Raw genomic sequence first — 141108 nt, forward strand, 5'->3', positions numbered from 1 at the left:
ATATATATATATATATATATATATATTAGTATTCGTTTTACCTGTGAAAAGTGATGGGTCCCGGGGACTCGCATGCTCAAAAATCTATGGGTCCCAACAGAGATCTATGGGTCACCAAAATTTAGTGTTAACGGGGTTGAAATTATAAATCGGCGACAAATATATACCATAATTTCCGCACTATAGGGCGCACCGGGGTATAGGGCTCACCCCCAAAAAATAGTTTTTGGTCCTATATTTGACATAGATAAGGCGCACCGGATTATAAGGCGCTACAATGGGAACGTCGACAAAACAGTCCGATAGTTCAGTCCAATTGATTACCCCCTTAACATTCCCAAAGCTTGCAAGGAAGCAAATACGTGTCGAGAACACGTGCGGATGCGGGGTCCGTATGGTGTCACTCAAATGCATCGTTCCAAATATCATTCGGAAGGTTAAAGTCTTGGGATTCAAGAAATGCCAACCATTCCTTAGTTTCTATTTTCTTTTTCGCTCGCAACTTTACTGTGCATATGACAATAAACACTTGGAATTGAGTTGAATTCACTCAACTCATCACAGCAACATCAAGATCGTTCTAAAACAAGATACCGGGAAAATATAAAGCCGCATAGCTCACCTAAGTTCTCACGTTCAATAATGATGCGCAATCATGGTCTTCTTACAACCGTGAGTGAAGTAAATCCAGGAGAGTAAAATGTTTACAAATACAGACTAATGAAACATGTTTCTTTATGGCGTAGTTTAGCAAGCTTGCTATTCAGTCATCTTTTTCAGCCAATTGCAGGGTTTGTTTTGGCCCTCTAGCCTATCCGAGGCTCCGAATAACTTCAGCCAATAGCGATCGATTTAACGGATAATTGACACATCTTTTTCGGCCAATTGAAAAGTTTGTTTTGGTCCTCTACCCAATCCAAGGCTCCGAATAACTTCAGCCAATAGCGATCGGTTTAACAGATGATTGACACATCTTTTTCGGCCAATTGCAGGGTTTGTTTCGGCCCTCTAGCCTATCCGAGGCTCCGAATAACTTTAGCCAATAGCGATCGATTCAAATGATGATTGACACATTGGTTAGCCAATGAAACGCCGGTATATAAATCCCAGCATACACCGCGGACTACTCCACGTTCGGGGGGAAATCGAGTCGGCGGCTGTTGCGTAAATTGCGAGACCTTGCGATTTAATATTGAGCCATATATAAGGCGCACTATATTATAAGGCGCATGGTCAACTTTTGAAAAAAATTAAGACTTTTAGGTGCGCCTTATAGTGCGGAAAGTACGGTAATATAAATCTATATATTCATCCAGTTTTAATCATCACAGTTAATTGGTAATACAAAGCAGTTATCACTTCAAGATTTTTTTAGTTCACAACAATATTGTGCATTATACAAAATAATGTTGCTGAAATATTAATCCATATATTCATACAGTTTTAATCATCGCCAGTTAATTGGTAATAGAAAGCAGTTATCACTTCAGATTTTTCAGTTCATATATTCTTCATGGTTTGTTGTCCCGCCACAGTTGCAATGCCTTCTTCAAGGTCCAATCCATTATCATCCTCCTCATAGCGTCACCAGGAATATAATTGAGTCCATTTTGGCAGAAAAGTCCTTTTCTTGCTCGGAGTGATCTTTTGTTTATTTTCTTTTGTCGAATCGTTCGCTTGTTGGTTTAAGATCAGGTAATTGTGTCATTGTAATCCTGTGCAGTCCTTTGAGACATTTTTATGATTAAGGGCTATATAAATAAATTTGACTTGACTTGACTGACTTCAACACACGTGTTTTCCTGCCTCCGCGATACCCTAAAGAATTTCTCCGCAGTTTTTTCGTGCCGGAATTATTGCCGATGTTATCAAATCACCAATTTTGTGTTGATTTTCACCTAATACTGTTTTTTCGGAGGCATACTTAACCTTCAAATTCCCCTCGACAACAACCACCACAACAATGACGGCATCTCGAAGCAACGAGATCTCGTTTGCCGAGATCGGCGTGCAGACAAAAACTCGAACCGCGAGACCCAAACAACAATGGCGGATCTGCCTGACGAAAAGTTTGGAGTGCGGTAAATCTTTGTTAAAAAAAAAAGTAATCGGGTAATGATGACAATTTTGTGTCAAAAAAGTCTCTGCCCGGGTGGCCGAAAACTTTTTCAAGAAAAAAACAAACAAAAAAAACATTCAAATGAAACGTTTGCTTTATTCCGATTTCTAAATCTTCGTTCGGTTTGGAAATTTCTGAATTTCCTTTCGTTCGGCAATTTGCATACTCTGCAGCCAATCAGAAGGCTGCATCGAATAACTTCGTGCTTCCGGACTTTCCCGAGCTTTATAAGGTCGTGCATTTCCACATCATTTTCCAAAGTAGACGCAACAGAGAACACAAGAAAAATGGATAAGTGGTTAGGAATCAATCCAAAACCTCAGCCCCAGAAGAAAGATTCAAAAGAAGCTAACAAAATTGATGACGCTACAAAACGTAAAGCAACGTGGAAAGAGGAGTTCACGTGGCTTTTAGCAGACGACGCAACGCAAACATTGCATGAATGAAGATGAGTAAAGTACAGGTACATACTGATGCCAGGTGGAAAACAGCAATGTCATATACATGCAATGAATGTGATAAGTAGATTTATAATAACTCAATCCTTTGCAACAAAGGCTTTTTTTTTTGTTATTGGTCGTCTTATTGTGTTTCAAGTTGTGAAAAATGGGGCAGGCAACTTTTCAGAGTTTGAAGTATTCCCATAATGGTATTTTGTAGTACTTCTGTAGTATTTCTATAATAGTAACGTTGAAGTATTTCTGTAGTATTTTATTTGATAACATTACTGTAGTTGTGTTATATTTTGACCATTTTCGTAAGTTGGGCCGGATAAAAAAGCCTGAAGGGCTGCGTGTGGCCCGCGAGCTGTAGTTTGACACTCTTAAAGTAGAGGAATTGAACCTGCGCAACCGGGCAACCACACGCACTCTCATTCTCGCCTTGACACAATTGTGCGCGCATGCGCACACGCAGGCCACCATTAATCGCTCCAGTCTGTGTGCAAATTCGTAACATAGGATACGCCCACCTTAGAGGCCGTGTTGGATCTGGCGCGCGCACTCGCGGTCATCTTGGGTTGCTTGGTGCTGAACGACCCAAAAGCAACAAAAAAGTTGCTCACTTTACATCAATGAATTCTGTCTCGCCATCTTTTATTTCTATTCGTATCAGTAATTGAAAAAAATCGTTTGAAATGCGTCCTCTGCCAAAACTAGTGATGGGTCGTTCGTGAGCAGAAAGGTTCTATAAGCCGGCTCTATCAACAATATAGAGCTGGCTTCCTTCGAAACTCTCTCTCTCTCTCTCTCTCTCTCTCTCTCTCTCTCTCTCTCTCTCTCTCTCTCTCTCTCTCTCTCTCTCTCTGTTTGTCTCACTCTCTCTATTACTCTCTCTCTCTCTCTCTCTGTATTCCTCTCTCTCTGTTTGTCTCACTCTCTCTATTACTCTCACTCTCTCTCTCTGTATTCCTCTCTTTTTTTCTATCACTTTCTCATCTCTGTCTCCCACCTTACTTTACTCTATTTCTCTGTTTCTCTTTCTCTTAATTTCGCTTTCTCTCTCTCCCTTTTTCGCTTTCTCTCTCCCCTCCCTTGTTTTGTTCTGTCTCTCCTTTTTTCTTTTACTCTCTATTTTTCTCTTTCATTATTTTTCTTTTGCTCTCTTTTTTGCAGGCCTTTGAGACTCCTTGTGATGAAGGGCTATACAAATAAACATGACTTGACTCTTTCTTTCTCTATCACTCTTTCTCTCTTTCTTTCTCCCTCTCTCTATTTTTTCTCTCTCTATTGTTCTTGTTCTCTCTTGCTCTCTTTTTCGCTCACTATTTTCCTCGCTCTTGTTCTCTCCCTCCTTCCATCTCTCTCTCTCTCTTTTGCTCTCTTTCTAGCTCGCTATTTCTCTATCTCTATGACTCTTCTGTCTATTTTTCTATTTTTTTCTCTCTATCTATCTATCTCTCTCTCTCTATGACTGGTCAATATGAGTGACGTTAAAGTTAAATTTAAAATTGGGTAAAAGTTAGGCAGCTCAGTGGTTAGCATTTAGCCCCACAGTGCAGAGGTTCAGTGTTTAAGTCCAGCTACAGCTGCCTTCCTGTGTGGAGTTTGCATGTTCTCCCTGTGCTTGCATGGGTTTCCTCCGTGGTGTGAGTGAGTTGTATGTCTATGTGTGCCCTGCGACCGGCTGGCAACCAGTACAGGGTGTCCCCTGCCCATTGCCCGAAGATAGCTGGGATGGGCTCCAGCACCCCCGTGACCCTACTGAGGATAAGCGGTGCAGATAATGGATGGATGGATGGGTAAAAGTTCACTGTGTATTGAAACAAAGATCTTAGGAGGCATAGTAGCACGATCAAATTATTTAATTGGGTATATAATGTTTCATTTGTATTGGTAGTATACCTTTAAAAACAAAAACAACTTAAGAGCCGTTTGGAAGCCGAAAGAGCCGGCTTTTTTTCGGTAGCCAAGCCAAAAGAGACGCTTCTTTAAAAAGAGCCGTAAACCCCATCACTCGCCCAAAATCGAAATTGCACCTTTAGAATTTGTAGGCGGGGCTTAACGCCAAGTTGGCGGGCTCCGCCCCCTTTGCCGCGTCTGCGAGATCCATCCGGGCAGGAATGTCTGAGGGGGCGTGGCCACACCGTTGATAATGGCCAAAGCAGACGGCGGCAAAAAGTGGGCGGGGCAACCTGAAGGTGATGACGAGGACAAGGAAAGGCCAAAAAGGGGGAGGAGGGGGGTTACGAATTTACAAGACCAGAAGGCTCTTCGGGAGCCGCAGGTTTTCTACCGACTTTCTTTTCGCTCTCGGGTTGTTTTTGGCCCACTCGGCGAGCCCCCGTTGTCAAAACGTGCACGCGACCGTGCACGCGCGGGGCCAAGTTAGGTGGTCCGCTCTTGAAGGTAGCCCCAATATGTCCTCCTGAGAGCGGAGGCCGTCCTGGATCCTCCATGCACATCTGGCATTTCCTTTTTCCACTCCTGCCCCCGTTTGACACACGCACGCGCCTGCACTCAAGTAACTCGGAAGTGTGCGCGCACGAAACCTATGAATGTTATGCACGCATCGTAACTTACGATGCTATAAAGCGCAGACTCAATAAGTTCACAGGCATGCTAAAGTGAAAGCACGTATTCAAGCCGCAGACAGTTCGCACGTACAGACACCCATTTAAGACGTCGTGCACACGCTCGGACACGAGCACACGCGCACAGCAACACGCAAACAAATGCACTTACAACTATAATGGTTGTCCACCCGTAGAGCATCACTTGCATGAAGATATGAAACCATTTTTGGGTGACATTTTCCTTTTTTTGGCAGGGTCAAAAAAACCACAGACAATGAAAAACCACAGAAGAAGACTAAGTCCAAATGGAAACTAAAATCCTGAAAAAATGTCGTCTGGCCTGGGAAAGTGGAATGTCTTGCTGGGAAAAAATGCTGGGATAACAAAACCAAAAGTGCTGAGTCAGCTTTTTGGGGGACTTTTTCACATCTAGGGTAACCTACCAAACTGCTTGTGAAAGATGGTGATTATATCGAGACTCGTTCTCCCTTTTCTTATACAGTGTCTACAATTACAGGCCTCCCTAACTTTCTTGCCATTCATTTGAATTTTCATTGAATTTTAAGTGTATCATATTGTGACTTTCAATTCTGACATGAAAACAGATTTCAGTTGATTTTAAAACCCTATCGGTGCGCAAAAATGTGTATTTTGAGATTAATAGTAGATTAGCAACCGGAAACAGTAGATGACGGTCATCAAACTGAAATAGAATTAGAAAATGGGTTTAGTAAACCAAGATTAACCAAAACTATGATTTTTCATCCAAATGAGAGTGTTCTTTTATTATACTTTATGGTAAAAGTCATCTTTTTCATTTTTTTATTTAATTTTATTTACTTCGATTATTTTATATTTAATTTTATTGTTTGTTAATGCATCATCCATTCCAGCGTGGTCATTCTGGAAGGGGGGATTACCTCATGTGCGGTTCCTTCTCAAGGTTTCTTCGTTTTCCTCATGTTGAGGTTTTTGAGTTTTTCTTTGCCCTCATGTAGGTTGTAGATCAGGGGATGGTTTAAGAGTCGTCAGTGCAGCCCTTTGAGACTCCTTGTGATTAAGGACGTCACAAATAAACAAGACTTGACTTAACTCAAAGGTAGAAGGAGCATTAAAGCTAAATGGCGGCGCCCTCTGTTGGCTGCGGCTGCATCGGCTCGCTACAACGGGTCAGGTGTATCGACATTTCATTCTGTGTACATTGTTACAAGAATGACAATACAAAGGAAATTATTATTATTATTATTATTATTATTAACTCAACCATTGAGCACTTTCAAAGATTTAACTTAGTGGATAGAGCAGCTTGAATTCTATGGTCAAATTAGCTTTAACTCAATAGTCGAAGCAGCTTTAAAGCTTTAACTCAGCAGTAATGGGTCTGTAAAGCCTGTATTGAAGTTTTAAAGCTTTGATTTAACAAATGTAACTAAACACACACACGCACAATGAGAATACACAAACATACATGAAAAAAACAATCACAATAAGCGTACGAGCTCAAACAGACATAAAACATTACAACATGCACGCGTTCATAAATTTCAAAAAAGAAAAGCAAGCAAAAAATCACATCACACAAAGAACTGCATGCACGCATAAAAGCATATGCAGAAACACTCGTAAATCCAAACAAACTCTCACAATGCGCACATGCCTAATTGCATGCATGCATGCAAAAAAAGGCACTTGCGTGTCTCTTATTCACACAAATGATGGCAACTCTTTTCCACTATGTGTGTGTGAAAGTGATGGAAAGACGATCATATGGTTTTCATAACACACACGCTCACACACACTCACACGCATTGAGTGAAGCCCCTCCAGGCTTTACTGCACTGCCCCCACTCCCCAAACGTTCTCCCCCCAAAAGGAAGATCATTTTTTCCCTTCAACGCTGCAAAAGAAAATACACACACTCACTTTTCTCCTCCTTCTCCCCACCAATCCTATCCCCTTCCCCCACGAGCCCCCCTCCCAGCCCTCCATCCTTTCCTTCAGTCGCGGGCGCACTGGGCAGAGGCAACTGAAACATCCCTTGATTCGGGAAAAAAACAGGTCAAGGTCCCGTTGTCAGGTTGCACTTCCGGTCCGGGTACCAGGTGGCTAGGGAACCGGACTTGGCAACGGCGGAAGAATATATTTTTTTATTTGAATATATCACAGCAGATTTGGGGATGCAGTTGTTCGGGAGGGGCAGGAAAGTGCGTGGCCCCTGGCCGACGTGGGCGCACGCCGCCTGGGTTCTGGTTGTGATGTGGCTGGCGCGGGCTCAAGAGCCGTCGGGTGAGCTGCACGAGAAGGAGGCGGTGTGCCATGCGCGCGGATGCTTGGCCGTCTTTACGCAGCGCAGAACCTTCCGAGAAGCGGGCCGCGGTTGCAGGGAGCACGGAGGCACACTGGCCACGCTGCACGACCGCGACACGGCCGATGCGGTCCACCGGCTGCTTGAGAACGCCGAACCTCGCGGCGCACGCCTGCGCCTGCGCCTTTGGATCGGTCTCCACCGGGCGCCCCGACAGTGCTCGTCCACGCGCCCGCTGCGGGGGTTCGTCTGGGTCACGGGTGAGTTGGGTCAGGTCGGGTGGGTCCAGTGCATAGACGCTTGGTTGCCTCCAAAATGATACTGGTTTGGTCGATTTAACCCAACTTTTTCGATTGCTCAAATCTATGACAACGCCTTTAAAAGTAACAACAAAACTTGACAGTGTTCATAAAGATATACTAAATATTAGATTAATTATGCAAATTTCTCCAAAAATGATAACAATTAGGATGCATTTGAAAGTATATTCTGGAAGAAAATAAATGTATTTTTTCCTTTCTCATCACCTACGTGTTTTTATATAAATAATATTCCACTAAATTATGTTTAACTAATATAAATACAATTTATTAAACAAAGTAAAAACTAAATGAATCAATTCAAAATATGTTATTAAAATAATTATCATTTGTTGTATGTATTCGATAACGTAAGTGAAATTGTGTATTTAATCGATAAAATTCCATCACTTTATCATTTATAATTAACGTAAAAATAGCAGGGAAAAGACTGGTAAACGCCATTGAGGACACACGCCCCCAACCCCACCCAAACTCCCAAATGTGCCGCTCTTTACCGAACTCTAGTGGCTGCATTGACAAAGTGCGACCAATTCAGATCGAAGGCTAGATTGAAATGAGCTGAAACAGTTAGTTGTGGGTTAAATGCTACAAAAAGCTGCAAATTAGTTTTGAGTCGTTTATTATACTTTCATAGATTAATTTGGTTAAAATTGATTAAGATTGAGTAAAAAAATGGGTATTTGGGTTGGTGTACAGTGAGGTTTGTTACTGAAAAGCAGTATTACAGATATATGAACCTACATATTCTTCATCATTTGATTGGCAGAGCAGGAAAGCAATATATAAACTGGAGCATAGTTAAAAAAAAGTTGTATTGTCTTAACTTACTTATAGATGAAGTATATGTGCCGCATTTTTAAAATAAAAGTATCAACAAATATGTAAACCTCCATTCTAAAAACTCTTGTTAATTTATCTATTCATCTACCCTGGTCATATCCAAACAAGTGAAGAACCTGGGCCCCCAAGTAAGGCATGCTTTCATCCCTCCAGATGAAACGGGACACTCAAAAGCGGCCATGTCATTCGGGTCAGGGTGACGCAACACACTCTTCTGTTCAAAAGCAGGGACCGACAACTCACTGGTTTACCCCTGCCGCATCATACGGGTGACCTGCCCATCCCGTAGAACGCGTCTAAACATCCTACTATCCTTTTACAACACCTCTCCACTCAAGCTTGCTAATACTATCATTAATTTTATTGTTAGGGGTTGGGTTGGGTTGTGTGCAGAATCCGAATCATTTATTTCACTATTGACCTCTGCTATGAGGCAAGAGAATTGCATGCCTCTTTCTGCATCTGCATACACTCAGCACAGTAATACGTTACATGGATAATATTCGTAATACTATGTGAAAATTCAGCACCACCCAAGGTAAATAAGAAATTATTTCAACAAAGGACAAATATAACCATTTATTATATTATTAGTTTTATATTTCCTTGATGATAAGTGAGGCACAGCCTCCCGTGACTGCACATTACTGCTACCCCCACTACTGATGAACCCTAGTTAGGTTTGACAATATTTATGTGTTGGTGGTGATGTTGTTTTTGTTTTTGCGCCCCCCACAGGTGACCAGGAGGGTCAGTACACCAACTGGATGCGCGAGGAAGCGGCAGGCGCTTGTGCAGCACCACGTTGCGTGGCCATGACGGTGAACACGGCGGACGGCGCCCACCACAACGCCGATAACGCAGACAATTTCAAATGGTTGGACGGCTCGTGCGGACTGGCCCTGGACGGCTACGTGTGCCAGTACCCCTCAAGGGGCATGTGCCCACCATTAGAGGACGAGGGCCAAGGCCCGGTGTCGTACGTCACGTCGTTCCAGCTGACCAGCCGGTATCTGAGCCACGTGCCGTTGGGCTCGGTGGCCTCGCTGAGTTGTCCTGCCGGGTCTTCGGAAAGCGAGCAGAAGGCGCTGTGCATGGAGAGAGATGACGGCTCGGTGGGATGGTCCAAGGACCCGCCGCTCTGCGGGGCTCCGGCCACCCAGGACTGGTGCCAAGGCGACCACGGGTGCCAGCAGCATTGCCAAAACACCGACTCAAACTATTACTGCTACTGCTCAGAAGGATACATACTTGCTGAGGACGGCTACAACTGTGACCTGGACCTCTTAGATCCCACAAATCTTCCGGAACTTTACTCTTCTTCGGCAGTTGCGCCGAGCGAGCTGCCACACGCCAAAGCGGCGTGCGTGGCCATGGGCTGCGAGTACGACTGCGCCGAGACACCACGAGGGGTCCGCTGCACGTGTCCGCCGGGGTACCAAATGGGCCCGGACGGACGGCGATGCTCGGATGTGGACGAATGTCGGCAGCAGCCGTGCCCGCAGGCCTGCGTCAACGTGCCCGGAACCTTCCACTGCGCGTGCCACGAAGGCTACCGGCAAGACGACGATGGCGAGTGCGTGGATATGGACGAATGCGAGGACGAGGGCAGCTGTGAGGGCGAGTGCCAGAACACCGAGGGCTCGTTTTCCTGCGGCTGCCGCTACGGTTACAGCAAATCCGCCGACGGCTCGTGCCAAGACGTGGACGAGTGCGTGGGGGCTTCGCCGTGTCAACAGCAGTGTCTCAACTACTTAGGCAGCTACCAGTGTTACTGCGACGACGGCTACGAGCTTCTAGCCGACGGACTCAATTGCCAACCCGTGCCTGCCGACGAAGAGTACTCTACTCTGACTCCTGACCCGACTGATCTGGACCACCAACGCACCGCTCGCCCCCGTTTCGACGTCCGCTGGTGGACGGATGCCCCCAAAGTCCGAGACCCCGACGACCACCAGAACCGACGGGACGTTCCCAAGCGCTACCGAACGGAGCGGCCGCCCGAGGCAGGTCGCGCCGACCGCGAAAGACACCCCACCGCCGCAGGAGGTCAAGAAAGTCCACACCACAAAGGCAAACAAGATAAGAGTTGGCTGCTGGTGGCGCTGTTGGTGCCGCTGTGCGTGTTCCTGGTGGTGATGCTGGCACTGGGCATCGTCTACTGCACCAGTTGCGCCGTGGATAAGAACATGCGCCTGTCGGAATGCTGCCGGTGGGTCCTTCCCGCGCCCGAACCAAACAGCGCCCAGCCCAAAGGGCAAGCGTGACACTGCGACCATGCCGCATTGGTCACGTGACATTGTTGTTATGAAGCAAGCACTAAACCTTATTTTTTGTATCCGGAATAACTGTTGTAAATAAATTGATTCCATCCTACTTAGAAAAAGAATTAAAGTGATTTTTGACAAACGTGTTTGGTTCTAAATGGTGGAAGGTAGTACAGCAGGGGCGGGCAAACTACAGCCCAGGGGCCACAGACCACTCATTTTAATCCATCCAAACGAAGATGTTAAAAATATAAAGATCTCCTCGCACTAATGGCGTAAGTACATAACTCACTTTGGGGGGGTCGAATTGAGATCTTTGCGCAAATCAGCTTCCCATTGAAACATGCATTATCTGCGTAAGTCTCCAAATCGATCAACCTATCATATTACAGATAACGTAACAAACAGCATTTCTGGCCAACTCATGAAATTGATTTAGACACATTCTTTCCTTAAATAACTGTTGTAAAGAAATCGATTCCACCCTACTCTTAAAAAAAATTAAAGTGCTTTTTGACAAATGTGTTTGGTTCTAAATGGTGGAAGGTGGTACAGCAGGGGCGGGCAAACTACGGCCTAGGGGTCACATACCACTCTTTTTAATCCAGGCAAACAAAGATGTTAAAAATAGAGATGAATAGAGATTAGGACGAATAGAGAATAGGACGAATAGAGATGTTTGCGCAAATCAGCTTCCCATTGAAGCATGCATTTTCTGCGTAAGCGTCGATCAACCAATCATATTACAGATGCATTTCTAGCTAAATTGATTTAGACACATTCTTTCTTGAAAAAGTCCTAAAACTGAATTTTCCTTTGTATCTGGAATAACTGTTGTAAAGAAATCGATTCCACCCTACCTTTAAAAAGAATAAAAGTGATTTTTGACAAATGTGTCTGGGTATAAACAGTGGAGGGGGTACAGCTTCATTTGATGCTACATGGTATTCTTGAGAGTGTTTTGTATTTGTTTAAAAAATGATCAAGAAGACGTTAATTGTAACGTTCAAATTGTACAGAATTAGGGTTAGCTTATAGTGACAAAAAGTATTCATTTCAAATCAATTTGTTTCAATTGAAGTCAGTGCTTTGATAATATTTAAAGAAGAAAATTTAAGACCCTTTGAAAAAGCTTACATTTCATTAATGATCCCTTTAAAACGCAATAACCGTTTTTTACAAACATGTTCATATCTACAGTGACATATATTCATGCTACAACACAATCGATACAAACGGTATTTGACAGGTTTATTTATGTATTTAATCTTGTATTTTTGTTCGTTTAAATTCGACACCTGTCCACTTAGGTTTCCCCCTTTTTATAAACATTTATTGAACATTTCAAATGATGTATGCCATACAGGATTTTTTTTCTAAATATTCTGCTATGTATAATATGCAACAATTAATTTACTGCAAGTGGGGATTTGAGAAAGAAATAAGCTAAAAGAAATGTTTGAGTTGTTGATTTAGTGAATAAAAAATGTTTTACACTAACTTTCTTTGTTTTTATTCTACAGTCTATGGAGTTGTGAGTAGATAGGTGCCGCGTTGTTTTTGTAATGTTTATTATCGCTAAAAGGGAATCGCAATCACGTATAAATACTGTTGTCATGCCAACCCTGCGTCACCCTCGTGTCTCTCCCTTTATACGTCATCAATATGCGACCAACCTTAACTGCGGGCTTGCGAGACATTTCTAGCTTGGGACGATTTGTGGTATACTAATTTATATATTTAGTTGTATTATTGTGTATTATTCATAAATAATGGTAATTTAGTATGGTAGCACTAGATTAAATAGAGTAATACATTTTTCATCTTTCGAATTTGCTATTTTTTGCCGCGCCAAGGCTTCTTACCGAAACTGTTTCTGTTGTTATGGTAAACAAAACCCAGACAAAACAATACCTAAACAATGTTAACTAGAATATGACAAGGAGACCGCTAAGAAGTTTGTGTACTTATTTATAGTTGCCAAAAATCCAGAGCAACGCTTAACAGGGGGATGTAGCTCAGTGGTAGAGCGCATGCTTCGCATGTATGAGGTCCCGGGTTCAATCCCCGGCATCTCCACTCCTTTTGGACCCAAGTGTAGCATGTCGTTTTGTGTGGGTAATATGTCTCCCCTTAATGAAGAAATTCTCAAAAAGACTTACGGTTTCGTTGGAGAGCGAAGATCTTAAAACACTCATAAAACATCACACAAACTCTCACGACATTCGTCGCCCTACTGACGTCACATTCTACGCCTTCACGAAACTCCAAATGATGACTTTTGCTTCACAGCATGCAATGAAAACGTATCTATTTCAATGCTCATGATTTTTTGCTACATATTTAAATGCTTTACAAATAATTGTCGCATAAGCATAGACTAAAATTAACGAGATTGATCCTTACGTCTGAATTGTGTCTAAACATGAAAAATGAACTGGCTAGTATAAAGTGAAGGAAGATCTGAAACATCGTATAAAAAGGTTATGGTTCCACTGGGGCTCGAACCCAGGACCTTCTGCGTGTAAAGCAGACGTGATAACCGCTACACTATGGAACCACATGACAATGTCTGCGCCGTACAGAGATATCAAGAGGCACAATATGATAGGTTGAATCTGGTTTAAAGGGATAGTTCGTCATATTTAGTGCCATGGAGCCCACGGTCGAGAGATTCCAGGGCTTTATCAGCAAAAAGTCTGCTCCTTTGCTTGCTTTGGACCGGGGGGGTCAAACTCATTTTAACTCGGGGGCTACACGATAGAACAAACAATCTGTCGGGGGCTGGACTAGTAGATTAAAGAGAAAGAAAAAGGGAGATAAAGAAATAAGAGAAAGAGGGAGGGAGAAGAAGAGAAGGCGGGACAAAGAAAGAGAGAGAGAGAGAGAGAGAGAGAGAGAGAGAGAGCGTGAGAAACAAAAGAGATAAAAAGAGAAGTCGTAAGAGAGGGGAAAAGGGAGAGGAAGAAAGAAATCTAAAGAGAAATAGAAAGGCAGAAGGAGAGAAAAGAGAAAAGAAAGCGTGAAGGGTAGGAAGAGAGAAAGAGAAAAGAGGGAAAAGGAAAAAAGGAAGTTAGAGCAAAATAAGTTAAAAAGACACACAGAGAGAAAGAGACCAAGAGGAACAAAGGAAGAGAAGAAGAGAGACACAGAGAGTAAAAGAGACAGAGAGTGGGAGAAAAGGGGTAGAAAAGAGAGAGAGAGAGAAATAATTACAAGTACAGTGTCTTTGTTCGAGGCACCTGGCTTTGGCAACATCAAGTTGACATATTTCAACCTGCAGCTTGTTTTTCTCTTGCGCTTCTCCGAGTGTTGTCTCGCGGGCCGGATACAATCCCTTAGCGGGCCTGAACTGCAAGTTTATTGAATAGAAAGAGGAAGGGCAGCACCCGCGATCTGGTGCTCGCTGGACGCGGGAGGCAAGTCGCTCTCGCAATCGGATCGTGATCCGAATACGGAAGAGGATCTTCCGTAGCGAGAGATGGCGGTGTCAGGGAAGGAAAAACAGGTCGTTAGCCGGGACAGGAGAGCAAAAACGTGGTCAAGATCAAAAACGGGTCGTAAGCTGGGACGGGAGAGCAGACGTTGTCGGGATCAAAATTGGGTCGACAAACGGGGAGAGCAAGAACGGACAGGTGGAAAAACAGGTGCAAAACCGGGACAGCCGGGAATCAAGGTAAAAAAAGGCTTGCCTTGTAACAACAGAGGTTCGCAGACGGAATGACAAAAGGAAAGTGACAGGACTGGGCTTAAAATGGGACAAAAAGCCAATGAAAAAGCCCGCAGTTGCTAGCGCCAAATGAGCAGGCACAGGTGATCCAAATCGGTAATCATAATAATAATAATAATTTCCTTGTATTGTCATTCTGTGTAACAATGTACACAGAACGAAATGTCGATTGCACCTGACCCGTTGTAGCGAGCCGATGCAGCCGCAGCCAACAGAGGGCGCCGCCGACCACTTTTTAAGTCTTAGGAATGACTCGGCCGGGGCGCGAACCACCGACCTCCCAGTCTCAAAGCGGGCGCCTTACCATCTAGGCTACTGAGCTGGTATACATCATGACAGTATGTCTACACAATTGCCCTGTTATGTTTGGTTTAAGAAATCAATTGATCTTGTCACTTAGAGAAAATGTTTTCCCTGATTGTCCACTGGACTTTAAAAAAAAAGAATCACTCAGCACAAATTTCAAACTTTATTGTCAGGTGAGTTACAGAAATACTGATGTAGGCTGATAACACTGGAAAAAAATGTCTCCTTGAACTTACAATCTGTTGTTTTCAAGTTTGGGCATATAAACAAACACATATCAACAAATATCAACAATTTCAATGTCATAAACACGGCCAAATAAGGCATAAAATTGCCAAGCACAACCTGAAACTCAACTCATTACTACAGGGGTCAGGAACCTTTTTGACCCAAAGAGCCATATAAGCAAAAAATGTTTTGAAAAGAAATAGAGACGTCATATATTTTCAAACAAAATTGAAAAAACTACCAAACACGCTCTCTAAGACAAAAGCTAATTCAGCACATTTTATATCACTGTGTGTCATTTGATGATTTAATCAAATGTATGAAATGAAAATAATGCCAAATCCTGTGTCCCAAGTCAATGTAAATATGCCATTTACAATTTGTCTTCCACCTTCAGTTAAGAGTGTTGAGGCAATTTTTTTCCAGGAAATTTGTCCTTAATAACGGTTTCAAAACAATGTGCATGCAAAGTTCTTCTGTAAAAATGTCACAAATAACTGCAAACGATAAGCATATCATGGGCAGCACGGCGCAGTGGTTAGCGCATGTGCGGCACAGTTCATGTCTTGGGAACCTCCTGTGTGGGTTCAAATCCAGCTCCAGACTTCCTGTGCGGAGTTTGTATGTTCTCCTCGTGCTTGCGTGGGTTTCCTCCAGGCACTCCGGTTTCCTCCCACATTCCAAAAACATGCATTACAGGTGAATTGGCCAGTCCAAATTGTCCCTCGGTGTGAATGAGCGAGTGAGTTGTCTGTCCCCGTGTGCCCTGCGATTGGCTGGCAACCAGTTCAGGGTGTCCCCTGCCCACTGCCCGATGATTGCTGGGATGGGCTCCAGCACCCCCGCGACCCTACTGAGGATAAGCGGTGAAGCTAATGAGAACAGATGAGATAAGCATATCGTCATATTCACTTTGGGTGTAGACTGCACTGAGCGAGAGAGAGAGAAGGAAGTGCCTTGCGCTGTGTGCAGGGATCCGCCCACCTGTACTGCTCACCCAATCAGAGTCGTTCCCCAGCGTTTTTATTTCTCAGTTTAAATGGTTTCTTATCGAACTTCTGCATTAAGTTGCTTCGGCTTTATATGGACCAAAATCGGGATGAAATCACTTGACTTTGGAACGCCACAGAGAGATGTGCAATAGTTATATTTATTTCGGAGCCATATGTTCTCATGAAAAGAGCCATATATGGTTCCCGAGCCATAGGTTCCCCACCCCTGCATTGCTAGATTGTTTCTCGGCACAGAGATGCCTACAAGAACAATGTTTTTCCTCATTGATCATTTGATGGCCTGAGCGAACCCAAAAATGCAGATAACAACTTACTCGAAGTGCTTCAGTTTTTGTTTTTATAGCACCTTTAAAGGAAATGCTGTGGCTTTTTCTGGTGTTTCGGCCACTTTAGGGCAGTATAATAAGACCAATGCTTCTCAGGACCAGTCATTCTTTGCAAAGGATAAAGAATATATGCCTGGACGTAATGATTATTACCTGCTGTGAATAAGGTGTGCCCCGTGTGAAAGCGCATCTGCTATTAAACAAGGCTTCATAGCTTATAGCGACATCCTTCTCCCAGTTGTTCTTTGAAATGATCAGGCCTGTTGAAGTTCTCCTAGATGTCCTCTCCACACACCGAATCCACAACTAGAACTTTACACTCTCGCTTGGCGATCTTGTCCAGCGACAAAAGGCTTTTGTCCTGTGGTGGCAAGTAGAGCGGCCGACCAACGGGAGATCCCACCGGGGGGGTGATGGCGCGACGTTCCATGGCGCTCCCCGTCCTGTGACACATGCGCAGGTCAGCCACATGAATGGAGTTTCTATGCCAGGGGTCACCAAACTTTTGAAGCTGAGAGCTTCTTTTTTGTGTTACTGTTTAGAGTGAAGGGCTACAAGTTTGATATGCAGTTGTAGAATAGAAAGTCATTGTGTTATTACTATGTTATTACTATGTTGTTATTAAGTAAGTCATTGTTTGTTACAATGAAAGATGATTGTTTATTTATTCATCTGTGCTGTGATATGCAAACTACGGAATGATAATTTCACTATTTATTCTGTTTTTGCTGTCAGACCCCTGCAAAGAAGTGGGCTGAGGTTGCATGGGCTGTCAGTTATTTTGTCCATTATTGTTGCGCACAGTTTATCATTACTTTGGCTCACTGTTTATGTTTTTTTTTTACTATTATCACGCACTATGATTGATTGTTTTGACTATAATGCACTATTTACTTCATTGTTAATATTGTTGTTTTTTAGTTTCCACGTCCCTTAGGGATAATCTGCTTTTGTAACCTTAAAGAAGTAATAAAAAGAAGGTGGTCAGCAGGGGCCCAAGAGCAAGGTTTGATTTCTTTATCTGAAGGCTTCCATCCCTGTCCTCCTTGCAAGTTCAAAATCCATTGATGTCATCTCTCCTTATATTGAGTGTCAACTCAAGTTTTGAGTTGACATTTTTGGTCCTTGGAGCATCAGTCAACTGCTCCCAATCACAGTGAAGAGGTCAAGCCCCAGAAAAGGAAACATTCACTGCCTTGGCCAAGGATTTATCCCGACGTCAAGCACCCTGAATGGAAACTTCAAGCCTATTGCAGACCAAAAATGTCAAGTTTATACTCGACTAGACACTCAAAATAAGGAGAGAAGACATCAATCGATTTTGAACTTGCCAGGAGGACAAGGATGAAAGCCTTAAGATAAGGTATTCAAACTTTGCTCTGAGCCCCACTGACCTTGTTATTACATCTTCAAGGTTAAAAAAAGCTGATGTGGAAATTAAAGAACGACAATATGATTGGTCAATAGAAACAATGATGTAAATAGCGCATAGGGGGGACATTACATGCAGGGGGGCAATCATTTTTTGGCACAACACAGACAAGCATACAAGTGTGCCTATTTTAAAATACAGTGTTAAGGAAACTGAGTTTGGTTGTGGTTTATTTAAGTATTGACCAATGCACGGAGTTAGAAGAGTGCCTTATCCGTGTGTTTTATGTTGTAAAACACACGGATAAAACTTGTCGGAGTTCGTTTTTCAGCTTCCTCCACCTGTGACCCTTCGATTTATTAATCTTCAATATTCTCGCGGCCGCTCGGTTTCCATTTTCTTTGGTATTGCGAGGAAATCACCACACCGTTGCAGACAAAAACAGCATGTAATGGAGGGAAATTGAAAGGTTTTTTTTTTCTTCTCTTTTTTTTAAATGTTCAGTGTAAATATTCTCCAAGGCACGATCGGACATTTTCCCTTGTTTAGTTATTTTCATTAATGAAAATGTTAAAGGGGATGAGGTGCTTGATCGATTGATCCTAAGAAATTCAAAGTGTCCATTAAAGATAAAACGAAAAAATATATATTGTGGGATTGGATCTGGAGACACATATCGTTGCATTTAGTAGGGTTAGGGTTAGGGAATCCCTGCTTAACGTTAACCCCAATGTGAACAATCTCACCCAAGAGGCATACCATTTTACTTTTCCTCCATTTAGTCAACACGCAAAAAACCGTCTGATACTGTTATGGTAAATTAAACGTTAGTGCAATCGCAAAATAGTGACATTCATAATGTGCAAAAACAATAACAAGTGCAAAACAATAACAATAAAGCAATAACATAATAACTGTAAAATGTAAAACATAAACAGCTCATCCTCATGCTTCTTCCACTTCCGCAACATCGATTCATTCATGTTAAACTTTCTTGCTGCTGCTCTATTTCCGTGTTCTACTGCGTGACTGATCGCCTTGAGTTTAAACTCTGCGTTGTAAGCGTGTCTTTTAATAGGAGCCATTTCAGGGTCTTTATACAAACTCACAAATAAAAGAAAATCTTTGTTTAATATTTCCCAGTATGCACAGCGCAATTCTTCTTCTACGCGAAAAATGGAGTCGGTGGCTGCTTCTCTCAGCTGCAATTCAATATTGATCCATACATAAGGCGCACCGGATTATAAGGTGCATAGTCAGCTTTTAAAAAAAAAAATCAGATATTATGTGCGCCTTATAGTGCGGAAAATACGGTAAGTCTTGACTCAGCCAAGGTTCGAACCTGTGACCTCCCAGTCCCAGGGGAAGGCACCTAAACCTACATCCACCGCTATGCATAAGACACATGGTGCACCCCACAATTCGAAGAAAATCTGAGACTTTTATGAGCCCCTTAAGGTCGTGAAAATACGGTAACCGTTATCACCAGATTGTAATTGTTCTGTAATCCTCCTTACCTCATGATGTGCGAGCGAGACGGCTGCTGGTGTGAGAAGGACTGGGAACGACCCAGACTGGCCTGGTGGCGGTCCAGCAAGTCCCGCATGGCCGGACTAGATGGGCTGTTCTTCCGCGAGAGCGGCCTTGCATCGGGTGGCGCGTTGGACACAGAGGCTGTGAACTGCAGCTTCAGCTTCATGTGCTGACTCAGCTGAGGAGATCCAAAAGGAGAAGCGCTCAGTTTCTTGCTTACTATGAGGTATTTGCATTTTTTCATATTAAATTGACTTCACAGCCACAAATCATTTAGTACCTCATAATATATATATATATATATATATATATATATATATATATATATATATATATATATATATATATATATATATATATATATATATATATATATATATATATATATATCATCATCCGTACCGCTTATCCTCATTAGGGTCGCGGGGGGGCTGGAGCCCATCCCAGCCATCTCCGGGCAATGGGCAGGGGACACAGGGACAGACAACTCATTCGCTCATTCACACCTAGGGACAATTTGGACCGGCCAATCCACCTGAAATGCATGTTTTTGGAATGTGGGAGGAAACCGGAGTGCCCGGAGGAAACCCACGCAAGCACAGGGAGAACATACAAACTCCGCACAGGAAGTCTGGAGCTGGATTTGAACCCACGACAGGTTCCCATGACATGAACTGTGCCGCACAAGCGCTAACCACTGCGCCGCCGTGCTGCCATATATATATATATATATATATATATATATATATACATATATGTACACCATCAACTAGAACAGGGGTAGGGAACCTATGGCTCGGGAGCCATATATGGCTCTTTTCATGAGAACATTTGGCTCCAAAATAAAATGTAACTATTGCACATCTCTCCGTGGCATTCCAAAGTCAAGTGATTTCATCCCGATTTTAGTCCATATAAAGCCGAAGCAACTTAATGCAGAAGTTCCATGAGAAACCATTTAAACTGATAAATAAAAACGCTGGGGAACGACTCTGATTGGGTGAGCAGTACAGGTGGGCGGATCCCTGCACACAGCGCAAGGCACTTCCTTCTCTCTCTCTCGCTCAGTGCAGTCTACACCCAAAGTGAATATGACGATAGGCTTATCGTTTGCAGTCATTTGTGACATTTTTACAGAAGAACTTTGCATGCACTTTGTTTTGAAACCGTTATCAAGGACAAATTTCATGGAAAAAAATTGCCTCAACACTCTTAACTGAAGGTGGAAGACAAATTGTAAATGGCATATTTACATTGATTTGGGACACGAGATTTGGCATTATTATCATTTCATACATTTGATTAAATCATCAAATGACACACAGTGAAATAAAATATGCTGAATAATTAGCAGTTTTTTTCAATTTTGTCTGAAAATATATGATGTGGCTCTCTCAATTTCTTTTTGAAACATTTTTTGCTTTTATGGCTCTTTGGGTCAAAAAGGTTCCTGACCCCTGATCTAAAACCTGCTACATCGGTCAAAATTTGGGGGCAGGAAGTTACCAACTGGGTATTGTCATTACTTATATTAAGAGTTATTTTTTCCTTAACGGGCTAATCTTTTTTCGCCTTTACAGCGCCATTACTGTTATTGACAGTCAAAAGCGTTCACTGTTAATCCTCCTTTTGTCCATGGAGCGGCGCTTGTTAATTTGGTGGTGTAAAAAGGTCACAATGCTCGTATTTCCAGGCAAATATGTGACCCGGAAGAGCTAAAGGTTTTTATTAACCGCTACGCTATGCAAAAGCTGCGCTACACAAAATCTACGCTAAGCGAAAGCTAGTTTGTTGTTAACCCTTGGTTTGAGTGTCTTTCGTGTTGAGGAACAAGCTATCTAATGCAAGGTTTAAGAAGCTTCTGCTCCTCATTTACAATCACTGGTTTGAGAATGGGTAGGATAGTCTGGTTGACTGGATATTGATGGAAGAAGTACAGAATATCTCATTTATATCAGTTAGATTTACACTGCAGAGTTAAACACATTCTGTTGTTTCTTATTGTTGAACTCTTTACTTTTGTCGTTAAGTCGTGTTTATTTTGACGCCATTAATCACAAGGAGTCTCAAAGAGCTGAACATACCACAGATTATTGCAAACCACATACTATTATGACACCATCCCCTGATCTAAAACCTAATTGAGGGGAAGGAAAAACTCAAATCGCAAGATGAGGAAAAAGAAGAAACCTTGAGAAAGGACCGCACATGAGTTAATCCCCCCTCCAGGATGACCAGGCTGCAACGGATGTTGCAATAACAAATAATACACAGATATTGTCAACGTGAAATCTAGGTCATTCACAAGCTATGGAATAGAAGTGTGTTCAATCCAAGATTTAAACAGTTCCACTGAGGTTTCAGGTCTTATCTCGAATTCCACAGCACCGGGGCCCGGATGGAGAACGCTCTCGAACCTGCGGATCTCTTCTTGACTCTAGGGATCAATAGTAGACTAGCATTTTCAGATCAAAGGCCACCGGCTGGAACATTAGGGGAAATTAAATCTGAAAGATATGAGGGAGCCAGTCCATTCATGATTTTGTATACCACCAGCAGAACCTTAAGAAAAGGATTTGAAGTATCATAGCATTTGTCTACTTGACCAGTTGTCTGACTTAAGACTGTGATTTATGCTACTGAGTGAAACTCACTTTATATTGTTTTACTATCGGCTTTTGCTGTGAAGAAAATATTTCAGTTCAGTTGCCTATTTGTACTTCACCAGTTTTCTTAGATTGTGAGAGCTAGATTTAATTTATTAAACTCACTTTGTATTGTTTTCTACTGATTCTTATTTTTTATATTGTTTACTGATTATTTTCGTTGCACTTCCATTGCAGCCTGGTCATTCATGTGCGGTCCCTTCTCGAAGTTTCTTAATTTTCCTCATGCTAAAGTTTTAGAGTTTCCCCTTGCTCGTGTTGGTTTCAGATCAGGTAATTTTGAAATTTTGACTTCTAGCTTTTGGGTCAAAGTCAAGTCAGCGAAGCAGTTTCCTCCTTATGTCGTACCTCATAGAGTCCCGGTTTGAGGATCTGGAAGGCCACGCTGAAGGTAAGCGTGCTCCCTTTGCGACATTGGCCCAGGTTGCTGAGGGGGGTGTGGCACACCACCGCAGACAAGGGGGAATTATCGCTCTGACCACGCCCTGAGTTAGGATCAATTTCTTGACTCAGAACAAATTCGAGGCCGTAAATAAGAAAACGATGGTATGTAATGTTGTAAGGCCAAACCCACGATCCGGAGTCCAGACAAGCCGCACGGACAGGAAGTCCTGCAGGTGGTTGAGCAGCACGTATTTGACCTTGAAGTGCTCCTTGACCTTGACAGTGCTGGGGCAGCTAGCTGTCATCACGAAGCGGGGCCGGTCCAGGCGGACGCTAGGCAACCTGTTAGGGGCATAGTGAGTCTTTGTGATACCTTTTAAGGAATGAAATGTAAGGTAAGGCTAGCATTACAGCTAAAGCTAGTTTTACTTTTATTTTTAGAGCACGTGTCAAGCATCGCATAAAACAACGAATTGCAATTTTAAATATGTCCACTGGATGTCGCCAAAGCCTGGCGCCACTTGCAAAGTACCCAAGATAGCTGTATTTGGTGGCAAAGATTAATCAACAAAAGAACATTGAGAAGACCTATCCAAGATGTTCATCCATCCATTCCTTATCTGCACCGCTTATCCTCAGTAGGGTGGCGGGTTAGCTGGAGCACATCCCAGCCATCTACGGGCAGTGGGCATGGGACACTCTGAACTGGTTCAATTCCCGGCTCCTCTGAGTTAAGTTTTGAAGTCTCTTTGGGTGTCCTTGCATGGCTGACGCCCAGGGTTGGATAGGGTTACTTTAACTTGATTACTTTCAATGACTTTTGGGTTACTCCAATACCAAATATGCTAATAAAAGACAAAAGAAACTAAATATGAATAAAATTACTAAATTTTGTGCAGGCTTGGGGAGTAACGGAATACACGGAACGGCAAAAATGATGTTGGCAAGCTGTTTGGATTTATTTTCATTTTGTTTCCGTCGCATTTTATGTTAGTTTTGCCGGAAATCAAAGAGATCAAAGCCAGGAGAGAAAGCTTACCACGTGTTGTGAGTCATCATTTTATTCATATTTAGTTTCTTTTGTCTTTTATTAGCATATTTGGTATTGGAGTAATCCAAAAGCAATTGAAAGTAATCCAGTTAAAGTAACCCTACCCAACCCTGCTGACACCTCTATCTGTATGAGAGTGTGTGTGTGAATGGGTAAGTGTGAAGCACTTTGGGAGGTCTTTAGTGCCATAAAATGAAGACTAGACCACATTAGAAGCTAATGTAGCTTTTTTTGCTATTTGGTGACAATCAGGTTACGTCCCTCCTACCTGTAGTGGGTGTAGATGCAGTTAGTGAACGGCATCTTGGGAGTTGACCACTGCAGCACAGCAACCAGAGGAACTTCCATTCCCTGAACACAAGGTAAGCAAAAATTGATGCTAGCAATCACAAATCAGTCTGAAACGTTTGTGATTCGTTTTTAGTCCAGTCTGTGATGATTTTAATCTCTTCAAAAAAGTTTTTTCCGTTAGTGGATTTCAACATGAAATTGCATCGAATATTTTCAAAATAAAGTAGAAGAAGAGCAGCTTCAGCGATAGACTGCTGTCACAGTCTTGTTCAATGGACAGACTGAGGAGATCATTTCTTCCTCATGCCATGAGGCTCTTTAACTCCACCCGGGGGAGTAAAAGCCCACATTAAACCCCATCCCCACATTTGCATATTACCCTATCTTTATTAGTGTGTATTTTCCGTAGCACTATTTAAATACTCTATATCAACACGTTATATTAGGTATTTTTGTATTCTATATTTTTTATTTTATTATTTTTGAAGTGTGAATTTCCCTAAGGGGATGAATAAAGTATCTATCTATCTATCTATCTATCTATCTATCTATCTATCTATCTATCTATCTATCTATCTATCTATCTGTCTGTCTGTCTGTCTGTCTGTCTGTCTGTCTGTCTGTCTGTCTGTCTGTCTGTCTGTCTGTCTGTCTGTCTGTCTATCTATCCATCTATTTATCTAGATTTCCAGGTTACTGCGTCCCTAGCTTGTGCGGTTTTCATGTTACAATGTTGGTTGACGTCAAACAAATCGATGGTTTACTATTGGTTTGCGTCATGGAATCATGGCTGAACTTCCTCCCACAATGCCTTTTACTCTCTTAAGAAAACATTCAGTTCAGACTTTTCCGTGTTTCATTTTCGAGTCAGCGATTCAGTTTTTTTTGTAATGTATATATTTGCAATGGGTGCCCAAAAATTGCAGTGATGCTAAAGGGAGAAGCAAAATATGAGATGCCTGTGCAAAGTTCTTTTGTAAAGTCACAAAATACTGCAAACGAGAAGGATACGAATGTATTTAGGAGAGTGTACTATGTGTGCAGAGATCTGCTCACCTAATTAAATTACTGTGGGTGCTTGGCTGGTGCTTTTGGATGTTTCCATTTTTTTGGGGCAGAAAAGTCCTTTTCTTTTGTTTATTTTCTTTCGTCGAATCGTTCGCTTCAACACACGTGTTTTCCTTGCCTCCGCGATCTTCCGAAGAATTTCTCCGCCGTTTTTTCGTGCCGGAATTATTGCCTTTGTTACCACTTTCTGTGTTATGTTTCGACTTATTACCGACACTGAAGAAATTACCAATTTTTGGTTGATTCTCACCTAATACCAACTGTTTTTTCGGAGGCATACTTCTCTTTCACTCGTCAACCGCAACAACAATGACGTCATCTCGAAGCAACGAGATCTCGTTTGCTGAGATCGGCGCGAGACCAAAACAACAATGGCGGATCTGCCTGACGAAAAGTTTGGAGTGCGGTAAATCTTTGTTAAAAAAAAAAGTAATCGGGTAATAATGACAATTTGGTGTCAAAAACGTTGCGTCCCGGGGACGCACGTTTATTCGACCCAATGCGTCCCCAGCAAAAATGATGCGTCTAGGACGCAGGGACGCGGGCAAACGAGAACACTGTAAATGTGGGGTGCATCGTTTGATGTGTCCTTAAAACGTTGAAAGTATAATTCTTTCCCTAATCAGTATGTCTTAACATTGCCCAACTGAGTTCAAAGAGCCTTTATAAAAAAAAAAATCCTACAGCGTCTATCTGCTGTTAGCTTCCTTCAACGACACTGTTCTGGAGAGTGACTTTGTGCCCATCCTCGCAGTTTTTTGTTAGTGTAGCATGAAAACGGTGAAAGTAAAACAAGGCCTGTTTGAAAAAAGTATCCAAACGCCAACCCAAACCCCCAAAAAGATGAATAAAGAAGAGTATTTGAGCTCTTCTAAGAAATGCATCATGACTGTAAGCCAGGAGATGTTTCAAATTCTGGACAACACCTTCAAGAGTTCTAAGAGATTAGATTATACCATATGCAAGTTGAGCATATTTATGCAATCGAGGTACAAAAAACTAAAATGCTGTTGATGTACAACGCACCTCATTGGACTCATCCTGCGGCATGTCGTTGAGGTGAAGCTGGAACAGGAAGTCGTGCTCTTCCAAGGTGCCGAGCATGCTGGGAAGACGGGAGGCGGGGCTATCCACTTTGCAGAAAGAAGCCATGCCGACCTCGCCCGAGCAGTGGCTGGGTGACACAAAAACTAAGCAATGATTTCAAAATCCTTACTTGGCACTCATTTATGAAAAATATTTCAGAATTCTGACCTTAGACTGTGTGTAAGTGGAGTGTCCAATATTTTCCCGGTTAAGTATGTGTAAACAATGCCCAACTGAGTTCAAAGTGCCCTTATGCTTTATTTTCCACTGTACCTATATGATTTTATCTTTTAGCAATGCTGTTCGGGATGTTCAACACATTTGGTAGAAAGAAAGATAAAGCAGGAGGAGGGTAGAGAGTGACTTTATGCTTATAGTCGCCGTTTTTTGACAGTGTAGGATGAAAATGGTGAAAGTAAGAAGAGGCCTGCTTCAAATACTGTCCAAACGCCAGCATAAACCCACAAAAAGATGAAAACAGAAGAGTTTATTCGAAAGCGTCTAAGAAAAGCACGTAATTGCACGCGCATGATGAATTAACTAACAGAGGTTGCAATGAAGACACAAGCCAGGTGATGGCGGCTGTGGGTAAAAATAGTTCCAAATTCCGTAAGGCTCCTTTAAGATTACGAAGGAAAATTTTTCGTTAAAGCGTTTTAAATTTCGCATATATTTTAAAAGCTTTACAACACATGAAAATTGTTTTCAAAAGCAAGTGTCAGTTTTAATGCGGGCCACAAAAGCCCCCCGGGCTGTATTTTGGTTTGCATGATATGACATTGATTTAAAAAACCCTGACTCAAAAATGTTAATGTATTTCTCCCCCCAAATATGCCACCATTTATTTTAATTTAAAAAAATCATGTTTAAGAGATGGCAAATGTGTTTTATTGTTTATATTTTATCAATAATGGTTTATTTAAATCAAACTCATTTACCATAGCTTGGGGGCCACATGGTACTAAAACCATTCTCACAGGGGCTGGACTAGTAAATTTATGGCATAAAAACTGTGCCTTAGACGGAGGGCTGGGGGTCTTTTCTGAGGCTCACAATTCAGTTGTGATTCCGGGATGTACAATTTGATTACAAAACTATTATTAGAGGGTTTTTCCCTCAATATTGTTTTTCCTTCACTAAGATTTAATCTGTTTTAGTGCGTATCAATGGCCGGGAGAGGGATGGGCGCCACCAGGCTGCACTTGCGCAAGACACACCACAGGAAATGGTGCCGCCTACAACTCTAATAGTTAAGGGATCCAACCAACCAAGTGGGTATCAAATCTGCATTTCTAAAAAAAAAAAGCAAAACTAAAACTGAACTCATTTCCACTACAGTTTATTTAACTAGGGAAACTCTTGCAGACTGGAAAGTGACAGAAATAGCATGCAAACACAATTTTTTTTAAACATTGTAATCTTCAAATTGCCTTAAACAAGCGCGTCAGTGACTTTTGTGCAAGTAAAACAACATATGGATGGGTTTCCTCAATGTTTTCTGGTTGATTAATGGTAGTCATCAAACACAGCTACAGTGGGTGCTTTGCAAGTGGTGACATCCAGTGGACATATTCTAAACTGTATGATGCGGAAAAGCATATTTTTCTCTTCTGCTTCTCATGTGCCACAAAAAACAATATCACGGGCCACATTTCGCCGCAGGCCCTGAGTTTGACTGATTTGATTTAAATCAATGAGGTGTTATACACTACTACGGGGCGCTATATAATACGCACTGGTGCTTTAAGTATGCAAGGAGGATTTTTCTAACATTATATAAGAGAAGTGGTGGCACGGCGGATGTGTGGTTAGCGTTTAGCCCCACGGTGCAGAGGTTCAGGGTTTAAATCCAGCTACCGCAGCCTCCCTGTGTGGAGTTTGCATGTTCTCCCCGTGTTTCCTCCGGGCACTCCGATTTCCTCCCAAATTCTAAGAACATGCATGTCAGGTCAATTGGCTGGTCCAAATTGTCCCAAGGTGTGAATGAGCGAGTGAGTTGTCAGTCTCTGTGTGCCTTCAAGGTGTCCCCTGCCCACTGCCCAAAGTGAGCTGGGATGGCCTCCAGCACCCCCGTGGCCCTAGTGAGGATAAGCAACCAGAAAATGAAATTAAATGAAATGATCTGCATTTATATAGCGCTTTTAAAGTCAAGACTTCCCAAAGCGCTTTACAGTGTGCTTCACATTTCCCAATAGCGGCCTTGTATTGCAGCCATGTAAGACGCTAACCTGCTTATTGGGGGTATTAGGGGTTCAGTGTCTTACCCAAGGACACTTCGACATGTAACACGGACAAGCAGGGATTCGAACTGGGATCCCTTGATCCCAAGACGAGTGCTCTACCTCCTGAGCTACTGCCGCCCCACAAATAAATGGATACTTAAGAAAAAAAAGATAATGTATGTTGAAATAAGGAAAGAAATGTACTAAAATTGATCCATATTATCTGCCAATGTACTTTTATAGATATTTTTCAAGTGTTTATGCTCAAAAGAAACCCCCGAAGCAAATAACCCTTGCAAACGCACCTAACATTATCCACCAGCAGCACAGAGCCGTCGGGCATGACGGGCAGGTACGAGACGTTCAGGTCCGGCAGAATCCGAAGGTCCCTCACGCTCACTTCCTCCTGCGAGCGCTTGTTAAGCACTGAGTGCATGGAAAAAGTCACTCGGCTTTTTGGCTGAGCCTCCAAGACGGGCTTTACCTTTCAGAACAGCCAAGTGTCGGCCCGAAACGCTCATCAGCTTACAGCGGACAGAGGGAGGTGGCAGAACCGTCAAGGTGGTGCTCACTAAGATGAAAAAAATGTGGACAAGATTGAGGCTCTGCAGAATTCCATATTGCGCCAGTTCACCCCCGCTAATCACAGTGGATTTGCATTTTTAGATGGACCTACAAAGTACAACCGCATATAATAATAGTGGACCATCTTAAGGATAGAGACGAAGAATTTCTCCCCACTGATATTCTCCCTACCATGTATACTCGCATCTAAGCTGTAATTGCAACTCTAAAAGAAATAAGGGGTTTGATGATAAGCGCAAACCTTGAGCCTTAAAGGTGTTCAGGTCCTGCCTGAAGGTCATCGACGGCTCTCGTTGCTGCAGGACGCTCAGGTAGCCCAATTCCTGCACCTCAGCTTGCTCCGCCTCCTTCTTCCATACTGTGACCATGACCTAAGGGCCAAACATTTGACCAGGGTTTTACAAATGCGGGCTCTGTATGCATCTGTTGGAACGTCTGAGTAGCCAGCCGACAAAGTTCTGGAAATGGGTAACTAGTCATGGGTCATTGCAGTTTTAAAAAAAAAAAGGTTTCTGACTAGCATACACAATCAATTGTTCCATTTATATAAATCAGCTTATAATTCATAAATGCCGATCACTCAGTGCCTTTAAACACAACAGATGATTCAGTGGTTGACTGAAGCTATTTACAACCTGGTAGTAAAATAGTAATAATAATAATAATAATAATAATAATGATAATAATAATAATGATAATAATAATAATATGGTAGCAACACATCTCTAACATCACATGTTGGTATTTTAGAATTACAAATAAAACTGGAAACCCTTTTGCGCTTATTAGTAGCAAAAAGTAGCTGTCCGGATGGATGGATGGATGGATGGATGGATGGATGGATGGATGGATGGATGGATGGATGGATGGATGGATGGGTGGATGGATGGATGGATGGATGGAAGGGTGGATGGATGGATGGGTGGACAGATGGATTAGTTGGGCATAGGGTAGGATGGATTTGTTGAATGGATGGATGGATGGACGGATAGATTAGTTGGGCAAAGGGTAGGATGGATTAGTTGGATGGATGGATGGATGGATGGATGGATGGATGGATGGATGGATGGATGGATGGATGGATGGATGGATGGACGGACGGACGGACGGACGGACGGACGGACGGACGGACGGACGGACGGACGGACAGATGGATTAGTTGGGCATAGAGTAGGATGGATTAGTTGGATGGATGGAAGGATGGATGGATGGATGGATGGATGGATGGATGGATGGATGGATGGATGGATGGTGGATTGGTTGGGCATAATTTAAGATGGATGGATGGATGGATGGATAGATTAGTTGGGCATAGGGTGGGATGGATTAGTTGGATGGATGGATGGATGGATTAGTTCGGCATAGGGTAGGATGGATTAGTTGGATGACAGATGGATGGATGGATTAATTGGGCATAAGGTAGGATGGATTAGTTGGAAGGATTGCTGGATGGATGTATTGATGGATGAATGGATGGATGGATGGATGGATGGATGGATGGATGGATGGATGGATGGATGGATGGATGGATGGACGGACGGACGGACGGACGGACGGACGGACGGACAGATGGATTAGTTGGGCATAGAGTAGGATGGATTAGTTGGATGGATGGATGGATGGATGGATGGATGGATGGATGGATGGATGGATGGTGGATTGGTTGGGCATAATTTAGGATGGATGGATGGATGGATGGATTGGTTGGGAATAATGTAGGATGGATGGATGGATGGAAGGATGGAAGGATGGAAGGATGGATGGATGGATGGATGGATGGATGGATGGATGGATGGATGGATGGATTGGTTGGGCATAATGGAGGATGGATGGATTGATGGATAGATTAGTTGGGCATAGAGTAGGATGGATTAGTTGGATGATGGATGGATGGATTAATTGGGCATAAGGTAGGATGGATTAGTTAGAAGGAATGATGGATGGATGTATTGATGGATGAATGGATGGATGGAGGGAGGGAGGTAAAGAGGTAGGGAGGGATGGATGGATCGATTGATGGATCGATGGATGGGAAGATGGCTGGAAAGAAGGATGAATGGATGGTTGGATGGATTACCTTTTGGGGGGAAATTTAGACTATAAAGGATGAGTTAACACGGCATGTACTATCATTGACTCGATCTCAACCACATTGGATGGACTTCATCTGAAACATCTGTTTTTCGACTAACCACATGAGATTAAGCCCCAAATCAAATGTCCAGAAGACGTCTGGAGAACATCCCTCAACTATCTGTATTCTGTTACCAAACCCACCACAACTGTGTTTGGGGAAATTTTTGACAATGTGGCGAGAGTGTGAAGGACCACCTTGACTTTGAGGGTGTTGACGGGAAGCTTGTCCAAAGAAACGGTAAGCGGGAAAATGACTTCATCTGCCAGAACCATCGGCTCGTCCAAAGGAGACTGCTCGACATGGAGAAGAAACACAGAAAATACCCTTACAATGCGCTTGGACATTGTAGTACAATTTTCTTGATCAGGAGCATTTTTATGCGTTACTAATGGAAATGTGTAACTCAAAGGTCTTTACAACATAGTGTGTTACTCTTATAATTATTAAAAACATCTAATCGGTTCGTGTTCCCCCCTAAACCTAAGTCGGCCAGCATCACACCCCTAATCACATTAGAATAGAATAGAATAGAATAGAATATACCTTTATTATCATTGTTACAAAATGGGTTGAACATATTGTGACAACGAAATTGGACGTGGCACTCCAGTTTCACATTGTTGAAGTGGAGTTGGCATGTTTCTAAAACCCTAAAAAGTTGAACCAAATACAGTTATGTTAGCACAGTCTCAAGCCAGAGTTTGAGAATTTCTAAGAATTTCCCCCCACTGATATTCTCTCTACCATATTGTGAGGGAGATTGTAGTTTAATTATCGTTTAAATGTGCTTTTGTGTGATGTTATCCTCAAAAGTACCTTAACTGTCATGTCCTGCACGGTTGTCATGGCGCCCAGCTGGCCCCGCCCCTTGACACCGGCTGAGACGCATTGGACTGATTGCTCTTGGAGTACTTAAGCGCGCTCCTTTGTACTGTGCGTTGCTGGAACGTTTGTTAAACCTGGTTAAACTCCGTGAAATGAAATGAAATGATCTGCATTTATATAGCGCTTTTCAAGTCAAAGACTTCCCAAAGCGCTTTACATTGTGCTTCACATTTCCCAATAGCGGCCGTGATGTGTGCAGCCATGTAAGGCGCTAACCTGCTTATTGGGGGTAATTGGGGGTTCAATGTCTTACCCAAGGACACTTCGACATGTAACACGGACAAGCCGGGATTCGAACTGGGATCCCTTAATCCTAAAACGATCGCTCTACCTCCTGAGCTACTGCCGCCCCAGTTAAAACCTGTTAAATGCCTAGTTCTGTGAATCTGCCCGTATTTGATCCTGTTTGGTTTTTGTTCTGATCCGTTTGTTTGTTTTGGACAACTTGTCTTTTGTTTGGATTTCTAATCCACTCCGCGACCATCGATCCCGGATCGAGTGTGCGCACCCTCCTCATCCTACCCCAATAAATTGTGAGTACGTCTACACGAATGGGTCCTTTTTTCCTGTTTCCCGCTCCGTTTCGTGACATTAACGAAGCAAAATATTATATCCAGGTGCTGTTTCTAGCAACAATTGTATCCTCTTGGGGCCTGCTTACTATTAGTAAAGATTGCCTTCGTTTTGGTGCTGGGAAGAGCTTACAATTGTATCCTCTTGGGGCCTGCTAACTATCAATAAAGATGGCATTTGTTTTGGTGCCGGGAAGCCCGCTCAAGAGCTTGCCTCCCTTCCTACATTCCTTTCTTCTTACAGAGACGCATTGTATCCTTTATGTTACAAAGTTTCACTATCCTTGTTACTCATTTATTATGCTCACACGCCATCTAGAGACCAGCATTATTCACTCCAATCAAACATGTGTTTTCCGTCTAAACCAATCAGATTATTTTCTTGTATTTATAAGACCTCGCTTAAGCCAATCAGATGTGTTGTTCTATGCCTTCCAACAAATGAGCTTCTAGCCATAGGCAAAGCGTGTTTTCCTTCCTGAGCCGATTCTAGAAGCACGCGCCTCTGATGGAAGGGCTATCAAAAACCTAAATCTCTGACCCAGACTGTGTTCTTTTTTTCATCCTAATACAATCTCAAGTTTTAACCTTGACACACATATACTCCCTTCAAGGTACACATGTAAAAAAGTTTAATACACCGAAATTTTCGATTGCGATTAAAAGATCAATCTCATACTTGGCTGAAAACCAGCAATTGGGAACCAAATTTTGAGTTTCTTTAAACCTCACAAAAATCTGCGTTGCCTACACTCAACCTGCCGAGCAGGAACGCGCAAAAGGGGAAGGCCTGTCTCTATTGAAGTCCCTGTTTTTGAGCGTTTTATTTGATACTTAGTTTTGTAGTTATTGTGTTGTGTTTACGAACGAGTGAACCAACCAACGAACGAATTAATTCATTGGACATTAGTAGTTAGTATATAGAAGGTAAAGTTCGAAGCTTCAACTAACACCCACCTTTTATTACTGACAAGAGAATGAAAGAAAGAAAGAAAGAAAGAAAGAAAGAAAGAAAGAAAGAGAGAAAGAAAGAAAGAAAGAAAGAAAGAAAGAAAGAAAGAAAGAAAGAAAGAAAGAAAGAAAGAAAGAAAGAAAGAAAAAGAAAGAAAGAGGGAAGAGAAGGGAAGGAAGAAAGGAAAGGGGGAGGGAGGGAGGGAGGGAGGGAGAGAAAAGAAAGGAAGGAAGGAAAGAAGGAAGGAAAGGGGGAGGGAGGGAGGGTGAGAAAAGAACGGAAGGAAGGAAAGAAGGAAGGAAAGGGGGAGGATGGAAGGAAGAAAGGAAGGAAGGAAAGGGGGAGAGAGAGAAAAAGGAAGCAAGGAAGAGCAGAAGAAGGGAAGGAAGGAAGGGAGGGATGAAGGAAAGAAGGAAAGAAGGAAGGAAAGAAGGAAGGAAGGAAGGAAGGAAGGAAGGAAGGAAGGAAGGAAGGAAGGAAGGAAGGAAGGAAGGGGGGAGAGAGAGAAAAAGGAAGCAAGGAAGAGCGGAAGAAGGGAAGGAAGGAAGGGAGGGATGAAGGAAAGAAGGAAGGAAGGAAGGAAGGAAGGAAGGAAAGGGGGAGAGAGAGAAAAAGGAAGGAAGGAAGAGCGGAAGAAGGAATGAAGGAAGGAAAGGGGGAGAGAGAGAAAAAGGAAGGAAGGAAGAGCGGAAAAAGGAAGGAAGGAAAGGGGGAGAGAGAAAAAAAGGAAGGAAGGAAGAGCAGAAGAAGGGAAGGAAGGAAGGAAGGAAAGAAGGAAGGAAGGAAGGAAGGAAGGGGGAGGGACGGAGTGAGAGAGGAAAAAAGTAGGGAAGAAGGGAAGGAAGGAAGGAAGGAAGGAAGGAAGGAAGGAAGGAAGAAAGGAAGAACGGAAGAAAGGAAGAAAGAAAGAAACTATAGCATATCTTAGCAAGTGTAGTGTAGTGTATTGTAGTGTAATTTTTGAGTTTTTCCTTGCCCTCATGTAGGTTTTAGATCAGGGGATAGTGTCATAATAGTTTACAATAGTCTGTGGCCTGTGCAGCGCTTTAAGACTCCTTCTGATTAAGGGTGTCACAAATAAACATGACTTGACTTGACTATTTTTGTTAAATTTCTGTCGGAGTATTTTTGTGTGGGAACACAAAGTGACAATTGGGACCAAAACGTTAACCACTCTTGGGGGCCCCCTGGTGGTTGTGGGGCCCTACACGGACGCTTAGTTCACGACCCTGGTTGTTAAGGGATACACCCACCCAGTAACAATCATTAATTATTATCATTTTTTTCGTAACGCACCCAAAACCGCTCGCAGCCAACATCTCCAACCCACCTGGACAGGAGCCTTGCGGAACTCCCTGCCACCCGAAGCGCACCGGTTGTGGATGAGCAGAGGTTTACAGTCCCTGAAGGTCCGACACCTGGAGTCCACCCTGCTGCCTAGCGCTGCGATAGCCGCCTCGGCCGCTGCCATGTAGTCGTCGGTGTTGTCATCGCCGCCTTCGTCGCTGCTGCCGTAGTCGTGCTGCTGCAGTCCTCCGCGATGGCGCCCGCTGTCGCCAGGGCTGACGCTGGCGACGGCGCACAAGGATCCGGCAAGCTCGCGCCAGGCGCGACTGCTGCACGATTCGCTTCCCAAACACGGAGCGTCCCCTGTTGGGACATTCGATATCCTTTCATCATTTTAGTATTCAAGTATCGGGTCCAGGGGTGATCTGTCACGGTTGCCATGGCGCCCAATTGGCCCCGCCAGCTGCGGCTCATTGACAGATTGGCTTTACGTCCGTTTAAGCTCAGCGCTCTCATTCTTTCTTTGTCAGTCCGTCGACGAACCTCTGCCCCGCAAGACGTGGGTTTTGCCTCAGTCCTGTTGTTGTTATTTGCTGTCCGGTATTCTCATCTCATCTCATCTCATTAGCCGTACCGCTTATCCTCATTAGGGTCGCGGGGGGGCTGGAGCCCATCCCAGCCATCTTCGGGCAGTGGGCAGGGGACACCCTGAACTGGTTGCCAGCCAATCGCAGGGCACACAGGGACAGACAACTCATTCGCTCATTCACACCTAGGGACAATTAGGACCGGCCAATTAACCTCACATGCATGTTTTTAGAATTTGGGAGGAAATCGGAGTGCCCGGAGGAAACCCACGCAAGCACGGGGAGAACATACAAACTCCGCACAGAAAGTCTGGAGCTGGATTTGAACCCACAACAGGTTCCCATGACATGAACTGTGCCGCACAAGCGCTAACCACTGCGCCGCCGTGCTGCCCCCTGTCCGGTATTGTTCCCGTTTATTTTGTCCTGTTTAATATCGGTTTCCAGTTTCGTTCCCGTTTATTTTTGTCCTGTTTATTATTCTCTCCAGTTTTCGTTCCCACCTAGTTTGTCCTGTAAATTTTGACATCCTGTTTCATTTTCATTCCTGTCTATTCCGTCCTGTCCGATATCTGCTCGGGCAATTGGTATCGATCTCGTCTGTCTCTGGCTTCCTGTCTTTCCACGCCAGACCGCTGCCTACGTGCATGACTCCCCATTTCCCGTCAAATAAAAGCTTGTGTGAGAAACGTCACACATTTGGGTCCTGATCCTGTTACGGTTCATAACAGTGATCCATATATTACAATTTCTTATGCACAAAAACCTGACTGATCTAGCGAAGATCCGCGTGGAGGAGTGGGCCAAGATCCCTCCTGCAGTATGTGCAAACCTGGTGAAAGACTACAGGAAACGTTTGACCTATGTATTAGCAAACAAAGGCTTCCATATTTATTTTCTTAGGTGTTCAAATACTTATTTGCAGCTCATCTCATCAGCTGCACCGCTTATCCTCAGTGGGGTCGCGGGGGTGCTGGAGCCCATCCCAGCAATTATCGGGCAGTGGGCAGGGGACACCCTGAACTGGTTGCCAGCCAATCGCAGGGCACACAGGGACAGACAACTCGCTCGCTTATTCACACCTAGGGACAATTTGGACTGGCCAATCCACCTGAAATGCATGTCTTTGGAATGTGGGAGGAAACAGGAGTGCCCAGAGGAAACCCACGCAAGCACGGGAAGAACATACAAACTCCGCACAGTAAGTCCGGTAGCTGGATTTGAACCCACACAGGAGGTTCCGAAGACCTTAGAACTGTGCCACACACGCGCTAACCACTGCACCGCCGTGCTGCCCCTTATTTGCAGCTGTATGACACAAATAAATCGTTAAAAAATCATGAATCGTGATTTCTGGATTTTTCTTTTTAGTTTATCTCTTTCACAGTGGACATGCACCTATGATTAAAATGTCAGCCATCTTTTCATGATTTCTAAGTGGGAGAAATAACAAAATAGCAGGGTGTTTGAATACTTATTTTATTCACTGTAGATAGATATATAGAAAGATTATTTTTCAAAACTTTGTGCTGTAGTATTTCTTTTAGTTTCATTCAACAACAACAAAAACAGAGGAAAAAATATACGATATGGTTTTACAGTGTTGTGCAGAGGAATGATGATCAATGAATTTGATCATTATTTGAATGATTTGATGAAATTACATCGTACACTATTTTGATGTGCCTTATCATAAGACAACATGTGTATCATTAATTCTCAATGAAAGGGAAAATCCTCAACCTTCTTTCTCCGGAGTAAACACTCCAAAATGGTTCGTTTAAGTCAGACCACTGACTAGTTGCTTCACTGTTAGTTTTTGCTTTTGCAAAGATTTGAAATGTAAAGTAGATTTCACGCATTGCTCCAGTTCCGTCAGTCTGTCCACACAGAGCAGCCTCATGTCAACCCCCCAAGCACTATCTTTCTTCCTCCCCCTCTTACCCGGGCCTGGTTCAGTCGGCGTCGCCCTGCCGGCGTCCCTGCAGCGTAGCACCAGCAAAAAGCGGACCGTCTCCCCCAGATAGAGGTGGCTCCTTCGCGGTAGGCTTCGGTACCGAGACGGCTCGGATAAGTCGGTGATGGGCACCGCCGGGAAATACATGAAGTACTCGCATTGAGACTCCATCATCTGCACCATGGCGACGGGCGGAGTGAGGAGGACGAAGAGGAGGCAGGACAATAGCGGGACCAGTGCTGCCCGTGCGTGCGCAAGGGCGCTATCTGCTGGATTTTTGGTGTTACTGCAAGAGTTCGATGCGACAGAAGTTGACTTGTCATGCCTGGACTCGGATGCGTAACAAAGAGAGAAATTGACTAATTTCAGGGTTGGGCAGGGTTACTTTAACTGGATTACTTTCAATTACTTTTGGATTACTCCAATACCAAATATGCTAATAAAAGACAAAAGAAACTAAATATGAATAAAATGACTACATTTTGTGCAGGCTTGGGGAGTAACGGAATACATGGAACGGCAAAATGATGTTGGCAAGCTGTTTGGAATTATTTTCATTTTGTTTCTGTCGCATTTTATGTTCGTTTTGCCGGAGATCAAAGAGATCAAAGCCAGGAGAGAAAGCTTACCACGTGTTGTGAGTCATCATTTTATTCATATGTAGTTTCTTTTGTCTTTTATTAGCATATTTGGTATTGGAGTAATCCAAAAGTAATTGAAAGTAATCAAGTTAAAGTAACCCTACCCAACCCTGACTATTTTGTATTTGTTTATGTTGCTCCTTTGGAATAACTCACAAGAATTATTTCTGGCTTCGTTTTGGGCAACTTTTTATGAAACACCAGTTGCATCTGCAGTTTTTTTTCCTTCTTCTAAAATTTAAAATATACACAGTAGAATCAATGAAAGTATAATGAATTAATTTCTGATTACAATAAGTTTTGAGTTTTAGTTATTGTAAACCTTTATTTCTAAATAGATAAAAATGATACAATATAAATTTCAGGGTTGGGTAGGGTTACTTTAACTGGATTAATTTCAATTACTTTTGAATTACTCCAATACCAAATATGCTATTAAAAGACAAAAGAAACTAAATATGAATAAAATGACTCAATTTTGTGCAGGCTTGGGGAGTAACGGAATACATGGAAGGGCAAAAATGATGTTGGCAAGCTGTTTGGATTCATTTTCATTTTGTTTCTGTCGCATTTTATGTTCGTTTTGCCGGAGATCAAAGAGATCAAAGCCAGGAGAGAAAGCTTACCACGTGTTGCGAGTCATCATTTTATTCATATTTAGTTTCTTTTGTCTTTTATTAGCATATTTGGTATTGGAGTAATCCAAAAGTAATTGAAAGTAATCAAGTTAAAGTAACTCTAACCTACCCTGAATGTAATACAGAAGAGAGGTGGTCAAGAATTTCTCTAAATAGCGGCCTTTGTGCTTTCCGACAAGGTGAGCGATGAGGTGCACAATAATAGTTTTACTAGTCTTTGCCAATGGTGTTGAATGGGGTTTGAAAAAAAATATTGACACTTTTAACAGCAATTAAACACATTCACAACTTCATTACATCACATTCTAACAACATGAGGTTTGAATATTTTTTATCGACACTTTTAACAGCAATCAAACATATTCACAATTTTATGATATCATTTTCTAACAATATAAGGTTTGAACAATTTTTATCGACACTTTTAACAGCAATTAAATACATTCAGAATTTCATTATATCATAATCTAACAATATGAGGTTTGAACAATTTTATTGTTTTATTGTTGTCTACTGTTTACTGACCTCTCCCACTGTTTACTACGGGCTACTGCCGTCCGTCATGGTGTCGTCACGTGGTTAGGTCACATCCAATCAAAGGGTCAATGAACTCACAGCAAGACAGAATGTAGAATAAAAAGAGGGATGATTCGTGTAAACAATGTAATTTTATTCAAATTAACAATCCAATTTAATTCCTGTACAAATATTTTGCATACAACGGCACAATTTGAAATGAACCCAAAACAATTAAAATACGAAAAACGAACCAGTTGACAGGTAACACACAGGTATGCAAATGTTACGCGGCGGAACCCAAATAAACTTCGTCTTTTTCTCATCAAACTTTTTTTCCTTTCTGTTTTTTGTTTTCAATTGTTTGTATCCATGCTTTTGGATGAACATTGAGAAAAAAATATATAAAATGTCAACAACAAAAATCCACCACCTCATAATGACGTCATCATATAAAAGTACTACAGTGCATGTCAAGTCATGTTTATTTGTATAGCACTTTATCACAAGGAGTCTCATGTCAACAAATTATTCATATCTAATATATATATATATATATATATATATATATACATATATATATATATGCAGTGATAAGGATGTCATTTATATATATATATATATATATATATATATATATATATATATATATATATTACAATGTTTCTGGTCGCGCATGCGCGCAACAAATCGCGCGGCCGGAAACCGGAACGTACCGACACTCCGCGCTGACAAAGCTAGCCGGCCAGCTTGCTTCATGTCAAACGCGCAACATATTTTTAATTCTTGTTCATTTTTCCTCTTCTATTTTCCATCAACAGAGAAACTGGAGGTGGAAACACTGCGTAACTCGTCCCTGAAGGCAAGTCGCGTAAGAACAAGGCCTCATGTTTACCGAAACCTCTTGTTTTTCGACGCTAGCTAGAGCTAGCTTAACAGCTAACCTAGTTTGGAAAGGTGGGAAGTTAGCACGAGTGTGTTGACACAACCTGGACTAACGATCAACGGGATTCCGAAAAGCGACGTCGTTGGACTGCCTCTTATTTACGTAGTTTAAACTAAAGTCACTCTGCTGTCTTGTGATGCGTTGACTTCAGTTAGCTTAATGTCGTGCCTGCGAAAAGTCAGCTAAAACGTGCTGCGAGCCACTGGCTGTGACGTCACCGTTTTAAATCAGCTTTATTACATAAATAATATCAGGAGTGTTATGTTAGCTATTAACTTAACTCTAGACAAAATCAAATGGAATGTAAAAAAGGAAAGACAGAGCCGAGTTGACCGCAAAGCGGTCACGGCTCCATGATGCTTTTGTAAGTGTTGATAATTCATGTTCTGTGTATAATTTCTGCAGCTGTTTATATGGAACTTGACTACGATTGCAGTGATAAGGATGTCATTTTATACAGAAGAACGGAAGTCTGTGGTTATTTTGGTGATATCGTTTGCCAGTCATCTCATTTTGAGGTCGTTATTAAAGGCTAGGTTTGCCGGAAACGGGTTACCTCGATTTGCCCCTCTTTTTTCAACGCTTTAATTGATTGTGCCACTAGAAATTGTTATCATAGTGACCACTCTAACGATAACCCGCAGAAAAGGTAGTGGATTCCTCCAGAAACAGTCATTGTTTCAAATCTGCTGTATGTCAAGGATTATAGTAAGGCTTTATGTTGAAATTACAGTAAACCACATTTTTATGGCAAAAAATTAAATCATGCATTCATTGATCAACAGGGGCAAAACACCACTCAAAGGCCTAATAAGATATTTGTTTTCTGTGAATTTATTTTATTAGCAGCTTGTTGGGACACCCCTTTTTAGGTTTTTATATGAGGGTGGTGTTTGCTTTAGTATAGCAACATAGTGGTATTGTACAACATTGCTTGAGATGCTTAGTTAGGATTGCACACCTCAATGTAAACAAACTGGCAAACAAAACGGGTCACACTGGGGCATTTGATTTCTAATAGTTATACATTTAAAGTCAAAACGATCTCCCCCAGTCTTTGTTTGTGTGTCTAACGAAAACTAAACGCATGACATGAACGCAAATGGCTAAAACATTGGACTTGCTGATTAAAGTTGTTGTTGTTTGCAGTGAACGCTGGCTGGCCTGCTAGCGGGGAAAGATGTTCAACAAGTCTTTCGGGACCCCCTTTGGTGGAGGCTCAGGGGGATTCGGCACCCCGTCCACCTTTGGGCAGCAAAGTAAGTGTCAATCTTTCATCTAGGTAGAGAACTGATGCTTTGAGACTTAAAAGTATTCAAGCTCACCATGAAAACAGTTGTCTGGTTGTTAGATTTTATTTAGCTAATGGTTTTTCTAAATGGGGGACACTCATCTTTGAGCACAAGGGCACAACTCAATTTTGGTGTGAGGCATGTTGGGAAACATTAGTGTGTGGTGTGTGTGCATACAGACACAGGCTTTGGCACCACAGGGGGGTTCGGTACATCTGCGTTCGGGGCAACCACCAACACTGGAGGGCTCTTTGGCACTGCACAGAATAAACCCGGTTGGTAGACTCCATTGTGACGTAGTGTAGATTTCCACACACCGTGTGACTTCTGATTCTTCTCCTTCTATCCAGGCGGCCTCTTTGGCTCCAGCACTTTCAACCAGCCGGCAACATCGTCCACCAGCACCAGTTTCGGCTTTGGTGCCCCTAGCGCCACCTCCGCCAGCCTGTTTGGCAACACGGCAGCTGGAAACACAGCAGCCAGCGGGCTCTTCGCTCAGCAAAACAATGCTTTTGGCGCCAACAAGCCCACATCCTTCGGAGGTGAGCTGGCCTGGCCCGGCCCATTTTCATTTGACTAAGTGATTTTCACCGACTCATGGCATCTCTGTGCCTAAATGCAGGCTTTGGGACCAGCACCAGCAGTGGTGGTCTCTTTGGCTCCACCAACACAACCTCAAACCCATTTGGTGGTGGCACGTCTCTGTTTGGAGGCTCTGGCTTCTCAGCCACGCAGCAGCCCGGAACCACAATCAAATTTAATGTAGGGCGTTTCAGTCTTAATGCAGACTCATTATACCTGAACTAGGGTCTCCCAGACCCAAGTTTTATTGTGGGTCTTTTTTGTATTTAGGCTCCAACTGGAAGTGACACTATGGTGAAAGCTGGAGTGACCACCAACATCAGTACCAAGCATCAGTGCATCACAGCTATGAAGGAGTACGAGAACAAATCTCTGGAGGTGACTTTGCAAAGAGCTTGACAAGTCATTTTTGGCGTCCGTCGCCTTTTCTTACTTTTTTTCTTTCTATGTCGTGCTCCAGGAGTTGAGGCTCGAAGACTACACAGCGGGACGGAAGGGCACCACAAACCAAATGCCCGCTGCAACCGGGAGCCTGTTCGGGGCCGCCGCCCCTCCGGCCAGTGCCCCCACTGGCCTCTTTGGCTCAGCAGCGTCCAACAACAACTTCACTTTCGGACAGAACAAGAGTACCTTTGGTCAAGGTGATTTCTGATCCCCACCAACACTTTCTTCTCTCCCAATGTCAACACGTGTTTGGGACCATCACGATTGCTCAATTTTCTTTAAGCCTTTGCCAAGCACTTACATAAACTGCTTTTGGTTCTGTCAGCGTCAACAGGCGGTTTCAGCGGCACAACGGGAAGCCTCTTCAGCCAACCCAATCAGCAGCAGGCTGGCAGCCTCTTCAAGCCCTTCGGTCAAACCACTACCACACAGAGCAGCGGCTTTTCCTTCGGCAACACCAATACCATGGGCCAAGCCAGTACCAGCACAATGGTGAGACATCCAAGCATATTTGAAACATTGCATACACCATTATCCATTGTCCCCTTTTAGGACTCCTGGCAAAATGTTTGTCTGAATGATTACATAATGCTTGGGTCCAATGTTTTATGCTAATGACACATTTTTCCATACGCTCATTTTGTATGTCTTTTTGCAATGCCCTAGGGTCTTTTTGGAAACACGGCTGCTTCACAGTCAGGAGGCTTGTTCGGCACTACTCAGACAAGCACCGCAACCGGGTTTGGTGCCAGTGGCGGACTTTTTGGCCAAGCCAACACCGGCTTTGGTAGTGTTGGCACTCAAGTAAGTGGGGAGCTCAAAAGTTATATAAAGAGAATGGCAGCTACTGACATGGGTGTCTTTGCCTCTTACAGCCGAGTATATTTGGGAATAAAGCTGGCGGCTTTGGCACCACCACCACGAGTGCCCCCTCCTTTGGCACTGCCACTGGAATCTTTGGCAATAAGCCTGCCCTTACGCTCGGAGGTGCAACCAATCCTTCAACATTTGGTAAGCATCACTGTTCATTTTTATTATTTCAGTACCTCTATTGATGTGCATGTTATATTGAAAAGTGTTACATGGTTACCGCGGATCCTTCGTCTTAAAAGGCATTGCATTCATCATTCTAAAATCAAGCCTTAATTGGCGTTGAAATGTCTTGAATCCAGTTTTCGAAAGCCTTAAAACATGAACACAAAGATTTAGTAATATTATTCAGGGAGTACAAAGTTATTTTTTTCCAAGCATGTGTTTATATGATGCTACACTCAACATTGGTGATGATTATAGCAGTGTTATGTTTTTCAAAAAGGTTTTACACTGGACCAAAAAGACATTTTTCATGCATCCAAATAAAAATGCATTATTAATGTAGAGCAAGAGTTCTTTGGAATTAGTAGTTATCTAACTGGCTGAGGATCCATGAATTACTGTAAACACTCTTTTAATGTCTTGATTTTGTTTTGTTTGTTTAATTTGTGGGGGGTGGTTGTCGACTTGGTCTTAAATTTGATATCAAAAGGCATTAAAAAGTCTTGAATTGAACTTGCCTTAAGCTGTAGGAACCCCGTGTTAGCGTCAGTGAGAATACAATTAGCTCAGACTGTTCAAGCCCTCGTGTTTCTTTTTCTCTTTTTGAAGGCTTCGGGGCTAACCCTGCAGGAGGAACACTATTTGGCAATAAGTCAACCACAGGAGGGCTCGGAACTGGACTGGGTAGTACCTTTGGAGCAGGTATAGTCTGATCTAAAAAAAGAAAAAAAAGTTGCATTACAAAAATGTGATGTTCTTCGGGGACTATCTGGGATTTGTATGAGGTAACCAATCAAAGATAACAATTGCTTCAGATTTATTTGTAAAAGCTTGTCACGTCTTCAGTCTTCATTAGGTATTTTTCATTAGCATTGGGGTAATTTTCTCTGAGGGAACTGGAAAAGGGATCACAATCCATGTTTGGGTAAACTGACAATGGGTCTGTTCGTGTGTGCGGATCAGTGGGCGCTGGAACCACGTCCCTCTTTGGAAATAACCAAAACAAATTGGGCTCCACACTGGGAACGCTAGGAACGTTTGGGACGAGCGGCTTCAACAGTGGCACTGGCACACTCGGCTTTGGAGGAACCCAGCAGCCCGTCGGTTGGCACTGTTTCATCCATTTGATTATCACCTAGACATGGGCGATCTCGTTTTATGTAATTTTGCGTTTACTTGTGACCCCCAGCGCTGACGGATCCAAACGCAGCAGCAGCACAACAGGCCATCCTGCAACAGCAGTTCAGCGTGCTCGCCTACTCACCCTACGGAGATTCACCACTGTTTCGAAACCCTCTGTCTGACCCCAAGAAGAAGGAGGAGGTTGGATTATGGATTATCTCTATGTTTAAGACTTTATAAATTCCAAGTTGTCATTTTGCCACCGATGAAAACACTGATATGGTCCATCTTGTGATTTTTGTACCGACGCAGCGTCTAAAACCAACCAACCCCTCGGCCCAGAAAGCTCTGACCACACCCACGCACTACAAGCTGACGCCCCGCCCAGCCACCAGAGTGCGGCCAAAGGCTTTGACTTCATCAAGTGGCTCCAAGTCGCAGCTTTTTGACGGCCTGGATGATGATGACCCTTCCCTCACCAATGTGGCCTTTGTTCCTAGGTGACTGTTGCTTTGGCAAAAGTGCGCTACTGCAAAGCATTCACACTAGGCTCAAACTGTCTTTTTTTGTTTTGTAGAAGGAGCATCAAGAAACTTGTGCTGAAAAACTTAAATAGCAGTCAGTACAGCAGTCCTGCAAACAAAGACTCTGAAGACCTTTCCTCACTGTTGGGATACCCTCAGAACGGACACAGGTATTCCCAGACTTGACACATCCCTGCTGTCATTCAGTGAAGTTGTTGTTTGATTTTGGTGGGCCATTGAACTTTTTTTACACATGCATATTTTCTGCATGTACATAAAGATATATTTTTGTTATGAAAAAAATTTTCCGACAAGTGTTGGAAACAAATAGGACAATAGGGCTGCACGATTTTGGGGAAAAAAAACTTGACTGCGGTTTTTCAGACCTAAATTGCGATTTTCGATTTTGAAAGAAAAGTGCATTTTGTGTGCTAGTTTTTTTTTTCCTGGGGAGAACATAAACGGAGTGACGTGAAAACCTAACTTGAGATGACGTACTTAGAGACTGAGACTATACAACTGGAACAAAATATCAACTATTGATGTACAAATACAGACGCTGCCCTACTTACGGACGATCGTTCGTAAGTTGAATTTGTTGGCAAGTTGCTTCAGTGCTATATTTTGTATGGGATGTATGTTTAAGGTTTATACAAGTATGTTTAAGGCTTGTATGAGTAACCTGTATTGTTATGTACTAAAAACATTTCATATGCTCTATAAAGTTAAGTTTAACTTACTTTTGGAAGAGGAGACTCAAGAGTTAGGCGACTTTCTCCGTGGTCGAAAGTAGATGAAAAAAAGCGATCCAACCAGTTTCTCAACCGCATAAAGCTTTCTTCTTCCATTTCCATTTCAAAAGAAACAGCTCGCCTTGTCTTTACACCAACCATATTGAATGGATGCACAAGATATTAAACAATAAAAATATCAAAGTAGCGCGCTGGAGATACAGTGTAGTATGTTTACACACAAACTGGGAAGAGGAAGCGGATTTCTTCGGGGTGGATGCTGTGTGAGCTCTCACATCGCCACACGCTGGTAATGTCGCAAAGAAGCACTACAGTAATGTCCTGTTCTCTGAAAAAGGTGCACAATACAAAATCTAACTTGCAGCAATGTCCGGATATTTTTCAAAATCCCCCCCAAAAATCATCTTATCAGTTTTCCGTAACTCAAATGTTCGGTAGTAGGGGAGCGTCTGTAAAAAGAAAATTGCAGTTGAATTAATGGTCTTTGTCATTACACTAAACGACACCAAAATTGAATGGTATTCTTTTAAGTGTAAAAAGGGGCAAAATGAGAGAAGCTAGCTAGCTACAGGCTACGGTTGGCTCCCTGCGACTTCTGCAATGTCTATGTGATGATTAAATTGCAAGAGTCACAAATGTCATAGTTCCAAGTCGTCCGCTTAATTGGTAATAGGACTGGTGTTGGTGACTAGCCACGTTCGGCAATGGTGGCTTAAGAGTTGTAAGCTTTCCCTTCCGACGCCGCCTCAGTCGATTCCCGGACGCGATAATAATAATTCAGGGAGCACCCGCTACTGATCAGCTTTACTTTGAGCTCTTGTGACTTTCCTCTGTGTCCAATTTGATTAATTTATTTATTTTCAATGTAACAAGCCACTAAAGGTACGAGCTGTGGCGTTTGTTTCGGTGGCCTTTGTGCCAGGGCTGTTAGGCTGGTGTTGATCTGCCAGTCAGTCAATCAAAGTTGTGCGCACATGTCTTAAAAACTTTACCCATTATTGGCTGGTGCCATTAAAACCTGTTTCTGGTTGGCAGGCGCTGCTGAACCACGAAACGTGACAATTCTAGGTGGCCAAACACTCCATCATTCAAATGACAAACTGGAACTATAAATCCTTGAAAAAAAACAGTAGTTTGCAGTTGCACTATCTCAATGAATTGCATCACGATATCTGTTCGAGTTTGGTTAATTGTGCAGCCCTTGCAGGCTATATACTTTTGATTGCTTTTGGTATGAGCGTTCCATTAGTTTTTTGACTATGATAAAGGACACGTCAGTCTTTAGTAGCAGAATTTATCATAAATGTCATGGTGTTTGGCTTGTCTGCAGCCAATCTGGAGACGTTGAGCCAAGGCCGGTTCCAGCTGACGATGACCCAGAGGTTACACAGTTTTACGTCAACCCCATCGCAAAGCCTGTGCCCCAAGGCCGAACACCCTGCATCCTGCAGGACACCATATCTGAGCTCAACATGCACAAGGGTGCCAGGATAGGCTTGGAGGTGAGCCTCAACCGCCCATTACCATCTTTGCATTGTTTTATTTTTATATTGTTGGTGGACACGAGTTACAGAAAGCGCTTCATAAATTTAAAGTTTTGGGGGCGTTTCCTATCCTTAAACCACCAGTTGAGCAGTGAGGATGCACTGGCATCTCCAGGTGATACCTCTCTTCAGGAGGACCAAGCTGATATCCAGCGTGAGTTCAATCAGGCGCCACACCCTGCAGGTATGATGCCCTTTTGTCCTTCCAGTCGACACTACTTTGACACTTTGGTTTTCGGTTTTCAGGCATTGTGCTGAGGCGCCTTGGCTATTACACCATCCCCTCCCTGGACGAGCTGGCCGCTATGGTGAACGATTGTGGCGAGTGCTTGGTGGATAATTTTACTGTTGGCAGGAAAGGTGACTTTGTAGGAGCGCTTCACTGCAGTGCTTGAAATGGACCGTCGACTCAAAGATTTTATGCAATTGGCCCTGGCAGGTTACGGCTCTATCTTCTTTCCTGGCACGGTGAACGTGACGGGACTCGACCTCGACCAGATTGTTCACTTTCGACGCAAGGAGGTCATTGTGTACCCTGACGATATAAACAAGCCACCTGAGGGCGAAGGCCTCAACAGGTGAGTCTCATGCCTGTGTGCGGCTGCATCTTACAGTACTCGCTTAATGTGTGTGAATATCACAGGCGGGCCGAGGTGACCCTGGACAGCGTTTGGCCGAACGACAAGACCACCTGTACGCAGATCAAAAGCCCTGAACGCCTCGCCGAAATGAACTACGAAGGTCGTCTAGAAAAGGCGGCGCGCAAACAGGGAGCGCGCTTTCTCGAATATAGACCCGAAACAGGGTCTTGGGTCTTTGAGGTATGTGTGTGTCGCTGGTTTTAGACCATGGGTGTCGGCGTTTCATGGATTTGTATTGAAGTTTGACGTCAAACCGTACTATTCGATTCTTTCCCTTTCCTCTCCCAGGTTGACCATTTCTCTAAGTATGGCCTGCAGGAATCAGACGAAGATGATGACGTTCCACTCAAGACTGACTCAAAAAAATTGAAAACAATATCCGTCCCCCCCTCCAAACTGCAGCCGCTGCTCCCCCCCGCTCAGCAACAGATGCCGCCACCAAACCAGGTGATGTCCCGACTGCTCCACGTTCTGACCCTGCTTTAAAGGGTCCGCTCACTGTGTTCCTCTGGTCTCTTCAGACTACGGCGGTTGCTGACCTGCCGAGCAGCGTCATCGAATTGGACAGTGACATGGCTGACGTCACTCAAAGTTTCCAAGCGGAAAGCATGCCAGGAGAAGATGAAGAATGCGAGTTGCTGGATGACATGGAAGATGTCGAGGGTGCTCAGCAAGATGGTGTCCCTCCGTCTGGTCACATCGCATCTTCTCTGGGCATCAACCCCCACACCCTGCAGGTATACCTTGACTTATCCCGTTTCACTAATAAGCAAAGCCCCATTCTAAGGTTTGCTAATTGATCTTGGAGGGATATCTTTAGATGATCGATGTTTTAAACCACTTCAGGTGTGCATGACGATCAGTAGAGTTGAGGCAAGATTGGGCCTAAAAAAATCCAGCCCGAAGCCAACCTTTGAACTTGATCTGAGGGACTTGACCAGAAGTAAACCCAAAGCGGCACTTGGGCGCCGTGCGTACTTCAGCCAAAGTGCAGCTTCGGGTTTACTTTGGGCTTGGTCTTTCACATTAAGAGTGCACTTCAGTAAGAGCCAAAGTACATGTGACACCAAAGCGAAGCGCCATAGCACGCACTTTGGCGCTGATGTACACGTGGCCTGAAGTCCACGCTTCGGGGCTGCACTTCGGCACTAAAGTCTGTCCCGCGCTGAGGTGCAGCGCCAAAGTGTGCTTCACAAGTAAAACTACAGTTACTTCAGAATAATATCACTGAAGTATAAGTAAAAAGTAGTCATACAAATAATTACTTGAGTAAACGTAAGTGCATGCTGTGCAAATGCTCCACGAAAAAAAAAATACGGCGATCGAGAAGCCCGTCCTGATGTAATGATTGACATTATGTGCCCCAGTTGGCTATTACAATATTGCATTACAAAAACCTGCTGTTTGTTTTGGTCTTAGATCATGAAGGCATCTCTGTTTGCTGAAGATGACGAGCAGAGCGACTTTTTCCAGGATCACATTAAAAAGAAATCCCCAGACTTTTCTTCACATCTCAGCTTCCCTAGACAACCCTTGGGTATGCATTCCCAACTTGAATGTATAGCATTTCTGCTCCTTTGCCAGAAATTGAGTTTCTTAGAGAACAGGCCCACCATTTGAACCTGAAGTGTTTTTCCCCCTATTTGGCTAGTTGGCGGACTCTTGCAAGCTCGCTTTTCTTCTGGCCTGGTCACCCAGCTGCATGATTCTCCCCGTGGCCCAGCTACTCCTCCGTTGCGGCCGGAAGCCTCACCTTGGGCGACACCCGCCGTGTCCTCGTTCTTGCTACCACCTAAGCCAGCGGAACCCCCTATTAGAACCGTTGGGATTCGGCGCTTAGGAGGCCCTGTCCCTCTGGAAGAATCTATCATGCACGGAAAGGCAAGTGCTCAGAATGCAACAGAAATGTGGAAGGTCATGCATCACCCTATGTACTCCATTATATATATTTTTGAAAGTTTTAGAAAATGAGTTGCCAATTTTTAAAATTACTATGGAGGAATGCACCAGGAAAAGAGTAATGTATTGTTCCACTTTTGTTTTCCATAATGTTTTTTTATTCTCCTACAGAGCTCTTTTCTTATGATTCACAATTACTTCGTGGCCTCCCGCGCTAACTGCTATATAGTATATGATTAGTTTATTTTTTTCGTAGTGAAGCAATTAAAAATATAACCTACTAAATATCTGGATGGTAATTGTAGTCTTGAATGTGTGTGAGTGTGTGTGAATGGGTAAGTGTGAAGCACATTGTAAAGCGCTTTGGTAAGTCTTCATTGACCTGAAAAGCGCTATATTAAATGCAGACCATTTACCATTTGAATGTCTGTTAAAATATGTTTAATTAGTTGTTTTTTGCTGCCAATATCTGTGCAGGGAAACTTGCTGATGGACGCCGGACTGTATGCGGGACATTCCTTCCGTGTGGGTTGGGGTCCCGGGTGGACGCTAGCACACTGTGGCAGCCAACTCGGTTCTCCCCTTGGCAAGAAACAAGCAAGAAGAAATAAAGAGATAACAAATGGAGATTTGAGTTTCCTGCCACAACCTGCCAGGAGCAAACCGTAAGACATTTTGTCTGGTGCGGTGGGAGTGAATGAGCACAAAATTTCTGAAATAACCCTATTCCAAAAATATTGCTGTTTGAATAAATATAAAACCAAAACCGCTCCTATACAGGAACTGATTATCATTCTATCTTTGGCCAGGCTGATGGAAAGCCCCTACAAGGTGGTTGTTGAGCAAGTGGTGGCTCCCGGGTCGCCAGAGGATGAGATGAGTGAGGAGCTAAATCAAGAAGTTCTGCAGCATCCTCTAGAGATCTGTCTTAAGCACAGTACCATCAGCACCGAGGATTCTGCTTGCCCGTTGATCAGCCCGCAACCCGGTGTGGCAGCGCTGCACGACTACGCCGATTGGATCTCTGAGATGAGCGATGAAGAAGCAGACACTGACTGTGAGCCTACTATCAGAATTACCCTTGTAAAAGATGTTTTAAGTTTTGAATTTTTTGAATTTTTAATTTTTTTTTACTTTCTTAATAAATGGAAAAAAATCTTGAAGTGTGGGGGTGCATCTAGGGTTTAGGAACACTGGGTGAACGGGAAAGAGTGAGATAGCAACCAATAAGTTCAGACACCCTCATGTCTTCCATTTAGCTGTGGCTTGTTTAACTTTGTTCTTTGCATTTCCTCAGCTGTGCTCACCCACTGGTGCGAGGTGTGGACTCTATGCCGTGCACTCTGGGGCGAGATGCCAAACGCCGAGGCCATGGGCGAATACGAGCAGCAGCTGGAGCGCAGGCACACCTTCTCCGCCTGGCTGTCACGTCACACCGCCCACCAGGTGGAGGAGGAAGTGGCCCTGGCAAGAAAGGGACGTTGCACGGAGGCAATCTTCAGTTACCTGACTGGAAACCGTATCAGTGAAGCGTGTCATTTAGCACAAAAGCAAGGTGATTTTTAAGTTGTGGAAGGCAGCCATAATTGGAAACTAAGTAACATTGCGGTTTTGTGTCACAGGACAACACCGCCTGGCACTACTCCTTTCCCAGGCTGTTGGATCGCAGCACAGTCGGCAACTTCTTGCTCTTCAGTTGGCCGATTGGAACCGCATGAAAAACGATGCCCACTTGACGGAGGAAAGCTTACGAATCTTCACGCTGCTTGCTGAAAAGCCTGTAGGTTACTTTTTGCTGTATCTCTCTCTACCTTGCACTCTTTAGCATGAGCTGACGAGCTAGGGCATTGAGATTATTTCAACTCAAATGGTAGGAAACAGACATATCCACAATACTAATCAATATTCTTGATCCCAAAGAGTCATGAAAGCAAAAGATTGATTTTTGTTTTAATTATTTTTTGAGAGAGCCACAACACTTTATTACAAAATTCAGTAAAACCGCCAAATTCGCTCTGCAGACAAAAGCTAATTCTTCAGCACATTTTATTTTACTGTGTGACGTTTAACGAATTAATCAAATTTAAGAAATAATAATGATGCCAGAGCCCGTGTCTCATATAAACATACCATCTAAAATCTGTGTCCCTCCCGTTATCCCTTAACTTCAGTTCCAGATGCTTCTCTCAAAAGGGAAGTGGCGTTGCTAGACATCTTTTGCCATTGACTCATTTTTGAAGGCCTACAGAAATTTTTGTTCTTTCGCTAAATAAGCATAGGACACAGCAAAAGAAAGCTTGAACCCTGATCTTTCATTAGGAAATTTATGTATCTACCTTCTACCATTGTTTAGTAAACTTAAGATGTTTTTTTTTTCTTTTCTTTTTTTTCTCTGAAAGGATGTTTTTTAAGCCGAACCTTCACTTGGGTGCTTTTTTTGGCACTTGTGATACCCTCCAATTTATAAGGAATGTTTTCCATAAACACAAGGTTTTGTTTATTTTTGAGAGGGGTTCGGGGGGTTGATCAAAGCTCTGCTGACTGAGAGAAAGAGAGCGATGCATCGCTTCTGTGGTACGACAAAGGTGCAGGACATACATCCTTTTCAGCGCGATGCAGAAATGCAGAGCAGGTTTCCGGTCACAATACAGTATGAAAGACTCGATGATGTGAATTGTCATCTGAAATTTCAAGTTTAGGGGGCTAGCCGATCAGCGTGTATCTTGACTGCAAATGAAATGAAATGATCTGCATTTATAGAGCGCTTTTCAAGTCAATGACTTCCCAAAGCGCTTTACATTGTGCTTCACATTTCCCAATAGCGGCCGTGATCTGTGCAGCCATGTAAGGCGCTAACCTGCTTATTGGGGGTATTGGGGATTCAGTGTCTTACCCAAGGACACTTCGGCATGTAACACGGACAAGCTGGGATTCGAACTGGGATCCCTTAATCCTAAAACGATCGCTCTAACTCCTGAGCTACTGCCGCCCCACTGCACCTCACTAACCCTTCTTGCGCATTCGAGCTAACAAGCAGACAAAGCGTGATTTCCCGAGACCGGTGCTGTGTAGGTGTGGGAAGCATTCATTGTTTATTTTTTCAAAAAAAATTTTTTTCTCTTTTAATTGAATGGCCAATCGGCAGGAATCTAGGCTGCCCAAATCGTTCCTCATTAGTGCGGAAAGCGTGTTTTTTTTCCCATTTATTTTTTTTAATTATTAAATCTTTTTTCCCAATCTTTTTATTTTATATTATTTTTTTCCCCGCAAAGGAGTGAACCAGTGTGAAGTATATACTCGACCGAACCATATACGATCACAGCATTGTTTGCCCTCCGTGTACTACGATACTTCTTTTGGTGCTAATAAATTAGATGACATAGAGAAAACTTGTATTTATTCAATTTTGTCTCTGAGCCAGATGTACTCCTGAAAAAAGCCATGTCTCGCTCGCAAGCCATCGGTTCCCAACCCCTGCTCTAAATGATCACTCAAAATGACCAAAGTGTCAAAGCATTCATAGCAGAAGGGGGAGGCTCCTTGTCCATTGAATTGAAGCAGAATTTCTTTCCGTTCATTTCACCAATGCTCAGTAACTTGATTTGTTTTGTCAATGCCCAAGCAGCGTTTTGTTGGTGTAAATTCGTACATTCCTGTGCAGGTCTGGCAGATATCCGACTCTGTGGTCAACACTTGCACGCAGCTGGACTGGAAGCGTTGCCTTGCTGTTCACCTCTGGTTCATGCTGCCTCCCACTGCCTCTGTGGCTGATGCCCTTGCTAAGTACCAGGATGCTTTTCAGGTGAGTAAAAGTTAACCGAAAGTAGTTAAGGAAGCCAATGTCAAAAATATTTGCGGTTAAAAAACAGATACATTTGGTAAAAAGTTACCATCTCAAGTAAATACTTTATTGTGTCTTTTCAGTCTGTTTTTAATTGCATAAAAATAAAATCCCCCCCAAAAATAAAAAAGGCTTATTGCAATTTCTGGCTTTATTTTATTGGCTTATAACCAAGTGTGTCCTGTAGGGCTCATGTGAGGGTGGCAAGTATGCCTGCGCTCCACTGCCCCCATACCTAGAGGACAAGCAGTTAGATATGGACCACTGTGACAAAGACGAGGAAGAGAACGAGGGGGCGTCAAAGCAGCCTTTGTATGACATTTGCTTCCACCTGCTCAAACTCTACAGCGACAGGTAAGTGACCACAATGTTAAACTCCTCACAAATGGTAAATTCTTTAAAGTCCTATCACATAAACGATGAAACTACAAGAACATAAAAAAACAAGTTATAAAACTACAACCATTTGTTTTGCATTCTGGTGTGGTGTCACAGACATTACAGCCTGCAGCAGTTGCTGGAGCCTCTGAGTGCCACGTGGGAGCGTTTGGATTTTCGTCTAAGCTGGCACCTTTGGGGTGTCCTGCAGGCACTTAACTACAGCCACCTTAGCACTGCACGCCAAGGCCTGCTGCATGCCAGCTACGCCGCGCAGCTGGAGAGTGCCGGCCTGTGGCATCTGGCCATTTTCATCCTGCTCCACATCCCTCAACACGCGTAAGTACGCGTGCAGGATCATAGGAAATATCCTCTTTTTGGATACTCAGCCCAAAGTCTAGCTAAAAAAATAACGGGAAATGTTTAAGGCTCATTGTTTCAATTGAAATGTGATCCTTTTTAATGTTGTCACAGACATGGCATAGTGCTCATAAGTTCATAGTATAGTAGACACACAACTTGCAAGGAGAACCGGTGAAGACCGTACAAAAGACATTCACAATAACAAATTCCAAATCTGTTCTTAAAGCCCTCTGAGCCCTTTTTTTTTTTTTTTTTTTTTTTTTTTAAATTCTTTTTTTTTTTTTAGTCATAATGGTATTAGAGGGACAATATTTAACTTTTTTTTTCGCATGATCAAGCAATATGAAATAATTTTTCTCACTTTGTGTATTTCCTTCAGGGGGGGATATGTGGTTTAACAAAAAATCAGCAAAACGATACATGAAAATTAGTTAACTCAATTTTTGTGTAGGAAAGAAATGACCCCAAACAAGTATTTTAAATGCTCCTGACTTTTCCCAATAAATATCTTTCTAGTCACTATCCAAGATAAACAAAAGTCTGGCACCAAATTGGCAGGCTGAAAAAATCTGGAAAAGGGTTTTCAAACATCTTTACGGGATTTTAAAATTTCTGAGAATTAAATTTAAATCATGTGACTCCTCTGAATGACTATTCTGCCATTATTATTATTATTATTTGATTTATTGAACATTAGCATACAAACATCTTACCACAGTTGCGTAAACAGTACATTCAAACTGTACAAGTAACCAAAACACCAATAAAGAAACGGAAAGGGGGGTAACGGAAAGTTACATAAAAAAAATGCCAAAATGTTTGCAAATATTTGTTTTAATAGCCTTCTGTACTCTGCCTTCGTTATTCATTTTAGCCACCGTGAGCGTGCGGTGAAGACTATGCTGAGCCTGCACTGCCCCCTGCAGGAGACGGAAGAGTCTGCGAGCAGGGAACTCTTCCTGACCCAGCAACTTCTTGTCCCAAAACGCTGGATCCACGAGGCCAAGAGTGTTCGCGCCCACTACAATGGCAACAAACACCTGGAGGCTTTGCACCTTTACCGTGCCGGCCATTGGAGTCTATGTCACCGGCTTCTCGTCACTCACCTTGCCCCAGGTATTGTATTTTACAGTCTATGGCGCACTGAAAAACCCTTGTTTGGCCAGAACTTTTAAAGTGCGCCTTATAGCCCGGTGCAACTACGGTATTCTACTATTTTGTGTCCAAAGTCCTTTTTTCTCTGAAGGTCTTATGAGTGCTTTCATGAATTTCATTTCCAAGATTGCATCATCAATGATAACCACGACTACCTGTTGAAGTTTTTGGAGGAACTGGCAGTGCCAGAGCACAGCGTCACCATTCAGGACTGGTACAGCGCTGGCAAGGTTTATCTGGACTACATTCAGGTCACCAACACCTTGCGGGACGTCCAGCAGGTGGGTCACATCGCCTTGTCCATGATGGGGTTGAAACGTTTAGTCGATCTTGTCGACAAAAATCGATATTAGAAAAAGTTTACAACTAGATTAATTGTCGCCAGAGAGCGGGATCTCTACATGAATATAAGATTGATGAGAGTCTCAAAAGCCAATGGTGTCTCGGTCACAAATGGTATCATAAACGTACTGTAATGGCGACGTCAACATCAAGTATGTGTACCAAAAACTTCTCCAGTTTTGAAACATTTTAGCCTGCATACGGGCATATCATTGAAGCACGAACATTAGAAGAGAACAGTCGGAAAGTTGACCAAAATTGAGTCTGACTCGCCTGGGTAAGATTCAAGTAGTGTTCAAGTCGATACCGTTTTGATGACATACATTGTACATTTATACGTGCATATTTTACTATAGGGGAGCTTGAGCCTTCTGTTAGACTCTGACTTACAAGTGTGTTTGAAGTTAAATGCATGCAGTCTAAAAACAAACGTCAGTAGTTGAAACCGTTTAATTCCAAACTGTCGAGAATCGTTAAGTACTTTTGTTACAAAATTTGTATTCAAACACTGAATGTATTCCACAAAATGGACGTTTTTTGTTTTTTTTCTGCTTCTTGGTTTAGAGATAAAAAAAACAAAAAACTTTGTTTGATCATTCAGAGGTTTATTTTAGAGGTCGGCTGATTATTGGGCAGGCCGATTATCGGCTCTGATATTTGGGGACTTGACTTATCTAGGTATTGGCATTTTAATTCATTCGACGGGCCGATTATTAAGCCTCAAATACAGCCTATCTCTCTCGATTGCTCCTACTCCTCCCCTCCTCTTTTTTCCTTACCACCCAACCCGCATCTTCTGATTGGATAAGCAACCGGGGTAGAGCCACTGAAGCAAAAGTGTAGTTGTTTATGGGAAGCACGCTCAGGTGGGGACAGATATATTATCATAACATGAGTTCGCCAATCAAGCGGGTGTGTGATTGAGAGAGAGAGCATAAAAATCTCACTTATGTGGAAGGCTGAGTAAAGATCTGTTATCAGAACATTGGTCCATCTGCCTCAGAGGAGTGCCCACACTTTTCAATATGCTAGCTCCATTGAAATGTCCTTTGTTTTTTTGCACTTTTTTTTTTTACATTAATTTAAGTCATGTTGGTTGTATCAACACTTTTATTTATTGTTGAATAATCACTAAACTATTTGTTTTTATGTACCTTTTAGGAGTTGTTGCGAAGCCTGATTTTATTTCCTGCACTGTTGGGTTTTTTAAGTCAAAGAAAGTTGTGTTGGTTGTGTTGAGATTCCATTTTTTATTACTGTCAAAGGTTTCAGAGAGCCATTACAGTTATATTTGACTTTATAAAAAATATATTTTTGTTGGCCTCCCCTAATACTCGTAATCTGTATCGGCTCCCTACTTTACTTATGGTTTTATGTCTCTGACCTAGTACTGTGCCTATTTGGTTTTAGATTTTTCTTTCATTTTTGTATGAATCGTGAGTATGTTCGATAAAAAGGGTATTTTTCATTGTACCAAATTTTCTTTATCATTTACCACATACAGTAAATAAATCAACTAAATGCTAAATTTAATTTTAAAAATTTAAAAATATCTGATTATTGGACTAATTATTTCAATAGTCTGTGACCAGTCGCCTTTTAAAATAGTTGTTAGTTGCAGTGCTATTCCAGGATGTGAGTCAGTACAACAACTAAGATTTTTTTCCATTGCAGATGGAAAGTGGCGGCGACGGCTACCAGCTAGAGCGTCTTTACACCCAAGTGACGTCTTTATGCGGCAGAATACACCTCCTGCCCTGCGGAGGTGCCAGAGATCGCTTGGCGCAATCAGGTATACCTATTGCAGGGATTTCAAACTCAGGCCAATCTCAGCGTTTATGACGATAGTTTGAGGACCCTGCCTTATTATAATAGTTTAAAGGGACGGTGTGTATTAATAAGTGTCTTTCAGTTGTAGGAAAAAAACCCTACCATATTTTCCACACTATAAGGCGCACTCCCAAATAATAGTGTTTTGTGATAACTTTTTGTCATATAAAAGGCGCGCATGGAATTACTAGTAAAGTAAGTTTCAGGGCTGCACTAAAAAATTGATTCCAAACCGGATTACTGCACTGATTGATCAGTCGGAACATATCACTGATCAAAATTGCGTACCAGTGAATGTAACTGGATTCAAACCCAGATCGCGGTAGGGAGCACACGGGATTCTAACCGCTACACCACTAGGCACACAGACGACACATGAAAGGGCATTAGGGTTGATGTGATCATCACACTTTTTTTACTCACAGTACCAAAATGTTGATGTTTATATTGGGCCAAGGCTGCAAGAATATTGTCAGACAATAAACCGGTTCATGGTAGAGCCAACTCGCAGAAATTTCACGAGGCGCATTAGATCCTCGACTGGGATGATGGGGGCATTTTGGGAAGTAATTCAATTGTTCTGAACTGAATGAAGAGAACGCCATTGTGGGAAGTAATCTGGATGTCCTGAAATACATAAACGCATGGCCACACATATTCAAACCAGTTGTCACTTAAAATGCTTGGTTTGAGCTGAGAGAAAATTCAAACCTTCTCTCTTGACATATCTGGTGCTAAGACTAAAAATAGTGTGATAATGAGAAGACCTGGTGCCATTTCACGTGTTGTCTGCAACGCTAATGATTCTGTGGATAGGATGCAGTGCTCTCACTGTGATCGGGGCTTGAGTACCGTTGCACTCAATGTTATGCAATTGTGAACAGCCGGCCACATCCCTAGTGTGCTTTTAACATGGCTACCTGGGTTCCATCCCTGTTGCCGCCATTATGCAATTGTGGCAGTGTTCTCATTTGCCCGCGTCTCTGCGTCCTAGACGCATCATTTTTGCTGGGGACGCATTGGGTCAACTCAACGTGCGTCCCCGGGACACAACGTTTTTGACACCAGATTTAAAAAAAAAAAAGTAATCTGGTAATAATGACAAAGATTTACCGCACTCCAAACTTTTCTTCAGGCAGATCCGCCATTGTTGTTTTGGTCTCGCGCCGATCTCGGCAAACGAGATGTCGTTGCTTCGAGACGACGTCATTGTTGTGGCGGTTGTCGAGTGAAAGAGAAGTATGCCTCCGAAAAAACAGTTGGTATTAGGTGCAAATCAACCAAGAATTGGTAATTTCTTCAGTGTTGGTAATAAGTCGAAACATAACACAGAAAGTGGTAACAATGGCAATAATTCCGGCACGAAAAAACGGCGGAGAAATTCTTCAGAAGACCGCGAAGGCAAGGAAAACGCATGTTTTGAAGCGAACGATTCGACGAAAGAAAATAAACAGAAGAATACTCCGAGCAAGAAAAGGACTTTTCTGCCAAAATGGACTAAATTGTATTCCTGGATTGGACCTTGAGAAGGCATTACAACTATGACGGGACAGCAAACCACAAAGAATATATGAACTGAAAAATTTGAAGTGATAACTGCTTTGTATTACCAATTAACTGTGGTGATTAAAACAGCCAGAATATATAAATATTTCAGCAATATTATTTTGTATAGTGTACAATATTGTGAACTGAAAAATCTGAAGTGATAACTGCTTTGTATTACCAATTAACTGTGATGATTAAAACTGAATGAAAAGATAGATTAATATAATTAATTCAGCAATAATATTTTGTATGATGTACAATATTGTTGTGAACTAAAAAATCTTGAAATGATAACTGTTTTGTATTACCAATAAACTGTGATTAAAACTGAATGAATATATGAATTTAAATTATATATTTGTCGCCGATTTACAATTTCAACCACGATAACACTAAATTTTGGGGAGCCATAGATCTCTGTTGGGACCCATAGAATTTTTGAGCATGCTACTCCCTGGAACCCATCACTTTTCAGAGGTAAAATGAACACTGTTGTGGTAAGCCATATTTTTAGCCACTGATCAATAATTGCATAATTATGGTAATGCATTTACATTTTTTCTGCCTATTAGGAACACTGCGATATAAGCCAAAATTGGGTGCGCCGTATAGTCTGGAAAATAAATTCATTTATTTTGTGAAACCTGTAAGCTTGTTTTCTCCCAAATTCAAACAACATCTGACAAGCATGTTCCCCTTTTCAGAAATGGCCAAACGCGTGGCCAACATCCTGCGCGTCGTGCTTAGTCTGCAGCGCGGACCGGGGGCGCCCCCAGTGTCGGCCCAGCAGCTGGCGCCGCACGTGGCCCGGCTGCCCATGCCCGAAGATTACGCACTAGAAGAGCTGCGAGGCCTCACCAACTCCTACCTGCGGCAGTTCCTCGTCTGACACAAAACGTAACCTGCAAACACTGATGCAATTCGCCAACGCACTGCTTTTAGCCGAGCAGGACGCCCCGGAGGAAATATCTATCTGCAAGGTTTTATAGAGCAAAAAGTCCAAGTAGACAAAGGCTCTACATGGTCTATTTTTGTAGATTTTTTTTCTGGGGGGGGTGTGTCTTTATATTGTAAGTGCACGTATTATAAAAGATAATGTTTTGAAAACGTAGTCACTGTTTTGAAAGCTATTTCACCCGTATTCAAAAGACTTATTTTTTGTGTGTGCTTTAAATCACTTTTGTACAAAAATGGGCTACAAAGGTGTTATTTTTGTTATCCTATGACCATACGGTGTCATTCGTGTGTTGAAATTTTTTAATAAAGTCTCTCATGAAAGGAATTGGGGTTTTGCTGATTTCAAATACTGAATTTTTTGGACTACTCCTACAACTACTGCTGCTAGAGGACCAAAGCACAGTTTGTCAAGGTGAGTAGCTGAGTTTTGGTCTCATTGAAGCTTCAAAGTAAATGGGTTAATTAAATGACCATAACAACCCTAGAGTGTATACCGTAAATTCCGGACTATAGAGCGCACCTGATTATAAGCCGCACCCACCACATTTTAAGAGGATAACCGCTTTTGTACTTACATAAGCCGCACCTGTATATAAGCCGCATGCGCCCACATTAAAACATGTAACACAATGACAAAAGTAACCGAAAGTCCCGCAATTATAACTGAATATAAAGTACACCGTCCAAAAACCACATCCAGCAAAATGAACGGAAAATGATACCGGTTCTTAAGGTTTGATGCAGACCTGCAGAGTCCGGGTCCCGTTGAAAGTAATCTAAGGAAAAAAAGTCTATTTCCAAAGGTAAGGGTGGGAAAAATATATATCCACTATTGTCCGCTGCGTCCAAAAACACGTCTCACCTTTACTTCACTTCCCGTCAGCCCCCGTTGTTTTCGCCCCTTCTTTTTGATTCGTCCGTGGAAAACATCAGAATAAGTCTCTAAAATAAATGCATTACAAAAAATATACAGTTGCAAATACATATTATACATGGTTACACATATTTACAAAGAAAGACGGTAGACAGAGAGAGTTTTCAAAGCTTTAATAATACCGGTGTAGGAATTAATGTTAGGAATTAAAATATTGTACCGTTTACCAAATTGTTCGAATTAGTTATCTGACTCCATTAACCAAACACAACCTGTATTCTCCTAACAATGCACGCTCATTTCTTGATGTGAAAGGATGGACAAGGATAGCTGACATTTTCACACGTGGTCAGATTTAATTTCTTAAATAATTTAGCTAAGCGAATTCCATCGAATATATGACCGAATTAGCGTCACTCGAGTCTCCGTCAAGCCTCCTCTCTCGATCTGCCTTTCTACTCCCGGTGCACCATTTTTTGCGCAAGCTGGTGTGCCGGCTCCTCCCATGGGCGTGCCAGGGAACCCCCCCACGTGGGCTCCATCATCTCGGCGAAGAGCGCCGTGATGTCTGGAATCAACCACAACAACTTCTCCAAACAATGCCTGCCGTCCTGCGCCAAGAGTCCTATTATCTACCGAACTAGACAAAACATTCCGCATTCGGATCAGCGTGACCTGTCATTGAACTTAAGCCTACTCTGTGAAAATCTTCATTGCACTCAATAAATGTAACTTGCATTCAATCGTATAAAATCTTTTATAGTCAAATGTATAAAATCCTTCACTGTATGAATCATTTCTAATTCACACACTAATGTTCTTTTTCTAGTTGTTTCTTCTAAATGTTAAAGGCTTGCTTCTATATAGGTGGGTGATAAAAAGGTGGCTTTAAAATAATTCCTGCAGCATTCAGTGTGGATAAGCCTCCCTCACGTCCTTTTCCTCACATAGTTAGTCTGTGCCTTGCCATAATTTTATCATTTAGATATTATTAAACGGTCAAGTGAACCCCTGTGTTTTTTTTTGTTTTTTGTTTTTTTGGCGTTCTGGGCTCGGGAAACAGGAGAGTTGCTTTATTTTCTTATTGTGTATGAACTGTTTTAATGCAGCGCTTTAAATGTAAAATTTGTATAAAAGGTGTTTAATACATACAATTGATTTGATGAAGCCACACTTCCCACCACTAGGTGACGGTAGTGTGCAAGCAACAACTCGTTTCTGCCGGAAGTGCCTCACGAAGATCAGCTGACAAGAAGGCATCGTCGGCCCGGCTGGCGTCCTTCCGTTCTTCCGTCCTTGGTGGCAAATTTGGCCTTCATTTTTCGTTGAGGGAACAAGAAAACACTCAGGTTTCATTTTCTCGGGATTGTTAACATCGAAAGATGCCGTCGTTGCTCTTCTGCGGGCCCAAAATGGCCGCGTGCGGGATCGTCATCAGCATCTGGGGTGTCATCATGCTGGTAACACAAGCTATTTTTATTGTTCTTAATTGTTGCGTTCGGAACCCGAACACGATAAATTAGAAGGAATTATCACTAATTCGATGATTTTTGTGAGTGTAAATATTGCTGGGTGGCAGAATGGAGTGTAATCACGTGATGCGGGTTTTTTTTTAGTCGTCATGTGACCTCAAAACTGGAAGTGCCGTATACAGTATGTACTGTAGTGTGTTATCTAGCGCCTTCTAGTGGTAAGAAATACTATTTATTCAAAAAAGAATATTGATTCAAATACAAAATACAATTTTCAAAGCTCATAAGAATTTGAACAAATAAGATTTTTTTATTTGTTCGAACGCAAAACATTTAGTAAAAAAAAATAATTTTTCAAGCATCATGATAAAAATGCTTCATTGGTGTAGCAGAAAAGTTCTTTGCATTTAGTAGTTATCGACTGAGGATCCTTTAAGTACTTTAAACATCCTTTTTATTTATTGTTGTCCATGTCCAACACTTTGGAGATGTTTTTCAGAAGAAAAAAATTCAACTGGACCAAAATGTGATTTAGAAATTGTGTGTTTTTTTTCCCGTTGTTTTTAACTACCGTAAATTCCGGACTATAAGCCGCTACTTTTTCCCCAAACTTTCAACCCTGCGGCTTATTCCGTGATTCGGCCAATTTATGTAATTCTTCTAACGGCCGCTAGTGGCGCTCGAGTGTTGCTACCATTAACTGCCCTGTCAAAGCTATATTATTATTATTATTATTATTATTATTATTAAAGCTTTGAAAACTCTCGATGTACCGTCTTTCTTTGTAAATATGTGTAACCCATGTATAATATGTATTTGCAACTGTATATTTTTGTAATGTATTTATTTTAGACACTTATTCTGATATGTTTTCCACGGATGAACAAAAAATAAGGGGCGGAACAAACGCGGGGTGCCGAGTTTAAGTGGGGACCGCTAAAGGTGAGGGACAGACAAGGAAAGAAGAGGGGGTAAAAAGATGGTTAAAGAAAAAGGAGTTGCGTGAGTAAATGTGTTTATCTGATATATTTTTCCCACCCTTACCTTTGGACATATACACTTTTTTCCTTGGATTACATTCAACGGGACCCGGACTCTGCAGGTCTGCATCAAACTTTAAGTACCGGTATCATTTTCCGTTCATTTTGCCGGCTGTGATTTTTGGACTGTGGACTTTAATGAAGGACATTTAGTTTCAATCGCGGGACTTGGAAGTCGGGTTTGGGTTAATTTTGTGTTTGTTTACATGTTTAAATGTGGGCGCATGCGGCTTAGATACAGGTGCGGCTTGTGTATGTACAAAATCAGTTTTCCTCTTAAAATGTGGTGGGTGCGGCTTATAATCAGGTGCGCTCTATAGTCCGGAATTTACGGTATATTGTGTTTCAAATGCGGGGTTTTAGCGACTTAGTCTTACATTTGAATTCAAAAGTATGATTCCATAATTGGAAAACACATCAGACACATACAAACTAAGGTATCTAAAAGCATTTCCATAATTAATAAAGCCAAATTCCTTTTAAACTATAATGCATTGTATTTATTGATCACTCGTTCTGCCATACTTAAAATATTGTGCAGAAGTCTGGGGCAATAATTACAAAAGTTCACTACAGCCCCTTTTTATCCTCCAAAAACGTGCAATTAGAACCATACACAGGGTAGGATATCGGAATCATACTAATATTTTATTCCTGCAGTCCAAATTATTGAAATTGGATGATTTAGTAAAAAAATTCTCTTCACAACTGCTATTTAAGGCCACCAAAAACACAGTGCCAGAAAACATCCAAAAAATATTCATTTGGAATGGGAAATTATAACTTAAGGGGCTGTAGTAAATTCAAAATCCCAAAGGTGAGAACCACCAGGAAAGGTACGTGTGTGTCTGTGTGTGGAGTCAAACTTTGACAAGACAAGATCAAACAATGTCTAACTATTCACGTGTTCACATATAAATACTAAAAAAACATTACTGCCAGAATACAGAGATGAAGAAAATGGAGTATGAGTGATACTAGAGATTGGAAATACTGCGTTTACAACTATAGTTAACCTTGTTGTTATTGTTACTAGGATTATATCATAACTGTTATTATTGCTATTGTTGTTATTATCATTGGTGTCATAATGATATTTAGTGACTAGTAGCATTATAGCGTTAATAGATTGGTATTCGATGATTAGTGTACAAAGTATGTGACTATTGTTATTATAATTATTGATATCTGACCAATGTAATATGTATATCCGTGAGACTTTGTTATATTAGACACAAGAGGAGCTATCTGTAAAATGTATTTAATAGGGAAGATGAAGGGGTAGGGAAAATAAGCGTCTGCTTCTTACTACCCCTTTTCGAACATGTTATGTTAACATTATTTTGTTGTTAGGACATTGTTTTTGTCCTGTTTTTATTTTATAATGTTGGAAATAAAGTTTTCATTCATTCATTCACGTTTTGTGGCTGTGTTTTTTTGTGTCAGGCGATGCTGGGAATCTTCTTCAGCGCCAAGTCGGCCGTGCTGATCGAGGATGTCCCGTTTACTGAGGAGGACATCCGCAACGAGTCAGTACTGCTTTTCTTTTTCTATTGGCTTGCTTCTCTTTCACCACTTCTTTCTTTAATAATTACAGTAGACCCCAGGGATACGACATTAACAAAAGGCAGAACTCGTCATATGCACAGTGTTTGAATTTTGTGTTTTTGGCGTGCTAACTAAGTGGCTGTTGATGTCATAAACAGGGTTCCTGTGGATCCTTGAAAAGTCTTAAAAAGCATTAAATTCATTTTTCTAAAAAAAAAACTAAAATAAATAAATAAAAAGAGGCCTTAATTGGCATTAAAATGTCTTAAATGTAAAGTCTTAAAAAGTGTGAACACATAAGATTTATATGTGTTTGAACTAAAAAGATTTAGTAAAAAAGTCATATTTAGTGATTCGTGATAAATCAATGTATGGTATCTATCAGTAGTTATCTGCCAGTTTTGACTGAGGACCCATGAAGTACTGTAAACATCCTTTAATTTAATGTTTTTTTGCATCTAAAACGATGGAGAAAGCTGTTTTTCAGATGGAAAGTTTTCAAATGGACCAAACTGTGATTCAAAAAAACAAATTAAAATAAATATTTGTCTAATATTGCCTGTAATCTATGTGGTGATTTTTGGTTTGTTTGTTTCAATTGTTCAGTTGTTGGTGATAGGAATGAGTGGAGAGGTGTTGTAAAAGGATAGTGGGATGGGCAGGGCACTTGTATGATGCGGCACTGGTAAACCAGTGAAAGCTGTCGGGCCCTGCTGGAGAACAGAAGAGTGTGTTGTGTCACCCTGACCCGAGTGCATACCTGTCAAGCTCCAGGGCTCCATGCCCTTACAAAATGTTGTATTTTCCCTTAAAAAATAATCTTACACCATATTTTTTTTCAAACGTGTTTATTTATGTAGTTTAACATGTTGTATTGTACATGTGTTTCGTTATATCATATATATATTGTTAATTAACATTTTGTTGTGAGATACTGAGTTGCTCAAAGAAAATGAGGTTTATTATAAAAAAAAAGTTCAAAAATGAAGTAGCTTGGACGTTCACTGTAGAAGGAAAACATACATGCAAATATAATTAAGTAGAAAAATACATTTTCTTATTCAAATTATTAATTCATTTTCTGCATTAAATAATGATTGGTAATATACTGATTAATGGGATAACCATAAACCTGTCTTTTTTTCAGTTTCTCCTTTTATACTTCCTTTTTTTTTTAACTTCTTTATACAACATAATAATTCCTAATATAATGCATCAAAGCGAGTGAGCCGTTTGAGAACCGGCTCTCTTTAATGAGTGGAGCCGAAAAAGCCGGTTCTCTAAAAAGAGACCGACTTCGTTTCACTACACAACTACCACATGAAATTCGATGTTGAATGATGCATGATGGGAAATTCCCAGGCGGCATGCGCACAGTAGCATCAAACCGCTCGCTTCGTTTGCAACGAAAAAAACGATACCGAGATAGAGGCTACCGCGGCAAACTCGTATGACTTGATTGATTTGTCATTTCGTGATAGTCGGTGTATACCGGATGGTACCCATCATTGACAAATTTGCGTTTTTCCGTACAGATTTTCCCCGTACGTCGGACACGCCTTAAATCGCATCATAAACGTACTTTGTGCCGCAAAAACGTACAAGTTGACAGGTATGCGAGCGACATGGCCGCTTTCTCGTGTCCCGTTTCATTTGGAGGGACGAAAGCATGACCAACTTAGGTGCCGAGGTTCCGAACTTGTTTGGGCATTTGGGTTGGCCACGGTCCACAAAATTTTGTGTGTGTTTTTTGCTGTTTTTTTTCCCCTTTATTATTTTCTTTGTTATTGTATGTTTTTGTCTTGCTGTCGGTCATCCCTCTTGAGGTGAATAAACAAGGTAGAAAGTTTCAATTGTGGGGTGTTTATGTCGACTTTCTCTTAAATTTGATTTCAAAGGGCACCAAAGAAGTCTTTAAAAAACCTTGAATTTAACTTGCTCTCAGCTGTAGGAACCCTAATAAAGTGGGGGAACTGGTGTAAAGATGCGCCCCGGGGGGTCTACAGAAAATATATTAGCAACGGGATGAAACTGACCAGCTCGGTGGCCTTGGGGGAATGGCGCCCGCCCCGAGACTGGGAGGTTGAGGTTCAAGCCTCGGCCGAGTCATACCTAAGACTTAAAACATTGGTACCCGTTGCCTCCCTGCTTGGCGTTCAGCATTGGGGTTGGAATTGGGGGGTCACTTATTGTCACCTAACACCTCAGTTGGGTTGAGCGAGGTGGCTGGGAATCCCCTCCTCTGAATCAATCTCCCAAAAAAAGTCAGAAAGGACTCTAGCCACCCCCCACTAGGGGGATAAGGCTGTGGTGTGTATATATATATATATATATATATATATATATGAAACTTAATGTGTTCTAGTCAATTCCTCCTTAAAATGTGGTCTTTTTGTGTATGTCCCCACAGTCAACACCCTCCTCAGAACATCTACGGCCTGTACAGCCAAGTGGGCATCAACTGTTTCATCGCGGCCGGTGTTTACGTGGTGGTAGGCGCCGTGTCGCTCTGCCAAGTCCGACTCAACAAGCGACAGGAATACATGGTGACATAAGTTTGCCCCCGAAACGGCCATTGGCTAGAGGAAGCAAGATATTCTATTTATTTTATGTTGACTGTTTCTGTTCATTCTACCATTCCGGTGTTGTGATATTGTCTCTAACTAGGGCCGCACGATTTTGGAAATTAATTGAGATTTTTCGGACCAGTATTGCAATCCCGTTGTGATTTTTGTGCTAGTTTTGGTTGTGAGTACCGAACCCTCCTGTTGTTGGGTCAAAATGACCTGCCTTTGTGTTGTTAAAAACCCAGAAAATCCCCTAAAATGATATTTTATTTAACTTTAATTGTTATTTTCTTAGATTGGTCCCAACAGTAGAAAAAAATGAAATTTTGTTTTCATTCAAATGACAAAAAAATGTCATTTAAATGAAGTCAACACGAAGGTTAATCATATTGACACGCGTTATTAAGAAAACAACGCCCTCTTCTTTTGTGCTTTGTTAAGGTTTCCGTCTGCTCAAACAAGCCTCGCTGTGGTAACACAATCGCAATATCGATTAGATTTCGGTTCATCGTGCAGCCCTATCTCTTACCCTATGCCGCATGTCGAATCATGTGATGTGAAGTGTGGTTGTTAAAATACAATCCAGGATGTAAATGTGTGTGTTTTTGCGTGGATACATGTTTTAGCAGCAAATTCTGTAAATTATGGACGATTCTTCTGACTCCATCAATGTCACACAGTGGGAACAAAAATAAATCTTGTGATTGAGTCAATTGTCTGTGTGGATTTGACTTTTTGTCTGTGAACGTCTGCAGGGTTGGAAAGGTGACTTTAAAAATGTTTTCCGATACTGTTACTAGTTACCTGTTGTTGGGAATTAAATATTAAAATGTACCGTTTACCAAATTTTTTTGAATTAGTTATCTGACTCCATTAACCGAACACAACCTACATTCACCCAACGATTTATGCTATTTTGTGATAGTCGGTGTATACCGGATGGTACCCATAATTGACAATTTGGCGTTTTTCCGTACATATTTTCTTGTACTTCGTACACGTCTTAAAATAAATAATAAACGTACTTTGTACGGCAAAGACGTTCAGGTTGACAGGTATGTGATCCTTATTTATCAAAAATATGCCTGAAATTTGATTACGCCTTTTTTTATAACTGTAACGGAATACGATTGGGTTGTTTTTTTCAAGCTAATTACGAAATCCCGTTACATGTATTCTCCTCAAACCTGACCGTCTGTTTTTTTTGTTTGTTTGTTTTTTAGAAAACAAATAGTTTGCTGTGTCCTTCTCAACGACCAATCAAAAACGCTCTATAAAAAAGACCCACCTTTTCCGGGTTAGAAAAAACAACAGCCAATAGCGTTGACTCCTTTGGAATCTACCCCAAATGCCGCCTTGTTTCGTTTTTACTTTTTACTTTCTTTGCTAGTTTGGCCAGAATTGAGCCAATAATTTAGATAGCTTTCAACCATAGTTCGTGTGTATTTTCTATTTATCTCAGGAGCGTAACCATTATGAAAACTCAAATGAGCGCCAGCTAAAAACAAGGCTAACAACAGATAGCTAGCTAGCAGGCTAACAACAGATAGCTAGCTAGCAGGCTAACAACAGATAGCTTGCTAGCTAGCTAGCGGCGACTAGCATTAGCTTATGTTTATGTTTGCATTGACGAAAAGAAAGTCGGCCACAGGAAGAAGCCGCTGAATTTTGGGAGAAATGACGTCTGCTTCTGCCAAGGTAATGGGGATCTTCTTCGGTTGGCTGTTCTTCGGAAAACTTGGCTCCATTTATTTCACGGTTGTCAACAAAAGAGCTTTTGCATCTTAGATGGGCACCAAGTGTCTGATCCCAATTGTAGTTTTGCATAAAAAGTTCAATTTAACGACTGGCGATAAACGGGAGCATTTGCATGCATCATATTTAATAAGTCAAGACACATGTATTTGCATAGCCCATAATCACAAAAAGTCTCAAGGGCTGCACAGGCCACAATTACAACATCCCCTGATCTGAAACCTTCATGTGGGCAAGGAAAACCTTAAAACCTTAGCAAAGAGGTAATCTCCCTTCAAGGATGATCAGGCGGCAATATATTTTGCATTGGGTAGCAATACACAAAAAATAGTCAACATCAGCAATAAACATTGGTAATAACTAAAACTGATCAAGAAGTACAAGACTGCGACAACCCAGCTTCCCATCTTACCCAGTTGGTCACTGATGACATGTTACAGGTCCAGGTTTTAGTGCTCATCCAGGTTTGTCCTTCTCCCTCACTCCGCCACCAGCCAGAAAGGACAGGAAAACATAAGTATAAGGTCACCATCAATCATAGGCTATTCAATTTAAGGGCATCTTAATCCTTTTTATGAGCAAGCTATAGTAACACCATTATTTAATCCCAATTTGTATCAATGAATCTAAAAACATCCGACTTTAATCCCTTTTTAACCACATTAAACACTCATAGCTTGTGTAAATTGTAGCTACACTTTGTGTTTCCTTTCCTGCTTTAATGCCACGAGTCAGTACTATCGTTTAATCAGCTTCAGGTTTGAGGTAATTCAAACATTTTAATCCATACTGTTGATTTTTCAAATTTTTACTTTATTAATCGCATGAATTTGAACAAAGTTTCTCTGTTTTTTATGACTGCTTTACAAAATAATGCATGATTCGTGCTGTGCCCTCAGGTAGGCGAGATCTTTTCAGCTGCTGGTGCCGCATTCAGCAAATTGGGCGAGCTGACTATGCAGCTGCACCCGGTGTCCGACAGCAGCCCTGCTGGGTGAGATCCTCCGCAAGTACACTAAATTAAGCGAAGGTTGCTAAGTACTTTTGTGTTTTAGAGCTAAATGGACAGAGACTGAGATCGAGATGTTGCGCTTGGCCGTACGGCGCTTCGGCGACGACCTCAACAGCATCAGCAGCGTGATTAAGGATCGCACCGTGTATGTACACATGTGTCTCTTTTACACTTGCGTTCCATTTGCAAGTTTGGACTGGTCTTAATTGTCATTGATTAAACAAAACAATGCTCATTGTTTATGAGATTAGACGTGGCACTCCAGGATTTAATTAAACACTTGTAGTCAAAATAAGAAAAGAATGAGATATTAGGATAAGGCAATATTTGACAATGTAGTGCTTGTAGACAGGCCTAAGTAGCAAGTGCATTATAAAATAGTTGATTAAAAATTGTGTCATAAGTTTTATAAATGTATGTTATTAAATGGGTATTGGTTATTTGTTGTATAGTTTCCCTAAGCAACCAATTATTTGTTTATAAAAGAATAGAATAAAGTGCCACTATTTTTGTTGCTGTTATATTTTACATTGTGATTCTTACCACAATAATTGTTATAGCCTTTCCAGCACAGTAAAGAGAATGTTGGGATAAATACGTATGGTAGCCTAGCCTAGGTTGTTAGCGCATCAGAAAACAGTGCAACGAAAACATTCCAATTAAATTAGCAACAACACTCTGTAAGAAAAAAGAATAAAGGAATATAATGGGAATGCTTCTTTTTTCAATGGCTGGATATTTTTTTACTGGTTACTTATTTTTAGTTACAAAATTCCTGCGGATCCTTGAAAAGTCCTAAAACACATTGAATTCATTATTCTCTTGGCATTAAAATGTCTTAAATCCAGTTTTCGAAAATTTTGAAACTATGAACACATTAATAATATTTCTATTTGTTTGAATTAAAAAGACTTCGTAACTTATCTTAATTGTCTTTTTTAGTAATTACCGATTGACTTTGGTGTAAACATCGCGTGACCACAATAACGAAACTATCAAATCGGTGATGTTGTTTCAGTCAGGCCGTTCGGTGTTTTTCGGGTCTTAGGTCTACCCACAATACACACAGAGACGTTTACTTTAGGCCACTGGAAAGTGTACATTTAATGATACATTTTCTGCCATGGCTAAAAGCTGTGTTAGGTAATGTGTATGAGGCCTGATGTATTGTGGTCAAGAAATATATTTGTTTTTGTTTGTTTCAACTCTTTGTTTTTTGTCTTAAATTTAATTTAAATTTGTCTTAAAGTTTGGTCTTTAATTTGATTTCAAAAAGCATTTAAAAAAACTCTTAAAAAGTCTTGAATTTAACTTGCCTTAAGCTGTAGTGACCCCGAGTTAAGAAGTTATTACCCAAGTTTTAGTATAATAAGATCATTTTTAAATAAACAAACCATTTAAAAATGATTATTTTGGAGATAGAAGGTCCTGAGGATTTGCTTTTGAGGTTGAAAATAATAATTCACATTTTGTTGTACCATGAGATACCTTTCCATTAACAGAATAATAATTATATCTACAATATGATGATTTAAAAGAATATAATAAAATAGGATTCTTTATTGTCAATTATTCCAATGTCGTTGACATTGTTTAAAACAAGATCCGACGTTGATCTCAGGTACAAACAAGTAATAAAGTACTTTAAAAGTGAAACAAATAGAAAGAAATATTAGGATTGATGCAAAATATTTCCACAGTAGTGGTTGTAGACCGGCCTAAATTGTACATCAGAAAATGGTGCAATGACAGTAGCGGCAACATTGTGAAAAAGTAGGGATTAAGAAATAAAGAAAAAAATGTTACCAGTTTTGTGCGGTTTTTCAGGGCACTGCTGGCTCTGGCCTGTTGGTCTTTGTTTGAAGTTACCTGTTGTGTTGTCTGCCAGAAGGTGAAAGGTAATGGTCGAGGTGAGAGGATTCCTGTAATGTTGTCAGCTTTGCTGCAGTAGCGTGATCCGGCAATGTCCTCCAGACTAGGCAGAGTGCAGCTGATGAATTTCTGGGCTATGTTGATGCCTCTCTTTAAGGTTCTCATGTCTTTTGCGTTCTTGTGTCCCGGCAGTGCTCAGATTAAGAGCACGGTCAAAAGGAAGCTCTACGAGGACAGCAGAGTGCCCCTGGCTGTCGACTCGCCCAAAAAGGGCACCAAGAAGGCCCCTGCACCAGCCCCTGCTGTGTCGTCCACCGCCGCCCCTACTGTCGCATCCGCCCCGCAGGCCGTGGCGGCCGCAGGAATGCAGAGCTCCGCCTCCCTGGCTCCGCCCATTAAAAAGCAGAAGACTGCAGGTGCGACCCGGTGTTTCCCATACATTTTTGTTCATCCCTGGTAGGTGGACAGTCCAGATAGGGTCCGGGGGCAGAAGAAAATGTTGTACAAATTCAATTAGAACGCATCGATCTGGTGCATTTTTAGTGCTAAATCGAAAAGGTGGATCTATGCTGTGCCCTTGTAAACTACTGAATTACAAATACACTAGTTGTAAAAATAAAAGATTTAGCAAACAAGTCACTATCACAAAGCATGGTATATGAGGCAGAAGTTGAAAAATATGCTCGTTATCATAATAAAGCTAAAAATAACTAAAATGGTCTGCAATTATATAGCGCCTTTCAAGAAAATGAAGACCTCCCAAAGCGCTTTACGATGTGCTTCACATTTCTCCCTTTTACACACTAACTTACCGCCAGTCATGCTAGGCAACTACCTGCTATCGGGGGCATTAGGGATTCAAGGACACTTCGACATTTAACACAGAGAAGCCGGGAATCGAACCTGCAACCTCTTGATCCCAAAACCAGCTCTTCACCTCCAGAGCTAATGCCGCCCTGATGCGGTCATTTTATATTTTAAGCTATCGAATCAGTGAGTAAATAGACCAAATCACCAAGATGAATTTAAAATTTATTTAAAGGTGATACTCATACTGGTGATTTGTTAACTTACAGTATTAAATATCGGTACAGTGTCTTTTGTGATTGCTGCTATGACAGAATGCTGATTCTTCTATGGTTTACAAGAGGTTATTGCAACATTTTAACTCTCTGTTGAAAACACCGGCAATGTGACGAGGCACTGAAGAGGTTTTCCGCTCTAAATCCTTTATTCTGATCGCCGACAGTTAAATTTTGGGGAAAACGTGCTGGCTCATCAATGTCACATTTTACCCAGCCGTCCAATCACAGTGCAGGCGGGACAAGTCAAAAACCATAACAGCTGTATATCATCGCGGAGCCCCCTTACCAAGATTCCTTCTGACTGACAGTTATATAGCACAAATACACACCATGGGGTTTACCATCATTTATATAATGAGACATTTTCATTTTACTTTTATTAACTTTGCATTTAAATAAATTTGAAAATGTTATATTTTTAACTGAACTAGATTATGAGACTCTGGCGGGACTAAAAACAACCCTGGCCAGAATCTTCCCATTAGGTGATTCCTACCGAAATACACTCAGCATGTCCTTTGGTTTCGTAAATGAAAAATGTAGAAGTCGCACAAGACATGTTAACGGGTCGGCAGAGGTTTCCAAAGTCTGAGTCTGTTCCTTTTTTTTTTAGACGTGACTCTGAGTGCGCTCAACGACTCGGACGTCAACAGCGACCTGGTAGACATGGACGGGCTCGGGAAGAAGCTCAACTTTGACCAAGGTTAGCTTTTGCTTTCGAGCCATTCGCCTTCATCAAAAATTAATCTAACCGTGCCTCAAGAATGTTTAAAAAAAAATGACCATGTTTGGCACTTGTCTGCAGAAAATCTCAACCTGGACTCCAGCCTCATCATCAACCCCGGAGATTTGCCTCTGCTTTCCCGCTGATCGGCAGTTTTCGCAACCCGGACTAGTAAGGAAAACACTTAACTCGCTCACAAGACGCTCTAGAGTGACAAAAGGCAAAACATGAAATCCTCCAGACCTTGTTTTATTTTCACAAGTGTGCATAAAATATTTCAGTCAACACAAGGAAAGTTTTCTTCTTTTTGCTCTGCGCTTGCGTCTTTTCAGTCATTTCTTCTCAGCAACTTGTTCACCACGTTGCCGCGGCAACATGGAGGAAAAGATGCTCTCGTCTTTGGCTCAAAACTGGCCTCTGCTAAAATGTTGTACTTCAATAATGAGGCGGCATTGGAAAAAAAAAAGATACAATATGTTGTACATAATCATGAAGACCAAAAGTTTTAAACCCTGATATGATTGTCAAAAATCTGACCCAAGGGAAGAAGAATACATCAAAATACGGCTGGCTTATTTTGGCAGGTGGGGGTGTTTCTTTGGAAAAGTAAAGTGTCTTTTTATATACATGTTCAAAAATAATTTAATAATGGCTCATTGAATTTCGACTTTGGCTAAATAACTAGAGAAAAATGCTAATGGCATGTTAATCCCCCCCAAAAATATGTTTCTTTTTTCTAAAAATCTAAATTTGATAATTATTCTTTAAGGTACTCCTTTTGAGCTATTTAAAACTAATTTTAAAAGGGACAGTGTGTATTTTTTTGTCCACTAGATGTCACTGTTTTTGTAATGCAACCTAAAACGAGTGCTAAAAATCACAAGGATACTGCTGGAAGTGTGAATTTCCCTATGAGGATGAATAAAGTATCCATCTATCTACAAGGAAAGATACAAACTATGGAGACTTGAAGTGGACAAAACGCATCAATTCACTTTTCTTTATTGTAGTCTTTTCCTAAAAAACCAAGCGCACCTAAAATGCAAAATGTACTATACCATTTAGAATGTTTTATGTATGAATATGTTCTTATTTTATGAGAAAAGACTGTTTAAATATCTTAAAACTAGAAAAATACTCTGAAAATAACCCCCTTTTCTGCCCAATTGCACGATTTTGAGCTTTTTGGGTATCTGTAGCAGCAAGATGGAGGACAATCATGTCAGCTCCCTTTACGTCAGGCTCATGTTATGTAAAATAAATGCTAATTATTCGATCTACGAGTATTTAAAAAAAAAAAAATTCATGTATTTTTGCTTGTTCTTTAAACCAATTTTACTATATTTTAATAATACACACTGTCCCTTGAACAAACACACTGGATCTCAAACAATTGCTATAGTTTGACAATTTAAAAAAAGGAAAGTGCTGGTGACGATGCAGACAATGGAGAGCGTCCCCTTGGGTGCTTGTTGCTATGACGACCAAACTCCGAAGGTCAAAGCATCTCTGTGGAGAGTTTCAGAAAGTTCCAAATAAAAACTCCACTTGAATGAAGTTTCCTACTTGAAATATGATTCCACAGTAGTTTTTAATCCCAGTCAAGATGGCGGCGAGTTCTAAGGCACTTTCAGGTTGGCTCCGCCTCCACAAACTTATCTGGTCCAGCCCCACATTATCTCCTCTAGACAGAAGGGCGGGGCGTATATCAATAAGGCGGGTGGGCGGTGAATGGTGAAAAAGTGGGCGGAGATGATGGGGGACCTCCTTGGCTGGGCGTGGAATCTGCTGCCGAGGCGCTGTGGGCAGGGACGAGAAACCGATTACGTCTTCTTTTTTTTTTTTTTTTTTTATAACCACAGTGGGGGTATCAAACATGTGACCCGCAGGCCGGATCACAGATGTGCAAGAGAAAACAAGCTGCGGTTTTAAATGTGTTCTTGGTGCTGCCAAAGCCAGGCGCCACTCGCAAAGCAACCGGAGCTAGATTTCACTTTTTCTTTGTCTATTTTTGCTTTCTCTCTTTCACTGTCTTTTTCTTGTCTTTCTCTCCTTATCTCTTTTTTCCTTTTGCTTTTCTCTTTCTTATTTATTTTCTTTTTTTCTCTTTATCTCTTTCCTTCTCTCCACTTTCTGTCTCTCATTCCTTTTTTATCATTCTCTTCTTTTTTTTGCTCTGTCCCTCCCTCCTTTTCTATCTCTCTCACCCTCCCTGTCTCCTTTTGCTCTTTCGCTCTCCTTTTATATATCTCTCTTTGTCTTTATTTATTCTTCCCTCTATAGCTTTATCTTTCTTCCGCCCTCTCTCTTTAATTCATTAGTCCAGCTCTTGTAAGAATGTTTTTTTTTTTTTTTTTACCATGCGGCCCCGAGCTAAAATGAGTTAGACATCGCAGGTCACCAGTGTGTGTTCCTAGCTCACCTGAGATCATATCTACTGTGGTGGGTGGGGTCTAATACTCCGGTCACAAAAAGCTTCTTCGGGGGACCGTCTGAATCCGCCCCTCCTGAGAGTGAAAATATAACAACAACAAATATCACATTGGCTTGGAACTTTCACTGCTCTCGTAACTGATTTTTATACCACTGTAGTGCTTGTACAGTATTCCCTCGCTGTATCGCGGTGTGCTTTTTGTTCACTGTTGAGACACTTTATAATGAAAACCAACAGAAAAAAACCCTAGCCGAGCACCTAGAGCAATTTGATTGGCTAATTCATCCGGATTCTTCTCATGTGACATTTTTGCAACAGATCTCTGGTCGCGACTTTTTTTGAAACCATTACGCCAAAAATGACGGTCAAAATAGGTCAACGATCTTGAGTAACTTCCAGAGAGAGACAAATTTTACGTAATATTTGTTGATATGGGACAAAACATTTGGTTTGATGGCTTTGAGTCAAAAAGAGTTCTGAGCCCTGCGCTAAAGAAGGTAAAACCAGTTTTCGATAAGGTCCACATGATGGTGACCAAATGGCATCTGAAGAAAAAAGATGGTATCTTGAAATCATTCTGCCCCTTTAGTGCAAGATTGTTTTTAAAATTATAATTTAATAGTACAGAAGTTATCTGTGAAAAATAAACGTTTATAAAGTAGAGTACTTGTATTTGTTAAAAGGAGGCTCGAGCCTGTAAATAGGGGTTTGTATAGAGTGAAATAAGTAAAACTAAAAGCAAAACATGAGCAGTCTCTAAGATTGAATGTACTCTTCTTCGGAGCAATCAATATCATTAAAATGAGTCCAAATTTGGCTCATTTTTCTACTTTGTATACATACATTACTTTCTTGTATTGAACAACTATTCCCTGTATGCACATTCGTCGAATACGTAAAAGGTCCCCGGTTCGGGACTGGGTGGAAACATGCTGGCCTGGAGAGGCATGGGTGTCACCAGGCTGTACTTCCCCAAGACACCCCACAGGAAATGCTGCCCCTACACCCCTATTGGTTAAAGGAACCAACCATAGAGTACCGTAAATTCCGGACTATAAGCCGCTACTTTTTTCCCTAACTTTCAACCCTGCGGCTTATTCAGTGATGCGGCCAATTTATGTAATTTTTCTAACGGCCGCCGGCGGCGCTCGAGTGTTGCTACCATTAACTGCCCAGTCACAGGCACCGTTTGGGATGAAAGTTTTATTATTATTATTATTAAAGCTTTGAAAACTGTCGGTGTGCCGTCTTTCTTTGTAAATATGTGTAACCCATGTATATTATGTATTTGCAACTGTATAATTTTTGTAATGTATTTATTTGTATTTATTTTAGACACTTATTCTGATATGTTTTGCACAGGTGAATGAAAAAGGAGGGGCGAAACAAACGTGGGGTGACGGGTTTAAGGGGGACCGCTTAAGGTGAGGAACAGACAAAAAGAGGGGGTAAAAAGTTGGTTAAAGAAAAACGCATTGCGTGAGTAAATGTGTTCGTCTGATATATTTTTTCCACCCTTACCTTTGGAAATATACACTTTTTCCTTGGATTACTTTCAACGGGACCCGGACTCTGCAGGTCTGCATCAAACCTTAAGTACCGGTATCATTTTCCGTTCATTTTGCCGGCTGTGATTTTTGGACTGTGGACTTTAATGAAGGACATTTAGTTTCAATCGCGGGACTTCAAGTCGGGTTTGGGTTAATTTTGTGCTTGTGTTACATTTTTTAATGTGGGCGCATGCGGCTTATATACAGGTGCGGCTTGTGTATGTACGAAATTGGTTTTCCTCTTAAAATGTGGTGGGTGCGGCTTATAATCAGGTGCGCTCTATAGTCCGGAGTTTACGGTATTAATAAATAAAAGTGTCTACTTTGTGGAGTTTGACAATCGCAAGTTTTTGGGGGGAACGCAACTCCTGCGGAAATCGAGGGATTACTGTCGATCAAGAATCTGAAAATGTGTTTTCCTGAGTGTTGTCATAACTTGCAGCTAACAGAAGCTAAAGCTAGCAAGTCAACAACGAAATGTGTATAATTTTTGGGTGATTGATAGAAAACAATAAGAGAACCTTTCCGCTTGAGCTGCATCAGAGCGCCGATCGTGGCTCTGCAAGGTGGAGACAAACAAGGACGTTTTGTGAATTTCGAAAAGAAAGGAAGACACCCGAGGCGACGAGCGACTCGTACCTCCTGGCCGGACTCGGCGAGGAGTTTGGCGTGGTGCCGCTTTCGGTCCAACCGAAGCACTAAGGGGGACACGGAACACAAAAATGACGCCAGTGTACAAAAACGCCGGCGGAACAGAAAAGGGAAGCACCTCGGCCGGCGGGTGCCGTTGCCGCAGGCTGCCGGGCGGAGACGGAAGCTGAGCGGAAACCCTGCGAGTCAAACGGGAAATGTGAGTGAGGGTCGGGAAAGCGGGCCGAGTCCGAGAGCAGCCTTGCCACCTGGTTCTGTGCGACGGGTTTCCTTGTAGCGAAGCCTCCATGTTGTCCCCCTGCACACACGTACATTATGACTGCAATGCAGGGACGCAAAATTCTAATCAAACCTAAAATCATCTTTGACCGAACATCATACGATCCGTTTATCGTTACGGTCAAACGGGACCAATGTTCCCTGTAATTTTCCACGGGCCTGAGCGTTCACACAAAGTCGGTGAGCAACCATAATCCCAAGTGTGGCAAGATAATTCATTATCAAACATGTCCAAAACTTGACATTTTGCTGAGTTTCCAGCAATGCAAAATTATTTTTCACTTTTGAATGAATTGACTCATGTAAGATTGCAAAAGTTGCAGGGCCTACAAACGTCATTTGTTTTTACAATTCTTTCACAAGATTTCCATTTCTTTTATTCCTGGTATCTTTTGTCGCACAATACTAACATTTTTGGGGGCTTATTTAGTCAGTTGCACGATACAAAACTGTATTTAATTACATTTTTTAGTGGAAGTACAATTTTAGCAACAAGATTAACTTGATGTAATTGGAAATTATTTGAATGCAACACAAACTTTTTCCAATTTTTCCCTGTTTTTTTCTTCCTTTTTTTAATTCCTTTTAAAAAAAGTGTTTATTTTTTCCGAGCTGTTACTTTTTTCTTGCTTTTTTGTTCTTTATTACCTTTTTTCCCTTTATTTGCTTCTTTCTTTTCTTCTGGCTTTTTTCAGAATTTTTCCTGCTTTTTTTCCTCTTTGTCTCCTTTTGTTTCTTTTTTTCTCAGCTTTTCACTACTTTTTCCTTTTGGTATTTTTTGTACTATTTCCTACCCTTCCTATAAGTCATTTTGTGCACAATTTTACATATTTGGTCGAGTATGGATTAAAGAAGCAAAAACAACCTGAAGAGCCGTTTGGGACCCAAAAGAGCTGGTTCTTTTTAGTGAGCTGAGCCGAAGAAGCCGGTTCTCGAAAAACTACTGACTTTGCTCAACTTCATTCTACTTTGACATCGACTTCCAAATACCGCATTTAGAACACAGCGTCAGGGGAACCTGTGTTTTTTTACCTTCATGCACTGTAACTTTGACTTAATTCGGTTATTAATAAGCAATTTTGAGCCCTCATTTTTGTGAGCTGGCTAGATTTTCTTGTGGGCAGAAAAGTTCTGGGTAGTGCGCAATTGCAATAGAGGGAACATTGAAGGGGACACTTCCTTTTCGTCCCGCGTCATCGTTTTATCAGTGAGACTGACCTGAGACAGGTAACTGCAGTTGACGGATAGTCGCCTTGGTTGCGGTGAGAAGACGGGACTGCACACGATTGCCCGCCTACTGATGGGCGAGAAGACCACAATTCGTCGGTTAGAAGACCTCGAACGCTGATCTGAGCTAGTTTGGACATTGACGTCGGAGGCTAGGCTAGCGTTAAACTAAAGGAAACCACAAAGTCATGTTAGACTTAAAGTCTGGAGCTAACTTGGGAGAGTGAAAACCATTTGAAGTTGTGTTTAGACTTGCAAACACATTGTTACGCATACTTTAGAACAGGGGTAGGAAACCTATGGCTCGGGAGCCGTACATGGCTCTTTACATGAGTACATTCGGCTCCGAAATAAAATGTAACATTTGCACGTCTCCCTGTGGCGTTCCAAAGTCAAGTGATTTCATCCCGATTTTGGTCCATATAAAGCCGAAGCAACTTAATGCAGAAGTTCCATAAGAAACCATTTAAACTGATGAATAAAAACGCTGGCAAATGACTTTGATTGGGTGAGCAGTAGAGGTGGGCGGATCCCTGCACACAGCGCAAGGCACTTCCTTCTCTCTCTCGCGCGCTGAGTGCAGTCTACACCCAAAGTCAATGTGACGGTATGCTTATCGTTTGCAGTAATTTGTGACATTTTTACAAAAGAACTTTGCATGCACATTGGTTTGAAACCGTTAAGGACAAATTTCATGGAAAAAAATTGCCTCAACACTCTTAACTGAAGGTGGAAGACAAATTGTAAATGGCATATTTACATTGATTTGGGACACAGGATTTGGCATTATTATCATTTCATACATTTGATTAAATCATCAAATGACACACAGTGAAATAAAATGTGCTGAAGAATTAGCTTTTGTCTAGAGAGCGTGTTTGGCAGTATTTTCAATTTTGTCTGAAAATATATGATGTGGATCTCACAATTTTTTTTTAAAACATTTTTTGCTTTTATGGCTCTTTCGGTCAAAAAGGTTCCCGACCCCTGCTTTAGAAGTTTAGACGGGCTTTTGATGACTTTATACAAAAAAACGTTGCGGGTAATTAATAAGTTGGATCCAAATTTCATGAAAAAGGACAAGTTGTTATCCAATCCTGGGGATTACCCTGCAATTTCATACCCGTCGAGTTCACGATATTTGGTTATGAAATTGCAGGTAAACGCCAGTTCTATGACAACTTGTCGATTTTCATATAAAGATTCATGTTGTTAATTACCCTCAGCTTTTCCCTGTATCTAGTCTGGGAAACCCCATCTAAACTTGTCAAATACGAGGATCTATTTATATTTAAGTCTTCAACTCTCGCTCATAACGCAATACGGCGGCCACTTAAAAAGTCACGTGACCTGGGAAGCGTGCAGCTAGTTCCCAATTTGTAGTTTTGTATGAACATTTCGGGTTTATATTATTATAACTAGTGGTAAACTGTGGTTTGCATCTTAGATAAGCGGAAAATTACGAATTGCAATCGTAGTTTGGCATACAAAGTTCAATTTGCATCACGGTGAACAGAGAGTTGAATTCATATTATTGAAACTAGAAAGATTGCATTAGCATGTATCATATTTGTTAGCAAGAGAAACTAATCTCAATTTTTGTTGTCAATCTGACCACCAATTTGAATTGTTTAAAGCAAATTTTACAATTGTTGCATGTGCAAATTGTATATCAACGAAATGTTTTCCATGCTTGCCTTAAATAAATAATACTGTTTAACTCTGTGTCAGACTTTTCTCTCCAATGGGAAGTACGCGTGCTAGCTGATATTTTCCATTTTCAACTCATTTATGAAGGCCTACGGTAAATTTAGGTTCTAAGGGTACTGTATTTAGACATAAGGCACATCAAAAGAAAGCTTCAACCCCTCATCTTTCATTCGAAGAGAAAAAGTATATGTTTAGCTTTTACCATTGTTTAGTAAACAACAGTCCAACATTGCCAAATTGAAAATACTTGTTTCCAAGTACACGAAGAAAATATTGCAAGAATACTGAACTTATGTATGAACTTTTCAGTGCCCGATGTTTCCTGTGACGTGATCACACGCATTTCCGTCACTTGGGTTGCCCACAAACTCGATAGAGGAAGCCAAGCAACACAAGGAAGTGGAGGCTCCTCAATGTGTGGAAAAAGATCTGATTCAAGCCACTTGTGCCATCTAGTGGTTAGCTATCATACTGGAATTATTCCCAAAGGCTTGATATTTACTCAACAGCAATAATTCAATAAACCCCCAAAAAGTTTATTTTATGGCCCTTTGGGACAATGCATCTGAAAATGTATACGTTATGGCACAAAAGTTATTAATCAGTAACCAGCTTTGAGAAATTCAAATTACACTTTAAAATCTATACTGTCGATTTTCCAAATGTTAACTTATCAAATTAATTGGAAATAATTGTAAAGGGATCACATTGAACGTCAAGTTTGAATAAAAATACAAGATAAAGTCCAAATATTAAGATAAAGGGATGGGCTCTACCATGCTATACTTGCTTAAGACACACCGCAGGAAATGGTGCTCTTACGACCCTAGTGGATTTAGGATCCAACCAACCACCCAATTTTTCATAAAAGACGGGAAAAAAATGTAACGCTGGTCACGATCATCGTTCCTTTGAGCTTGCAGTGCCACTGACCTGACATTGGTAATCATGGGGGCGCTGATGGACCTCCGTAAAGCTCCTGCGCCTGCGCACTGGTCCACTTCCATCCGCTCCATCGCGGGCCCGAACCCGACGCTTGGCGGCCGATGCGCGAAGCCTCCCAAGCGGCCGGGAAGCTCTACTCGAGCCCGCTAGAAGCCTGACCCGCAGGCCTCGCTGGCTTCCTCCGTTCACAACTTCAAGTCGCCGGTTGAACGCCGGTTCAAACGGCGACGCGCCCCCCTCTCCTTACCGCATGCCCTACCCCCTTTACCCCCAAGCAAACGATCCTAACAAAAACTAGACGGGTGGATTCTGGTTCCGGGCGTCCAAAAACCCAAAACGACTGACGCTTCGGAATCCAGAAGACGCCAACATAAAAATATGGCGATTCGATCAAACAACAGAGCGTTAGTCCCGTCAGGTCCAAAAGTTTCAACTTTGTCCTGCAGTCCTCACACTTTCCCCACTTTTTTTGGAGGGGAAGGAGGGCGACTGACCGCTATGTCGACTTGGGGTTCTTCAAGGCGTCGCGAACCGGACTAGGGCCGCCATTACTATATGCCCTTGCAAAATCCAGATCTTGTAGTTTAGTGAAATCGGCCCCGTTTAGCGACTTTCATGCAATACTTATGAAATAAAAGGGGGTCGGGGGTGAAAAAACAAAACAACTACTAAAGCAAGCTACTAACGCCCTCTTGCGGGTTTATGGGAGAGCTGCAGGATGAGAATGATGTTCCGTGCAAGAACAAAACGGCTTTATCGACCAGCTCTTTTAAGTGAGCGATGGGAACAGTAAGGAGCCGACTCCCTTTGAAACGCTCTCTAGTCGCCTCCCGTTCTCGCTCTTTATTGTCTCTGTGTGTGTTTCTTGTCTTGTTCGCTCTTTCTTGTTTCATACTCTCTCTCTCTCTCTCTCTCTCTCTCTCTCTCTCTCTCTCTCTCTCTCCATATCTCTCTATTTCCCCTCCTTCTCCCTCCCTATGCCTTTCTCTCATCCTCTCTTTCTCTATCCGTTTACTCCCTTTTCTTTCTACTATCCCCTCTTACTCTTTTCTTTCTTACTCCTCTTGTCTTCTCTGTTTCTGTTTCTCCCTTTCTTTCTCTCATATATTCTCTTGCCCTCCCTTCCCCTCCCTCTTTTTCTCTGTACCTCTTTCTGTTCTCTCTTTTCTTGTCGTTCTTTCACCACTACTATTTTTTACTACCCCCCATCTCTTTTTTTCTCTTTTTTCCTCTCCTGAAGGTACTTTTGACTAATCGATATGAGCGCCGCCATCTCTGTGTTGTTTGATTGGTATAAACAAACTGAAATATTAAATTAGTTAACGGTTATCTAATTTAAACTATCAGTACACGGTTAATAATGTGTACTGTATATTGAAGCAATGGTAAAATGATAGATAGATACTTTATTCATCCCTGTAAGGAAATTCACACTTCCAGCAGTCTACCCTGTTGTTTATTAACAAATTAACATGATGCCCTAGGGGTGCTTGTTGCGGAGTGGATGACGTCACACGCTAGTCCAAAAGTTCGACATCCTGCGGCAGATGGAAATCTTTTCTTGTGTCCAGGGATACACCACCTCGCGTTAGCGAGTCCGCCTCCTCTCCGATTCCCCCCGGCTTTTGTGTCTCTGTTTAGCGGCGTTGAAGCCGGATTGCTCCGGGTAGCTCCGGGTGGCTACACGTTAGCGTCCGGAATGCTAAACGTGAGCCACGTTTCCGCAAAACACAGCAACTGCACTCCCTGTGCGCTTCGATGTTTTCCACCAGCACTCATTGGTTTTATTTGGTCGTGAGTTCGCATTTACCATGATTACGAAAAGTACCGAAGACTTATAACGCCGCTAGCCGCTTAGCTTCCACCATAGGCCCCCTCATCACGCCGACACGAGAATTCGTCAGGGCAGGGAGTTGACTCCTCGAATAAACGCATTTTTGTGCGCTAAAACCCATGTCCATAGGATAGAAAGTCATCCAAAGTGTAGTTGTCAAACGGGAAGAAAAACACCGAAGATAGGAGCAGACAATAAAACAATAAATCACAAAAAGTGAGAGATAACAGGGCAGCTGCTGGAAAAGGCAGCCGCTCGCTGGTAAATGGTAAATAGTATAATGGTAAATGGTCTGAATTTCTATAGAGCTTTTCAAGTCAATGAAGACCTCCCACAGCGCTTTACAATGTGCTTCACACTTACCCATTCACACACACACTCACACACCAATAGCGGCCATGCAGCCATGCAAGGCGCCTACCTGCTTATTGGGGGCATTAGGGATTCAGTCAAGTATGTTATTATATACGAGCATAATGCATTTTCAAAATCAATTAATTGGCACATAATGGTTCGTTGATATTAGTAAGATAAGTAAGAAAATCTGCAAAACATTTTGGGAGCCGAAATAGCCGACCTACTTTACGTGAGCCGAGCCGAAAGAGCCAGTTCTCTAAAAAGAGCCGGAATTCTCATTACTATAAGACCAGCCATGGAACGTTTGACGCATTCACTCGTAAAAAAAATGGGGGGCGGGGGGTTGCGAAAAGTACATATATGTGACAAAATGTTCGGTTTAATTGTTGTGCTTAAATTATATAATGTCCTAAAGCTGTGTTTCACAAATATATTAGTGTTAATTTTAGGCCAGTAAATGACTTCGTGGCCGTTTTTATTTGATTGGATTTGCGAAGTGCCCGGCTAGCTCAGTCGGTAGAGCATGAGACTCTTAATCTCAGGGTCGTGGGTTCGAGCCCCACGTTGGGCGCAAAATTTTCCGTTTAATTACTATGCTTAAATTATATACAGTGGGACCTCGGTTATCGCGGTTTATGGGGACCAAAACCACCCGCGAAAAGTGAAAATCTGCGAAATAGCGACGCCCCTTCAAAAATGCTTAAAAAAAAAGTTATTTCATATTATTATTATTATTTTTTAGGCCCGCGAAGCTCTGAATCCGCGAACGTCGAAGCGTGAAGTAGCGAGGTCCCACTTTAATGTCCTAAAGCTCTGTTTCTCAAATGTACCCGTGATTGTGAGTGCCCGGCTAGCTCAGTCGGTAGAGCATGAGACTCTTAATCTCAGGGTCGTGGGTTCGAGCCCCACGTTGGGCGCAAAATTTTCCGTTTACTTACTATGCTTAAATTATATACAGTGGGACCTCGGTTATCGCGGTTTATGGGGACCAAAACCACCCGCGAAAAGTGAAAATCTGCGAAATAGCGACGCCCCATCAAAAATGCTTCAAAAAAAAGTTATTTCATATTATTATTATTATTTTTTTTTAGGCCCGCGAAGCTCTGAATCCGCGAACGTCGAAGCGTGAAGTATCGAGGTCCCCCTGTAATGTCTAAAGCTGTGATTCTCAAATGTACCTGTTCTCCGGAGTGCCCGGCTAGATCAGTCGGTAGAGCATGAGACTCTTAATCTCAGGGTCGTGGGTCCGAGCCCCACGTTGGGCGCAAAATTTTCCGTTTAATTACTATGCTTAAATTATATACAGTGGGACCTCGGTTATCGCGGTTTATGGGGACCAAAACCACCCGCGAAAAGTGAAAATCTGCGAAATAGCGACGCCCCTTCAAAAATGCCTAAAAAAAGTTATTTCATATTACTATTATTATTTTTTAGGCCCGCGAAGCTCTGAATCCGCGAACGTCGAAGCGTGAAGTAGCGAGGTCCCACTGTAATGTCTAAAGCTGTGATTCTCAAATGTACCTGTGTTCCGGAGTGCCCGGCTGGCTCAGTCGGTAGAGCATGAGACTCTTAATCTCAGGGTTGTGGGTTCGAGCCCCACGTTGGGCGGTCCATTTTTCCCCTCTGGTGAGGTAAGGTAAGAGGTTTCGAACGTTAGGAAGAGAAAACGTAATATCACTTGTCCCCACTCTGGACAAGCAGTCCACATAGATGGATGGGTGGAAATATTTTCAACATGCTCAAAAGTGTTACCATTTTATTACATTCCCTAAGAGTTTAGATTCAAAGTGTTTTAGAACCGTTTGCGTGAGGGAAACATTTACAAAGCTCAGTAAGCCGTACAAGCTACGAAGAAATGGTGCGCATCCAGACTTTTAGAAGCTTTTAGATTAGCACTGGTGTATGGGGACACTCCATTTGCAATGTAGTGGTACAGATGGTATTGAGTAAAGTCAAACAGATTGGAGGATTTGTTTCGTTGCGTGAGTATATCAGGAGGAAGACTCTATCGCTCGGTAGCTAGCATTGCTAATGCTATCCTTCGTTTCTCTGAATAGCGCTTTTTGTGCTTTCCGACAAGGTGAGCAACCTCATTGGACACTTGCACAATATTGGTTTGACTAATCATTGCCAATGAATGGTGTTGAATAGAATAGCTGTTTTTGCTGTTGTCTACTGTTCACTGGCCTTGTTCACGGTTAACTAAGGGTTACTACCGTCCGTCATGGTGTCGTCACGTGCTAAGGTCACGTATGTGCAGATAAGCTACATAAAAATACGCGAATGTTTACAAATATTATTAGTTTTAATGGACTTCTGGTTCTGGGAAGGCTGTATGGACAAAAATGTATGGTTTTCCTCCACATTAAATGTAGAATCGAGCCATAATGATAAAAAGATGGACAATAAAGGTTCTGTTCTGGTTTTGAGGTATATGTCTTAGAGCAGGGGTGTCCAAACGTTTCAGAAACTGGGCCAGATTTGGTAAGATAAAATTGTGCGAGGGCTTACTATTCAACCTGGAATTCTTTAAACAGTATTTAATAAATAAAGGTTGGCAGTGCTTCAGCTTCCAGTTGCTTCACCTTTTCACAGCGTTCGTTTCCAGTTAGCTTTTTGTAGTCAGCATGTTTTGTCTGGCAAAGTCACTTATTCATATTATATTCTTTGAAAACAGCTACAGTCTCTTGGCAAATTTGGCTGAAGTGAAAAAAACACTCCAATTTCCACTTGTCCGGGAAGGGCTGGCCCTCACAGTCAACTTTCCTTTTTTATTTACAGTCACCATGTTGGAAATGACATGGGCTAAAATTATCACAGAAATCCAAGGGGGAAGTGGCCAAAGGACTGCTGCCATCATCTGGTGAAATGGTGATTATTATTTTTCCTTTTTTAAACATTATTTAATAATGCAGTCAACATTACTGGCAGGCCACATATTATTGATTTAATCACAGATGTGTCAATTTTATCCCACTAGAAAGTGTTGACAAAGGGGCAGTGCCAAAATTAATGTGGTACAGTTTCAGGAACCGAACTTTTTATGAACTTGTTAGCAAATAGTACCTAGTCTACCGGAAGTGACGCAGATAGCGTTAGCAACTAGCCAGTTAGCTAATCCCTCCATGGCTCCTTTACGTGTGCTGTGCGTGCACGGCTACCGGCAGAACGGTGCCTCGTTCCGGGGGAAGACCGGAGCCCTAAGAAAACTTCTTAAAAACAAAGTCGAATTCGTGTACATGGACGCGCCACACTTGCTCATCCCGGAGGAAGGTTAGTTTTATACGTTTAAAGTTTAAAGTCTTTGAATACCGGAAGTGACGCGTATAATGGCGCCTCCCTCTTTACGCATAAACTGACACAAGGCGCAATTTGTGGAGTAGCCACTAGGTGGCGGAATAGACCACTCTTGGTAAATAACGGGTTTATTAACTTGCACGTTTTCTGATTGTTGTTCAACAAATATATAAAGACTTTCGCTATTCCACAAGACTTGAAATATAGTGAGAAGGCAATATTTTCCTGTCAATTCCTTCATCGCATTTATATCCAAACTTGATTTTACGCCAATTTCCCAAGGAAGTCAGCAAAACCTCCAAAACATTGTTTTAAGAAGTAGAGGCCGTTTTTGGCAACTGTGAGAAAACACAATATGTGGTAATGGATAAAAGACTTTCCCTTTAGTGCTGTATAAGCTTAGTAGGTGTCATGTCCAGCATGGTCGCCATGGCGACAGGCTGGCCCCGCCCCCTGGGCACCAGCTGAAGCAGATCAGCTAACTTACGTGTGTGCTACTTAAGGGTGGGTTGTGGATTTTGCGGGTGCTGGCTCATTGCATTTTCTGTCTGCATCTCCCGTTCTGTTTTGCTCTGTCCTGTTTTGTTTGAGTCGGAAGAAACCTGTGTTTGCACGTTTTTAGTTAAAGCCTGTTTGTTCTGTCTTGTCCCTGAGTTTTGGACGATTTTTATTTTGGTAAATAAAAATTTTGATCGTCAACGCAATTGAGTTCTCCCTTCCTGCCTCCTGCCTCCGTTCTGGTCCGGTCTCCCTCGTGACAGTTGGCCACCAAGCTTTTGCTCCCTTCTCTTTTTGACAATCCTACCTGCAACTGGTAACCATGGAAACCAGTACAAGCTGTTTCCTGTGTTGTGTGTGTGTCTTTGTGTGTCCTGGAGAGGGATTGGTGCCGCCACAGGCTGTCATTGCCCAAGACACACCACAGGTGGTTAAGGGAACTGTGAACCCCCTTCTTTCACCCTGACCACCACTCATCATTTACTGATGCTGGTTTTTAACACCGGTCAAATTAAATTCCTACCCGGTCCCAAGCCTGACCGCCAGGCCTGGGAAGTTTTCTGCGGGAAACCCTGGACAACGTCAGAATTGGAGATGATTTACTTTTAAAGAGTCCTATATTTGGATGTTTTAGACATTGTTTGAATTGAGAATGGTCTTCAAATAATAAACAAATTAGAATTTGTGCATTTGCAGACGACATTTTCACTTAACGGTGTGGATTAAGATGCCCCTCTTTACGGCATTTTCCACTTTATTCCACTTTATGCCTCTTCATTTAGTCCAGAATTTTGTGTGCTTTTAGTGATGCTAAAGGAAGAAGCAAAACACCATTCCCGGATCCTCCGTGTTACATGTCGAAGTGTCCTTGGGCAAGACACTGAATCCCTAACGCCCCCATTAATCTCTCTACCTTTCTTTTCCCCCCTCCCCTTTTCTCTCTTTATGTCCCTTTTCCCCTTTTCTTCTTTCTTTCTTTCCCTCTTTTTTTGTTTTGTCTCTTTCTCTGTTTCTTATTCTTTCTTTCTCTCTTTTCCACTTTCTCTTTTTCTCTCTCTTTTGCTCTCTCACTTTTTAAATCTTTCTTTCTCTCTTTGTCCATCTCTTGTTCTCTCTTTTTGTCTCTACCAGTCTCCAATTCTTTTAATTTTTTTTTCATTTCTTTCAAGTTTTCTATTTCTTGCTTTCTTTCTTTCTCGCTTTCTCTCTCTCTCTTTATCTCACTATCTGTTTCTCTTCTTTCACTCTCTCTCTATTTCTTACTTTCTATCTCTCTCTTCCTTTATCGTCCTATCAATTACTCTTCTGTCTCTCTTTCGCTTCTTTGTGTTTCTTTATTCCTCTGTGCCTCTTTATATCTTTCTATTTCTTTCTCTTTCATTCTCTCTCTAATCTAGTAGTCTGCCCTCGCAAGAGTGCTTTTTCTACCATGTGGCCCCTGAGCTCAAATGAGTTTGGCAGCCCTGCCTCAAAGAGAAAAACAAGACTTTCTGAATAAGCCTTGCATGGCTGACTCCCTATTGGCGTGTGAGTGTGTGTGTGTGAATGGGTTTGTGTGAAGAACATTGTAAAGCGCTTTGTGTCAGACAGAAGGAAAACTGAGATCACTTGCACTTGTTTCTTGGTTTTTATTGGAAGGAAGGAATGACAAGGCGTAATCGTCGTGTTGTTGGTCGGGGCTGGAGAAGAAGGGCGTCGTCGTGTTCGGAAGAGCGATCAGGAGTCAGACGGGCAGGGCAGGTCGTAGGCAAATTCGCAAACGGGTCGGCAACGGAGATCAAGTAGAAGAAAAATGGAGGCAGGCGAAGAGTCGGAGGTACGGGCTTTCTGAGCAGATGGCAACAGGTAGCATAGTACAATCAGACAGCTTGTTTCCGGAAGCTGAGGATTTAAATGGACAGGGTGCGCCAATCAGCTGTCCCGGCTGTTGGCGCCAAATCCTGAGCACAGGTGTTCCCGATCCGGGTGACTGTGACACCTTGGGAGGTCTTCTTTGACTTGAAAAGAGCTATATAAATGCAGACCATTTACCGTTTTACCATTTACCCTTCAAATTCTAAGGATACCTACGCATTTGTTCAGGCCAAGAGAGCGGGGAGAGCGACGGCCGAGGCTGGTGGTTCTCGGACCCTGCGGTCCGGACCTTCAGCGCGCAGCAGGATTGCCAGGAGAGTGCCGGCCTGGAAGAGAGCGTGACGGCAGTGCGCGACGCGGCACAGCGGCAAGGCCCCTTCGATGGCATCCTCGGCTTCAGCCAGGGCGCCGCTTTGGTCGCCATGCTGTGCTCGCTTCAGGAGTCGGGCGCCGAGCCAGCGTTGGCCTTCCGGTTCGCCATCCTCGTGGCCGGCTTCAGAAGCGCCTGCGCGCAGCACCTCAGGTCAGTCCGGCAGCAGGTTTGAAGGGTGCGTCGTAAAGAGTTCGATACGATGCAGTACGGAGACCACTTGTGAGGCCTCTCCTCTTCTCAAGGATTCTTATTTTCCTCGTGTTGAGGTTTTGTGTCATGATTACTGATGTGACTCAGCAGTGCCCGCTCATTTGGCGCCAACTGCCGCAGGTTCTGATTGGCTCCCTGTCACTATTTGAACCCTGTCTTGTCAGTCCCCTGTTGTCAGTCCGTCTGTGAACCTCAGTGTCTCCACGGCAAGCCTTTTTCGACCCTGACTAAATGGTAAATTGTCTGCATTTAAATAGACCTCCCAAAGCCCTCTACAATTTGCTTCACACTTACCCATTCACACACACTCACACACCAATAGCGGCCATGCAGCCATGCAAGGCGCCTCCCTGCTTATTGGGGGCATTAGGGATTCAGTGTCTTGCCCAAGGACACTTAGACATATAACACGCAGGAGCCGGGAATTGAACCTGCGGTCTCTTGATCCCAAGACGAGCGATCTACCTCCTGACCTAATGCCGCCCCCGACTCCCACCAGTTTTTGCTCCCGTCTGTCTCCGGCTACGACCCGTTTTAATCCTGACCACGTCTGCTCTCCCGTCCTGACTTACGACCCGTTTTTGATCCCGACCCCGTCTGCTCTCCCGTCCCGGCTTACGACCCGTTTTTGACCCCAACCACGTTTTTGGTCTCCTGTCCCGGCTATCGACCTGTTTTTCCGTCCTTGACACCGCCACCGCTCGCTACGGAAGATCCACTTCCGTGTTCGGATCACAATCCGAATACAAGAGCGACTTGCTTCCCGCGCCTAGCGAACACCGGATCGTGGGCGCAGCCCTTCCTCTTTCCTCCAATAAAACTTGTGAGAAACGTAACGCAATGGGTCCTGCTTTCGTTCTGGTCCTGACATTTTGAGTTTTTCCTTGCCCGCATGTTGGTTCAATATCAGGGGATGCAGTCCTTTTGAGACATTTTGTGATTAAGGGCTATACAATTTGACTTTACCAGACCCCTCGCTACTTCGCGCTTCAGTTATCGCTGCTTTACTGCTCGGATTGAATTTTCTTTATTGTCATTGATATCAGCTTCTCGTGCATTGTGTTCTGCAAACGCTATCATGTTATCATTTGATGGGCTGGGGCTGGATACTTGAGGGCCAATCTTACCTTCGAGTTCACACACATCCTCACACACAAATCGGGATTCATAAAGTAGTTAAGATAGATTAATATACGGTTATTTTGTTATTACCAGGTTGTCATTATTAAAATTGCTTAGGGGCGCTGCAAACTGTGGTCATCTCTTACCTCAGGTTCTACTCGAAGCCCCTGCAGATGGCGTCCATGCACATGTTCGGCATGGAGGACGGCGTCATTCCCGCCGACATGAGTCGGGGTCTCCTGAGTGTCTTCGCCAACCCGGAACTGCTTACACATCCCGGCGGCCATTTTGTGCCGGCCGCCTCGGCTCACAGAAGTCACTACCAGAACTTTCTAGAACGCTTTCAGTGATTATGAAGGTAAAAGGATACTTAATAAATATTTGGAGATATGATTTATCTGGTTTCGTCTATAACAGGGTTGTTCATCAAACGTTGAACATTTTTAAAATGATGTTTACGGTCTAGACCGGTGTTTCTCAACTGGTGGGTCGGGACCTGAAAGTGTGTCACGTTTTTTAGTTATCACCTATTGATAGGTTAATGGGCGGCACGGCGAATGAGTGGTTAGTGCGTCTGCAGCACAGTTCTGAGGTCATAGTATCAAATCCAGCTACCGGCCTCCCTGTGCAGAGATTGCATGTTCTCCCCGTGCTTGCGTGGGTTTCCTCCAGGCACTCCGGTTTCCTCCCACATTCCAAAAACATGCGTGTCAGGTTAATTGGCCGGTCCGAATTGTCCCTAGGTGTGAATGAGCGAGTTCAGGGTGTCCCCTGCCCACTGCCTGAAGATAACTGGGTTGGACTCCAGCACCTCCGTGACCCTACTGAGGATAAGAGGGGCAGATCATGGATGGATTGTATGATAAGTTAATCGGAATAAAAGTTCATTTTGTGTAGTTGAACAAGTTTTAGGTTCACTTTTTGCGTCATTTAAAGTGTTGCATACTCGTACAGTATTTTAGGTTCCCATAATGGGGTTTCTCTGCTCAAAGTACATCATTTGATTTGTTTTGACATATAGTGAAGGAAATAAGTATTTCAACACCCTGCTATTTTGCTATTTCTCCCACTTAGAAATCATGGAGGGGTCAGAAATTTTCATCGTTGGTGCATGTCCACTGTGAGGGAGATAAACTAAAAAGAAAAATCCAGAAATCAAAATGCATTTTTAATGATTTATTTGTGTGATATAGCTGCAAATAATTATTTAAACACCTGGGAAATGAATGTTAAAAAAGCATGGATTCCTGGTGTAAGATACAATAATAAATCAAGTTTATCTCAGGGGCCGAAGAAAACCTTCTCAGGGGCCAGATGTGGCCCACCGAACTTGACTTTGACATGTATGCCTGTCACGGTTGCCATGGCGCCCAATTGGCCCCGCCCGTGTGGCGCCAGCTGCGGCTCGTCAATAGATTGGCTTTCTGTCCATTTTAAGCTCAGCGCTGTCACGGTTCCTTGGTCAGCCCGTCAACAAACTTCCGCCCCGCAAGACGTGGGTTTTGACTCGGCCCTGTTCCTGTTAGTATTTCCTGTCCGGTATTGTTCCCGTTTATTTTGTCCTGTTTAATTTCGGTTTCCAGTTTTGTTTCTGTCTATTTTTGTCCCGTTATTATTTTCTCCAGTTTTCGTTCCCGTCTAGTTTCTCCTGTTTATTTTTGATATCCTGATTCATTATCTATACTGTCTATCCTGTCCTGTCCGGTATCGACCCCATCTGTCCGATATCAACTCAGGCAATTGGAATCAATCTCGTCTGTCTCTGGCTTCCTGTTTTTCCACGCCGGACCGCTGCCTAACGTGCTTGGCTCCCCATTTCCCGTAAAATAAAAGGCTTTTGTGAGAACGTCACCCGTTTGGGTCCTGATCCTGTTCTGGTTTTTGACAATGCCCTATAATTTCTAAAAATCAAAGGGGCAGTGTGAAAACTGTAGGACAAGTGAGAGAAAATCGATCTGTTCGCAGTTATCCCTTAATGCAGGGGTGTAAAACTTATTTTAACTCAAGGGCCACACGATAGAACAAACATTCTCTCGAAGGCCGGACTAGTAGATTAGAGAAAAAGAAAAAAGAGAGAAAGAAATAAGAAAAAGAGAGGGAGAGAAAAAAAGAGTGTGAGACAAGGAAAGAGAGAGAGAAAACGTGAGAAACAAAAGAGGTAAAAAGATAAATTGTGAGAGAGGGGGAAAGAAAGCAAAATAAATCCAAAGAGAAATAGAAAGAGAGAAGGTGAGCAAATAGTAGAGAAAGAGAGAAGGGTAGGAAGAGAGAAGGGGAAAGCGGAGATAAAAAAGAGAAAAGGAAATAAAGGAAGAGAGCATGAGAAGGTAAAAAGACACACAGAGAGAAAGAGACAAAGAGGAATAAAGACAGTGTGAAAGAGAGACAGAGAGAGACAGAGCGAAAGACAGACAGAGACAGACAGACAGAGACAGACACAGAGACAGGGAGCGAAAGCGCAAGAGAGAGAGAGACAAATACAACTACAGCGTCTTTGTGAGGAGGCACCTGGCTTTGGCAACATCAAGTGGACATATTTCAACCTGCAGCTTGTTTTTCTCTTGTGCTTCCCTCAGCGTTATCTCGCGGGCCGGATTCAATCCCTAAGCGGGCCTGATCTGGCCCGCTGGCTGCCTGTTTTACACCCCTGCCCTAATGTAATCAGTGTTTTTTTCCCCCCAAACTTCTCTCATTTGACTGCAAAATTATCTGGTTTTCACCATATTTTTATTGACAAAAAAAACAACCAGGATTACTTTTTGAATAAATGTTTATTTCCAGCAATAATTTGTATCATGAGAATCCATCACGCGATCGCGTACCTGTGTCGCACCCTCATTCGTCTTCTTCACGTCCGTCGCGTCTCCGTGACGACGCCTGCCCCTAGCGACCATGGCTGTAGACTGTTACCGTGGTTACAGTTGGCTAGAGTAACAATCTAAAGCCACGGTCGCCATGGAGACAGCAGCGGTGAGCAGGTCGGCTCTGGTCGGCATGGCAACTGGATCACGGTCGGACCTCATTGGCCGTTCGTTCCGGTCCGTTACTCTCGAACGCGGTCGAAAGCCACTTTTCGGTCGGCTTCTTCTTTGAATTGGGACTCACTCGGGCGGGGGGGGGGGGCTTCACACGGGTGGGTGCGTTTGCCAGGCGTCAGTAGCCATGACTGTAGACTGTTACTGTAGCGGGAGTTGTCATACAAGCAGTAAGCAGTCTAAAGCCAAGGTGCTGATGCTCCGGCCGACAGACTCCATCCAAGTCCACAAACTGGAGCGCTAAACGAGAGGGAAAAAAATCCGTTTGAATCGGTAATTCCGCCACCCGTTTTGTCATAAACTCTTCAAGAAGCAAAATTAGCGCTTTCATATCCGTCTTGTTTTCTTCTTTTTCTTCCCTTTATGACTAACTTTCTTGGGATTCATCATTATGGGCAGAAAAGGAAATAAAACTAACAAAATCACGATAAAATGAGATGTGGCCCTTCCATCTGTTGTACTTTCAAACCGCTGATCGGCACTAATTATATAAACATTGCAGTAGACAAAAGTAGTGCTTTACTGCTCATGTGTATATGTAGAAACCATTTGAAAGCCTAGGTTCAAGCTGAGTTTTGTCGCCATCTGGTGGTGTGTTCATAACATAGAACTGTTGATGAAAACCTGAGGAAATCCATTCTGTTCTTTTTAGTTCTGAAGGTTAAGTCTTGCCTTTTTGTCCTCGTTAGATTGGACAGCGGATGTCTCTAATCAAGAGTTGATCCTATCTAGATTATATTTTCATTTGGAGTCTTTTCCAAACCAAATGTGAACTTATTCACTGTCCCTTTATCTCAAATGGTCAGCTAAGGGGCTCCTGCTTGAAATAATAGAACTTGTATTTTGAAATTGTCAACTGGCTATTATAGTACTTCGGGATAACACCATCCCGAAATCATATCTGTATTTTTTGGCCACTAGATGTTGCTGTGGTGTTTCGTGCAACGGAAAGGGAGTGCTAAGAAGCATAAGGAAGAATAAAACTACAGAGACTCAAAGTGTGAAGATGACTTATCCAAACCCTGCAGAACTAATGAAACTTTATGTTTTCCTCATTTTAAGTTTTGTTTTAAACAGCGTACGTGGAAAAGTGAAGAACAAACGATTAGTTTTTTCTACTGTTTTCTAGGAAAAGTCATAACATTTAAAGCAGTGGTGTCAAACCTACAACCTGCGGGCCGGATGAGGCTGGCCGAATGATTTAATCTGGCCCTTGAGAAACTGCTGAGAGAAGTGTTTTCTTTCTTTCTTACTATTCTTTCTTTTGCTCTTTCTCTCACTAGCTCTCTACCTTTCTTTCCCCCCTTTTCTCTCTTTATGTCCCTTTTCCCCCTTTTTCTCTCTTTTTTTCTATCTTTCTTGTTTTATCTGTTTCTTTCTCTGTTTCTTATTCATTCTTTCTCTTTTCCACTTTCTCCTTTTCTCTCTCTTTTGCTCTCTTTCACTTTTTAAATCTTTCCTTTTCTTTTTGTCCATCTCTTGTTCTCTTTTTTGTCTCTACCAGTCTCCATTTCTTTTTTTTTTCTTAAGTTTTCTCTTTCTTGCTTTCTCTCAGTAGCCTAGATGGTAAGGCGCCCGCTTTGAGACTGGGAGGTCGGTGGTTCGCGCCCCGGCCGAGTCATTCCTAAGACTTAAAAAGTGGTCGGCGGCGCCCTCTGTTGGCTGCGGCTGCATCGGCTCGCTACAACGGGTCAGGTGCAATCGACATTTCGTTCTGTGTACATTGTTACACAGAATGACAATACAAGGAAATTATTATTATTATTATTATTATTATTTTCTCGCTTTCTCTCTCTCTCTTTATCTCACGATCTGTTTCTCTTATTTCACTCTCTCTATTTCTTACTTTCTATCTCTCTCTTCCTTTATCTCCCTGTTAATTACTCTTTTTCTGTCTCTCTTTCGCTTCTTTGTGTTTCTTTATTCCTCTGTCCCTCTTTATATCTTTCTATTTCTTTCTCTTGCTTTCTCTCTCTAATCTAGTAGTCTGCCCTCGCAAGAGTGCTTTTTCTACCATGTGGCCCCTGAGCTCAAATTAGTTTGGCATCCCTGCTTTAAAGAGAAAAACAAGACTGTCTGAATAAAAAAGTAAAACTATTTACATCACTTAGAGGCCGTGCATCTTATCACCCTGTTCAATCCTGGAAGGGGGATTACCACATGTGAGGTCCTTTCTCAAGGTTTCTCTTTTCTCCTCACACTGAGGTTTTTGAGTTTTTCCTTGCCCGCATGCTGGTTTGCTAGTTTAAGATCAGGTAATTGTGTAATTTTGTAACTGTAATCCTGTGCAGTCCTTTGAGACATTTTTGTGATTAAGGGCTATATAAATAAATTTGACTTGACTTGACTTGACTAACAGTGCAATGAAAAGTAGTGCAATAACATTAGCAGCATTATTGCATTTTCCGCCATGTAAAATAACATCTTGAAAAAGTATTAGTTGATATTTCCAAGGTGTATTTAAATAAAAGACGAAACAGTTTTCCCGCCACCTAAACTTCACTTGAGAACAGCGCTTCTAATCGCACGCTGTCCATGGTCCTGAACACTTGCGTGACGTCACTCGAGCTTCCGTCCAATGAGGTTTGCTTTCGCTCAGGCTCCTGGCCTATCAGAATAAGGATGGTTGCTCGGTTTCCATGGCAGCAGCAGCTAACGAGTTGTGAATGAATAATAGCCCCCCCCCCCACCACCACCCACCCCAGTCGTGTTCCCCCTTCTACCCACTGCACCATCCCGCCCACGCTCCGAGGATCACAATGCGGTGTGCGCATGCGCATGACGGCCGCGCTCTCCCTCGCACACCCCCGCCCCCCCACCTTGTTAGAGTTGCGCGTGCGCGCGTAGGCTGTCATCCGCAACGTACGCAGGAATGACGCGCGTGGCGGACTGACGTCATCCGACGCCTACGTCACAGGGAGGAAACGAGAGCTAGGAAGTCCATATAAGGAGAAAGGGGCTCCCGGCCATAAGAAAGTCATTCAAAGTGACCGGAAGTGGTCGCGCGCGCGTGCACGGACGCAAGACGCACACGCGCGTGACTCTATTAAGAGTATCTAATAGACATAAAGTTATATACACGCTATTCGAGTTTTTTTCCCCACTCACCTGCATCCGCGTGCGGGAGAGAAGCGATCATGCCCGCGCTATGCGGGTCGGCGACGGCGTCCACGCGCGTAATTCTTTCTTCTTTCCTTTTTCGCGATCTCGCGTGTTTCTCTTCTCGCTCCGTGGCCGCCGCTCGCTTCCCTCACAGAGCGGCTCTCCCATCCTCCGTGGGCTTTTTATAGAGATGCCCTAGTAAGTCGTAAAGGGAGTGGGAGGGGGGAATTGCGCCGCATTCATTCAAAGATTCACCTCCACTCGGATACGTGCGTGGACACGTCACGAAGGCGCGTGTGCTGCTATTTATAAAAGGGTAATGAGGAGGGGGGGGGGGGGGACAAGTGGGTGCTCATCATCGAAATTGCGTGGGGAAGAGTTGAATGTGATCTAATTGTTCCCTAAATCACTGGCACTCAACTGGTCTGACTTCAGGACCCACGATCCCACCCGGGACAAACCGGGACAAATCCTCTTCTGAAATGTACTGAATGAAAGGATTGTGTTAGATTTTTGCAGGTGGACCCAAGTGAAGGGGAAGGAGAAACGAGGAGGGGTTAGGGTTAGAAGGGTTAGGGGTTAGGGTTAGGGTTAGAAGAAGGAGGGGTGCTCAAAATAAGGATGTTATGACAAAACAACCCCCCCGTCCCAAAAAAAAGACATATCTAAAAACAAAATCAAACATATCCAAACCAGAAACACAGAAAACAACTGGTGTGGCAGTGGAAATGCTATGACCTGACACAGTGTGCACTGTCCAAACAGTCATTATGAAGACAGTGTTCATTTTACCTGTGAAAAGTGATGGGTCCCGGGGACTCGCATGCTCGGAAATCTATGGGTCCCAACAGAAATCTATGGGTCCCCAAAATTTAGTGTTATCAAGGTTGAAATTGTAAATCGGTGACAAATATATGATAAAAATCTATATATTCATTCCGTTTTAATCATCACAGTTTATTGATAATAAAAATCAGTTATCACTTCAAGAGTTTTCAGTTCACAATACTATTGTACATTATACAAAATAATATTGCAGAAATAATTATATTAATCTGTATTTTCATTCAGTTTTAATCATCACAGTTAATTGGTAATACAAAGCAGTTATCACTTCAGATTTTTCAGTTCACTATATTGGACATTATACAAAATACTGAAAATACTGCCATCCACTTAACTATCTTTAGCAGTGAAAGCATGGCCAAGTCTTCTTTTTGATGTCGTATCCGTTCATACTTGCCTCTCTCTTCCTGCAGCAACAGAATTTCCATAGCTAATTTGTGGTTTTCATTGTCGTTGTGCCGATCCAATGTGCTTTTTTTGAAAGTTTGTATTGCAAAATGATTTCTGCAGTCCAGTTTTTTTGTCACGCTGGGTACACACATCACAGAACATGAAGCCTCCATTATCATCCTCCTCATAGCGTCACCAGGAATATAATTTAGTCCATTTTGGCAGAAGGTCCTTTTCTTGCTAGGAGTATTCTTTTGTTTATTTTCTTTCGTCGAATCGTTCGCTTCAACACACGTGTTTTCCTTGCCTTCGCGATCTTCTGAAGAATTTCTCCACCATTTTTTCGTGCGGGAATTATTGCCGTTGTTATCACTTTCTGCATTATGTTTCGACTTATTACTGACACTGAAGGAACTACCAATTTTGTGTTGATGTTCACCTTAATTCGACGACAAGCACCACAACAATGACATAATCTCGAAGCAACGAGATCTCGTTGGCTGAGATCGGCGTGCAGACGAAAACTCGAACCGCGAGACCAAAACAACAATGCCTGACAAAAAGTTTGGAGTGCGGTAAATCTTTGTTGAAAAAAATAATCGGGTAATAGTGACACTGAAAATGATGCGTCTAGGACGCAGGGATGCGGGCAAACGCGAACACTGTGAAGACCGAGGATAACTAGGGACAGGTATGTGGAGCTTGGGCTCAGGTGTGTCTTGCGCCACACCTGGTAGGTACCTGGACCCTAACAGTCAAGTGCCAGATCCTACAACCCCTCCCCTAAAAGATGACAAGGCTGCAGAAAACAGTCCTGGCTTCTCACCACAAGACAGGAACCAGAAGGGGCCAAGGGGCTCTCTCCTCACTGCCGAGAAAGGAACCTGAACCAACCCAGGGGCTTTCTCCTCGCAGCCGAGACAGGACAAAGAAGCAGCTGAGGGGCTTCGTCCTCTCTGCCAGAACAGAACCTGGAAGTGGCTGAGGAGCTTTCTCCTTGCCAACAAGACAGGGACCGGAAGCGGCCAAGGGGATTTCTCCTCACCGCCAAGACAGGACACAGAAGCAGCTGAGGGGCTTTGTCCTCTCTGCCAGGACAGAACCCGGAAGCGGCCGAGGAGCTTTCTCCTCGCTGTTGGGAATTAAAGATAGAAATGTACCGTTTACCAAATTGTTTGGATTAGTTATCTGACCCCATTAACCAAACACAACCTACATTCACCCAACAATTTATGCGCACTTGTTTCTTGAGGGAAAAGATGAACAGGAAGCCGACATTTCCACACGGAGGCGGATTTATTTTCCCTAAAAATTTAAGTGTACTCCATCGAAAACAGCCGTGGGAACCCTTTTTCTCAAGTCCTTTAGCTTTCTCCTATTGGCCATCTTCTCCCCGCATAATGGCATGCCGACTCCTCCCATGGGCGCCCCAAAGAAGCCCCCTGGGCTTCACTATCTTGTAGAAGAGTCCCGATGTCTGGGGTACTCAAAACAACACCGAGCGTTTCTACGTCATCAGGGCCTTTCTGCGTCTGGATGTGCTGATTATCTTATCAGCCGTATGTCCTGTTCCCGCCGTTCCTGTAAACAACATTTTCCACCAGGGTGCCCTGACCTCGCACCACAGCCCAGTCAGTGAATATCTTTTGCATTAAATGTAATTTGTATTCAATCGTATAAAATCCTTTATAGTCCAATGTGTAAAATCCTTCATCGCCAACAATACAGGAACCGGAAGCGGCCTGGGGGCTTTGTCTTCAGTACACAGACAGGAACTGGAAGCAGCCGATAGGCTTCTCAACACCGAGACAGGACCTGATGCAGTGTGTTGTCCAAACTGTCAATACAAAAGTCTTCGATAGATAGAGACAGGTGTGGCGCCCTCTAGGGGATCTTAACAGATTGTGTAATTTGAATCAGATCGTATAATATATTCAATTTTTTTTAAACAAGACAAAATGACCACCAAACCAATAATGAAAAAAACGAGTTCTAAAAAGCAGAAAGAAGAATACAAACTATAGAGACTCAAAGTGAGCAAAGCACACCATTATTTCTTCCCATTTTTTGCCCAGCCTTTGTCACGGTTTCCGGTTTTCGGGGTACCCTTAGCAACAAGAGGGCGGACAATCATGCCAGCTCCCTCTATGTAAGTGTCAGGACCAGGACGGAAACAGGACCCACTCGCGTAACGGTTACCAAAAGTTTTATTGAAGGAACCAGAAAGGGCTGCGTCCACGATCCGGTGTTCGCTGGGCGCGGGAAGAAAATCGCTCTCGTACTCGGATTGTGATCTGAACACGGAAGTGGATCTTCCGTAGCGAGCGATGGCGGTGTCAGGGGCGGAAAACTGGTCGGTAGCCGGGACTGGGAGGGCAAGACGTAGTCGGGGTCGGAAACGAGTCGTAAACCGGGACGGGAGAGCAGACGTGGTCGGGATCAAAAAACGGATTGTAATTTGGGACGGAAGAGCAGACGTGGTCGAGCTCAAAACAGGTCTTAGCGGGAGACAAACAGGAGCAAAAACGGGACAGGCGAGAGTCAGGGTCAAAAATGGCTTGCCTTGTATCACGGAAATTCGCAGACAGACTGACCAAAGGGGATTGACAGGACAGGGTTTAAATAGTGGGGAAGCCAATCTGTCAACAAGCTGCAGCCGGTGCCACATGGGCGGGGCCAATTGGGCGCCATGGCAATCGTGACAGGTAAGCCTCATGTTCTGTAAAATACCTTTTAATTTTTTTTACCTATGATTCCCATCTCTCATCTCATTAGCCGTACCACTTATCCTCATTAGGGTCGCGGGGGGGCTGGAGCCCATCCCAGCCATCTCCGGGCAGTGGGCAGGGGTCACCCTGAACTGGTTGCCAGCCAATCGCAGGGCACACAGGGACAGACAACTCATTCGCTCATTCACACCTATGGACAATTTGGACTGGCCAATTCACCTGAAATGCATGTTTTTGGAACGTGGGAGGAAACCGGAGTGCCCGGAGGAAACCCACGCAAGCACGGGGAGAACATGCAAACTCAGCACAGGAAGTCTGGAGCTGGATTTGAACCCACGACAAGTTTCCATGACACGAACTGTGCCGCACAAGCGCTAACCACTGCGCCGCCATGCTGCCTTACCTATGATTATATTTCTAAAATGTGTGTTTACATGATAGTTTGTAAATTTGTGCACATGATTCAAATCTATATATTTTTTATGGTGGGGGACATCGTTTGAGGTGTCCTTAAAAAGTTAATAGAATACTTTTGCTCTCAAAGAGCCTTTATCATTGGATATTCACCGCTCTTATCTGTTTTTATCTTACTTTTGGCAACGCTGTTCAGGGCGCGCAACACATTGGGAAGCAAAATAGCGGGAAGGTGGTGTGTAGAGTGATTTCATGCCCGTGCCTGCGTTTTTTTGTTAGTGTAGCATCAAAATAAGGAAAGAAAAGGCATCCAAACCCTCAAAACGATTTTAAAAAAAGAGTTACATCAAGCAGGTCTAAGAATACACGTGCAGGCCCTTGAAATAGTATTTTTCCCCTTCCTGATATCTGTGTACTTTGCATATTTATCATTCACAAAGGTTTCAGATCATCACACTGTCAGGACCAGAACAGAATCAGGACCCAATTGCGTAATGTTTACCACAAGTTTTATTGAAAGAAAGAGGAAGGGCTGCGCCCATGATCCGGTGTTCCCTGGACGCAGGAAGCAAGTGTTCTTACACTAGGATTGTGATCCGAATACGGAAGTGATCTTCCGTAGCGAGCGATGGCGGTGTCAGGGAAGAAGAAACAGGTGGGTAGCCGGGACAGAAAGAGCAAAAATGAGGTCAGGGTCGGAAACGGGTCGTAAGCATGGACGGGAGAGCTGCCGTGATCGGGATCAAAAACGGGTCGTAAGTCGGGACGGGAGAGCAGACGTGGTCGGGATCAAAAACAGGTCGTAGCCGGAGACAAATGGGAGCAAAAACGGGACAGGTGGGAGTCAGGGTCAAAAAAGGCTTGCCTTGTATCAACACAGATTCGCAGACGGACTGACAACCGGAGAGTGTCACAACTGGATTTGAATAGGGACAGGGAGCCAATCAGAGCCCGCAGTGGTTGGCGCCGAATGAGTGGGCACAGGTGATTCACATTGGTAATCATGACACAAACACAGACAACCCCGGGAAGTACCAAATGCAGTTTTGAAATGTTGATTCCATTTTTCTAAGGCCCAAAAAAATCAAAACCTATCTGGTCCTATGTAAATAAAAAATTACCCCCTGAAGCTAATCGCGAGTTGAGCCACATTTAGCACCAATAGCAGGAATTAAACTTTTATGATAATTGATGATGAGTCTTTCATATCGCTGTGGAGGAATTTCAGCCCACTCTTCTTTGCAAAATCGTTTCAAATCTGCCATATCCTCCAGACTTGGCAGAGAGCAGCCAATGATCTTCTGGGCTGTGCTGATTACTCTCTGTATATCATAGGCTTACCCTTCGCCAGAGCCTCCAAAATGGCCTCCTGCACATGATGGTTTTGCACGTGTCATGATGTCATCAAATCCATATTGAATATCTTAAAATACATAAAAATGTCTCCTCCTTGTCTAGTAACAGCCGCCCCCTCTCCCTCGGCCGCCCCCTCTCCCTCGGCCGCCCCCCTCCCATTCCCTATTCTGACTCATACTGAAATCCCTGTGAGACACACACACTCATTGCAGTTTTGTTCTCCCTTTGAATGCCAAGTGAGGAAGATGTGAGAACTTCACCCAACCGGAAGAGAATCGTATTTTTTTGAATCTAAGAAAATGTGTTAATCGGAACACCCCACATCCCCACACCCAAAACGAAAATCGGCAATGCATAATGCCAATTATACATGTAAAATTATACATAAATGATTAGTGCTAAAAAGTAGCAGTATTCATTGTCCCTTTGAGTGTCTTCTACAAGAAAACCACAAAACTAAATATCAATATTAGTGCTTAAAAAAAGGACCTAATACATGATTTCACTTTTATTCTGAAACAAAAGAAATACTACATAACTCCTACAACGATAATACTATGAAACCAAACTACTGTTAAGGAAAGACTACTGCAAAATACTACATAATACTAATACAGAAATACTACAAAAATGCCACCGCTTGAATAGTACTACAAAAATTACTAAATAATTCTACAGAAATACATCAAAAACTACAGAAATAGTACTAGGGAAATACTACAAAAATGCCACCGCATAAATAGTACTACAAAAATTACAAAATAATTCTACAGAAATACATCAAAAACTACAGAAACAGTACTAGGGAAATACTACAAAAATCCAACAAAAATACGACAAAAACAATCCTGTGGAAATACGACAAAAGATTCTATAGAAATACCCCTCCAAAAAAACCTACAAAAGTACTATATCAAAAATAATACTACAGAAAAATTACAAAACTACTATAGTAATACTACAAAAATACTAATACATAAATGCTACAAAATACTATGACAGAAATTACAAAATAATACTACAGAAATACTACTAGGTAAACACTACAATTAATGACAAAAATACTACTCTAAAAATCCTACAAAAATCGGCAATACTACAGGAATAATACTACATGAATAATACAAAAATACAAAAGAAACATTTCAAATATATTACAGCAATACTACTGCTGAATAGTACAAAAATACTACTACAGAAATACTACAAAATTGAAAAAAAAAACACTATCATAGAAATACCCCAGAAAAATAACTATGGATATACTACAGAAATACTACAAAAATACCAATACAGAAATACAGAAAAATCTACAGAAATACTACAAAAATACTACTACATAAATATTACAGAAATGCAATCAAAATTATACAGAAATACTACTAAGAAAATACTACCAAAACATTACAGATATATTACCAAAATACTACTATTGAAATACTACAGAAATACTAAAGGAATAATACTACAGAAATAATACAAAAATAAAATATATATACAAATACATTACAGCAATACTACTGCTGAAATAGTACAAAAATACTTCTACAGAAATACTACAAAAATATAGCTACAGAAAGCTAAATAATTACTACAATATTGAAAAAACACTATTATAGAAATACCTCAGAAAAATAATTATGGATATACTACAGAAATACTACAAAAATACCAATACAGAAATACTGAAAAATCTACAGAACTACTACAAAATACTACTACATGAATATTACAGAAATGCAATCAAAATAATACAGAAATACTACTAAGGAAATACTACCCAAACATTTTAGATATACCACCAAAATACTACTATTGAAATGCTACAGAAATACTACAGGAATAATACTACATAAATTACACAAAAATACAAAAGAAACATTACAAATATATTACAGCAATACTACTGCTGAATAGTACAAAAATACTACTACAGAAATACTACAAAAAATATACCTACAGAAAGCTAAAGAAATACTACAAAATTGAAAAAACACTATTATAGAAATACCCCAGAAAAATAACTGTGGATATACTACAGAAATACTACAAAAATACCAATACAGAAATACAGAAAAATCTACAGAACTACTACAAAAATACTACTACATAAATATTACAGAAATGCAATCAAAATTATACAGAAATACTACAGGAATAATACTACAGAAATAATACAAAAATACAATATATATACATATTACAGCAATACTACTGCTGAAATAGTACAAAAATACTTCTACAGAAATACTACAAAAATATAGCAACAGAAAGATAAAGAAATACTACAAAATTAAAAAAACACTATTATAGAAATACCTCAGAAAAATGAGTATGGATATATTACAGAAATACTACAAAAATGACAATACAGAAATACAAAAAAATACTACAAAAACACTACTACATAAATATTACGGACATACAATCAAAATAATACATAAATACTACTAAGGAAATACTGCCAAAACATTACAGATATACCAGCAAAATACTACTATTGAAATGTTATAGAAATACTACAAAAATACAACTACAGAAAGCTAAAGAAATACTACAATATTGAAAAAACACTATTATAAAAAGACCTCAGAAAAATAACTATGAATATACTACAGAAATACTACAAAAATACCAATACAGAAATACAAAAAAATACTACATAAATATTACAGACATACAATCAAAATAATATAGAAATACTACTAAGGAAAAATGACCAAAACATTTTAGAGATACTACCTAAATACTACTATCAAAATGCTACAGAAATACTACAGGAATAATACTACAGAAATAATACAAAAATACAATAGATATATTACAAATATATTACAGCAATGCTACTGCTGAATTAGTACAAAATACTACTACAGAAATACTACAAAAATATGGCTACAGAAAGCTAAAGAAATTCTGCAATATTGAAAAAACACTATTATAGAAATACCTCTGAAAAATAACTATGGACATGCAACAGAAATAATACAAAAATACCAATACAGAAATACAAAAATAATACTACAGAAATACTACTACAGAAATATGATAGAAATACAATAAACATAATACAGAAAAATAATACATAAATACTATTAAGGAAATAGTACCAAATAATTACATAAATACTGGCAAAATACTACTATTGAAATACTACAGAAATACTACAAAATACTCCTATCAAGTCACTACAAAAATACTACTACATAATGATTATTTGATCATAAACACCAAAACGGGCAGTTCTCAAGCAGGAAAATGGAGGGAAATGGTGAAAATAACAAGGGATGAAGGAATGAAAAATGAAAAGAAAAAAAGAGAAAGATAGAAAAGGATTGGAAGCTCTGCTTTCGAAACTCGATCTCTGACTGCCGAGAGGAGCGTCGGTGCGTGCACGAGCGCCAGCGATCACCTCGCGTGCTCGCGCATCCAGTGTGGGAGGGATCGAACCACGTACCAAGGCACCCTGAGCCCCCCACGCACCCACCCACGCACGCCCGCTCGTCATTTAACTGTGACACATTTGTCTATTAAGAAATAACCAAGGAGAGTCTGGCGTACTGCGCCTTTAAGAGAATCGTGGTTTCACTTCATCAAGCAAAACTTATTTTGAAGATTTTGTTTAGCCAAAAAGGCGAACTTTAAAGGTACAGTGAATTGATTTATCTTGGTCACATGACATGTTTATTCAGGAAGTGCCATCCCAAAAAATGCAATTTAATGTTCTTTTGTCAACCAAAAATTACGTTGTGTGTAAATTGAAAATATTATGTTTCGTTTAAGAGCCGTACAATGTTGTTTTTTGTGATCTTCTGATTTTATTTCCCTAAAAAGGCCAACTTAAAAAATCTATGGTTGTTTTGTTGAATTTAAGTTCATTGGTTTCACTTTGTCATATGGGAAAGAAAGAGAGGAAGATAAAAAAGACGGAGAGAAAAAGAAAGAAAAGAGAAAAGACAGAGAAAGAAAGCAAGAGAAAGAAAGAAAGAATAATGAAGAGAGGGAAAAAGAGAAAGAAAAAGAGTGACAGCAAGAGAAATAAAAACAGACAGGAAAGAGAAAAAGAGAGAAGCACAGAGAGAAGGAAACAATAGAAAGGAAGAAAGAATAATGAAGAGAGGGAAAAAGAGAAAGAAAAAGAGAGAGACAGCAAGAGAAATAAAAACAGACAGGAAAGAGAAAAAGAGAGAAGGACGGAGAGAAGGAAACAATAGAAAGGAAGAAAGAATAATCAAGAGAGGAAGAGAGAGACAGAAATATAGAAAGATAGGATGAAAGAAAGTAAAAAAGACGGGAAAGAGAAAAGGAGAGAAAGACAGAGAGAAAGAAAGACAAAAAGAAAGTGATTAAGAGAGGGAGAGAATAAGAGCATGATAAAAAAAGGGAAAGAAAGAACAAAAGAAGGAGAGAGGGAAAGGAAAGTGAAGAAGGACAGAAAAACTGAGACAAAGAAAGAAAGAAAGAAAGAAAGAAAGAAAGAAAGAAAGAAAGAAAGGGGGAGAGAGAGGAGGATAAAAGAAAGAGAAAGAAAGTAAGAAAGAAAGAAAGGAAAAGGAATGGGTGATAAAAAGCAAAAGAAAGAGAGAAAGTAAGAACGAAAGAAAAAGGAAGAAAGAGAAACAGAAAAAGAGAAAAGTCTGATGTCTGGTCAATATGACTCCGTCAACCTAGAAAATCACAATGACCCGATCATCTCCATGGTTATCAAAGGTGAGGTTTAATAGCAAATGTTGCAGTGAAGAGAGACTTCCAATTATATCACCCAAACCAGTGCATCCATGGTTTCTATTTTCATTAAAATAACACTACCATTGCTGTTTTCTCAAAATATTGGTTGATAATATAGGTATAGTCAGAAAAATTTGGTGTGGCCCTTGACTTTGGCGACATCCGGTGGACATATTCACAAACTGAAAATCATCGTTTGACACGACGGCGCTCATTTGTCTCTTGTGCTTCTCTCTACTGAAGGATTTTATTCATTTCACTATGAAGGATTTTAAACGATTGACTAAAAATTACATTTAATGCAAAAGATATTCACTGACTGGGCTGTGGTGCGAGGTCAGGGCACCCTAGTGGAAAATGTTGTTCACAGGAACGGCGGGAACCGGACGTAAGGCTGATAAGATAATCAGCACATCCAGACGCAGAAAGGCCCTGATGACGTAGAAACGCTCAGTGTTGTTTTGAGTATTCCAGGCATCGCGATGCCCAGGGGGGGTTCCCTTGGCACGCCCATGGGAGGAGTCGGCACGCCATTATGCGGGGAGAAGATGGTGAATAGGAGAGAGCTAGAAGACTTCAGAAGAGGGCTTCCCAGAGACTCCAACGACACTAATTCGACACTACATTTTAATATTAATTCTGAAGGGTTTTTATACATTTGACTACAAAGGATATTAGAAAATTAACTACAAAGTAGATACGTGTACTCAGTTTTCAGTAGAGAGATTCACGGACTGTTTTTCTTCAGGGTACATTAGAAGGTTAGACTGTCTAAAATACATCAGATGTGTTTTGATAACAGAATTCCTGTGAGTGCTGACGGGAGAAGGCCAGACGCACAAGAACATTCAGGCATTGTTTTGATAAGCGCTCTGCTGATATGAGTTTTTTAGACATCGCGACGCCTTTCGGCGAGGAGGTGGTGAAGCTGGCACCTGGCGCGCCCATGGGAGGAGTCGGCACGCCCATGGGAGGAGTCAGCACGCCCATGGGAGGAGTAAGCACGCCCATGGGAGGAGCCGACACGCCGGCTTGTGAGAAGACGTGGGCAGAAAAACTTCAGAAGACCGTGGGACAATCAAGAGAGAGACTCGACGAAGAGCGACACTCATTCGGCTAATTCGATGGAATTCACTTAGTTCATTTTTATAAGAAATTAAATCTGCCCCCGTGTGGAAATGCCGGCGAATGTAAGTTGTGTTTGGTTAATGGAGTCAGATAACTAATTGGAACAATTTTGTAAACGATACATTTTGTAATACATTAATTTCCTAACAATTCCCAACTCTACATGGATTTATGTTTGTATCTCGTCATATAGAAGGGTCTGTACCCTATTCCGAGAGAAACAACCCCTATGCCAGGGGTGTCAAACTCATTTTAACTCGGGGGCCACACGATAGAACAAACATTCTGTCGGGGGCCGGACTAGTAGATTAAAGAGAAAGAAAAAGAGAGATAAAGAAATAAGAGAAAGAGGGAGGGAAAAGGAGAGAAGGCGGGACAAAGAAAGAAAAAGAAAGAGAGGGAGAGAGCGTGAGAAACAAAAGATAAAAAGTCGTGAGAGAGGGGGAAAAGAAAGGGAGGGGAGGGAAGAAATCCAAAGAGAAATAGAAAGACAGAAGGAGAGAAGAGAGAAAAGAAAGTGTGAAGGGTATGAAGAGAGAAGAAGAAAAGAGAGAAAAGGAAAAAGGGAAGTTAGAGCAAAAGAGGTTAAAAGACGGAGAGAGAAAAGACAAAGAGCAACAAAGGAAGAGAAAAAGAGAGACATAGAGAGTAAAAGAGACGGAGCGGGAGAAAAGGGGAGGAAAAGAAAGAGAGAGAGAGAGAAATAAGTACAGTGTCTTTGTTCGAGGCACCTGGCTTTGGCAACATCAAGTGGACATATTTCAACCTGCAGCTTATTTTTCTCTTGCGCTTCTCTCAGTGTTGCCGGATTCAATCCCTTAGCGGGCCTGATCTGTGTGACACCCCTGCTCTATGCTGTACTGATGAGACGAAAGAATAGAAGAAATAAGAAGAAATGAGAAGAAACGAGAAGAAATGAGAAGAAACGAGAAGAAATGAGAAGAAACGAGAAGAAATGAGAAGAAATGAGAAGAAACGAGAAGAAACGAGAAGAAATTAGAAGAAATTAGAAGAAACGAGAAGAAACGAGAAGAAACGAGAAGAAATGAGAAGAAATGAGAAGAAATAAGAAGAAACGAGAAGAAACGAGAAGAAATGAGAAGAAACGAGAAGAAACGAGAAGAAATGAGAAGAAATAAGAAGAAATGAGAAGAAACGAGAAGAAATGAGAAGAAATGAGAAGAAATGAGAAGAAATAAGAAGAAATGAGAAGAAATGAGAAGAAACGAGAAGAAACGAGAAGAAATGAGAAGAAACGAGAAGAAACGAGAAGAAACGAGAAGAAATGAGAAGAAACGAGAAGAAACGAGAAGAAACGAGAAGAAATGAGAAGAAACGAGAAGAAACGAGAAGAAACGAGAAGAAATGAGAAGAAACGAGAAGAAATGAGAAGAAATAAGAAGAAATGAGAAGAAACGAGAAGAAACGAGAAGAAACGAGAAGAAACGAGAAGAAATGAGAAGAAACGAGAAGAAATGAGAAGAAATAAGAAGAAATGAGAAGAAATAAGAAGAAACGAGAAGAAACGAGAAGAAATGAGAAGAAACGAGAAGAAACGAGAAGAAACGAGAAGAAATGAGAAGAAACGAGAAGAAATGAGAAGAAATAAGAAGAAATGAGAAGTCTCTCCTCGTCTCGAAGTGAAGCAATTCAATTCAAACTTTGTGATGAATTCGAATGAAGTCACGTGTGCACGCCCCCCCCCCCCCCCCCCCCCCCCAAGTCCCACATTAAACTCCGTCCACTCACGACTCTGTCCATTGCGTGGCGTGGAACTCATCCCCCTCCTCCTCGACGGGTTCTCCTCCGTCACGCCTGCGTGTAGGCGGCAGAGGAGAGGAGGGGATTGCCAACGAGTGAGGGGGCGCCATCGGGTGCCCCCGTGAAACCCCTCTTCGGAGGGATGATGAGAAAAAAAAAAAAGGGGAGGGGGAGCCAACCCCCGCTTTTCTCTCATTTGTATTCAAACCGGCTCTCGGTCGTCCTCCGGGTTTCTGAGTGCACGCGCGCGCGCCAGGCTTCCTCCTCCTGCATTGCTTCACCTGCGTTTTGCTGCAGCACGCACGCGGAAAGACACACACCCACCGTATCCGGAGACCCCCCCCCCCCCTTCACATTCCCTTGATCGCAAACATCAACACGCATACACACGCAGCACTTCCGGTGTGAGACCCCCCCCACCCCCCCTTTTTTTTTACATGCACTGCAGATGCGCACATCCAAAATGGTGGCGCAGTCACGGAATGAGAAGCTGAGAACATTTCCGTGACCCAAATGGAAATGGCAGACATCATTGTCGTATTAAACATTCATCCATCCATGATCTGCACCGCTTATCCTCAGTAGGGTCACGGGGCTGCTGGAGCCCATCTTCAGGCAGTGGGCAGGGGACACCCTGAACTGGTTGCCAGCCAATCGCAGGGACACACAGGGACAGACAACTCGCTCGCTCATTCACACCTAGGGACAATTTGGACCGGCCAATTCACCTGTATGTTTTTGGAATGTGGGAGGAAACCCACGCAAGCACGGGGAGAACATACAAACTCCGCACAGGAAGTCCGGTAGCCGGATTTGAACCCATGACCTCAGAACTGTGCCGCACACGCGCTAAACACAGCGCCGCCGTGCTGCCCTGTATTAAACATGCTCGCCATATAATAACGGTTCACGTATCCCTGAACCGTGATTGGTCGTCAGGGCACGAATGAGGACGCAACTCTGGACAGCCTTCTCCACTGTTGACGGTTCCTGGCCTGGCAAAGTTGGCAACAGTCCATTACTTAATGTTGTCCTTCTACCTCCTTGGACTTGGTCCTGGAGAATCATCTTGGTCCAGGACCAATGCTCCCTCTAATTTTCCACGGTTCTGAGCGTTCACACAAAGTCGGTGAGCAACGCTTGAAACAACAGTGAGCAACAGCAATCCCAAGTGTGGCAACTAAGTCATTATCAAACATGTCCAAAACTTGACATCACGTTACATTTTGCTGAGTTTCTAAACTTTTCCTTCTTGTTTTTCTCTTCCTTTTGTTTCTTTTTTTCTCAGCTTTTCACTACTTTTTCATTTGAGTATTTTTTTCTTTTTTGTTCTATTCCCCCCTTCCTTTAAGTCATTTTGTGCATAATTTTACATCATATTTGGTCATGTTGGGATTAAAGAAGCAAAAACAACCTGAAGAGCCGCTTAGAACCCGAAAGAAACGGTTCCTTTTAGTGAGCCGAGCCGAAGAAGCCGGTTCTCGATGAACTCTACTAACTTTACTCAACTTCGTTCTCCTTCGACTCGACTTCAAACTACCGCATTTAGGACACAACGTCAGGGGAACCCGTGTATTTTTACCCTTATGCACTGTAACTTTGACTTAAGTCGCTTCTTAATTATTAATATTGAGCCCTCATTTTTGTGCGCTGGCTAGAATTTCTTGTGCGCTGAGAATGTGCTTAGAGGGAACACTTCCCAGGACCCAATAGCGCTCGTTTTCTCCGTTTTTATCATTAAAGAAGGAGAGCAGGGCTTGCTTTCACGATCCGATGGCTGACGGACAAAAGGAGCGAGCGGTGCGGAAGTGGCACTTCCGTGTCTAGCGAGGAGGATCGGAGACAGGCGGGAATGACAAGTCGTTGGCCGGGACTGGAGAGCAAAGGCGTGTCGAGTTCGGAAACGAGGTCAGTAACAAAAGGCAGGCAGGTAACGGGGCAAAACAGATCAGGCAACAGGCAGGCTGAACGGGGCGAAGTCAGGTCCGGAAACAGGTTGGCAACGAAGATCAGGTAGAGCAAAGCAGGGCAGGAACAGAGTCGGACGAAAAGGCTTACTGAGCTGGTGGCAACAGTTCGCATAACGATCTGACGGCTTCCTCTTGGAAGCCGGGGGTTTAAAAAGAGTGCATCAACCAATCAGCTGTCCGGGCTGTTGGCGCCAATTAAGCAGTCGCAGGTGCTCTCAATTGGTAATCATGACAGTTGACAACAGTTCTTCGTAGGTTCCAATGTGCCCTCTGATGGTGTTGCACACTGTTTCATTTGTCCAATGGGCTTGTAGCCTATGCCTAGAAATTTTCGTCAAGTCACGTTTATTTGTGACGCCCTTAATCACAAGGAGTCTCAAAGGGCAGTACAGACTACATAATACTATTACGACATCCCCTAATCTAAAACCTACATGAGGGCAAGGAAAAACTCAAAAACCTCAACATGAGGAAAATGAAAATGAAGAAACCTGTCATGGTCGCCGTGGCGACCGGTCTGCCCCGCCCCCTGGTCACCAGCTGAAGCAGATCAGCTAATTGCGTCGCTGCTATTTAAGGTTGGGTGGTGGGTATTGCGGGTGTTGGCTCATTATACCTTTTCTGTTCTGTTATGCCTTGTCCTGTTTAGTTTAAGTCGGAGGAAACCTGTACCTGACCATTCTGAGTGTAAGAATGTTTTTGTTCTGTTTTGTCCCGGAGTTTTTGGACAACTTTTATTTTGGTAAATAAAAGCTTTGATCGTACGCAATTGAGTTCTCCCTTCCTGCCTCCGTTCTGGTCCGGTCAGAAGTGTGTTTTAAACCTAGATTTAAACAGTTCCCTTGAGGTTGCAGATCGAATCTCAGGGGGAAGAGCGTTCCACAGCACCGGGGCCCGAATGGAGAACGCTCTGGAACCTGCGGATCTCTTCTTGGCTCTTGGAAGCGAGCCTTTTAACTAAGACGAGAAAGTTTAATTACATTACCCCGATTTTAGCTAACCTGCATGTCCACCAAAATAAACACGTCAGCTTGTAACTTTAGCGGCTTGTTACATTTTAAAGAAATTCCTCAATTGAATCGGATTCTGAGGGAAGTCAGGGGGCGTGAAAAAATATGAACTCTTATCGCCTAAACCAACAACTTTATCCCCACTTATTTTATGCCTCCTGGTCTACAGAACTGATTTTGAAGGCCTAGATTTCTGAGCCTGGCAACAAGTAATGGCTGAAATGTGATTGCTAAAATGATTGGCTAGCAAAGAACACATCTGAAAGCATCACAGCCAGGGAAAAAGCAATCAAAGGAAACTGAGGGACTATTAGAAATGATTTTATAAGAATTCATGGACAAAATGTTCATAACATCTCATGATTCAGACATTTGGGGGTCAGCCGAGAAGGGCTTGCAGGCCTCGACGGCCCACCACTGGTAACTACAATCTGTATCGGATCATATTTTTAAAGTAACCCTTCCAGCCCTGAATATAAGTCACAAACGTTTTATGTCGAAATACACTAAAATATCGTTTTATTTTCAATTGGATTTCACGTGGAAGAGAGAGTAGTTGCGACATCTAGTGGATATAACGCAGATATGCACCCCAATTGGAGCTGACAATGGACTGTTCGAAACGCGTTGTTTGCAAAATAAGTAAAAACGCGAAATAAAGAAGTGAAAAACAAATGAAGGGTCAATATTCACACAAAAAACAGATAAGATGGACGCTGTGATGACTTTAATTTAAAAAAAATATGACAAAATAGAGTAACGAATCGCACTACGAAATGACGTTTTCACTGAATATGTCTGTCCCTTCTCGGCCTCCGTATCCCTCTGGCGTATAGTGTTGTTGGTGTTGAGGCCAATCAAGATGGCGGAGCAGCTAGACCGAGTGCTTATCTCTGCCGCCGAACTTCGAACACAAGGCGTTAACGCGTCCAATTGTTCATTCGAGCGAGGTATGAACGAAAGGATATCAAAACAGTGACCGAATGACAGCCTTCAGTGATATTTTGAACCTGTCAAACCCGCGTGCGCTTGGCCAGTGTTTACGCGACTGAAGCTAATGCTAACCGTGCTAAATCTAAATCTACCCTAAGAATGGGGTTGCTTTGTTTTTGATTGCGTTCGATATCTTGTTTTAACTGCTTCATGCACGCTTATAATTTAACACAAAACCATGTGCGTAAAATGGCTTACAGTCTACTTAACTAAGAAGTGTACTGACGTCACCAGGGCAACCAAAGAGAGAGTTAGGGAAAGTTGGGAAGTGGTATCTGAATTGATGGCGAACTAAATGCAAACACTTGATTATTTTGGTTTCTCTCAATAGTGGGAATTGTTAACTATCTGTTAAAAGTCCAAAAGCATATACACTACACGAAGTAGAACATGTGATCGCCCATAGAGTGATGGTTTGGGCAGTCGTTGCAAAGGTAGTGATGCATTTATGTTTTACACATAACGTCTAGGATCTTTTGTACTTCCTGGGAGAAAATGTGTGACCTGTTGCCTTCTGGCAAGTGCTACAGATCCCTTAAAGGACTAACATGCTCAGAGACAGTTTATTCCCCTGGCATTCACCACTTTGATCAAGCGCACACGATTATGTAGGGATCAATGAATATTTAGATTTTATTTCTTTACTTTTATAATAATAATAATAATAATTTCCTTGTATTGTCATTCTGTGTAACAATGTACACAGAACGAAATGTCGATTGCATCTGACCCGATGCAGCCGCAGCCAAGAGAGGGCGCCGCCGACCACTATATTTTGCAAAGTGTCGCTGCTAATTGTCATTGCACTATTTTATGATGCACTTGCAGCTTAGGCCAGTCCACAAGCAAAACCTTGTAAATATATGCGATTATTATTTATTTATTTTATAGTTTTTCTTTTAGGTATCTTATGATAGGTTGATCCTGGAGTGTCACTACTAATCTTGTTCTTGATAGGGTTCACTATTTTGTTATCAATGACAATGAAGACAATTCCAATTCACTTGTTGCTTTTCACACAGCCGAATTGGTCACATTCTTTAAGATCAAACTAAATTCCAAGGCATTTGATTTTTTCCAGAATGCAGCATTTAGGTTGACTTCCATTATCTGCACCGCTTATCCTCATTAGGATTGCTGGAGCCCATCCCAGCTTTCTTCGGGCAGCGGACAGCCTGAACTAGTTGCCAGCCAGTCGCAAGGCACCTAGGGACAAACAACTCACTCGCTCATTCATACCTAGGGACAATTCAGACCGGCCAATTAACCTGACACACAGGATTTTGCCTAGAGGAAACCCACACAAGCACTGGGAGAACATGTAAACTCCACACTGGAAGGTTTGATTCCATGACCTCAGAACTGTGCCGCAGACGCGCTAACCACTCATCAACCTTGCCGCCTTTTAAGTCGACTTGTCATCACAATTTGTTTTTCCTTGGAATGACATTTGTATCAATGCACTTTATCTATCTTTGTCGATTGGAATGAATACAGACACATTAGGGCGCAGATGTAAATTTGGGAATTCAGATTGCTAAATGCTTGTTTGTTTTTGGAGTGCAGATGAAGGTTACATGACGAAAAAGCAATGGCGACGACCAGACTTAGCGCGTTACCAGCGAGGACCCGGACAGAGAGGCCAGCGCCGAGCTAGCGACGATGCCGAAAACTCTCAGAGTGACTACAGCGAAACCCTGAGGGCGGACCCTTGCGATCCCAAGCCGAACAACAGTAAAAAGAAAATCCCTGCACACACTGATGAAAAGATGCAAGGTGACGGCGTTAAAACTCCCCAAACCCATAGCGAGGCAGCTCTGGAGAAAGTTGTGGCTGAAAATTGCAGAGGAGGTCTTGACACTCCCGGGTCTGCCAGGACCAAGAAAGCCCGCAAACCTGATCGTGAATTTTACCAACCTGGAAGCCGCCGCAATGTTCCGGTGAAAAATAGCGCAGAGACGCAAAACCTGGATAAGACTGCTTCTGAGAATTGCAATTACAAAGAAAAAGAGGTAAATGTCAACGATAACCACAGGAAACGCTCTCAGGGAAATGCCAAATCTGAGGAACTGAACAAGATTGATTTAAAACAGGTAACGGGAAAAGACACAGTACAAAAACTTGTGGGAAATGTGGAAAAACTTAGCATCAAGGGGAACTCGTCCCGGGAAAATGGCGAGTATACAGCTGGAGAGAGGGCAAAAACAACCAACCAGGGAAAACAGGGGGCTGTGGCGGACTCAGGGAAAAGGGGAAAACGCCAGAAAAGAGGCGGTGTAAAGGAGAAGAGCAATCGCCCTGGGCCAATTGAGAAGGAAAAAGAGAGATCTGAGGGCAGTAAGGACCCCATAGCAAGAGAGACTCGTCCAAATGAGGAAAGGGGAAGAAACAACGCTGATGGAACCAGGGAAGGCCACAGAGGTTCCTTGATGCAGAGGAACGGCGAACAAAAAGGCCAACGCTCCGACCGGGTGAACTTGGACCACCCTGCACCTGCCTCAAAGCGCTATTCCAAATCCGACATCCGACGCTCGCGCCGGCGCACATATAGCAGCAGCTCGGCCGGCAGCGCCACAGGCCTGGACCCGACCAGCAGGCCCGCCCGACCGCCAAGAGGAGCCCGCGGATCTCGCCGTGTCGATCGCATCACTGATGAGGAGTCCTCAGCCGACTCCGGGGAAGGAGGCCGGTTTGGCCGCATCATGGACGGAGCCGGAGATTTTCCTGACAGGTCCAAAGGGGCCATAGTCCCCGGGCGAGGAGTTCTCAAGATCGCCCCCGGGGAAGGCGGCAAACACAGGCCGGCCACTGGAAGCCGTGGCGGAGGTACGTCAATGTCTGGATTGGATACATAAAAGTATATATCTATTTTTTTTATTACAATTCATGAACATTTTACTTGATTCGGACAAGTAAAGGAGAAGTTTTTAATGCAGGGGTCCCTAAACATTTTCCTGTGAGGGCCATTTAACTTTTTCCCTCACGGATAAGGGGTTGGGGTGAGTTTTTAACAGAAAAAGTGCGACGATTGCAAAATAACCTGAATGTAAAAAAACATGATGTTTTTCCAGGAAGACACAATCAAATAACTCTTCTTGATTCTCCGCAAAACAAAAGTCTGAAAAAAATAACATCACTGCGATTAACACTTTTTGTTGAGCCCTGCACAGTTTTAACACGTCCAAGTTCAGCTATGTTGTCAGGGCACTGGACCATTGGTGATATAGATGACTTGCGAAAAGGCAGTACCTTTTTATCTTATTGTCGCACTATTTTTTGTCATTGTACCAGAGCTGATGTTATCTTCATTGAGTGTTTCACATTACAATATAATAACAATAAATTTTATTATTTTCTTCTATTCCATTCTAAGCATTGTAAGTGACAAATGTATTCATTGTCATTGTAACATGTGAAATGCACGATAAAATTAGCCTTTGTCTCTGGTACCGTGACAAAAAAAAATGGTGTGACAATGAGATAAAACCCAACATCTTTTCATATTTCTATATATCTATATTACTGATAGTCCAGTGGTATGAGTTTGGCGCTCTCACTGACACGGCCCAATCCTGTTACAACCAAAAATGCACACTCTTTTTGGGGTTTTTAAAATAAGGGGGACCTCAAAATGCTCTCTGGTATTGTTTAGGGGGCCAGACCAAATGTGATAGATAGATAGATAGATAGATAGATACTTTATTCATCCCCGAAGGGAAATTCACTTTTCCAGCAGCATCCCTAAGCTGAGAACAATCGAAAATAACTGATGGCGGGCTATGTCCGGCCCGCTGGCCATAGTTTGCGGCCCACAGTTTTTGTGCAACACTCATTCTTTGTTTAGTTCTCAGGGTGTTTTTTTTGTCCTCCGCTTCCCATTTAAGACATTGAAATAGAAATGAAAATAGGTTATGTTCAAATAGAAAAAGTTGCTTCTGGGAGTGATTCCTAACCATGATATTAGCCGGACACCCCATAATAACAGTACACCATCCAAATTAAATAAGAACATTGCAGTGATAAATGGATGTAGATATATGTTTGACAAAAAAATCTTCACATGAATAGTTCATCAATTCTTTGCATAGAGTAACTTTATAGACACGCTTATTCGAATGTAGAAAAAAAGCTGTTAGGCTTGTGCATAATTCTTGATGCAAAGAACATGCAATTTTTTTTCTTAAAATCAAATGTGTTCAAACTTGAATTTATAGCTTAATTAAAAAATCTTGATAAACTTGGCTATCTAAACTAACTTAGATATTGTAACTTAAAAAGTATTCGTATCTAAATCAAGTAAGCAACTCCCAGCAACAGATGCTCATCATTTAAGGAGAATCCATAATTTCAAGTTCCAATATTCTGGTACAACATTGTAAAGCCTTTAGGTCACCTAAGAGGAATTCATTTATGAAATTATTTACATGATGACCTTAAAATCTCCCCAATGTATATAACTTAAAAATAATTATAAGCGATGTGTCAATAAATTATTTTAAGATTAATATTTCAGGATTTTCTTTGGGTATTATATGTTATGGCAGTTGCTTGTGGTATGTTTGCAGGCCTGAAATGTTATTTATTTAAAATTCCCCTTTTGTAGGGTAGTATATTCGGTTTTCTTGTTTTGATTTAGATTTTTTTCTATCGTGGAAGAAAAAAATGGAATAGGAGTAGGTAGTTAAAGGCCTCTGCTTTGGCACTTAGGGCACGTGTTTATGTGGTACATTGTATTGTACACCTGATATTGTGCAATATTATGTTTTTTCCTTTTGTTAATTAATATTTGATGTGCATTTTTGTTCTGAGCCCAAATAAAAAGCCACAAACCCAAAAACCTTTGAACTGACAAGAGAGCTGTAACTAAAGTGCGTACACACCCCGGCAGGTATCCTGGTGCTGCCATCTCGCAAAGACCCTGCCAACTCTCCAGAATGGGGGCGACGGAAGCTCTTTGGCGAGGCTCGAGGGGGAGCAGCCGTCAGGGCTAGAGGAGGTCGCGGCGGAAGTACGAGACGGCTATGGGATCCCAACAATCCCGACCAGAAACCGGCACTGGGCCCGACCAGCCGGCACTCCCTCCCGCAGACCGTCTACTCTCAAGGAGGCTTCGGACAGCTTCACTTTCTGGACACGGACGACGAAGTGGCCGGGAGCCCTCCGGTGTTGCGGCAGCAGGCGGCCGCTCTGGCCTACTACAAATTCCAAAAAGCGGACGATCCCTACTCCTGTCCTTCGCCTGTTGCCCAGCGCTACCCCTTCCCTTTGGCGGTGCCCCACCAGGGGGCCAATGGACCGTACGCTCCGGCCCACGCGTACAGAGGTTACCCCCGTTCGGCTGAGGAGGTTGAGCAGCTGGCCAGAGGCGAACTTGGCCGCATGCTGAGAGCGGCTGACGCCCAAGAAGTCCAGCTCAGCAACCTGCTGTCCAGAGACAGAATCAGCGCAGACGGACTGGAACGCATGGCCCAGCTCAGGTTGTCGCAGTGCAAATATTTGTTTTGCTTTTTAACATAAAGCGCAGTCACCCTTCGTTTTTTTTGGGGTGGCGTTCCAAAAAGGTCCCGCGAAAACTGAGTAGTAGGAACATTATTATTTATTTTTTAAAGACTGTACGATTGATGTTAAAACAACTATTATGCTAGTAAATGATGATAGTATTTGAATTTTTCACTATTCAGTAGACTTACCGGAACATTGTGTAATATTTGAGCACTTGCTGTCACTGTATTGTCTACTGTGCCTAATGAGCACAGTGTAGCAGCAATATACTGGACAAACATGGCAACGACTTCTATGGAGGGTTTCCACTGTAAATGATAATTAACATTTATATGATAGTCTATGTATTTTTCTCCTAGTACTCAAATCAACTGAATAAGGTTTTTTGTACCACTACCTCATGTGCGTTCCCTTCTCAAGGTTTCTTCATTTTCTTCATGTTGAGGTTTTTGAGTTTTTCCTTGCCCTCGTGTAGGTTTTAGATCAGGGGATGCTGTCACAATAGTCTGGTTTGCAATAATCTGTTTTCTGTGTAGCCCTTTGAGACTCCTTGTGATTAAGGGCCAAACAAATAGACATGACATGACTTTTATACATTGAAACCGAAGAACAAAATAATAATAGTTCCGCTTTATTGCGCAACCGTAATAAGGACACGATCCACTTTGGTGCCCCCACATGGACGTTTTCTTTTCTGGTCAGCAACCCAAAATGTTGAAAGAGCCATGTTGGACCGATAAAAAAAATCGGAGAAAAAAACTAAGTCTTATATAAGCCTTACAAGTAAGGAACCCCATACTGTATCTTTCTATAATTATTGGAAAGTAAGTAGCGCCAAGGAGCTGCATGCTGATCCAGAGCCGCTTTTTACTGACACCTGGTTTAGCCAATCAGAATGCAGAACACATACACGATGAAAACACGTGAAGTAGCAAAACTCTAATAAGTAAACTGCGATACAGGAAGGGATTACTGTATACATAAATTGTTGGATGACATTTCCGAAAGATCAGGTGATGATGACTAACTCCTATGTTTTATGTCAGGGCGGAGCTTCTGAGTGTGTACGAGCACGTGGTCTTAAGTGACGTGGAGCTGGCCGACTCCCAAAGCGTCGACCAGGCCCTGTGGAAAAACGTCTTCTACCAGGTCATCGAGCGCTTCCGCCAACTGCTCAAGGACCCCGCCGCCGAAAATCCGCAGCGCATACGGAATCTCTTACTCGCGCTGCTTGACGAGGTCGACCGCAATCTAGGAAGGGCACCAAAACTGGCGAGCCGCTCTCGCTGACCTGCACGCGTGTCTTTTCTTTGCAGGGGGCGCGCTTCTTTGACGCTCTGCTCCAGAAGCTGCAGACGGTCTACCAGTTCCAACTGGAAGACTACATGGACGGCATGGCCATCAGGGCGCGGCCATTGCGCAAAACGGTATGCCAAAATTGACCTGGAAAATAGATGTGGAATGAATGTTTTCATGTTTTTACTTCACGGTTCAGGGCATCATGTTCCCAAAAATATTAAACAAAAATTCACAATATCGGACCGCCTTCTCTTTTTTTTCATGGTTCCTTCCGCTGAAGTGATCAATTATTCCCAATTCCTTATTGCTGCGAGCGGGGACCAGCAGAGTGCACTTTTCTCAGGACAGGCGGATCATTTTTTTTAGTTATTTCCTCCTCAAATCAATTGCACTTGTGCAGCTGCGTTTTACTATCCCCAAATCCCATATTGCTTCATGTGGGCACCGGCAGTGCGTATTTTTGTCACTTTTCTTGGAGTGTGTTGAGGAATCGGGGGGCGTTTGTATGGCTGAAACGTACCATTGTGGCCCATCTGAAATAAAAACTGTTGTTGCCGTGACCCATTATCCCCAGTCAAATATTGCTGAGAGCAGAGGCCCAGAGAGAAAATTTGTGTCGTGAGTGGCGGCTCATTGTTTTTCCTGCTCTTTCCTCCTAAATTGAAAAACACCTGTGTGCCCTCTTTCCATTATCCCCGATTATGGCTGCAAGCGGCAAAGAAATATGTTAAAAATGGGGGAGCTAATGTGGCAGATTTCTGCATATCCCTGAAAGATTCTTGTCTCCATTATCCTCCGTAAACAGGGGATTACAGCACCGGGGTTGGGAGTAAAACATTTTTCCAAACATTTTGAGATTGTGCAATCTCAAATAATGAGTGTAACTTCCCTTAGGTGAAGTATGCCCTGATAAGTGCACAGCGCTGCCTGATCTGTCAAGGGGACATCGCTCGCTATCGAGAACAAGCCAGTGAGTCGGCCAACTATGGAAAAGCCCGCAGGTGCGCAACAGGAGTGACTTTGCATATCGATTTAAATTGTGAGGCTTTGCTTTCACTATATATTAATTTCAATATCTGGGAACTATTTTTTTTCTTAGCTGGTACTTGAAAGCCCAGCAAATCGCCCCCAAAAATGGCCGCCCTTACAACCAACTGGCACTTCTGGCGGTCTACACGGTGAGTGACTCAACAGCCGAGCCCCGTTGGCATCCCATATTGATCCACCACCATTGACCCCGACTCACAGAAGCGCAAGATGGACGCTGTCTATTACTACATGCGTAGCCTGGCAGCCTCCAACCCCATCTTGACTGCTAGGGAGAGCCTGACGAGTCTGTTCGAGGAGGCCAAGCGCAAGACTGAGCAGCTGGAGCGCAGCCGGAGGCAAGAAGAACCGGACGGCAGTTCCAGGGGGCCCGCCATCAGGGGGCGAGTCGGGCCCGAGGACGGGGCGCGATCTGAGGTCTGGCTGCACCCTGGTCGACATGCCGGCGATGCTGAGCAAGATGGAGAGCTCAGCAGGCTTGGCGCAAGTGAGGTAAGACGCACAAGCTACCGTATTTTTCAGAGTTTAACGGGCACTCATGTATAACGTTTTCGATTAATATGTGTTATAGAATGTTGTTTTAATTTTTTCTCGACTATAAGCATTGTAGGTGACAAATGTTGAGGCGATGGGGTCACGTGTTCAAAGGAGTGTGGGTGGGGAGATGTGATTACATTTAATGTTTTGAGATTGTGGTCAGCAATATCTTTGTCTAATAAATCATAGCGCAAGAACCGTAATATAATACCGTAATATACTATCTACAGCCTAGCGCAAACCCGTTGCCGAAAACGTGGGTATTTGGGTAAGGAACGGCAACAGCGCTGTGTCCCCGCACACCAGACACAATGTTCAGTGGTGCGGTTTTCTGCTCTCCCCCACATTGTTTACGTCACATTTTTTGGGGAGTTTGTCACCTTTCAATATAGCGGCTACACACAGTCAGATAGCAAATACGAATATGAGCACATATTAACTAATGCCGCGATAGAAAATGCGAATGAGGGCTGCGTTGCATAAAATGTGAACCCAATTTTTTACAGCACTGTTGGCATCGCTTGTTGCCCGGAAGCGGAACAAATTGCATTCACTGTCATCGTTCCTTGAACATTAAAGGAAACTCCGATCATAGACGTACCGCAGTGTTTTGTACTTTGAGCGCGTGCCTTGTGCTCTGTCCCCTGTTTACTCAAAGAATATGGCAGGCGAATGTTAAAGCAATCAAATGTGTTTGATACTCGACGCCAAAGCCCTAACTCTCATGTATAACGCACATCCACAGTTTTATTTTAGGTTAAAAAAGAATACAGTATGCGTGTTAAAAACAAATAAAAAATAGGATTGTCATAAGCGTCGAGCAAAATGGGACAAGAGAACAATCATAATGGACAATATGTCTGCAAGGTTTGGGGGAATTTGAAACATTCCTTGATTACCTTTTGTCTCACGTTTTCTTTTCAGCTCAACAAAAGATTCATCCTTAGTTTCCTGCATGCACACGGAAAGCTCTTCACTAAAGTGGGGTGAGTCAAGTCCGTGTGCTCTAATAACAGGACCTCAAAAAATAGAATAATAGAAAACCCTTTTCTTCTGTGTGATGGCAGGATGGAGTCATTTCCCAGGGTGTCCAGGCGGGTTCTGCAGGAGTTCCGTGCGCTGCTCCAACGCGGCCTGTCACTGCTCGGCAGCACGGAACTTCTGCAGATCATGACAATCAACATGTTCACTGTGCACAACGCCCTCACACGGGGTAAAGCTTGGACACATACACGTATAACGTGAACTGGTTTGACCTACTCGTGCTTCATTGTTTGCATCTCAGGAGGGGGAGATGAAGACGGAGGAGGAGAGCGTCGAACAATGCTGCAGGAACAGAGCATGGAGCTCGGCCTTGCTATGTTTGCACTGATGGTGCAATGCTGCACAAACCTGCTCACTGACAGCCCCAAAGGTACTTTGATGCTATTACAGCTATCGCACAAGTTACAAGTCATGTTTATTTGTATAGCCCCTAATTACAAAGAGTCTCAAAGGGCTGGATAGATCAAAGACTATTGTAAACTACAGACTATTATGACACAAACCCCTAATATTGTCAACATAAAATATAGATTATTCATATGCTATAGAATAGAAGTGTGTTTTAAGATTAGATTTAAACATTTCCACTGAGGTTGCAGATCAAATCTCGAGGGGAAGAGTATTTCACAACTCTGGGGCCCCAATAAAGAATGCTCTCGAACCTGCGGATCTCTTCTTGGCTCTTGGGATGACTAGTACACCAGCATTTTCAGAGCGTAGGCTACGGACCGGAACATTAAATTAAATCTGAAAGATATGAGAGAGCAAGTCCATGCATGATTTTGTAAACTACCAACAGAACCTTAAAATCACATCTTAAGCTATCAGGGAGCCAATGCAGGTTACAATACAGTAAATTTATACGACGTTAATCCGTTCTGAGGTACGTTTGCAAAGAGAAATCGCTATATGGCAATGTATAAGAACCAATGTGTTTTAGCTAATGCGAGCCAAACTGGCGGTACCCCTGATAAAAACATAAAAATAACAAAATGGTATATCTACTATATAACAATTATGTGTAATACATGTCCATATAATTACATAACATAAATAAATTGGAATGTTTAGGAAAAATTAAATTTTATTATACTAGAAGTAGTCGAGTGGAGTTGCAGGTGGATGCAGAGGGGGGGGAGTACAAAGGCAACGTGCCTCAGAAGAGTTACTTGCTTTAATTGCTTCCTTTTTTCTAATAATAGAACAATTAGTTATAGCCATGCAAATTGGCAAGGGTAAGGGCCTTCTTTATATTTCTTGATAATCGCAAGCTTTGTTCAATGGTTATCATGTTTTTGCTTCTCAGTTTAGCATTATTGAAAGCCTTGGATCAATAGCCATCACCCAAAAAAATACAGTTTTGTATTGCGGACACACAAAGTCTTTACAAAGCACACTAGATTATGAATTAAATGAAGAGAAAGGCATTTTGGGAGGCAGTTCAGCCTTTAGCATACCTGCTTATTCATGAAGCCGTGATGCAAACAAATAGCAGACCAGCATCTGAAAAGATGTCGACAAATTGCATCTTGGAGACGTAATTTGAAATGCACACGAACACTGCAAAGATCTTGAGAACGCAAGATAATTTATTATTGATGTTGAAAAATGGAAAATGCCATTTTTATTTCACACTGTAAAGTGAAAACATCGTCTACTGTTTTTTGATCTCAGCCTCCGTGTCCACGTCGGACAAAGACGAACCAGAGGCCTTGCTCAAAGTGTCGGATTTCCCCCCATACTTGCGGGAACTCCTTCCCAGCATCAAAGTTTGGTCAGATTGGATGCTGGGCCACCCAGAGCAGTGGAACCCGCCGCCACCATGCAGCATAGAGTGAGTGCTGCTCGCATAATATTTGTTTATTCCTTGAAAATCTTCACCTCATCTCTCAGAGACAGCCCAGACTTGTGGCAGTGCCTGGCCCACCTGTGTAACGCATTGGCCCGCGTGGACCACGGCGAAGTGCCGCTTTATAAAGCGGACACGGACGAAGCGGAGGGCGACGAGGAGCTCACGTTGCTGCAGCTGAAGGAGGACGGGCTGCTGGCTGGATTTGTTCCCCTATTGGCCGCACCACAGGAGCCCTCTTATGTCGACCGGCTCGCTGACATGGTAACGCCTAACTTCACCGCTATCGGTATTTGTATCCTAACACAACAGCGAAAGCGACATGCCTACAACGAGGCTGGATGCGGAAATAGAGGGCTTATTTTCACACGTCGGTGTGGTGTTTGCGTCCAGGCCATAGCAGCTGACTGCAAACGGGTGACGGTGTTAAAGTACTTCCTGGAGGCTCTCTGCGGACAGGAAGAACCTCTGCTGGCTTTCAAGGGAGGAAAATATGTTTCTGTAGCGCCACCTTCGCCCTCTCTGGAAAGCAGGACCAGACAGGAATCTCTGTCGGACAAGGAGGTGATGTAACGCTTTGAAAATAATAAAATGATGATAACCGCAAATTACGGATTATACAGCGCTTGTGATTATAAAATTCTGCTTTGGTTGGCCGTTTCTTTTTGTGTACAAATAAACACTCGTTAAATTAATCCTAATATGGTTAGCCCTCTCCTTTCGATTGACTTATTTTCCATTTTGAGGGTATGTTAAAGCTAGTTTTATTCATGCACAAAGCGGGAACTTACATTAAATTTGCGTTTTCCTCGAAACATATATTCCACGTGTTTCACTCGTACCTTTACTACTGGGGCGGCCTCGGGCTGCCGTTAGAAAAAATGCATAAATTAGCTGCATCATTGCATAGGCTGCTGGGTTGAAAGCTTGTGACAAAAGTTGTGGCTTGTAGTCCGGAATATTATTAATAATATTATTTTTGTTACTTGCTTTTTTTCTTTTTTTTTCTTTTTGAACAATAATTAAACAAAAGGCAATGGTGACAACATTGTAGTGTTAGGGGATATCAACTATGCCCAAATCATATTCAGAGTCATGTTTATTTGTGACGTTCTTAATCACAAGGAGTCTCAAAGGGCTGCACAGACCACACGTCCAACCTTCATTGTTCGGAAGTAGGGTTCTTTGTTTTTCTATAGTCCATCCATTTTTCCCATTTGTCTTTGAATTGGGTGTCCTTTATTTGAAATGTCATCCTCTCCATTACTAATAATTTTTTACAGTGCACACACACTGCCCCTACTGTGGGGAGCCCTTGTTTATACCATATTTTTGTAATTACTTGTTTCCTCACTGTTAATAAGCTTTTACCTAGTAGCCGACTCATCCTTTTTTGCAATATAGCTCCCGTTAGAATCCTCAAATAGAGCACTTTAACTGTTTTGGGGATCTCATATCCAATTTCTTTTAGAGCTTCCCATAATTTCTTCCGGTGGTCTTGTGTTATTTGACAGGGCCAAAATAAATAAATGTGTCCAATATCTACTGCTACACCTGCTCCCCAGCAAGGTTGCCGAACCCTCCCCCCAAATTTTCCTGATTTTGGGTTTTATAAATGGTAAATGGTTTGCATTTATATAGTGCTTTTCAAGTCAATGAAGACCTCCCAAAGCGCTTTACAATGTGCTTCACACTTACCCATTCACACACACACTCACACACCAATAGGGAGTCAGCCATACACGGCGCCTACCTGCTGATTGGGGGCATTAGGGATTCAGTGTGTTATGAAGAATCCAACCACATTCTCCCAATTGAATCCTCTCCAAATCCTGGAGCTACGGGCTGTGCACTGCGTTTTACAAATATTACACATCTCGTTTTCTGTTATCTGTAATTCTAACTCATGAAAATGATGCAATGTCAAAAGAAAAGTTATCTGTAGTAGTGTCCATTAGGTCAAATTTTCGGTCGTGTTGCAGGCCGACGATGTCATCGTGGAGTCGTCCCTTTCGCCGTCCGAAGACGAGGAATACTACGGAGAAGAGGAGGAGGAGGCAGCAGCAGCGGGAGACAGCGAGAGCGACATCCGGCAGCTGAAAGCTCGGCGTCACGCCCTCGCCAACAAGCTGGTGCAGCAGCAGAAACGCCGCCAGAAAATACAAGTAAGCTCAAGTAGATAGTGAGAAAAATTTTCAATTTAGGGGGGGTTTCTCTCTTTTCTTTCTTAAGGTAATCCCAAATTCTTAAACATGCAAAACGTGAGGAAATACTACATGGATTTTGCCTAAAATGTCTCAATTAAATCGATGTATTTTAGTTATATTTTCTGAGATAATGCGATTTGAAGACTGCATGTCTTGCCTTTGTTATCCTGAGCGTGATGTCAGCGGAGGAACACGAGCACCCTAGCAAGCCAGTCGCCATTATGTTTTATGTAACTAGTCAAAGAGGTTACGAGTGTTCTGGTTTGTTTTTGTGGAGAATGCCTCGGCGTTTTGTAACCCAGGTAATGGTACAACAGGGCGAGGAGCCAAAAAGGGGCTAACTTATAAAATAAACACACACAGAGCCACCAACTGGAGGGGCAAACCGGGACTTATTAACGCGTAGCTGGCCGAGCAAAAAACACTCAGTGAGCGGCCAGGCTAACCGGGAAGCGACAACAAATACCAGCAACGGCTATTGCGATAGATGGACGAACCTGTTGCTAACGCCAGGCTAGCCAGCCAAACAACACACAGTGGGCAGCCAACGAGTACCACCGAGGACAAAAAATAACAGGAAAGCCCTGACGCTATTGGGGAGCACAGAAAAGCCACAACGGCCTACCTCAAAGCAGAAAAGAGTAGTGTGCAATCGCTGTTCACTACAATGGCTGTCTGTTTTGGAGCTAGCCTCACATGTTGTGTTAATGAGATCTGCCATTTTGAAAGTGTTGTGCTTCTTCATTGTTGTCACAGCTTTATAGTTACCAAGCCAGATGGGTCAACTTGACTAAATTCCTGGAGTACCCGGTCACGTGGAATTTTTTGTAACATATTTGCATAATTATGGGGATAACGCTACACGTTCTGTGGCTGATTGGAAAAAAAAAATCTGTATGGGAATACATTTAATAAAGAGTGAAGCATTTTTCCCCACAACGGAGGATTTTTTAAATTGTTTTTATTTTTACTCACCAGGCGGTGCTGCAGACGAGTGGGCAGCTGCAGCTTGAGGTGTGCCCGCTCTACCTGGTACCAGACACAAACGGCTTCATCGACCACTTGGCGGCACTCAAGAAGCTCCTCCAGTGCGGAAGCTACATCGTAATGGTGCCTCTCATCGGTAAAATGCCCCCTAAGGATTTTCTCAACCCAACGTCCTTATTCTAAGTCTCGATATCATTTTGATCAGGATTTAATGACCATTTTTAAAAGTCAGCCACTCTATTTTTTTCCCATTGATTATATAAAAGTGATATAAGTCAACTCAAACTGGTTGATCAGATATGATATTTCTGCCATTTTATTTCGGTCTCGTAAAAGCTATGTATGAAAAGACATCAAAATCCATGAGTGGCGAATTAGATTTCAGTTTTTTTTCTTGGCAGTGATTACAGAGCTAGACGGCCTAGCCAAAGGCCAGGACACTTCGAGTGTGGAAGGAGGAGGAAACGCGGTACACGTGCGCTCGGTGCAGGAGAAGGCACGCCAGGCCGTGCTCTTCTTGGAGCGGACTTTCGACGCACGCGAGCCGCGATTGCGGGCGCTCACCAGTAGGGGGACCCAACTGGATTCCATCGCCTTCCGTAGCGAGGACACCTCAGGACAGCAGGTCAGAGTTCGCTCGTAATTTTCCGGGAATACTCTTCCTTTGAACGATTGTCTTGATCGAGTCAGGGTCCGGTAGGGTTCTCGTTCCAGTCAATCACGAGTCTTTGTTGTCATCAGGGAAACAATGATGATGTCATCCTGTCTTGCTGCCTCCAATACTGCCAGGATAAGCCCCAGGACTTCACACCTGACCAGAAAAGTATGCAACTTATTTAGCGGTGTTCACCATTGTTTCTGATTTGCCTGCATGCTTTTGTACTTTTTTCTATACTTTCAATATAGGGATTAGACGTGGCACTCAAGGATTGACATTTAACGTATATACCGTATTTTCCGCACTATAAGGCGCACCGGATTATAAGGCGCTAAAATGGGAACGTCGACAAAACAGTCAGATAGTTCAGTCCAACTTATTACCCCCTTAACATTCCCAAAGCTTGCAAAGACGCAAATACGTGTCGAGAACACGTGCGAATGCGGTGTCCGTACGATGTCACTCAAATGCATCGTTCCATCATTCGGAAGGTTAAAGTCGTGGGATTCAAGAAATGCCACACATTCCTTAGTTTCTATTTTCTTTTTCGCTCGCAACTTTACCGTGCATATGACAATAAACACTTGGAATTGAGTTGAATTTAAAAATAGACACTCCATTCCATCCATTATCTGCACCGCTTATCACAGAAACATCGAGTTCAGTCTGAAACAAGATACAGGGACAATATAAAACCCGGAGTAGCTCATCGAAGTCGTTGTGTTCATAATAATGTGCAGCCAATGTCCTCTTATATCCATGAGTGCAGTAAATCCAGGAGAATAAAATATTTACGAATACAGAATAGAAAAAAATGCTTTCTGTGTGCCGTCAGCCACGTGCTATACGCATTCATCTTTTTCGGCCAATTGCAGGCTTTGTTTTGCTGTTTAAGCAATGCCAGCCTGTAAATGATAAAAAGGATCCGCCCCATGACCTCCGAATAACTTTAGCCAATAGTGATCGATTCAAATAATGATTGACACATTGGTTAGCCAATGAAACGCCGGTAAATAAATCCCAGCATACACCGCGTACTACTTGGCGTTCGGGGGAAAATCTAGTCGGCGGCTGCAAGTTAGTTGGAAAACTTAATGTTGATCCATAAATAAGGCGCACTGTATTATAAGGCGCATGGTCAGCTTTTGAAAAAAAATAAGGCTTTTAGGTGCGCCTTATAGTGCGGAAAATACGGTACTCTCATAGAAGCGACCCCTAAAACTGCTTCATAATAGCCACATACTGAAAAATACACATCCAAAATGAACAGTCTCTCCTTTTCTTCACCTGTGCATCAATAACCCTGCGAACGACAGAGAAGGAAAACAGAAAGTCTTTCAACGAAATAATATGCCAGCTTTTTAAGCAATTATGGATATAAAATCAGGTGAAAATATGAAGAAACATAGAACGAAATGCACTATGCAAATCAGTGTTTCTGGCACTGTGAGTAAAAATAGTGGGATGATAAGACGAGGCTTTTTCCATCTGTATTACTGGTGGTCTTGTGTAAAGTGTTTGCTCCCTCACCGCCAAGAACCGTGTTCGATTCTGGAAGGAAACAATGTTTTGCGATTTTAATGAGCGACATTTATTGACTATGCAACTGTAAAATTATTCGCCGTCAATGTATTAAGTGCCTAATGGTTATACACGAGAGCTCTTACTGCTGTCTCAATTTCATGGGCCTTGTAGTCCGTTGCACCTTATGTATGAAAAATATATGACAAAAGAACATTTTTTAGGATTGTACCTTAGAATCTGTTGTGCCTTACAGCAGTGTCTGAAACTCATGAGAAAAAGTTAGCAGGGCAGACAACTCTGAAAAGTTGCCTGCCCAGCCATAAAGTTCCCTGCCCCATTTTTCTCAACTTGAAACACAATAAGACGACTAATCGCAAAGAAAAATATTGTTGCAAAGTATCAAGGATTGATAATCAGAATATATCACAGAACAACACTTTAAAATTAAGTTTATTATAAATCTACTTATAACATTCATTGCATGTATATGATATTACATCTCTGTTTTCCATCTGCCATCAGTTTGTACCTGTATTAACTCGTCTTCATTCATGAAATGTTTGCGTTGCGTCGTCTGCTACAAGCCACGTGAACTCCTCTTTCCACGATGCTTTTAATGTACTTTTACGTTTTGTAGCGTCATGAATTTTTTTAGCTTCTTTTGAATCTTCTGGGGCTGAGGTTTTGGCTCGCTTCTTAACCGCTTCTCTATTTTCCTTGTGTTCTCTTCGCGTCTACTTTGGAAAATGGTGCAAATGCACGACCTTATACTGTCGGGAAAGTCCAGAAGCACTAAGTTATTCGATGCAGGCTTCCGATTGGCTGCAGAGTATGCAAATTGCCAAACGAACCAAAATCGTAATAAAGCAAACGTTTTATTTGAAAACAATTAGAAAATAAAAGATAAAAACGAAAGTTTTTTTTTTTTTTTCTTTCTTGAAAAAGTTGTCGGCCACCCGGGCAGAGAAGTTGTGTAAGTTTTACGCCCGATGTAAAAGATGTACGCCCCGGGCGTCCGGGCAGACCTTATTCAGTGTTCATTTTACCTGTGAAAAGTGATGGGTCCCGGGGACTCGCATGCTCAAAAATCTATGGGTCCCAACAGAGATCTATGGCTCCCCAAAATGTAGTGTTATCGAGGTTGAAATCGTAAATCAGCGACAAATAAATAATATAAATCTTTATATTCATTCAGTTTTATTCATCAAATTATGAATTCATTTTCTGCATCAAATTATTGTTGGTAATATACCGATTAAAGGGATAACCACAAACCTGTCTTTTTTTTTTTTTTTCTCCTTTTATACTTCCTTTTTTTCTTAACTTCTTTATACAACATAATCAGTAATATTAATCATCAAAGCAAGTGAGCCGTTTGAGAGCCGGCTCTTTTTAATGAGTTGAGCCAAAAAAGCCGGTTCTCTAAAAAAAGACGGACTTCCTTTCACTATACAACGAGATCTCGTTGGCCGAGATCGGCGTGCAGACGAAAACTCGAACCGCGGGACCAAAACAACAATGGCGGATCTGCCTGACGAAAAGTTTGGAGTGCAGTAAATCTTTGTTTAAAAAAAGTAATTGGTAAATAATGACAATTTTGTGTCAAGAAAGTTGCGTCCCGGGGACGCACGTTGATTTGAGACGATGCGTCCCCAGCAAAAATGATGCGTCTGGGATGCGGGCAAACGAGAACACTGCTTATTTCAAACACTGCTTACAGTGCGGCAAACGGGGTAACTCCATTTGAAACTCGGTCTCGTAACACGTGCGCCTTGTTGTCCTTTCAGACGGGACGGTGCGTCTCCACCGCAAGTTGGTCCTCCTGACGGACGACCGCAACCTTCGCGTGAAAGCTTTGACGCGCAACGTCCCTGTCCGAGACATCCCCGCCTTCCTCAGCTGGGCCAAAGTGGGTTGAAGGTGCAACGCTGACCACTTAGCCTACGACAGGACGCACAGGATGGACCTTCTTGCTCCCAACCCCATCCTCCTCTGTCTCTGGATTATGTGCGTGTCCTCCGGGGATGCCAGGATGTAAGCGCGGCCGTTTGACGGGCAATGGCACGGCGCCACGGAGAAACCCGGGCACCGCATCACGGCGGCTGTGCCGCAGCGGCCTCAAGGAGGCGCCACACTAAGTTGCGGCTTGCTAGTTAGCTAGCTGGCGCACGTATGTGGGTGTTTCCTGACGAGGGAAGTGCTGATTTCACGTAGATGCGTTAAGAAAACGTTTTGTCGCTTTCTGTTAGAGTGAAAACATTTTTCTGTCTTATTTATTTTATGAGCATTTACCATATTTTCCGTATTATAAGGTGTACCCCCCAACAAATGTCTATGCTTTTTTTTTTACATAAGCTGCACCGGACTGACTATAAACTGCATGGAATTGAGATTACAGTAAAGGCTTTCCTGTGTAAGCGTACATATTATTGCAATGCAATTTTATGTGCCACTGGCCTTAATCGCTAAACATTGAATGCAATTGGAATCGAACCCGAATTTTGAGAGTGAAAACTAGAAGTAACCTCTTGGGCCCGGGCTTAAAACGTCAACCATTAAGTCGGGCCGGTTAGGCTTCTCTCTTTTTTTTTAGTGGAAGATCTACACAGCATTCACTTACTTTTACGCAAGTAATTATTTTTCTGAAGTAATAGTATTTTTCCTTGAGTAACACACTTCGGCCCAGAAATGCACACTTCAGCGCCCAAGTTATATTCAGATCCATTTATCATAAAAAACATGCTTACTAGTTGCAAATAGCGAAATTCAAAGAAATTTTCATCCTCTGTGTCACAGTAGAAAATGCGCCGCTTCCTCTTTCCACCTCTTCGTGGCTTACGTCAGACAACATTTGCGCTTCTTGCTAATAGCTTACAAGTTTTACAAATTTTTCTTCTACTTTTCGGCTAAAAAATTCACAATATGCATCTTGTAATCGTCAGAATATGATTTTCTTTTCCGTGCTATTTCCTTCAGTGTCATTTCGCTGCACTTTGCCAAAATGCACGGTTCGGCGCTGCAATTCGAACCGCGCACTTGATTTGAGGGACTCGGCCCTAAGTAAACCCCAAGCTGCGTACTTTAGCCGAAACGCACAAGGCCGAAAAAATCTTAGGGTTAACCTGGGCGCCTAAGTAAGTTATTTTGGTTTGTTGTACAGTGTGAGCATACTGTTTACGCAACGAACGATTTTTGTATGGTAATGTATATGCATATGTTAAATAAAGCTTTAAAAAACATCTAAAAAAAAAGGTTCAGGTTTACTTTGGGCTTGTTCCCTCAAACCAAGATGATCAGTCGGGTTTGGCCGGGCTTGGGCTGATATACCCGCAGGCTGGAATGGGTTGGGTTGGGTTAGGTTGGGCTGGATTTTTTCAGGCCTGATCTTACGGCTAGTGAGAACACTTTCCCACCAAACCACCCATGGTTCAGGTGACGTACCTAATGGCATTCGAGCTCATCCCATTATCACACCATTTTTACTCACAATTTGCATAGTGTATTCTAATAGGTTAAACAGTCTCTCCAATTCTTCGCTTATACACCAATAAACTCTTGATTTAACATGCATAAGTATTTTGTTGAAAGACTTTTTCTTTTTTTCTCTGTTCTCATTCATTGGTGAAGAAATGGAGAGACTCCTTAACATATCAGAATGCACTATGCAAATCAGTGTTCCTTGCCTGTAAGTAAAAATGGTGTGATAATGAAATGAAGTCTAACTCCTTGTCATATGTCATTTGAACCGTTGGCTGTCTAGTTGTAGAGTGCCACCGCCACTACTTGGGTTCGATTCGAGTTGCATGTAGTGTTTTGCAAAATAAGGACAGCTACGTTTATTGATTCGATCAGTCATTGCCCAGTAATTGCTCAAATTTAGTATTAACATAAATCCTGGTATGGACACTACTGTATGCATTTCCAGTATGGTAACATATACCCATAATTACTGAATGCATTTCTAAGCTTTTCCTTCATATTGTCCGGTATATAAGGTTTATACTTATATTGCAGTTTTCTGGCCAAATTAGGATTCTTGGGTGCGCCTTATAGTCTGAAAACTACGGTACTTCGGATGGATGCAAATGCAACATCCCGCTAACCATCTGCTTCATAGTTTAAAGTAGAAAAAAATCCAAAGAGCATATGGTCTGTCATTTTTTGTTACATTTTCTGGCCTGATAGACTTTTTTGAAAATGTTATATAAACATAGGTATTCGTTTTTGATTGCCCCACAGTTAGAGAACGTTATTCATTTTCGCCTTTACCTTCTTCAGTTGCGGTGTTTCTTTGACTCTTCTTTCTTTTTTTAATTTTTTTTCTGGCTGCAAACGTTTATGAAATAGTGTTCCAATATATTATTAAAGTCTTTGTGTTGCAACGATTTTCCATCAGCTTTATTGAAATGTTGCATGTGAGACATGCGGACAGATTAAATATACAGTTATTAGTAAATCCACAATAAATCTTTTCAAATTACCATTGATGTGACATAGTACTTACACGGATCACTTGATAGATTGTCTATGCTCGCAAAGTGTACACTCAGATTATCAGTGTTGGGAGGAACGCATCATAGAGAATAGAACCCAATTACTTTTTCCGATAACGAGTAATTAAATCGTTGTTGATTGAAAAATTGTTTTTAACTCAACCCCTGTTGCAACATGGTGCATTTTTCTGCTACTTTATGAAAGCAGATCATGAATTGCAATGTTTTCTACCCATTGATGGTTCCTACTCAGGGTTGGGCAGGGTTACTTTAACTGGATTACTTTCAATGACTTTTGGATTACTCCAATACCAAATATGCTAATAAAAGACAAAATAAACTAAATATGAATAAAATGATGACTCACAACACATGGTAAGCTTTCTCTCCTGGCTTTGATCTCTTTGATCTCCGGCAAAACAAACATAAAATCCGACAGAAACAAAATGAAAATAAATCCAAACAGCTTGCCAACATCATTTTTGCCGTTCCATGTATTCCGTTACTCCCCAAGCCTGCACAAAATGTAGTCATTTTATTCATATTTAGTTTCTTTTGTCTTTTATTAGCATATTTGGTATTGGAGTAATCCAAAAGTAATTGAAAGTAATCCAGTTAAAGTAACCCTACCCAACCCTGTTCCTACTGTTTGCAGGAGGTAATATACAACCCTCAAACCACATGCAATACATTGCTGACTACAATTTTAGAGCAGGAGGTCGTGTTTGTATGTCCCTACCAAATACAACTGACATTTACTGTGGCACTGTCTAAAGCACCACATACAAGAATGTGTCATTTCTCTCTACTAATATTGTATCGACACCCATCTAGGGCTGCACGATAAATCTGTGATGTGACGTAGTGCAATCGTGTAATTGCAAGACACTGTTTTTTCTTTCAAGGATTTAGAGTTACACTTTGTTATTTGAGTGATGGAGTGTTTGGCTAACCAGAATTGTCACAGTTTGGGCTTTAATAGCGCCGACCAATCGGAAGCAAGTTTAAATGGCACTAGCCAATAAAGGTGAGGCAAACGCTTTGCCACACACCCACCATGTGTCACCAGACAGCAACCCTTACGATGCTCCCCAGAAGAGACAATGTTTTCTTAAGGTTTAAGTGTGTCACTATGATGAAATACTCACCAAAAATAAAAAGAATGCTTTTCCCCCTGAGATTCAGTCTGAAATGAAATCAAATGATCTGCATTTCTATAGCGCTTTTCAAGTCAATGACTTCCCAAAGCGCATTACAATGTGCTCCACATTTCACAATAGCGGCCTTGTATTGCAGCCATGTAAGACGCTCACCTGCTTATTGGGGGTGTTAGGGGTTCAGTGTCTTACCCAAGGACACTTCGACATGTAACACGGACAAGCCGGGATCCCAAGACGAGCGCTCTACCTCCTGAGCTACTGCCGCCCCATGCAACCTCAGTGGAACTGTTTAAATCTAGGCTTAAAACACACTTCTATTCTATAGTTTATGAATGACCTATATTTACTCTTGACGATATCTGTGTATTAATTGTTATTGCAATATCCATTTTGCCCCGGTCATCCTGGAAGGGGAATGAACTCGTGCGGTCCCTTGTCAAGGTTTCATTTTCTTCATGCTGAGATTTTTGAGTTTTTCCTCACCCTCATGTAGGTTTTAGATCAGGGGATGGTGTCATAATAGTCCGTAATTTGTGCAGACCTCCGAGGCTTTTTGTGATTAAAGGCGACTTTGAGACTCCTTGTGATGAAGAGCTATACAAATAAACATGACTTCTTCAGGAAATTCAAACGTGTTTTATTCTGAATGTGATTTAATATAAAATGTAAAATAAAAATGTCAGAGATTAGAATACAATGAAAACGTGTCCTATATTCCTCAAATGCCAAGTGAGGGTAAATCTGTGACTGCATGACAACTGAACGCGGTAGGCTGCATCAGCCTCCTGACAACAGCGCCCGGGCGGCGACCAATCAGCGCGCAGTATGGAGCCTGGGGGTTCTGATTGGCCCGCCGAGCCGCGACGGATTTCCTCGCGCCCGTCATGCGGCCCAAATGCGGATTATTGTACTGCAATATATTAAACCCTTACTGTATATTATATTTTTGTGTTTTTATGAGATTGATTCCTCTGTAAACTTTGTATATTTAATAATTATTAAAAGAGAAAGGAAGCAGAGATCTCTATATAAAACAAATACATTGAAACCATATGTAACAACAAATTAACCCGGAAACTCAAATAAAGTAGTAAATACTCGGACTACAAAAATCCATAAAAACCTTTCTTCTTAATTTTATTTTTTGTCTTTTAAATCTTTTAATACATGTTTAAAGTGTTGCGTTAAATTTCGTTGTAAATTATGTGATCTACGCCGTTTAATCAATTACAATAAAGACAATTCTATTCTAATTCTGCATGGGAATTCGTTAAAAACTTTACCTTGAATGGAAATCTAATTTTAAAAACATTATAAACGGGAAAAAAATAGAGTTTAGATACATATTTTGAAATGAAACATTACCGATTGCTAGATCATGTATTTAGAAATATTGTTCATGTCGAAGATTTTTCAGGCCAGGTAAGAATCAATTTTATTTGAAAACACAAATAAAATAAATCTAAAATGAAATCAAACAGAAAAGTTCCTATATTAAAGTAAACATTTTTATATAAAAAAAGAAAGAAATACTTTTAAATTAATCGTTTACGTTATTGTTTTGCACAGTTGAGAAACTCTACAACAGATTATATGATTTAATTGTGAGCCTCTGGAAGATCCCCAGCCCTACAGCTGAGGCACACTTTTTGTCCCATTGATATACAAGAGATTAGATTTTAGTGGAGGAAAAAACATGTTGATGACAAAAATACCTAAATAATCGTTTTATAATCAAATCCTACATCCCCAAATCATGATTTCATTGCGAGCCTCTGGAAGATCCCCAGCCCTACAGCTGAGGCACACTTTTTGTCCCATTGATATACAAGAGATTAGATTTTAGTGGAGGAAAAAACATGTTGATGATAAAAATACCTAAATAATCGTTTTATAATCAAATCCTACATCCCCAAATCATGATTTCATTGTGAGCCTCTAGAAGATCCCCAGCCCTACAGCTGAGGCACACTTTTTGTCCCATTGATATACAAGAGATTAGATTTTAGTGGAGGAAAAAACATGTTGATGATAAAAATACCTAAATAATCGTTTTATAATCAAATCCTACATCCCCAAATCATGATTTCATTGTGAGCCTCTGGAAGATCCCCAGCCCTACAGCTGAGGAGCATTTTTTTGCCATTGATTTTCTAGGTATTAAATGTTAGTGGAGGAAAAAAAAAACAAGTTGACAAAAAACCCAACCTCAATAATCCTTTTATAATCAAATCTTACGTCTCTGAATCAGGATTTCATTGTGAGCCTCTGGAAGATCCCCAGCCCTACAACTGAGGCACACTTTTTGTGCCATTGATCTACAAGAGATTATATGTTAGTTGAAGAAAAAAACATGTTGACAATAAAAAAAAACCTTCAATAATTGTTTTATAATCAAATCCTACATCCCTAAATCATGATTTCATAGTGAGCCTCTGGAAGATCCCCAGCCCTACAACTGATGTACACTTTGTGTCCCATTGATTTACTAGTCCGTCCCCCACAAGAATGTTTTCTTTACCATGTGGCCCCTAAACTCAAATAGTTTTCACACCTCTTCCCTATATATTACATATATATCCGTATATTCTTTTTTAAATTTTCTTCTTGTCTTTTAAGTATTTGACTACATATTCATCTTCGAGTGCTACAAATAATATCAATGTAAATAACAAGTCCAGAGTCCGCCCATTTCCTTCTCAGGATAACTCGGAGGCGGTGATGCATGCTTTCATATAATTTCGTTTAGATGTGTGTAATGCCCTGCTCTCCGGTCTTCCCAAAAAGAAAATTGCTAGCTTACAGCTACTACATAATTCAGCAGTGTGCTAACGGGGGCAAGTTTTAAAATCGTTTTTTTGGCTCTCCGTGCATTTCAGGGTCAATTTTAAGATGCTTGTATTATTTTTGAAGTCCTTATTGGTTTCGGGACATCTTACAGTATCCGTCTGATT

General features: G+C 42.2%; 8 protein-coding genes, 1 long non-coding RNA gene and 5 other non-coding genes across 19 annotated transcripts; 10 read left to right on the forward strand and 4 right to left on the reverse strand.

Moving 5' to 3' along the window:
- Positions 1–7153: 7153 nt before the first annotated feature.
- LOC148349097 (complement component C1q receptor-like) lies at positions 7154–11009 on the forward strand. Its single transcript, XM_088321003.1, has 2 exons — positions 7154–7697; positions 9339–11009. The coding sequence occupies exons 1-2, from the start codon at positions 7310–7312 to the stop codon at positions 10865–10867; spliced, it is 1917 nt and encodes a 638-aa protein (XP_088177129.1). The 5' UTR covers positions 7154–7309; the 3' UTR covers positions 10868–11009.
- A 1865-nt stretch (positions 11010–12874) lies between these two features.
- On the forward strand, positions 12875–12946 carry trnaa-cgc (transfer RNA alanine (anticodon CGC)). The gene has a single exon. It is a non-coding gene; the product is annotated as a tRNA-Ala (tRNA).
- A 408-nt stretch (positions 12947–13354) lies between these two features.
- trnav-uac (transfer RNA valine (anticodon UAC)) lies at positions 13355–13427 on the reverse strand. The gene has a single exon. It is a non-coding gene; the product is annotated as a tRNA-Val (tRNA).
- A 2603-nt stretch (positions 13428–16030) lies between these two features.
- On the reverse strand, positions 16031–37319 carry LOC148349100 (trafficking protein particle complex subunit 14-like). The gene is made up of 12 exons (XM_088321015.1): positions 37093–37319; positions 34605–34924; positions 31060–31155; positions 28970–29099; positions 28628–28714; positions 28449–28569; positions 25862–26009; positions 23745–23827; positions 22616–22767; positions 22390–22526; positions 19360–19553; positions 16031–16913 (listed from the first exon to the last, which is right to left on the reverse strand). The coding sequence occupies exons 1-12, from the start codon at positions 37286–37288 to the stop codon at positions 16745–16747; spliced, it is 1833 nt and encodes a 610-aa protein (XP_088177141.1). The 5' UTR covers positions 37289–37319; the 3' UTR covers positions 16031–16744.
- A 2287-nt stretch (positions 37320–39606) lies between these two features.
- Positions 39607–60420, forward strand: nup98 (nucleoporin 98 and 96 precursor). Of its 5 annotated transcripts, none has more exons than XM_088321102.1 (35): positions 39607–39762; positions 40996–41105; positions 41318–41413; positions 41489–41680; positions 41761–41900; positions 41991–42098; positions 42181–42361; positions 42490–42656; positions 42831–42968; positions 43040–43175; positions 43809–43901; positions 44163–44303; positions 44389–44522; positions 44634–44821; positions 44899–45015; positions 46928–47099; positions 47226–47325; positions 47388–47501; positions 47581–47719; positions 47785–47962; positions 48071–48229; positions 48304–48519; positions 49202–49319; positions 49434–49663; positions 50159–50346; positions 50491–50738; positions 50979–51236; positions 51304–51461; positions 53343–53483; positions 53710–53876; positions 54018–54239; positions 55138–55379; positions 55545–55699; positions 57435–57552; positions 59843–60420. In XM_088321102.1, exons 2-35 carry the CDS (start codon positions 41027–41029, stop codon positions 60025–60027), a joined length of 5418 nt encoding a protein of 1805 aa, XP_088177228.1. In that variant the 5' UTR covers positions 39607–39762; positions 40996–41026; the 3' UTR covers positions 60028–60420. The 5 variants fall into 5 exon arrangements, with proteins under 5 accessions (XP_088177228.1, XP_088177232.1, XP_088177230.1 ...); XM_088321104.1 differs by having other exon boundaries at positions 39623–39771; XM_088321103.1 differs by lacking the exon at positions 39607–39762 and adding an exon at positions 40048–40210.
- Positions 60421–62171: 1751 nt separating this feature from the next.
- Positions 62172–68054, forward strand: rnasekb (ribonuclease, RNase K b). The gene is made up of 3 exons (XM_088321594.1): positions 62172–62429; positions 64928–65010; positions 67440–68054. The coding sequence occupies exons 1-3, from the start codon at positions 62352–62354 to the stop codon at positions 67582–67584; spliced, it is 306 nt and encodes a 101-aa protein (XP_088177720.1). The 5' UTR covers positions 62172–62351; the 3' UTR covers positions 67585–68054.
- Positions 68055–68914: 860 nt separating this feature from the next.
- Positions 68915–74334, forward strand: bacc1 (BPTF associated chromatin complex component 1). Its single transcript, XM_088321000.1, has 6 exons — positions 68915–69294; positions 70251–70345; positions 70407–70508; positions 72428–72651; positions 73934–74023; positions 74126–74334. The coding sequence occupies exons 1-6, from the start codon at positions 69274–69276 to the stop codon at positions 74188–74190; spliced, it is 597 nt and encodes a 198-aa protein (XP_088177126.1). The 5' UTR covers positions 68915–69273; the 3' UTR covers positions 74191–74334.
- Positions 74278–83552, reverse strand: LOC148349104 (uncharacterized). 2 transcript variants are annotated; one of them, XM_088321002.1, is made up of 8 exons: positions 82829–83552; positions 80177–80252; positions 78928–78977; positions 78798–78858; positions 78668–78726; positions 78550–78587; positions 76467–76551; positions 74278–75843 (listed from the first exon to the last, which is right to left on the reverse strand). In XM_088321002.1, the coding sequence occupies exons 1-8, from the start codon at positions 82909–82911 to the stop codon at positions 75753–75755; spliced, it is 543 nt and encodes a 180-aa protein (XP_088177128.1). In that variant the 5' UTR covers positions 82912–83552; the 3' UTR covers positions 74278–75752. The 2 variants fall into 2 exon arrangements, with proteins under 2 accessions (XP_088177128.1, XP_088177127.1); XM_088321001.1 differs by having other exon boundaries at positions 80177–80255; positions 82829–83551.
- A 1977-nt stretch (positions 83553–85529) lies between these two features.
- Positions 85530–85602, forward strand: trnak-cuu (transfer RNA lysine (anticodon CUU)). Its single transcript has one exon. It is a non-coding gene; the product is annotated as a tRNA-Lys (tRNA).
- Positions 85603–85875: 273 nt separating this feature from the next.
- trnak-cuu (transfer RNA lysine (anticodon CUU)) lies at positions 85876–85948 on the forward strand. Its single transcript has one exon. It is a non-coding gene; the product is annotated as a tRNA-Lys (tRNA).
- Positions 85949–86566: 618 nt separating this feature from the next.
- trnak-cuu (transfer RNA lysine (anticodon CUU)) lies at positions 86567–86639 on the forward strand. Its single transcript has one exon. It is a non-coding gene; the product is annotated as a tRNA-Lys (tRNA).
- A 1499-nt stretch (positions 86640–88138) lies between these two features.
- Positions 88139–92775, forward strand: ovca2 (OVCA2 serine hydrolase domain containing). Its single transcript, XM_088321637.1, has 3 exons — positions 88139–88304; positions 90909–91198; positions 92532–92775. Exons 1-3 carry the CDS (start codon positions 88157–88159, stop codon positions 92733–92735), a joined length of 642 nt encoding a protein of 213 aa, XP_088177763.1. The 5' UTR covers positions 88139–88156; the 3' UTR covers positions 92736–92775.
- A 2362-nt stretch (positions 92776–95137) lies between these two features.
- LOC148349109 (uncharacterized) lies at positions 95138–98664 on the reverse strand. Its single transcript, XR_015847417.1, has 2 exons — positions 98529–98664; positions 95138–95660 (listed from the first exon to the last, which is right to left on the reverse strand). It is a non-coding gene; the product is annotated as an uncharacterized LOC148349109 (long non-coding RNA).
- A 17033-nt stretch (positions 98665–115697) lies between these two features.
- Positions 115698–136984, forward strand: smg6 (SMG6 nonsense mediated mRNA decay factor). Its single transcript, XM_088320998.1, has 19 exons — positions 115698–115804; positions 117414–118673; positions 120736–121324; positions 122396–122588; positions 122666–122776; positions 123543–123649; positions 123748–123826; positions 123897–124187; positions 125157–125218; positions 125300–125445; positions 125518–125646; positions 126951–127110; positions 127170–127389; positions 127519–127689; positions 129108–129290; positions 130311–130455; positions 130721–130944; positions 131061–131142; positions 134289–136984. The coding sequence occupies exons 1-19, from the start codon at positions 115717–115719 to the stop codon at positions 134417–134419; spliced, it is 4371 nt and encodes a 1456-aa protein (XP_088177124.1). The 5' UTR covers positions 115698–115716; the 3' UTR covers positions 134420–136984.
- Positions 136985–141108: the final 4124 nt, after the last annotated feature.

The sequence above is a fragment of the Urocampus carinirostris genome, chromosome 17 (assembly GCF_059441175.1).
Source record: "Urocampus carinirostris isolate Australia breed hairy pipefish chromosome 17, RoL_Ucar_1.0, whole genome shotgun sequence".
Lineage (NCBI taxonomy): Eukaryota > Metazoa > Chordata > Actinopteri > Syngnathiformes > Syngnathidae > Urocampus > Urocampus carinirostris.

Coding starts and splice junctions, on each gene's coding strand:
- rnasekb (XM_088321594.1), top strand. CDS start 62,352: ATGCCGTCGTTGCTCTTCTGCGGGCCCAAAATGGCCGCGTGCGGGATC. Junction 62,430..64,927: donor TCTGGGGTGTCATCATGCTG/GTAACACAAGCT, acceptor TTTTTGTGTCAG/GCGATGCTGGGAATCTTCTT. Junction 65,011..67,439: donor GAGGAGGACATCCGCAACGA/GTCAGTACTGCT, acceptor ATGTCCCCACAG/TCAACACCCTCCTCAGAACA.
- smg6 (XM_088320998.1), top strand. CDS start 115,717: ATGGCGGAGCAGCTAGACCGAGTGCTTATCTCTGCCGCCGAACTTCGA. Junction 122,589..122,665: donor TACTCGCGCTGCTTGACGAG/GTCGACCGCAAT, acceptor TTTTCTTTGCAG/GGGGCGCGCTTCTTTGACGC. Junction 125,647..126,950: donor GCTCACTGACAGCCCCAAAG/GTACTTTGATGC, acceptor TTTTGATCTCAG/CCTCCGTGTCCACGTCGGAC.
- LOC148349100 (XM_088321015.1), bottom strand. CDS start 37,288: ATGGTGCAGATGATGGAGTCTCAATGCGAGTACTTCATGTATTTCCCG. Junction 28,715..28,969: donor GAACACCTTTAAGGCTCAAG/GTTTGCGCTTAT, acceptor TTTTCATCTTAG/TGAGCACCACCTTGACGGTT. Junction 23,828..25,861: donor CGCAGGATGAGTCCAATGAG/GTGCGTTGTACA, acceptor CCTTGTGTTCAG/GGAATGGAAGTTCCTCTGGT.
- ovca2 (XM_088321637.1), top strand. CDS start 88,157: ATGGCTCCTTTACGTGTGCTGTGCGTGCACGGCTACCGGCAGAACGGT. Junction 88,305..90,908: donor CTTGCTCATCCCGGAGGAAG/GTTAGTTTTATA, acceptor GCATTTGTTCAG/GCCAAGAGAGCGGGGAGAGC. Junction 91,199..92,531: donor GAAGCGCCTGCGCGCAGCAC/CTCAGGTCAGTC, acceptor GTCATCTCTTAC/CTCAGGTTCTACTCGAAGCC.
- nup98 (XM_088321102.1), top strand. CDS start 41,027: ATGTTCAACAAGTCTTTCGGGACCCCCTTTGGTGGAGGCTCAGGGGGA. Junction 49,320..49,433: donor CTTCCCTAGACAACCCTTGG/GTATGCATTCCC, acceptor CTATTTGGCTAG/TTGGCGGACTCTTGCAAGCT. Junction 55,700..57,434: donor CCTTGCGGGACGTCCAGCAG/GTGGGTCACATC, acceptor TTTCCATTGCAG/ATGGAAAGTGGCGGCGACGG.
- LOC148349097 (XM_088321003.1), top strand. CDS start 7,310: ATGCAGTTGTTCGGGAGGGGCAGGAAAGTGCGTGGCCCCTGGCCGACG. Junction 7,698..9,338: donor GGGGTTCGTCTGGGTCACGG/GTGAGTTGGGTC, acceptor CGCCCCCCACAG/GTGACCAGGAGGGTCAGTAC.
- bacc1 (XM_088321000.1), top strand. CDS start 69,274: ATGACGTCTGCTTCTGCCAAG. Junction 69,295..70,250: donor TGACGTCTGCTTCTGCCAAG/GTAATGGGGATC, acceptor CTGTGCCCTCAG/GTAGGCGAGATCTTTTCAGC. Junction 70,346..70,406: donor TCCGACAGCAGCCCTGCTGG/GTGAGATCCTCC, acceptor TTTGTGTTTTAG/AGCTAAATGGACAGAGACTG.
- LOC148349104 (XM_088321001.1), bottom strand. CDS start 82,911: ATGGAGCGGATGGAAGTGGACCAGTGCGCAGGCGCAGGAGCTTTACGG. Junction 78,727..78,797: donor AACGGCACCCGCCGGCCGAG/GTGCTTCCCTTT, acceptor TGTCCCCCTTAG/TGCTTCGGTTGGACCGAAAG. Junction 75,844..76,466: donor CACAGTAGATATGATCTCAG/GTGAGCTAGGAA, acceptor CCCTGCCCACAG/CGCCTCGGCAGCAGATTCCA.